This window comes from Muntiacus reevesi, chromosome 5 (assembly GCF_963930625.1).
Source record: "Muntiacus reevesi chromosome 5, mMunRee1.1, whole genome shotgun sequence".
In the NCBI taxonomy this organism is placed as follows: domain Eukaryota; kingdom Metazoa; phylum Chordata; class Mammalia; order Artiodactyla; family Cervidae; genus Muntiacus; species Muntiacus reevesi.
The window spans coordinates 5,540,377-5,679,771 of record NC_089253.1 but is presented as its reverse complement, the minus strand read 5'-3'; the positions used below and the strand labels follow the sequence as shown (position 1 = coordinate 5,679,771).

At 39.9% G+C, this 139,395-nt stretch overlaps 2 protein-coding genes and 1 non-coding gene across 8 annotated transcripts; 2 read left to right on the top strand and 1 right to left on the bottom strand.

The window, feature by feature from the left end:
* Nucleotides 1–16,554: 16,554 nt before the first annotated feature.
* On the bottom strand, nucleotides 16,555–26,032 carry LOC136168883 (tripartite motif-containing protein 77-like). Of its 2 annotated transcripts, XM_065936609.1 has the most exons (6): nucleotides 24,591–26,032; nucleotides 23,275–23,370; nucleotides 20,435–20,665; nucleotides 19,107–19,129; nucleotides 18,299–18,396; nucleotides 16,555–17,048 (listed from the first exon to the last, which is right to left on the bottom strand). In XM_065936609.1, the coding sequence occupies exons 1-6, from the start codon at nucleotides 25,170–25,172 to the stop codon at nucleotides 16,555–16,557; spliced, it is 1,524 nt and encodes a 507-aa protein (XP_065792681.1). In that variant the 5' UTR covers nucleotides 25,173–26,032. The 2 variants fall into 2 exon arrangements, with proteins under 2 accessions (XP_065792681.1, XP_065792682.1); XM_065936610.1 differs by lacking the exons at nucleotides 19,107–19,129; nucleotides 20,435–20,665 and having other exon boundaries at nucleotides 18,299–18,415; nucleotides 23,271–23,370.
* Nucleotides 26,033–51,339: 25,307 nt separating this feature from the next.
* Nucleotides 51,340–51,471, top strand: LOC136170111 (small nucleolar RNA SNORA72). Its single transcript, XR_010663556.1, has one exon. It is a non-coding gene; the product is annotated as a small nucleolar RNA SNORA72 (small nucleolar RNA).
* Nucleotides 51,472–70,020: 18,549 nt separating this feature from the next.
* On the top strand, nucleotides 70,021–131,971 carry NAALAD2 (N-acetylated alpha-linked acidic dipeptidase 2). 5 transcript variants are annotated; one of them, XM_065936825.1, is made up of 20 exons: nucleotides 70,021–70,124; nucleotides 71,197–71,308; nucleotides 79,066–79,252; nucleotides 80,735–80,836; nucleotides 81,573–81,698; nucleotides 85,361–85,547; nucleotides 90,217–90,310; nucleotides 91,444–91,542; nucleotides 96,164–96,249; nucleotides 96,678–96,797; nucleotides 96,902–96,984; nucleotides 100,374–100,437; nucleotides 101,817–101,884; nucleotides 102,491–102,582; nucleotides 104,231–104,321; nucleotides 106,143–106,407; nucleotides 109,348–109,429; nucleotides 110,604–110,696; nucleotides 117,323–117,523; nucleotides 131,443–131,557. In XM_065936825.1, the coding sequence occupies exons 1-19, from the start codon at nucleotides 70,043–70,045 to the stop codon at nucleotides 117,510–117,512; spliced, it is 2,223 nt and encodes a 740-aa protein (XP_065792897.1). In that variant the 5' UTR covers nucleotides 70,021–70,042; the 3' UTR covers nucleotides 117,513–117,523; nucleotides 131,443–131,557. The 5 variants fall into 5 exon arrangements, with proteins under 5 accessions (XP_065792897.1, XP_065792896.1, XP_065792898.1 ...); XM_065936824.1 differs by lacking the exon at nucleotides 131,443–131,557 and adding an exon at nucleotides 118,052–118,933; XM_065936826.1 differs by lacking the exon at nucleotides 117,323–117,523 and having other exon boundaries at nucleotides 131,443–131,971.
* Nucleotides 131,972–139,395: the final 7,424 nt, after the last annotated feature.

Sequence of the window (139,395 nt, the reverse complement as noted above, 5' to 3'; positions counted from 1 at the left end):
AATGAGATACCATGGTACATGTATTGGAATGTCCAAAATCCCAAACAGTGACATTACCAAATCCTGGAGAGAATTTGGAAAAACAGAAACTTTGATTCATTGTTAATGGGAATGCACAATGATGCAGGCATTCTGAACAATAATAGGGAACTTTCTTATAAAACTAAATATCCTCTTAATATTATTCAGTAATCATGTTTCTTTGTATTTAACCAAATTGGCTGAAAATCTGTACTCGTAAAAAAAAAAAAAAAAAAAAAAAAAAAACCTGCACAGAGATGTTTTAGCAGCTTTGTTCATAATGGTCAAAACTTGAAAGCAACCAACATGTCTTTAGATAGGTGACTGGATAAAGAAACTACACTACCTACAGACAATGGAACATTATTCACTGCTGAAAAGAAATGAGAGATGAAGCTAGAGACATGGAGTATACCTGAATACATATCACTAAGTGAAAGAAGCTAATCTGAAAAGAATATGTATTTCATGAGTCCAACTATAAGACATTCTAGAAAAACAAAAGTATGGAGATGGTGAAATAACTTGTCATTTTCAGGAGTTTGATCTTCCCAAGTGGCACTAGTGGTAAAGAATCAAATACACCTGCCAATCCAAGAGATGTAAAGGTGCCAGTTCGATCCCTAGGTTGAGAAGATCCCCTGGAGGGGGAAATGGTAACCCACTCCATTATTCTTGCCTGGAAAATTCCATGGACAGAGGACTCTGGAGGGCTACAGTCCATAGGTCAGAGTTGGACATGACCAAGCACACACGCATGCACATACACACATCTAAATTTAAAACTATAAAACCCCTTAGAAGATAACAGAGAAGAAAATGTAGATAACTTTGAGTATGTTGATGACTCCTAACATGTAATGCCAATGGCATGATACATGAAAAAAATAATTCATAGGGTAGATTGCATTACAGTTTAAAAACGTCTACCCTGCAAAGGACATTGTCAAGAGGATGAAAACACAAACCAAAGACTGAGGGAAAGTGTCTGCAAAGAACATATATAACACACCACTTTCAAAAAACGCAAAGAACTCTTAAGACTCAACAGAACTCAAATGAAAATAAACTTATTTAAAAAGTGGCAGAAGACCTGAACAGTCACTAAACCATACACAATATACCAATGGAAAGTAGCATGTAAAAAAATGTTCAACAGCATGTATCACCAAACAATGTGTCAAATTAAAACAATAAAATACCACTACATACTTCTTAAAATGATGAAAATGCAAAACACTGGCAACAACAAATGCTGGCAAGGATATAGAGCCACAGAAAAAACAGAAATTCTCATTCATTGCTGATGGGAATGGGAAATGGTACAGCCACTTTGGAAAAAGAGTTTGGCATAGAGTTTCTCCATGGGGGCTTTAGTTAGAAAATAAAACATAATGTTAACATTCAATCCAGCAATCATACTTCTTGGTGTTTACCCACCATGAGTTGAAAGCTTATGTCCACAAAAATACCTGCACATGCAGGTATGTAACAACTTTATTCATAACTGCCAGAATTTGAAAGAAATCAAGAAGTCCCTCAGGATAGGTTAACAGATAAACTGTGGCACATCAAAACAATGACATATAATGCAGTGCTAAATAGAACAAGCTATTAAGCCAGCAGTAGACACGGAGAGATTTTAAATGTTATTGCTGACTCAAAGAAGCCAACCTAAAAAGACTTAGGTTAATTAAAATTAACATAAATGGATTAAATTTACCAGTTAAGAAATGCTTTCTTTTTTTAATGCTGAACAAAAAGAAAGTATATATATATATATTTGTGATATATATTTATAAGAGACACTAGTACATGATAGAGAAAACTTGAAAATACAATAGTAGAAGATGGTAAAGTGAGAGAAAATTAACAGCTTTGATTTGCTGTCAGACAAATATTAAGCATTTAGTGTGTCTTGAAAGGTGAATATACAAGAAAAAATATTCAATTCAATAATACATATGAAATAGAAACATGTGGACAACTGATAGTCTTAGAATGAAAAAAAAAAAAAAAGCGGGCTTCCCTGATGGTTCAGTGGTTAAGAATCCACCTTGCAACGCAGGGGTCACTGGTTTGATCCCAAGTCCCAGAGATCACAACATTGAGCCTGTGCTCTAGAACCTGTGACCCCAAACTACTGAGACCTAGCACTGCAACTACTGGAGCCTGCGTGCTCCAGAGACTGTGCTCCACAGCAAGAGAAGCCACTGCAATGAGAAATCTGCCCCTTGCAACTAGAGAAGAGCCAGTGAACAACAGTGAAGGTCCAACTCAGCCAAAAATAAATACATAAATAAAAACCTGAAAAATCACTTTTAAAAACTGATAGAAACAATGGCAATAAATCAGTGTACCCCAGTTTATATTATATATACATACATATATATATATATATATATATATATAAAGCAATGAACATATATCTCATTTATGGATAAATTAAGCAGGGAAAAAAGTTTCAGTAAAGACATTAAGGAATTGAACTACTCAGTTAACAAGATTAACCTTATTAACAGAAACAAAATCCAATAGTTACCAAATACACTATTCTAAACACATGTTGACAATTTCCTAAGACATAAAGGAAGTCTAAAACAATGTGACATATTGTCACAATAAAAACTTTTAGAAAGGTGTGAATAAAAGGGGATATTATTAAATCTGAGAAAGTATAAGATTAAAATAAATATAACTAAATGAAATAAATATAACTAATGTCATTGTAAATGGGGAATCACTAGAAGCATTCTCTTTAAAACCAGAAATAAGATCAAGGATAGTCACTATCACTTTGCTGGTGTCTCAGATGGTAAAGAATCGGCCTGCAATGCAGGAGACCTGGGTTTGACCCCCGGGTTGGGAAGATCCCCTGGAGAAGGGTAACAGTTACCCACTCCAGTATTCTTGCCTAGAGAATTACATGGAGAGAGGAGCCTGGCAGGCTACAGTCCATGGGGGTCACGAAGAGTCAGACACAACTGAGTGACTTTCACTTACAGCCACTGTCACTGCTTCCACGCAATTCTCTTGGGAGGTCCAAGCTGATGTAATCTATAAAAATGGCGGTGGGAAAGAGAAGGAAACAAAATTATAGTATTGAAAAGAAAACTGTGCATAAGATGATATCTGTAGGGGACCTTAAAAGAAAGAAAAATTATTATACCAATAGATAATTTTTCAAAAGTAGCAAAGAAGTATGAATACATAGTCAAGATTAAAATACTTTTTGAGTCTAACAAAACTCTGAATATTTAGACCTTTGTTGGTGATATTTAGTCATGTTCAACTCTTTTGCAACTCCGTTGACTGTAGCTGTCAGATTCCTGTGTCCTTGGGATTTCCCAGGCAAGAATACTGGAGTGGGCTGCCATTTCCTTCTCCAAGGTATCTTCCCGACATGGGGATCAAACCTAAGTCTCCTTCATTGGCAGGATTCTTTACCACTGAGCCACCAAGGAAGCCAGTTCAGTCTTACTTACCTCATTATACTTTTGTTTTCTTGCTCTGTTTGATTCAATGGCTTTTTCAGCCATGTACTGAAGAGTATAAAGGCTCTTTCCCACCTCAGGATCTCCACCCACCCCACCCTATTTATCTTTCAAGTCTGTCTTCAGATGCCACTCCCTTATGCCACTGCCTTAAGTTTATATTTCATTATGTATTCCTTTAGTACATTCCTTTTCCCCCCTTACACCGATCCAAATTGTAACTAGAATTCCTATAGTTTTTACTCAATTCCTTCCTCCCTGACTATAATCTTCATAAAAGTAGGAAGGATGTCTGTGTTGTTCATAACTGCCCGTTGGTACTTAAAACAAATGTTAATACATAAGCAACAGAATAACCCAAGAATGCATTCAGATGTGGTATTCACAGTATTGAAAATATGTTTACAGACTGAAAGACAAAGTCTCAAGTCTTAGTGACAAAATCTTAAGTCAAAATACTGTTGGCTAGTAGATGTGAGTTTAATAATCCAGAGTGATTTCAAGGAATTCCACATAAATCTTAGGAAAAAAAAATTCTCTTTAAAGTCTTAGCTTTCCATTTATTCAGGACTTTTTACTGATTGCCTGTTTCTCCAGGAACTGACTAATTAAAAGTCTTATTACTAATCCACGTTAAGATTCTCTAGCTCAGGGATTTTCTAAAATCAGAACAACGACATTTGGAACTGCTTATTTCTTTCTTGTTGGGCTCTCCTCTGCCTTGTAGGCTGCTTAACAGAATCCATGGTGTCTACCCATGAAATAATAATAACATCCAACTGTGACAACCTAACATTTATCTACATATCAACAATTGCCCTCTGGAAGGAAAAATCACCCCCAATTGAAACCACTGCAGCGTAAAAGGTAAATGAGACATTGCTCATGATAAAATTTGTATTTTTGGTTATGACGAGAAAATTTAAACAAAGTTCTCTTCCAGTGTTCATCTGGGCCTGCTCCCAACTTCCCTAGTGTGCAGTCTCCATCTGCATTCCACACTAACCAGATCTCAAAGATGCGGGTGTCCACCCGACCATAAAGAAATTTCTTTTCTTTTTTCTAATGCTAGCAATGTAACTTCTTGAAAGTGTCAGTCCCCCAGTCATGTCCGACTCTTTGGGACCCCATAGACTGTAGCCTGTAAGGTGCCTCTGTCCACGGAATTCTCTAGGCAAGAACACTGGAGTGGGTAGCCATTCCCTTCTCCAGGAATCTTCCCGATCCAAAGATCGCACCCCAGGTCTCCCCCATTGTAGGTGGATTCTGAGCCGCCAGGGATGCTCATAGTCTAGGTAACAACACACAAAATGACCAGCAAGTCATCATGACACCCCAATACAGAGCTGGTAAAGAACATTCTTCTTTAAAAGGTTAGACTTCTAGCATTAAAGAATGGGGTTCTCCTACTGTCCCTCAGATGGTAGAGAATCTGCCTGCAACGTGGGAGACCTGGGTTCAGTCCCTGGGTTGGGAAGATCCCCTGGAGAAGTGAATAGCAACCCACTCCAATATTCTTGACTGGAGATTCCATTGACAGAGGAGCCTGGCAGGCTATATTCCATGGGATCGCAGGGTCAGACATGACTGAGTGACTAACACTCATTTTTCACCTGGACTATATATCTTTGGTGAACTTTATATAAAATATCAATATATAGTTTTAATGTCTGTTACTTTGTCTTGAAAGGTCTGTGACTGTGCCTTCCACTTCTAACAGGCAGAGTAATTCTCAGAGCTTCTGCAAGTCTGTCTCCTGAGTTATACTCCTCAGCTTGGCTTGAGTAAAATGCTCTTTTTTTCCCCTTGATTGTTAATTGAATTTTCAACAACAGTAAGATCCATAACATAGCTTAGATATGTTGATTCTTAAAACTGTAAAATCTAAAGCATGCAAGGCAATAATACAGAAGCTAGTGAATCAAATAAGTAACAATATGAAAGAGAAATACAAAAAAGGGACTTCCCTGGGGTGGTGCAGTGGTAAAGAATCTGTCCCTGGTCCAGGAAGACCCCAGGGCAACTAAGCCCCTGAACCACAATTACTGAAGCTGCAGCACCTAGACCCCATGCTCTGAGAAGCCAGCCCACTGCAACTAGAGTAGCCCCTAGTCACCGCAACTAGAGAGAGCAAGACCCAGCTCAGTGAAATAAATAAATGAAATGAAAAGAAAAAAAGAAATACCAAAAAAAAATTTATACAGTCCAGTCACATATTTCCTAAAATTCCCACTTTTGATACACACAGAATTACAGATTTGTGTTCAAAGATAAGATGTTGAGGGAAATAATAGACTCTATGGTATCTTCTTACCTGGTTGATGAAGAACAATATTTGTACAAAATCGTTGAGAAATGCTGTTGGATTAGTAAACTTATTTGGAGGCAATCCTTCCCTTACTCCATGTAACTTCTTTTCTGGATTTTAGCTCTCTAGAAACTGTATTGATCTTCCAACCACGAAGCTACATAAATCAGGCAAATTTTTTCTCCATGTCCTTCTTTGATTCTTACTGGGCTGCTTTCTTTCTGTAAATGGAAGGAAGATAAATATTTTTCTTCTTAAAAGGATTATGTTAATACAGTATTTAGCTGTGGATGTTTCCCAGGCTTCTTTGGAAATGAACTTTTAGTGAGGAGAAAAAGTCATCAAGGAAGATTTCCTAGTAGCTGGGGATAAAGAAACAGAGAATGAATGAATGACAGTTTTTCCTAAAATGAGATTGAAGGGAACAATTGCTACTAATCTCCTTTCAACAAGTAGCAATAACTTGTCCCTCCTCCCAGTTTTTTTGCAGATCTTATGCCTATCTTTTCAAAAAGGAAATTTCCTTTATTATTCTCTCTAGTAAGAAAACAATAAATTCAAGCCCTTCCCTTTAAAACAATGGCATGCTTGTAGAATTCAGAGTCCCCCTCCCCCTCCAAAGTTTGAAAGTTTCCATAGTCTAAAAGACCACTGTTTTAGGTGACTGGAAATTAAATCCTATTAAAGGAACAGAAACTTAGATAAAATGCTTAAAAAATGTTTTATTAAACATGCAATAAACAAGGGACTTCCCTAGTAGCTGAGACCCCACCTTTCAATGCAGGGGCTGTGTTTGGATCCCCGGTTGGGGAACTAAGGTCTGAAGTGCCATGAAATGAAGCCAAATTTAAAAAGGAAAGAAAAAAAACTTTTTTTGTAATCAAAGAGATATGAAGAAGTTTGACCAAAATCATACTTACATCAGTAGTAGAAGTGGGGTCAAAAAAAAATCACATTTTTCCGCACTTTTCATTATCTAATAACAGTAACTATATTTAACATAGTCTTGAATTCTTAGTCACTAGCGACAAATCAAAGAAAAGGTGACAGGAGGAGAACCTGGCAAGTACACACTCTGATTCATTTAAGTTTGGGGGTGTTAGAGAAAATTAGCCTCTCCTCTAACTTGTTTGAGAGCTTTTCACTTGCCTGAAATATATGTAAGAAGTGAACTGCTGGTTTCATGGAATTTAACACATTACAAATTGTGTAATTTTTTCACATTTCAGTCATCATTTATCCCAAGGCCATGTTGGTATTCAGTCGCTAAGTCATCTCCAACTCTTTCTGATCCCATGGACTGCAATACACCAAGCTTCCCTATCCATCACTATCTCCTAGAGTTTGCTCAAATTCCTTCCTTTGAGTCAGTGATGCTATCTAACCATCTGATTCTCCGCTACCCTCTTCTCCTTTTGCCTTCAATCTTCCCCAGCATCAGGGTCTTTTCCAATGAATCAGTTGTTTGCATGAGATGGTCAAAGTGTTGGAGCTTCAGCATCAGTCCTTTCAATGAATATTCAGAGCTGATTCTCTTCAAAATTGACCGGTTGGATCTCTTTGCAGTCCAAGGGATTCTCAAGAGTCTTCTCCAGCATCACGATTCAAGAGCATCTTCTCCAGCGTCACAATGCATCATCAATTCTTTGGCACTCAGCCTTCTTTATGGTCCAATCCTCACATCTGTATATGACTCCTGGAAAAACCACAGCTTTGACTAGATGAACCTTTGTAGGGAAAGCGATGTCTTTGGTTTTTAATACACCATCTTGTTGTTATTCAATTGCTCAGTCGTGTCCAACTGTTTGCAACCCCACCGACTGCATCACTCCAGTATTCCCTGTCCTTCACTATCTCCCGGAGTTTGCTCAAACTCATATCCATTGAGCCGGTGATGCCATCCAACCATCTCATCCTCTGTCATCCCCTTCTCCTCCTGTCCTCAATCTTTCCCAGCATCAGGGTCTTTTCCAATGAGTCAGCTCTTCGCATCAGGTGGCCAAAGTATTGGAGCTTCAGCTTCAGCTGCAGCCCTTCCAATGAATATTAATATGCTGTCTAGGTTTGTCATAGCTCTCCTTCCAAGGAGCAAGTGTCTTTTAATTTCATGGCTGCAGTCACCATCTGCAGTAATTTTGGAGGCCAAGAACCAAATCCCAAAGCATTTTCTTTGCTTTCTTTCTTGTGAGGCATGTTATCATTTTGTTTATAGAAATGTGAATTCTCAGTCATGTGCATCATTCTTTCAAAAGCAAATCTGTTTTGCTTTTTCAATGTGTAATGTTTATATCATCTAAAGCTTTAGTAAGGATTCTTTTTTTAATATTTATTTCTTTGGCTGTGTTGGGTCTTAGTTGTGGCATTTGGGATCTAGTTCCCTGACCAGGGATCAAACCCAGACACCCTGGATTGGGAGTTCAGTCTTAGCAACTGCCACCAAGAAAATCCCAGTAAGTGATTTTGTATATATCCTATTTAAATCCTGACTGTCTGAAGGAAGACAAATATCATATATCACTTATATGTGGACTCTAAAAAAGGGGTACAAATGAACTTGTCTCCAAAACAGAAATAGAGTTATAGATGTAGAAAACAAAACTATGGTTACCAGGGGTAAGTGTGTCTGTGGGATAAAGTGGGCTATTGGGATCAACATACACACACTACTATACATAAAATAGACACCTAAAAAGGACCTACTGGATAGCACAGGGAAACCTACCCAGTATTCTGTGATGACATATATGGGGAAAGAATCTAAAAAAGAGTGGATATATGTATAACCAATTCACTTCGCAGTACACCTGAAACTTAATTACATGACACTGTAAATCAACTATACTCCAATAAAAACTTAAAAAAAAAAATAAAAATCCTGACTGTCTCCTTCTAAGTACTGTTTCCCATTTTCTTACCACTAGGAATATTATCTTCCATAATATACATTTGCCATCCCTGAAAGTCACTCAGTCGTGTCAGACTCTTTGCAACCCCATGGAATTCTCCAGGCCAGAATACGGGAGTGGTTATCTTTCCCTTCTCCAGGGGATCTTTCCAACTCAGGGATTGAACCCAGATCACCCACATTGCAGGTGGATTCTTTACCAGCTGAGCTACCGGGGAAGTCCAAGAACACTGGAGTGGGTAGCTTATCCCTTTTCCAGTGTATCTTCCCAACCCAGGAATAGAACTCGGGTCGCCTGCATTGCAGGCGGATTCTTTACTTACTGAGCTATCAGGGAAGCCCATCCTTGAGGAAATCTCAAAATCAAACCTGTAGAATAAAATTATAGTATATATAATCATTTCAAATCTCAAAATAATGGAATTTCCTTGGCCTATCAATCTGGAAATCAATTTATGACTTGCCTTTTGTTGACATTATGCTTTATTATTTTCAGTCCTATTATGTTAGCTGCATTTTGGAAAACTTTGTTAATGCCAGAATAATATTGCTTATATTCACTCTTTCATTCATTTATATATTTACTCATTCATTCACTACATTTTTATAGTATTCTATGTTCTAAGCACGTATAAGATAGTATGAATAATAAAAAGTATTTTACCTACTCTCTTGAGATTTTCAGTCTAGTACCATCAAAGCAGGGCTTCCCTGATAGCTCGGTTGGTTAGGAGACCCCACTTCGATTCCCAGTTCGAATCAGGGAGAACTGATTCGACCAGATTCGAGTCAGGAGAACTGCAGGCCATGAAGTTTCCTCAAGGTTACAGCCCACATTACCCACACTCATCACACACTCTGGTTACCTGCTCAGCTGGGTCTCCTGCTGAAGCCCCGTCCTCTGGTCCCAGAACCAAAAAGCACCTTCTGCCTTAACCTGCATAGCTAACCCCAGGGAAGCTCCCAGACCTCAGAGGAATCACAGCAGTGGTCCCCAACCTTGAGGCGTGGACGGAACCAGTCCATGGGCTGGAAGGAGCCAGGCCACGATGCAGGAGGTGAGCAGCGGATGAGCAAGTGAAGGTCGTCTGCCCATCCCATGCCTCACCTTACCGCCTGCAACATGCCCCCTCCCAAGTCCATGAAAAACTGTCTGCCATGAAACTGCCCCTAGCACCGAAAAGGTTGGGGACCACTCCCCAGGATGGAGGCTTTTCTGTGCTTCATTTCTTGTAGGCATGAAGCCAGCCTCATGTTCCCTGAGTTTCAAAGGACTGATTCAAACAGTTGCTAATCAAGGGAGGAACAGCCAAAAACCACCTAGGTAAGATTAAAGGGACTAGAGAAGCTCATCAAGATTAGGAGACAGACTAGCTGAGAGGAGATTAGATGAGTACAAGCTTTGCTCACACCCTAATTTTGTCAGACCCCACCTTTGACCAATGTTATAAAAAACCTTCATCAAATCCTCAGGGGTTTAGGCACATAGTTTATTGAGGCAGAAGCCTGGTATGTCTCCCTTTGCCTGGCAAGGCAATAAAGTTATCCTTTCTGCTTCACCCAAAGCACTGTCTCTGGGATTTGATTTGGCACGGGTATTCAGAGGCCAAGCTTTCCTATAACAAGCTGAGGTTGTTTCTATGTAATGATCTCATTTGTCAAATTTTTTTAAGTATTACATTCTTTCAACCTTTCTATAAATTAAACCATTTTGCCATCTTGTCTTGCTATATATTTTTGGAATAATTTGATGATTAATTTTAAGTCTGTTATCCATGAATTCCTTGGTCGTTTACATAGATTTTAAGGACTCAGAAAGTAGTTTCCAGGTACTGTTTAGTTTTCTATTTAGTGTAGCTCCTAAAAGGGGCATCCTGCTCTACTCAAAGAAATATATTACAAGTGGTAATATGTGTGTGTTAAAGAGAATGTTTAGCAATAGATAAGGAGATAGTGCAGTAAATGATTTGAGTAAAAAAAGAAGTTGGTTTTGAGTGTTGGCAAATGACTCTTCAGAAAACTCTGATTTGGAGCAAGCAATAATGAATGTATCTATAGGAAAGTGACAGTTGTAACTGTGCATAAATATGAGAAACTAAAGTGACCATTCATGGGATGTAGAAATTAAGATCAAGAACTGATGGTTTTGAACTGTTGTTGGAGAAGACTCTTGGAGTCCCTTGGACAGCAAGGAAATTGAACCAGTCCATTCTAAAGGAAAAGAAAGTGAAGTCGCTCAGTCATGTCCGCTCTTTGCCGCCCCATGGACTGCAGCCTACCAGGCTCCTCCATCCATGGGATTTCTCCAGGCAAGAGTACTGGAGTGGGTTGCCATTTCCTTCTCCAGGGGATCTTCCCAATCTAGGGATTGAACCTGGGTCTCCTGCATTGTCGGCAGATGCTTTACCATCTGACCCACCAGGGAATTTCTCCTAAAGGAAATCAACCCTGAATATTCATTGAAAGAAGTGATGCTGAAGCTGAAGCTCCAGTAACTTTGGCCACCTGATGCAAAGAACTGACTCCTTAGAAAAGACCTTGTTGCTGGGAAAGATTGAAGGCAGGAGGAGAAGGGGACGACAGTGGATGAGATGGTTGCATGGCATCACTGACTCAATGGACATGAGTTTAAGCAAGCTCAGGGAACTGGTGATGGACAAGGAAGCCTGTCGTGGTGCAGTCCATGGGGTCGCAAAGAGTCAGACAGGACTGAACTGAACTGAAATGTTTTTTACAAAATAAAAGGTTAAAAGGATTTGTTTTCTGGTATTGTCTGTTAGGAATGAGAGTTACATCACAGTGGGGAGGAGTTCTGATAATAGTTTCAAAGAACTTTAGAATAATCCCTTCTCAACGTTTTGTTTTTAAATGCAAAGGTGTCAATAATAAAGATAGAAGGGCAAATTTAAAAATGTAGCTATACTCATATAAGAAGACTTTAGTTGAAATATAACCCACTTTTACAAAAATTAATCCCATTAATTCATATATTCAGAAACTGATTTTTAATGACAAATTCTATTTGAGATAAAGGACATCAAAGGAAACCATAGTTTGTGACTGTATCTTGTGTATGCACACTTTCCTGCATTTTAATCAGTGGGTTGCAATAAAGACATTTTTTACTTTTTTTTTAAATGTTACTTTTATTTATTTATTTTATTTTGGCTGTGTGAGTCTTAGTTGTAAGCACACTGGAACTTCGATCTTGGTTGTGACATATAAGATCTAGTTCCCTGACCAGGGATGGAACCTGGGCCCTCTGCATTGGGAGTGAGGACTCTCAGCCACTGGACCACCAGAGGAGGCCTTTAAGCATTTTCTAGGTCATGGATGAGGGCAGAAGTACAGATCAGTGGCACTGTGTACATTTCTTCATTTTAACAGCTTTGTGTGTTTTTTTTTAATCTTTGATTACCTCTTATAAGAATGTTGTTTTATTAACCACTACATCCTCAAGCTGGTAGATTGTCCCTTGAACTGTCAACTTGCCAGAAAACACTTAGTGACTGAATTAACATAGTTGCTTAGAAACAACATGTTGCTTGTATTTTGCCTGATCTAGGAGACTTGATGACGTGTGGATTTTAATTTGGGTCAAAAGTGATTTCTTACTCCCACACTTCTCGGCAGGGTGATTTTGAACAACAAATCCTGCTTGGATGGTTGTGAAATTTAAATGAAATAATGGAAGTAGAAAAGTTTAGTTAACTACTCTTTGTTAAACCAGTCCCTGGCTGGTACTATAATTGTTTGATTTTTCAGACCAAATAGGACTCACTGCCTGGAGCTATAGGATGAATCAAACTGTGGAAGTCCAAGCTATTTGGAGGAAACTAACACCAACAACAAAACCGTATTTTTATTTTGTTTTGTTTTTTTTATACAGGAGGAAAACTGTTGGAGAGGGGGATGACTCTTCGTTAGGAAACCTTCATAATAATTCAAAATCTGACTTTGACTGGAATACTCTGTTTTTGCCACAGTGGTAAGTTCCTTCAGTTAAGAAATAACCAGTCACAATACCAAGCTGCTCAACAATGTGAGAAATTTGAGGTGTGGACATGGCCAGTTTTATCTTTGAATTCTGAAAGATCTAAACAGTTTTTTTAATACGGTCTACTGTATTGTTAATTGATTGCTACTGTAATACTGAATTGATGCCTTCCAACTGTGGTGCTGGAGAAGACTCCTGAGTCCCTTGGACAGCAAGGAAATCAAACCAGTCAATCTTAAGAGATATTAACCCTGAATACTTGTTGGAAATACTGATGCTGAAGCTCCAGCATTTTGGTCATCTGATGCAAATACGCGACTCATTGGAAAAGTCCCTGATGCTGGGATAGATGGAGGGAGAAGGAGAAGAGGGCGTCAGAGCATGAGATGGCTAGACGGCATCACCATGAATGATCACGAATGGGCAAACTCCGGAAGATGGTGGGGGACGTGGGTGCTGGCGTACTGCCATCCATGGGGTTGCAAAGAGTCCCAAACGACTGGGTCCCTGGACAACTGTATTACGAAAGAAAAATTTCCCCTTCTTTTTAAATTGAAGAATAGGCGGTTTGGGGCTTCTCTGGTGACTCAGCTGGTAAAGAATCCGCCTGCAATGCAGGAGACCTGGGTTGGATCCCTGGGTCGGGACGATCCCCTGGAGGAGGGAATGACTACCCTGTCCAGTACTCTTGCCTGGAGAATCCCATGGACAGAGGAGCCTGGGAGGCTACACTCCATGGGGTCACCGAGAGAAGGCCACGACGGCCGTCAAGGAGCACAGACGCCTGCGCATGCGTGCATAGGTCACCGACAACCTAGTAAATTCTTCCGGGTGCGGGGACGGGATGCGGCCAGAGGGGCTGCGGCAGTCACGGGGGAAAAGGCGGGACTCGGCGGAGCACAGTAGACCGAGCCGGCGCAGCGGGGACTCAGAGAGCGGCCGCGACGCTTACCGAGCCCTGGGGCGGCGCGACCGTCCGGGAGGAGCGGCATCCCTGCGCGCGGAGAGGCCGCTGGCGGGGCGCCCCCGCCTCCTAAAGGGAACTGAGGCCGGCGGGGGCCGCGGGAGCCGGGAGGCCTGCCCTGGAGGCTCTCTGACCAGAGAGCGGGCGTCTGTGTGTGACCTTTGGCTGCGTGCTCAAGTTGTGCAGACCAGAGAGCTCTGTCTCCCTTCCTTTCAGTCAATGCCGGGAAAGAAGCGGAAAAGCAGTTCCACAAACTCCAACTCCATTGGGGTCGTGATTCCAGTTTTAACTTCTCTCCTCATTTCACTTTCCACTTTTAATTTTTCGCAGTCCTCACATAGTTACTGTTTATAGTCGATTCTGAGTTTTCAGTTATCTGTCTATATACTATTGGCAATTTATCGCATTTTGGCCGGTGCCAGAATCAATCTAAAAAGTTTAGGTATGCAACAATTTTTGGATCCCTTCCAAAAATAAGGGCATTGTTGTGCGTGTGTGCTAAGTCACTTCAGTCATGTCCAACTCTTTGGGACTCCATAGGCTGTCGCCCGCTGGGCTCCTCTGCTGGGATTCTCAGGCAAAAATAGCAGAGTTGCTGCGCGCTCCTCCAAGGACGAGCCCTCATCTCCTTTCTCCTGCACTGGCTCGCGGTTTCTTTACCACTAGCGCCACCTGCCCGCAAAGGTCGGTCTAGTCAAGGCTATGGTTTTTCCAGTAGTCACGTGTGGATGTGAGAGCTGTGCCGTAAAGAAGACGGAGCGCTGAAGAAATGCTGCTTCTGAACTGTGGTGTTGGAGAAGACTCTTGAGAGTCCCTGGAACTGCAAGGAGATCCAACCAGTCCATCCTGAAGGAGATCAGTCCTGAATATTCTTTGGAAGGACTGATGTTGAAGCTGAAATTCCAGTACTTTGGCCACCTGGTGCAAAGAACTGACTCACTGGAAAAGACCCTGATGCTGGGAAAGATTGAAGGCAGGAGGAGAAAGGGAGGACAGAGGATGAGATGGTTGGATGGCATTATTGACTCAATGAACATGAGTTTGAGTAAACTCCGGGAGTTGGTGATGGACAGGGAGGCATGGCGTGCTGCGGTTCCTGGGGTTACAAAAAGTCGGACAGGACTGATCGACTGAACTGAACTGAGCGCCACCTGGGCATTATTAGATTGCTTTAAATAATCCCTAAGCAAATACTTGCAACTCTAATTAAAGTTTATTTTCAGCTACAACTTCATAGAAATACATTTAATGCGGAGATTATTCCCTAAACCACTTTCTCTGTAAAGAGAGTGAACAAAAGATGCAGAGATGGAAGAAAGAAGAGTGGGAAGAGAAATATTTATATGTATGTATATGGGCTTCCCTGCTGGCTCAGCCAGTAAAGAATCTGCCTGCCATGCAGGAGATCCCAGTTCTGTCCCTGGGTTGGGAAGATCCCCGGGAGGAAATGGTTACCCACTCCAGTATTCTTGTCTGGAGAATTCCATGGATAGAGGCTACAGTACATGGGGTCAGAAACAGTTGGACACAACTGACGGAATCAGTCAGAGTCAGACTATAGAGTGACTAACACTTTCACACTCCACTTCATATAATATATATATATGAAAATAGAAGAAAAAAGAAAAAACATTCTTTATGATGAGATCTCTTAGAATCTACTCTTTTAGCAGCTTTCTTATCCATCATACAACAGTGTTAACTAGAGTCATTATGTTGGGCAATACATCCCCAAAGAGATGGATTTCAATGTCTGATTATTTTGCAAAGTTTTAATCTCTCAGTCAGTAACACTCTTTGAGATGAAATTTGTTGACAGCTTGGATGTTTTGTATATGTGAGAAATAAAGTTCATTGTCCATCCTTGAAAATATATATTCAGAGTATTTTCACTCTATGTATCTTCCTTGAAAATACTGCAGATTCCAAGCAGCTAAGCCTTATTATCTGTGCTACTATTGCTCTGGTAAAAATATGTGTGTATTCCTGAAAATCTGTTCATCATTGAGAACTACTAAGAGCAACACTGAGGGAATCAAATCATACACTAAATCTATATCTTGCCCACTTAAATGAATTTCTGAGCCATGAACCTGGACAATAACTTAATTCATTTCTTTAATGTTTCTCATCACTTCTTGAGCTACTGACTGTGTCTACACGATAGTAAATGTTTTTGGTTATATAGCCTTTGCTTTTAATGTTTTTCCTACATATTCATTTGTTCAAATATTTTTCAGATGTCTCTCATATCCTTATCCTGGTGTGTTGTCCCTGGAATGTGGTTATGAAGAGGACGGATATCGTCCTTCCTTTTTTGCAGTCTGAACACTACAAAAGAAGATCCAAAATCTACTGTGAGTTTTGCAAAGGGAAAGAATAAGCTGTTCTTGAGGTCATATTATAATTGATCTACTTTATTTAAGTAAAGTGAGGATTAAAGGGGGAATAGAATTTAGCCAGACGAGTGGAAGGAGAGGAAAATTCTATGCTGCCCTTGAGTTTTGACAAGGATTCTCTGGAAGAAGAATCCTCTGTGCTTTGCATTCATGCATTTGACTGGGTTTCCACACCCATGTGTTCTTTGATCTCTAGCAAGTTCAGATGGCAAATGAAAAGTGCCTATATCCTACCCAATAAAATAAAAGTGATTGCTTTTAAATAAAATATAAAAGACAAATGGACATCATTAACATTACCACCACTTTAAAAAATAATGCAGTCATTATAAGTCCTAAAGGTAAAATGAAGTTAAACACAGTGAAGTTATAATTGATTTTCCCCATTCTAGAAGTCACCAGGATAGGAGCCCCCTCAGCTACTAGAATTACCAAAACCTTGGTCAGGTTTGTGGCCTGTTCCTGATCATTTGGGTCCACACCAAATGAAAGGTCTGAGAGGGAAAGAGAAAGATCGTGAGAGGAAATTACAAATGAGGGAACCTCTGGCAACATTAATAAAGCTTATCATGCCACATTCATAATCTAGAAACACCCCTATGTAGCCCTGGGGTCTTTGAATATAGTGGGGTAAGAATGGGAAGGTAGAAAAGAGACTGAAATGGCCATCCTTACTGACACATAGCAGTAGAAAAATGTCCTCAGAGTTCAGCAGCATATCACTCCTGCTTGTCCAGGACTCCTTGCAGAGTCCTATAACCCAATCACAGGAGTTGCCTACATTCACCTCCCAGTAGTGTTTGCCAGCGGTGAAGGTCTGAGCACCCCATGTAGGAGTGTTCTCTGGACGTGCTGGGTCCCAAGGCACATCTCGATGGGCAGGACTGCATTGTAGACATCTCAGGGCTTCAATCAGAGGCACGTGACAGTTTCTTATTTTACCATCCAGCGTAATATACACTTCAGTAAAACGAAAGCAATGAAGTCAGGAACACAGTTTCAAGTTCTGAGGAACATATAAGTGCAGTGGTGTTGTGACAAATGTTTAGCAACCAAATCTCTGAAATGAAGCAAAACTGATTTGTCTTATTTGCTGGGAATATTTCAGCCCACCATTATCAGTTTCAAGGTGCCAGTCCTTAAGTAATTCTTCCTAAAATTCTGGAGCAATTAGCTCCCACGAGTGTGTTAATACCAGCTAGTTCCATATCCCTTTAATCACAGATGTTAGAAACCCTGTGTTACCACACCCTTTTATACAGAGTGTGTGCTGGAAATACATAGAAGGAACAGGAAGGGCTTCTTATCTATCTAAAGAGCCAGAAAATCTCTAATTGTACAACTGAAGGAAGGAAAACTTTGAGAATACATAAAGATAAGGATGTCAGACTCTGGCTTATTTTCACTACCTCACCAAAAATTTGGGAGTCCATTCATAGATGTCAAGAAAATAGCAAAATGGCCCTTAAGTCATCTCATTAATCAATCATCGCAAAATTAAAAATAATCGTAATAAATATATATTTCATATGACATTGTTGCTACTTTTAGTCCTAAATAGGGATCACATTGCCTAGGCTATAAGGGCTTAATGTTTAAGGAAGTAAAAATAAAATAAACCAAATATCTATATGTGCTCTTTTTTTGCAGTGATTTCTCTCAGAATTTCTAATGGAGTCGCTGCTAAATCAGAATCCAACTCATCCCATCTTAGTCCAGCTTCTCCTTTGTCCGCCGGGCTCACCTCCAATTGTATTTGTCTCAGGGAGGCCTCTACACAATGAACTAAGGATTGTTTTCAAGCTTTTTGAAAGTCTTGTGATTTTTCACATACAATCATTAATTTTAATATTCAAGTAAAAATTTAAATAACAGCATTAAGGTGATTCTAAGAATCTCAATATCCACATAAATACACTGAATGGATATGCATTTTTATAAGTCAAAGTGTTTTTTTATTATTATTATTTTAACTCACTGCAAGTAGCTATATAAAAAACTATGTGTCATGTTTTATTATTTTTGACAGGCTTCAATTAACTTTTCTGACTGATAATTAGAAATAAAATAAATAAGTTATAAGGGTTTGCATATGTACCTGCTCCCCTGTTCTCTACAAAGAACAGACAGCGTGGTGAAGAGATATCATCAATGTGTTATCTATTCATGTAGGAAATGTGATTGCCTTCACACAGAGTGCCGCTTCTCACCTCGGAAGCTGTTAAGCCTTTCCAACATCCCAGTGATGGTCCATGTACTGAGCTGTGGGTCCAAAGGCTGGGGAATGTACAGCTGCATTAACTGACTCCTGTAAAGAGAAAGGCCCACTTACTAATAGGCCCAAAGGTGTCATTAGCAACCCACTGATGATGCTTCAACAGAATCCTTATAATTACCTTTAAAGGGTATGAATTTAACTGCTCAGGTGGAGGAACACTGCAGTTGCTATTATATTTTATTATCTGCTTCCTTGCTTTTGGCATATCAAACCTAGTAGAATGTGACACCTCAATCAAAACTGTATCTGTTTCCTTCCTTCTAGCTTCCCTAGGAGATCCACACAGCAATTCTCATTTAATTCCTGAAATCTAATAGGCGGAAAATTATTGGAACTTACCATTTAATACATATGAAACGTCACCACTATTTTATGTTCTTTCTTGATGAATTCTACCTCACTCCTTTTCTCAGCATCCTTCTACCTACTCTTTCTCTGAGTTTATCTGCCTTTCCCATGGATGACCAGGAATAATCCTTGGATAACTAGGATTTGGAAATTAGGGGCAGGAAAAATCGTCTTTTTGCAACTTCTACAGAAAGCCTTGCGATAGAAACTGATCTCCGCTCAAACATACTGTCACCAAAGGGTAGACTATATAAAACCTGGCAGACTATTAGAGAAGGAAGGAATAAATACAGAGAGAAAGAAACTTCTCATTGAAAGGAAGGGTTTATCTTAGCAGAAATAGCCTGATCACTGTCACAATTATCATAATTTAAATAGAGGGGCAAACTTACCTTTTCATTGTGTCTTCCACACCCTGTAAAGAAAAGGTGAAGAAGACTTAGTTTTCAGCACAAACTCTCCTGTTAAGTCTAGTTTGAGTATATGAGATTATACTGGGAAACTCATTATTTCTAGTTTTCTTCCTTGGATAAAATCATTTGTCATTTCCCTTCTCCTTATAAATATGAAATCCAGTCTCACATTTACATACACTTGACAAGATCATAATCTTGACAAAATTGAAAGTCAAATGTTCTTAGGGTGCATGAATGACTGTTCTTTGTCTTGATATACAGAAGTATTCACAGGGGTTTCCCCAAAGTTCTTTGGTGTGTGGACTCCAAATCTCGAATTTCACAATAGAAAGGATGAATGCATCCTATGGTTACACATTACACGTATTATCAAGTGCAAATATAAATTATCTGTTTAACACAGTCATCCCTCATTATATGAGGGGAGTTCATTCTAAGATCCCCCTTGGATATTAAAATCCATCAGGTGTTCAAATTCCTATATACAATGGTACAGTATATCCATATAATGTACACACATTTTCCTGTATACTTTAAGCATCTGTAGATTATTTAAAGGCTTCCCAGGTGGCTCAGTGGTAAAAAATGTACCTGCCCAGCCGGAGACAAGGGTTAGATCCCTGAGTTGAGAAGATCCTCTGGGGAAGGAAGTGGCAACCCACTCCAGTATTCTCTGGGAGTTAGTGAAAGACAGGGAAGCCTGGAGTGCTGCCATCCACAGGGTCGCAAAGAGTCGGATACAACTTAGCAACTGAACAATGAACAGCCAGTATTCTTGCCTGAACAGAGAAGCCTGGCAGGCTATAGGTCACGGGGTTGAAAAGAGTTGGACATGACTTAGTGACTAAATAACAAGATTACTTATAAGATCTAATATAATGTAAATGCTATGTAAATCATTGTCAGCATTGGTAAATTCAAGTTTTTCTTTTTTGAAATTTCTGAATTTTCTTTGAAAATATTTTCCATCAGTGGTTTGTTGAGTCCCCAGATGCAAAACCTGTAGAGTTGGAAGGGCAACTCTATGGTAGATGGATATAAGAAGGTTTGGGAGATTTTATTTCTGTCTCTGTTACTTGAATCTTTCCACATAGTCCTCCTTCTTCCATAGAAGGCAAAATCGATGTTTTGTCTCCAGGTTATGCTGGAGGAACAAAACCTGCCATCACAGAGGTAGAAGAGTCAGAATCTGGACTTTGGAGTCAGAAAAATAATGGAAGTCAAAGAGGATATAATGTCAAATGATATAAGTGCTTTCCAAGCAGGTTGCTGTTCTGCACCCAACATCCTTCCTTAGTCCTTACCTGGAGCATGTCCACATCTGCTTTAAGGCACATTTCCTTCAGTTCCTCATATATTTTTCTCAGGAGTTTCCCCATATGAATCATTCTGGCTACATTTCTATTGAGTCGCTGAAAAAGAACTGTGCCTTCAATTGCCAACATCTCTAAATGTTTTTGCTTTTCTTCCTGGAGATACTGACACACTTTAGGGTATTCAGCTCGTATCATCACCAGTCGTAGATTTATAAAACCCTGCAGTGACATTAGATTAATTAGATCATGTATTTGGATGGTTTTCTTCTTCCCTTATCATCTGTTGTCTATGTGTTATATATAGAATGCTTGTCTTAGTTCATTTGGACTACTATAACAAAAGTACTAAAGACTGAGTGCTTATAAATAACAGACATTTACTTCTCACTGTTCAATAAGGTAAGAAATACAAGATTAGTGCCAGCAGGTTTGGTGTACAGTGAGAGCCCACCTCTTAAATAGGCACCTTTTTTTCCCCACTTAATAATAATTAAAATATACTCCAATTTACCAAGCACATTCACATACTTGGTTTTCATTTTTTACCATATGCATGTATTTTTTTGTTGAAGTATTATTGATTTTCAGTATTGTGTTAGTTTCAGGTATACTGTAAAGTGATTCAGTTATCCATATACATGTGTATAGCTATATTCTTTTTTCTAACTCTTTTTCACTATAGGTTATTACAAGATATTGATTGTAGTTCCCTGCTGAGTGCTGAAGAGTTGATGCTTTTGAACTGTGGTGTTGAAGAAGACTCTTGAGAGTCCCTTGGACAGAAGGAGATCCAACCAGTCAATCCTGAAGGAAATCAGCCCTGAATATTCATTGGAAGGGCTGATGCTAAAGCTCCAAAATTTTGGTCATCTGATACAAAGAGCCAACCCATTAGAAAAGACCCTGATGTTGGGAAAGATTGAAGGTGGAAGGAGAAGGGGACGACAGAGGATGAGATGGATGTGAGTTTAAGCAAGTTCTGGGAGCTGGTTATGGACAGGGAAGCCTGGCATGCTGCAGTCTGTGGGGTCACAAAGAGTTGGACATGACTGAGCGACTGAACTGAACTGATAGTCCCCTGTGCTATAAAGTAGGTCCTTGTTGTTTATCTATTTTTATGTAGAATAGTTTATATATGTTAATCCCAAGCTCCTAATTTGTCCCTCCCCTCACTTTCCCCTTTGATAACCATAGGCTTGTTTTCTGTGACTATTGGCCTATTTCTGGTCTGTAAATAAGTGTAATTGTATCATTCTTTTAGATTCCACATGTAAGTGATAGCATATGATATTTTCCTTTCTCTGATTTACTTCCCTTAGTATGATAATCTCTAGATCCATTCATGCTACTACTGTAAAGGGCACTATTTCATTCTTTTTCATGGCTGAGCAGTATTTCATTGTATAAATATACTACATTTTCTTTATCAACTCATCTGTCAACGAACATTTAGGTTTCTTCTATGCCTTGGCTAGACAGCCATTCTCTGGTTGTGTCCTCACATGGCAGAAGGGGCAAGTCTCTACTAATCGTCTTTTTTTTTGTTGTTTAGGGCTTAGTTTATAAGAATCCCATTAATAAGGATTCTTTCCTATTGACCTAATCACTTTCCAAAGGCCAAATCTCCTAACACTATCATTTTGGGGGTTAGAATTTCAACATTTGAATTGGGGGGGACCCAAACTTTCAGACCATAGCTTCTGTCTTCTGTGCTCCTGAAGGATGTGTTCTCAGAAAGTCTGGCTCACTACTTTTGTGATCTTGTAGATCTCTACCCTGATGTAACCATCACGATGGGTGTTCTCTGGCCAGCATACATCCCCCAAACCTGTACTATTTATATATATCTGGTTTAATTTTCTTCCAAGAACTTTACAAATGTGATGTTTTATAAATGTTATTCTTCTTTATTTATTATGTGACTTCTCTTACAAGATTATATCCTACTGAAGTCATTGCTTTGTTCCTTTTTGCCCATTCCCATATCTCTTTATGGACCTAGAACAGTGAGCAATACATCACATGCCCTCCTGTGAAAGAATGGTTCATTAGGAAAGCCATCCTAAATGATCAGGGTAATTTTGTTATTGCCCAGTATTTTTACAGCACCACATACAGAATATTTACAGAAATATTCTGTAAAATAGCCTGCTGATATGTCTTCTTTAGAAGTGACTGAGTTCTTTGAAAATGAAGATGTAGTTAAACTTCTTTAGTTTCAGGTTCTCCATTCATAAATGTTAACCAATGAATAATAAAAACCCCAAATCCTTAGCTTGGCATCTTGCCATGGCTATAATTACCTTGCCGGCCATATCTTTCACTGCCTGCCTCATACCCTATATACTAATTATTCAGAACTATCTACATGCCCCAGATAATTCCATGATTTTTTCTCATATTTAGCTTTCTTGTACCTTAGATCTCTATGTTATGAATTTACAGGTTCTACTAAAACATTAGCTTCAGGATGATTTTTATTTGTTTGAGAAGTTTAACAATCAAAGTTTGTTAAGCTTCTACAGAACTCTTTTTTTACCTCCATCTGAGTGACCATTGCATTTTGTTTTGTGATACTGCATTTTCTTGTCTCTGCTGAAATGTTAGTGGTAGATATTGCTTTATCAAGAAAATCAGGAAAAAATTTTTAGTTACTTATTGGGGTCATTCAACATGAAATCATATGTTGAAGGTCATGTTTTTCCATACGCAGCTGTCTCTGATTACCCTCTCAGGGGACATTATGATTTAATTCAAGTTCTTCCACTGTAAGTTACCAGGATATTTGTTCCAAACTGGCTTCAAGGGATTCAGGGTCTGTGACTTACCTCCCATGCTCTAAATATATTGGTCACTTTTTTTATATTTCGTTGATTTTCCTGTTTCTTTTTCCAAATAGACTTCATTTGCATCAGAAGGTGCTCCTGCAAAATAACTATAATTTGGAGTACTAGAAAAGCAAAATTAGTACATTTCAGATACCTAAAAGAAGATATAAAGGGATGAACATGGGACAAACAGTAAAGAGAGCAGAGATTTCAGTGATTTTCCTTTGGAATACTAACTCCTAAATCTGAGGAGATCAAGCAAAGATAGAATGTCTAAATTTGAAAAATGTAATCCATTATCTGAGGAATCTAGCATTGAATTTATAATAACCTGGTCAATTTCCAAAAGTGAATCTTGCTTTTTTTTTTCACATTATGCATTTTTTTAAGTCAACGTGAACAAATTCCTAGAAAGACACAAATTACCAAAATTAACTCAAGAAGAAATGGAAAATGTGAACAGGGCTGTATGTAGTAAAGAGATTGACTCGATAATGAAAAAATTTCTCAACAAAGAGAAGCCCAGAACCAGATGGTTTCACTGATGAAATGCACCAATCATTTAAACAAGAATCAATACTAACCTTTCTCCAACTCTTCTAAAATAATAGAAGAGGAAGGAATACCTTTTAATTCATTCTGTGAGGTCTCTTTCTTTATATTTAATTGTGAAATATTAGCCCTCAGCTTTCCTGTGGCACTGTTAGAAAATGTTGGCCAGTGTTTCTAAATCTGCTATAGTTAGAACAGGCTCATTATAATCATGTTTGTAGTAGCCAATGACTCTTACTGAAACTAGATATTTATCTCCCATATTGTGTGCATGCTTAGTGGCTCAATTGTATCTGACTCTTTGCGACCCTATGGACTGTAGCCCACCAGGTTCCTCTGTCCATGGGATTCTCCGGGCAAGAGTATTAGATTGGGTAGCTAATCCCTTCTCCAGGGGATCTTCCTGACCCAGGGATCAACCCCAGGTCTCCTGTATTGCAGGCAGATTCTTAACGGTCTGAGCCACCAGGGAAGCCCATCTACCACATTACTTCTGAAACACCACCATCCTAATCCTCATCAATTTCATCATCATTCCTCTCAGCCCAACAGAATTTAAACATCAGGAGAGCAAGGATGTTAGCTAGTTTCTTCACTGCTTTATCTCTAGATTTCAGAATAGTGCCTGGCACGTGGTGTTCAGAAGTTGTATTTGTTAATAGCATAAAATGATAATGGTTATTAACCAATGTGTTTTCCTCAGTGCCTATCAGATACAGGATCCTCCACATTTTAAAGTTCATTTTAAAGTGCATATTACTTACCCTGTAGTGCTCTGCAACCTGCATTATTGAACAGTGTTCGTGAGTGGCATGCCCTGCAGAACAAGAGCAGAACAGACACAGCAGGCTCTTGTCGGCTTCACAGAAGTAGAGCTTCATCACTTGGTGTGTCCTACACATCTGCTTGGCAGAGCCAGGTAACTGGCAGATAACTGAGTTTCCGGTAGAATGAATATGTTTCTCAGCAAGAATAATGCTCTTGAGGTCCATTTTCGGAGACACCGCCTTGCACACAGGACAGCAAGTAACTGCTGGGGCATCTTCCCATAAGAGACAGAGGCAGGGAGTGCAGAATCGGTGCCCGCACCGAATGGTGGCAGGGTCTGTGAACGTGTCCTGGCAGATGGAGCAGATGATCTCACTGGGGAGACACTGTGCGGAGGCAGATGCCATGTTTCTAAGGAAAAAAAGGAAAAGACTGTGTTTACCCTTGGCATGTGAGCTGAGCTTAAGCTTTCTCTCGCTAATGCACATATGTACTATAGGAGGACAGCCCATGTTTTGAGGATGGTGGGGAAAAGAGAGTCCTACAGACCAGTAAAATGCATCATTATTTTCCACCATTGGCCTCCAGCACTACTTCTCATTTCCCTATTGGAAATCCAGTGTTTTCCACATATGTTATCTCTTTCTGAAAGACAAAGAAATCAGAGGATCTGGGCTTATTCCTAGGCAGCGGGTCACACTGTGTCCAAAACTATCACAATTTTCCCCTTTTTTACTCTGATTGGTCAGCACAAGGTATTTGTTCCAATCCTGACCAATGAAATAAGACACTAAAACTCCTAGGACAATTTTAGGAAAAAATTTTCTTGTTCCAGAGGAGATGCATGGAATAAACAGATGGCTTTTTCTGTTTCTGGACATTTTGCAGATATAATGCCCACTTGCATAGCCATTTTGTGATCACAGCATGAACCAGCCTGAGGAGAAAAGCCAATAGTCTAAGGATAACAAAAACATAGAAAGAAACAGTTTTTGACAATGGCATTGAACAATAGTTACCTAATTCTGGAGAGGCCAATGCCAGACTAAATTAACACAAATCTCTATACTTAAAATCCTAGCAGAAGAAAGTTTGTGTTTACCACTGCATACAAAAAGAACTTAGCACAGTATCTACTGCCTTGTATAATATGTCAGGGGTTCAACAAAAATAATGAGGCATATCATAAGGCAAGAAAAATTTAGTCTAAACATACAAAGCAATCATCAGAACCAGACTTAGATATAAAACAGATATTAGAACTACTAAGATGACTAAGATATAATGATGACCCTATATGTGAGACAGCAAAAGAGACACAGATGTAAAGAAGAGATTTTTGGACTCTGTAGGAGAAGGTAAGGGTGGAATGATTTGAGAGGATAGCATTGAAACATGTATATTATCATATGTGAAACGGATCACCAATCCAGGTTCAGTGCATGAGACAGGGTGCTCGGGGCTGGTGCACTGGGACGACCCTGAGGGATGGGATGGGGAGGAAGGTAGGAGGGGTTTCAGGATGGGGGACACATGTACACCCATGGCTGACTCATGCCAATGTATGGCAAAAACCACTACAATACTGTAAAGTAATTGGCCTCCAATTAAAATAAATAAATTAATTAAAAAATAATAACTATTATTAGTATATTAAAGACTTTTATTTAAAAAATGTTGACAACATGCAAGATAGGTAATTTCAGGAGACAGATGAAAACTATAAGACAAGCAGATAGGCTAGATATAACATATGCAGAGAATTTTATGTTTGGGTTCAGAAGTAGGTGCAATACAAGTAAGAAAATTATCAGTGAGCATAGCAGTATGTCAGTGTAAAATACAAAAGCTAAACACAAAATCAAAGGGTAAAATGTTACAACAGAACAGAGCATCAAAGAGCAGCAAGACAACATTAACTGTTGTTTAACATTGTTTAACATCTGTGTGATTAGATTTCCAGAAAGAAAATGAAGATATAATAGGGCAAAGTGAAGTGAAAGTCACTCAGTCATGTCCGATTTTTTGCGACCCCATGGGCTATACATACAGTCCATGGAATTCTCCAGGCCAGAATACTGGAGTGGGTAACCTTTCCTTCTCCAGGGGATCTTCTCAACCCAGGAATCAAACCCAGGTCTCCCACACTGCAGGCAGATTCTTTATCAGCTGAACCACCAGGGAAACCCAACAGGGCAAAAGAAGCATTTAAAGAAATAACAGTAGAGGCTCTTCCAAAATTAGTGTCAGACACAATAAAAGAGATCTGTGATATTCAGAGACTATCAAACAGGAAAATACAAAACAAATAAGCAAACAAAAACACAACTAGGCAAGTTATATTGAAACTGAGTAAAAACCAATAACAAGGAGAAATTTTTTTTTTTTTACAAAGAGAAATTCATTATGGGAGCCACAGAAGTAGGAAAAATAAAAATAAAGATTATGCACAGAAAAATAAAGGTAAAAATTATAGCAGAAAACATGCAAACAATAAAACAATTAAGTGACATCTTTAGAATGCTGAAAGAAAACAAGTATTAACCCAAAACTTTCATAGCTAGTGAAAATATACTTCAAAAGTAAAATACTAGAATTTTTCACAAAGAAGAAAGAAAACTTGAGGGAATCCAGTGCTATCAGGTCTAATCTACAAGAAATACACAAAGAAGCTCTTGATTTAAAAGCATATGATAGTAAGAAGAAAATTGATCTACTCACAAAAAACAAATGACACTGGAAATTGAATACAGGCAAAACATAAGCTCTTACATTTTTATTTCTTTAACTTACTATTTAAAGCAATAGTTTAACAACATACCATATGTTTATGAAATTTATGACAAAAATGACACAAGAATTAGAAAAGAGCAATTGGAAATATTATATGGATTTTACATTAAGTGAAAAGCAATATAGTATTACTGAAAGTGGACAAAGATTATTTAAAGAGGTATATTTTGAACGGGGCTTCCCTGGTGGCTCAGTGATAAAGAAACTGCCTGCAATGGAGGAGATGCGTTTTCCTGATCCTTGGCTCAGGAAAATTCCCTGAAGAAGGAAATGGCAACCTGTTCCATATTTTTGCCTGGGAAATCACATGGACAGAGGAGCCTGGCAGGCTACAGTCCTTGCGGTTGCAAAAGAGTCGGACGTGAGCTAGTGACTAAACAACAATATTTTAAGCTAACTATGTATATTCATAGATGATAAGGCTATGAGTGTAGAAAATCCCAAAGAATCTACTAAAATCATCCTGGAAGTAATAAGCAAATTTATCAAGGTCAGAAAACAAAGGGTCAATATATAAAAATTGATTTTAATCCCTCATACATGGATGAAAAATTTGTATTTGAATTTTTTTAAAACCTTACATTTATAATAACTTCAAAAAATGAATTAGCCAAATGCAATAAGTTCTAGAGATTTGATAAACAACATTGTACCTATAGTTAATGATATTGTTGTATCATCAAAAAGGTGTTAAATGAGTAGATCTCATGTTAAGTGTTCTTATATTACTATTTAAAGAAAAGGGCAAAGGAGACTTTTGCAGGTAATGCATTGATATGTTCATTATCTTGATTTTGATGGAGGATCTGTAAGTGTATACATGTATCAAAAGATTGTCAAATTGTACATTTTAAGTATGTAGAGTTTATTTTTTGTCAATTATGTCTGAACACAATTATTAAATTTTAAGAAAATGAAGGTGACACTAGTGGTAAAGAACATGTCTGCTAATGCAGGAGACATAAGAGATGCGCATTCAATCCCTGGGTCAGGAAGATCCCCTAGAGGAGCACGTGGCAACCTACTTTAGTATTCTTGCCTGGAGAAGCCCATGGACAGAGAACCCTGCGGGCTATGTCTATAGGGTAACAAAGAGTTGGGTACAAGTAAAGTGACTTGGCACATATGCATGCCAAAAAAATGAAATAACTAGTTATAATTTTAATTAAATATCAATGGAAGAAAATAATTAAGATCTAGATAAATGGAGAATTATATCATGTTTATACATTGGACAATTTAATACTGTTAAAATGGCAATCTTCCTCTATATGATCTATAAATTTAATGTAATCTCTAATAAAACTCTAGAAAAATTTTATAGGTATATACAAACTGGTTTTAAAATGTATTGCTGCTAAGTCACGTCAGTCGTGTCTGACTCTGTGTGACCCCATAGACAGCAGCCCAACAGGCTCCTCTGTCCCTGGGATTCTCCAGGCAAGAACACTGGAGTGGGTTGCCATTTCCTTCTTCAGTGCATGAAAGTAAAAAGTCAAAGTGAAGTCACTCAGTCATATCCAACTCTTAGAGACCCCATGGACTGTAGCCTACCAGGCTCCTCCATCCATGGGATTCTCCAGGCAAGAGTACTGGAGTGGGTTGCCATTGCCTACTCTGTTAAAATGTATTATGGCCTACCAAACAAATAGAAAAGTCAAAACAATCCTAAGAAATAAAATCAGAATACTCACATTACTTGATTTTAAAAGTTAGTAGAATTCTATAGTACTAAAAACACACAGTATTGGGAAAAGGAAAGACATACTGATTATTAGAACTAAACTGAAAGTAGAGACCTACAGAGATACAGTCAGCTGATTTTTTTTACAAGTGTAATGGTAGCCAGTATTCTTGGGCTTCCCTTGTGGCTCAGCTGGTAAAGATCCACCTGCAATGCAGGAGACCTGGGTTCCATCCCTGGGTTGTGAAGATCCCCTGGAGAAGGGAAAGGCTACCCACTCCAGTATTCTGGCCTGGAGAATTCCATGGACTGTATAGTCCATGAGGTCCCAAAGAGTTGGACACGACTGAACAACTTTCACTTTCACTTTCATCAGCACTTCACTGGAGAAAGAATAGCCTTTCTCCAGATAAAACACCAAAAGCACAATCCATGAAAGAAATTAACACACTAGGCTCCTCTGTCCATGGAATTCTCCAGGCAAGCATACTGGAGAGTGGGTTGCCATTTCCTTCTCCTGGGGATCTTCCTGATCCAGGGATCAAACCTGGGTTTCCTGCATTGCAGGCAGATTCTATTTCACTCCAACGTTTTTATCCAAATGAACCAAATAGACTGGCAAGACAGAAGATAAGACTTCTCTGGATCCACAGAGATTACAGAGGTAACTCACTCTTCCTATTAAACCTGGAACTGCTATGTAGACGCAGTAGAGGTTTCTCCCCTAAGAGCCGATAGGAAGCCCTTCAGATTCTCTCCTGGCTTCCTTAATCCTCAGCAAAACCTAACCATGAAGACATTGGGTCTAACTGAGAATTAAGGGACTGTATCCCAAAGAAGCTGGGAGAATTATCCAGTGTGCACTGGCAGAGATTGTGAGAGTTCCCTTAGGACTAGATTTTGAAGTACTTGATCAAGGGGCTGGGACATAAAACAGGATGAGAGAGAGTTTACTGGTCTGGGGACATTTCCTCAGAATACAGAATATAACAGTCTGACAAGGACATTAGAAGATGGGGCACATTTGATGCTTGCAGGCTCCTACAAGCCTGCAAAAATGATGGTCCATGCTTAACAATGAAATGCAAAACTTGCTGTGTAAGATGGGACAGGGCAGAATTAAAAAGCAAAAGGGCATTTTCATGTTGAAGTGAGTATGTTATGAAATCAGAAGATCAGTCACAGCATTGTGTTTGTCTATAAAGCCAAGAGGATATACTATCCACCCAGATTATCGCAAACGTGCTGCTGAGAGAGATCTAGCTTCAGAATGAAGTTCAATGTTAGCTTTCCTCTCCAGGATTGGCATGGTGATAAAAGTGTTCACAGAGCTTGGCTACTGATCTCAATCAGATGATAGGGTATTTAACTGCCAGATGCCAGCAGACTGCATCTGTGTAATGACTAGCAAGGGTTAAGCAGGAACCAAGATGACTTGAGCCACATGGAATTGCAGAGATAGTTAATAAAATGAATAGCACCCTCAGGGACAGAAGAGACACAAGAGAAGCCCAGAATACTGCTGTAAGATATAAACAGAAGAAATCAAGAAAGGATTATCAGGAGGCAGAGGGGTTTTTTCTCTAATTGATGATCTTTCTTTCCAGACTGAGATTATTTTCAGACTTAGAGCTCCTTGATTGATAAGGTGACCACATCCCTAGGAGTAAGCTCTTTGTGACATCATGATGAGTATGTACTGTAGAGATGACCCAGTCCTTATCTAAAGGGACCTATGGCCAATAATTAAAGTGACTTAGGAAAATGGGAATATGCATACAATTTGATTTCACACAAGGTAGGAGTTTTAATTGATACTTGAAGACCTGAAGCATAATCCTCATCTCATGTTAGACTAAAAACATATGAGAATCATTTAAGAAGAGCAGCTCTGGAAGACTCCCAGGTATCCTGCATCTCTTGGGCTTATAGACCCACCTAGTAGTCATTCTCTTGGAAGCTGAATATGTACTGGAAACACGAAAGACCTCACTCACAAGTCTGGCAGATGACACCATCTGGGTTGCCTCTGCTGGGGCTGTTGCCCAGAATATCTCCACCTAATCATTCACATAGCTTCATGGGCTTCCTCAGAGCCTGGTAGTCAGTTTCCTAGTTATTTCCATCCCAATATTGTCAGGAGGAATTGTGCAACTCAGAGTATCTCACCTGCTGTGGTCATAACCCTACCCAGATTCAAAGGGATAGGACACTTTCAATTGTGAGCAGGACTGAAGTTACATTGTAGGAAAAGAATGGGAAATGGGATATTGTTGAGTCTCTTTTGGAATGAGGAGGGGAGGAATAAATCTTGCTATATCTGCTCTTCCTGATAAATTGACCTCAGGGATCTGGATCCAGAGAGTGAAGGCCCTGGATTCAATGAGTCTTTTATAAATCTCCCTTTCAAGCTCCAGGTTTCTATTAAATGGTTCTCTAGCTCTCTGGAAATTTGGCTCAATAAATATTTTTTATGTAAGAGGGCCCTTTAAGGGCTTGGTGTCAACTGGACAGTCACTCTGAATACAACACAGTAAAAGGCATATTGATACAGATATGCACAATACTGAATGGGAGAGATGTTTGCCTCCTCACAGGGCACCAGGAACAGACTTAGTAATTCCAGGCCAATGGAGTGAAGAAGGTCAGAACCTCTCTTCAGCAGGAAGCCCCTTCTGATGTCTCCATATTTCACTAGAAAGTCTCATCAATACAGGTCTTGGGGCTTCCCTGGGAGCTCAGTGGTAAAAGAACCTGCTTGCCAATGTGGGAGACACAGGTTCAATCCCTGGTCCGGGAAGATCCGACATGCCAAGGAGCAACTAAGGCCAGGTGCCTCAACGGTGGAAGCTGGGCTCTGGACCTGGGGAACAGCAGCTCCTGAGCCCAAGCTCCAAAACTACTGGAGCTCGTGCTCCACAGCAAGAGAAGCCACCTCACTACAAAGTCGCGCACTGCAACGAAGACACAGCACAGACAGAAATAAGTGAATAAAATGATAAAAAATAAAAAGACAGGCCCTGTGGACTTCTATCCGTGTGCGTCTTCCTGAGGAGAGAGTGGCATATCCTGCCTGTAATAGACAGATGTTCAAAACCCGTAGCTGAGCCATCCCCTGGACCTTACCAATCAGTGCGGCCTGCAGAGCTTGAAACGTGGCCCCATCTTTAGAGCGGGGCTCTGTTCACACCGCCTCTGTGCCTCCCATACTCTGAGGGCCAGTCAGGCGAGTTCTTCTGACCTCCCCACTCTTCTGGGCTGTGGACATTTCCGCTGTGGTCTCTGAGACGTGGTATCTCTCCTAAAATCTAGTGTCTGTATTACCATACTGCTGTGAAGGAACGGGCCCCATCCTCGCCACAGTCTTGACTATGTCACTGTGTGTATCTCTACTCTGGTCCTACCGAACCAGGATGTCTGACAAAGCCACCCTGCAATCCTCTCCCTTCTCCATCCCGTCTGACCCAGACCTCAGCACAAACCACGTGCCAGGCCTCTGCTCTTGCTGTTCGCTCTCATAACATAAGGTATGCTGATCATCTAAAAAATCCCAGAATGAGGAATCAGGGCCGCCACTTCTTACCTGAGAACCAGCAGTAAATATGTAGGATCCTAAAGAGGAGGTGGCAAAAGGTGAAGCTTTCCAGAATGTTCAGTCTTTTTCCTATGATGTGACTTCAAGAAACTGGAGTGAAGGTTCTGTTCTGACTGATTCCACAAACATGTGTGGAGGTCATGACTTTCAGGACAAGGGATTTGGGGTATTATATCATAGGAAGAGAAGAAGAAGAAAATATAAGTCCAAAGGATCAGAGATGAGAGTGAAACAAAAGAGATACCAGGAGTAGAGACGCACTTAGAGAAAGCAATACAAAAAAAAAAAAAAAAATGTAATTGTAGAGAAAGTTGTGTAAAAGGGTTAGAGTGACCTTGCGGGCAGTTATAGAGAAAATGGGGTTCAAACAGTGTCTGGTCCAAAGTAAATTGCCCTTGCTTTAATTGATGAACCCAAGAGAAAGATAATCCTTGGACAATATCAGCAAAGTTGTAGAGAACATGAGATACTGATAAAGGAGGCAACAGGCAAAATTTTCTGCACATTTCAAAATTATTCTCGGTGCTTAATGTTTAGTTGCTGAGTTGTATCCAACTCTTTTGTGACCCCACGGGCTATAGCCCACCAGGCTACTCTGTGCATGGGATTTCCCAGGCAAGAATACTGGAGTGGGTAGCCATTTCCTTCTCCAATTCTAGGTGGTAGAAAACTCTCATTTCAAGAAGGTGGCATGAAGCTTCTGCAGTTTAACACCCAAAGTGAAAAAGACATTGGAGACCACTATTGTCTGTGGTTAAGAGTACAGATTCTGAAGCTAAATTGCTGAGTTAGACCGATTGTTCTCTAGACCCTGCCATCTTGAGAAGATTCTATATCTCCATTTGCAAAACAAACCAGGTACCTATTTCAAAGAGCAGTAATTGGATCAGCACTTTGTAGAAGAGCTAATTGCTACTATTATCAAGTATAAAATGACAACAAAAGAGAGGGAGAGCTCAGTCACGAGAAAGACAAAAATGTAAGAATTGGAAGAAAAGTAGAGAGTCTTAAGGAAAAGCTAATAAAAATAAAGCAACAGAGAAAAGAAAAACCAAATTTGAGATGGTAGTTGATGAAAGGAAAACAACCTCATCAAAACGTAGCTGAGTTCAGGAAAAAAAATTCAGGAAAAGCATTTAAAAGATTTTCAAAACTTTTTATTATAGAAGAATGATGTAGGAAAACAGATATATCTGTGTTTATAATCCAGGTTGGGAATTTCATTTGTTTTCCGCACTCAGGGTTCTAAGTCCCTGTATTCAGGGACAATTGATGGACTATGGGTCTCATCAAGAAAAAGGAAAGCTGAATTCTGATTGTGGGCTGAGTTGGGTCTTTGGGGAAAAAGAGGATCTTGTGCTGTACTTGGTCACTCAGTTGTGTCCGACTCTGTGAGCCCATGGATTATAGCTCACCAGGCTATTTTTCTTCAGAGACAAGAGTCCCCTCAAAGATGACAAAATCTTTTGGAAAGGTGGGAATATCAGACATTTTAAAACATTATTTAATCCCTAGAATATGTGCTTGGGTGTTCATTGAAAGGACTGATGTTGAAGCTGAAACTCCAATACTTTGGCCACCTGATGCGAAGAGCTGACTCATTTGAAAAGACCCTGATGCTGGGAAAGATTGAGGGCAGGAGGAGAAGGGGATGATGGATAATGAGGTGGTTGGATGGCATCACCAACACAATGGACATGAGTTTGGGTGGACTCTGGCAGTGGTGATGGACAGGGAGGCCTGGCATGCTGCGGTTCATGGGGTCGCAAAGAGTCGGACACGACTGAGCAACTGAAGTGAACTGATAATGTGCTTCAGAATTTTTCCCAAGAAGGATATCAACCCTATAACTAATTTCACACCATGAGGATCTTTTCTATTTATCTTTCCCTCAATCCTTATTTCAATATATATGAAAGCAACCTTACCAGTCCATCTCAGTAAATTTTGTTGGCTAATTTTTTAATAAAACTTTCTCCAATGAAACGCAAAATTAAAATAAAGAAAATACTCATACCAAAAATATTAACAAACATTAACAAAATCACTAATAGATGCTACTTATGTATTATGAGTTAAAGTAGTTTATTTTTGTTATTTGGTACTTTACAAATTTGCAAGTAGCAAGAATACGAGTGCAAGAGTGTATTAGGAAAGAGGATGTAGATGACTGTCTCCGCGGTATCCACAGACCTTAGAATGAACTGTAATGAAGCCTCCTTCGTTAATGGAAGGAAACTCAGAACCACTAAGGCATCCAGAGGGGAGTCTCCAGGTGCAGAGAGCAGCTCTCACCAGAACTCCACTTCTTTGAAGATTTTCTGGGTAACCCCCATCGAGGGGACCACAGGTGGTGGTGTTCCACATAATATGGTCCTGGTTTCATTTTTATTCAAACAAGGCTCAGAGAGGAGGCTGAAACTTTAATTACAGGCTTTCTTAAAAGCTCAATGAAAACTCCAAGGAAAGACAAACACTAACCAAAAGCAAGGCAGTCTTGTTTTATACAACTCACGTTTCTCACCTTTCAGTTGGTGCTTCTTCTCAAGGAACCGCTGTTGTCTGATTTTGTCTGTCCCCAACACCAGGAACTGATTCTCTGTCTCTGCCCGCCATCCACGTTCAGGAAGGCGAGGAGACGAGAGTGAGTGAGAGAAGCTGCCCTTCCCAGCTCTGCTGCTTCCTTTGTGAGAAGGGATGCTAGGCTGGTTTGATGTTAATCTTCAAGGCTGAAGTAGCCTAGTAGGTACATCAGAATCACCTGCAGGGCTTGGTAGACCACAGGCTGCTAGTCTTCAGCCACAAAGATTCTTGATTCAGTAGGTCTGGGGTCACAGAGTTTGCACATCTAGTGAGATGAAAGTTTGCATATCTAATGAGAGGCAAGTTTGCATAGCTCACAAGATGCTGTTCCAGGACTGGTGCTGCTTCCAGGACCATAATTTGGTGCTGTTTCCAGGACCATAATTTGAGAATCTCTGACTGAGTCTACGTCTATTACAGGTGATACTTTTAGGTTGTACAAGGAAGGCTAGTTTAAAAAGAATCTTATTGGAAAGCACAGGCTGGAAGCACACTGTGACCTTGCTACTATCACCTTTTATAGTCTGTGGTAGAAAGAATGAAGTGGCCAAAAATGCTGGCTCTCTCGCCCATATAGCTACAGGGCCTCGGGAGGAGTGCAGGAGTACCACGGTGCATCCTTAGCTTGCAGGGCCCAGAAAATCAAGTAACAAGGTGCAGGCCTCTTGTCCAGGGGCCCAGGCAGCCCACCTCTAGATCATTCTTTTCCCTATCCCGACTTCACAGGAAATATGTCCTTATTTCATAGGTTCTCAAAGTGTGGTTATGAGAACTGTCGGAGTCTGTGAGGTCAAAATTATATTTAAAATAATATTTAGAGAATATTTGTCCTGTGGCCTATATGGTTCTATAGATGTTATTTTAAATTAGTTAGTAAATAAATATTTAGTTATTTTTAAGTTTAATTTCTAACACAGCGTGTGTGTGTATGTGTTAGTCTCTGTCCTGTCTGACTCTTTGCAAACCCATGGACTGTAGCCCACAAGGCTCCTCTGTTCATGGAATTTTCCAGGCAAGAATACTGGAGTGGGTTGCTATTCCCTTCTCCAGGGGATATGGCATGTTCTGACATTTAAAAAAAAAAAAAAAAAAAAAAGGAGCCCAGTTAACAAAAAGCTTGTGGGACTCCGCAATAATTTATTTAACTGAGGTACAATTTATATACCATAAAATTCACCTACCTAATATGTACAGTTTAATGACTTATAATAAATATTTAAGTTTATTTTATTCAACCATCATCACATCCACTTCTAGAATACTTCCAAACGATCTTTCCAAAAGGCCTTTGCAAAAGATCCCTCCTGATCTTTCACAATCAGTCCCTACTCCCATCCTCAGCTCTATGAAACCAGATACCTGCTTTCTGTCTCTACGGTTTTGTCTTTTTAGAATCATCACATGTATGAAATCATACTACACATAGTCCTTTGTGTCTGGCCCCCTTCACTTAACAAAATGTTTGAGTCTATTATACCTTTTTCATAAATGAAGTTTATTCATTTATTCCATTTTAGCTGAGTAGCCTTGCATTTTATGAATATTTTGTAATTTACATAATTATTCATTAAGTGATGGGCATTTGGGTTATTTTGAGTTTTTAGCTAATATGAATAACACTGCTATGAAATTTCATGTGTCTTTCATTTATTCTGGGTAGATACTTATGTGTGGAAGTGCTGAGTTATTTGTTTTATATATTTAATCATTTAAGAGCCTGTAAAACTGTTGTTCAGGACAGCTGGACCATTTTGTTTATTTTGGGACCATTTTATTTTGCTACCAGCTATTTATAAGAGTTCCAGTTCCTCCACATTCTCAGCAGCATTTAGTATTTTTGCCTTCATTACTTAAGCCATTTCATTTTTTACTCTGTAGTGGTATCTCATTGTAGTTTTAATTTGCACATGTGTTACTAATAACTTTGACTGCAAGGAGATCCAACCAGTTCATCCTAAAGGAGATCAGTCATGGGTGTTCATTGGAAGGACTGTTGCTGAAGCTGAAACCCCAATACTTTGGCCACCTCAGGCAAAGAGTTGACTCATTGGAAAAGACCCTGATGCTGGGAGGGATTGGGGGCAGGAGGAGAAGGGGATGACAGGGGATGAGATGGCTGGATGGCATCACCGACTTGATGGACATGAGTTTGAGTAAACTCCGGGAGTTGGTGATGGACAGGGAGGCCTGGCGTGCTGCAATTCATGGGGTCGCAAGGAGTCAGACACGACTGAGCGACTGAACTGAACTGAACTGAAGGATGTTGAGCATCATTTTATGTATGCTAGACTGGACGTCTGTTTCCCTCAAAATTCATATGTTAAAGCATAATCAGGTTTCCATGGTGGCTCAGACAGTAAAGAATCTGCCTGCATTGAAGGAGACCTAGATTCAATCCCTGGGCTGGGAAGATCCCCTGGAAATGGGAATGGCTACCCACTCCAGTATCTTGCCTGGAGAATTCCAAGGACAGAGGAGCCTAACAGGCTAATCAACATTGTGATACTTGGAGGTAGGACTTTTGGAGATGACTAGGTTATAAGGGTGAAGCCATCATGAAAAGAATTAGAGTCCTATTAGAGAGAGACCCTTACTCACTCTAACATGTTAGGACACCAGAAGACACTGTGACCCAGGAGGCAGGCCTTCAGCAGACAGCAAATCTGCCAGCATCTTGACTTTTGACTTTCCAGCCTCTAGAACTGTAAGATATAAGTTTCTGGGGCATAAAAGCCATCCAGTCTATGGTATTTTTGTCATAGAAGCTAGAACAGACAAAGGCAATGTCCTTATTTGCCATCCAGACATTAATACCTTTTTTGATGAAGTGTCTACTCAAGTCTTCTAGTTTGTACAATGGTTTCCTTTGAATTACTGGTCTTATCGAATTGTAAGTGTTCTTTTGGATGCAAAACCCTTAGCTGATATTTGTTTTGCAAATTTTTTCTCTCAATCTGTATCTTATCTTTTAGTTTTGTTAAATACCTCATTTGAAGAATGAAAATTTTAATATTGATGAATACAATTTGGCAGTTTTTAATTTTCTGTTTCATTTTGGTGCCATGTGCAAGAAATCTTTGTTAACACAAGGTCACTAATTTTTCTTTTTTATAAATACAATTAGATCAACGATCCACTTTTAGTCAAATTTTTGTATGGTATAATGTTAGGATGAGGTTCATTTTGCATATAGTCCCAATGTTTAAGCTCTATTTGTGGAAAGTATTTATTCTTTCCATTTTTTATTTATCTTGGTATCTTTGTTGAAAATTAATGAACCATTGTGTTATCTATTTCTGGATTCTAACTCTGCTTCATTGTTGTACATATTTATATATCTCACTTTATGCTAACACCGCATTCTGTGTTCTTTATAGTCTTCATTACAGTAAATGTATTGTACATTTTAAAGCTGGGTAATGTAAATCTTCTAACTGTTATTTTTGAAAAATATTTTGAGTACATTAGGACTTTTGTATTCCATGGTGATTTTGATAATTTATTAGCATATCATTTTTACAGAGTGCCCAGAGAAACCAGAATCCCTGACCTGAGTTTTCCTACAAATACTGATGAGACCAATTATAGGAATTTAACAAGTGAGCACACTCGTGCAAGTAAATGACTTTTTACTTCTTTCCTTTAAAAATTAAAAAAGGAATTTAACTGTCAGCAGGCTTAAGACTTTCCTAAGCAGATTTATATGCTTAGTTAGTAAAACTTATGTAATTACTTTCACTTAACTCTGAACCATAGATTTTTATCTGTTATTGTTTCAATATTTACAAATTTATATGTTTTCTTTAATTTAGTTTTGATATCTAAAGAAAACTTCTAGATTTTGTGTAGTTTTGTATTTAGCATTGGAACCTAAAAGTTAACTGTTAAACGAGGAACAGTTCAACCAAATAAAATTATAAACGTTGTATAATTCTCATTTGGTCCTTGACATTTAAAGGGAGAAGTACAGTTCATTAGAAAGCATTGATACTCCTGCACAAGGTCCTATATATATCAGTATGTATGTATGTGTATATATATATATATATATATATATATATATATACTGAATAATCTATGTATCAGTCATTTACTACAAGTTTAGTTTCAGTCATAAGAAGACCACGGTGGGATGCATCTGTGGAGGAGCTCCTTGGCTTGTCACATTTTATTTATAACTCACACCATCAGTCATGGACACCTGGGCAGCAATTAGAAGGTGGCCATACTCAAAGTACTAGAAAACAAAAGTCTTTTCCCTTTTAGCTCTTTCTCTTCTCATTGTATATTCTTATACTTCTTCCCCAAGTCTTTTTGTGCAGCAGAGACATTACTTTGCCAACAAAGGTCCATCTAGTCAAAGCTATGGTTTTTCCAGTAGTCATGTATGGATATGAGGGTTTGGACTATAAAGAAAACTGAGCACCGAAGAATTGACGCTTTTGAACTGTGGTGTTGGAGAAGACTCTTGAGAGTCCCTTGGACTGCAAAGAGATCCAACCAGTCCATCCTAAAGCAGATCAGTCCTGGGTGTTCAATGGAAAGACTAATGCTGAAGCTGAAACTCCAGTACTACACATTGGAAAAGACCCTGATCCTAGGAAAGATTGAAGGCAGCAGGAGAAGGGGATGACAGAGGATGAGATGGTTGGATGGCATCACCAATGCAATGGACTTGAGTTTGAGTAAAACTCCAAGAGTTGGTGATGGACACGGAGGCTGGCGTGCTGCCGTCCATGGGATCACGAAGACTTGGACACGACTGAGCGGCTGAACGGAACTGAACTGAGCTTCTTAAGAGAGTAGCCAGTTTTTGGTCTTATTTAGTTGTATTTAAGACAGAACCTGGTGAGGTTTGGCAGATGGCAGGCTGGAATGGAGGGTGATACTTTTGAAAAGTGCAAATGTGGCATATGAAACTGAACATCAATTTAAATTTAGAATAGGCAATATTCCATTTATATTGTTAGAGAGATTTAATTATACAAGGGACGTAAGCCAAGTGGGGTTGTGATCTTGTCATTCATTTCCTCTCTTTCTCCTCAGAAATATGAAATTACACATACACACTTCCAAAAATAATTCACCTGCTGGTTTTGAGAATGAAGAAGTTTGAGCTCTTACTGAAATGTCTGCACAACTGGGATCTTACAAATGGCCCAAATACCTAAAGATAATGTCTAACGGCCAAGACCAGTGCTCCAAAGAAGACATTATAAAGTCACTAGTATACGAGGATGTTGGGAGCTGCCAGGACGAGAAAGGAACCTGCAAGGCAACTCTTCCCCTCGAGGTTGTCCCAGGGACCCAGTATGTCCCTTTCTTCCTTCTGTCTTACTGTTGTTGGGCTTTATATTAATTTTTGGAAATTATAATATATAGTAATAAGGCCTTGCTGGAAAAGTTCAAGCCTTTTTGGAAATGCTTAAGATTGCTCTGGCTCAGGACACGACCATAAACATCAAGTCTTAAAAGAAAAGGCCACAGGTATAGTTTGGCTGCTTTCTTAAAAGATTATAATGTTCTAGAATAGAAAAGAGTAGAGGTGTTTAGATTTAGAAGTACTGCTTTAGTTTACTTTCTCCTTGGTTGAAAGGGTTTTCACTATTGCTATTTCCTTGCTTCTACTTGTTCATTGTTTCCCTTTCTTTAAACAACATGGGATATTATGGGTATTTTTGTAAAGTTAGAAAATGGGGTATATAAGATTTTAATAGAAGATTTATATTAACCAGCTTTACTGCCATTATTTTACTATTAATAGAGGTGTTTTGCTGCTTTAGAGGTGTTTTCGCCATTTAATAGTTAATCGTTGTAAATTGAGATTTTGTGGTTTCATGTAAAGAAAAATATCAGGTTTTTCTCATGGTACTATTTTCAGAAATGTCAAACATGTTACTGTCACCCTTCCCATGTATTGTCTTATTGTCCAAAGAATCTACACTATACCTGAGATTTATGAAACATTGTTTTTGTTAGAGTGAGAATTAGGCCATTGAGGCAAGAAGATTATGTACAGATATTTAAGTACAAACCCTGTAATCGGAAACGTTCTAGATGAATGCTTAGGGGAAAAACATGGGGAAAAAATATTAACGGAAGCATAAACCAATATCTGATGTAATATGTGGTGACTTAAGGGGGAGGTAACATTCATTCTATAAAAACTGAGCTATCCTAAAAATAAAAAAAGAAGCTACCTCTTCTACTCAATGTCTGTGTGTGTCTGTCTGTCTGTCTCCTCTCACCGACGCCATTCATCCTGAGGGTTCCCCTGGATCCTCCTGGGGCTGGACCCCGGCACGAGGAGAATAATCTTCCACCCAATGACAACCACTTGTTCAAGTCTACACAGTAACTAAGGGACTGGGGAAAAAATACCTTTAAATTTTTTTTCTGAACAAACGTGCAAACTTAAATAGTTAGACTTATAACCTGAGAAAGTTTCGATTTTTGACAGAATTAGCCCTGGAAGCTTTAAAAAACGTTAAAAATCCCTCCAGAAGCGAAACACACAAGAAGTATTGAGACTTGAGTAAGGAGCAAGTGGGAAAAGGGCTGGCGGAAGTGATGTCCGGACAAAGGAGGCGGCATGTCCCGAACTCACAACAGGGGAGGACGTCTGCGAGTGAAGCAACTGACAAACGTTTCATCTCTGAAATATACAAGTGGCTCATGCAGCTCAATATCAAAGAAATGAACAATCCAATGAAATAATGGGCAGATACGAAGATGGCAGAGGAGTAAGTGGACGTGGACTACATCTCTCTCCACGGATACATCAGGAAGACAGCTTCAGACACAGAAGTGCATGCAGAACGCCAGCTGAGATGGGCAGGAGGACCTGACCAGTGGAAATGAATACACAGAACACACAAAACTCAGTAGGACAAAGGAACTAGGGGGGAAAACAGGAGTATTAGTAGGACTGGACCTGCCCTCGGCAGGTGGGGGAACTGAAGCAGGGGTCCAATCCCCACATCAGGGCGTTTGTCTGAGTCAAAGGAGAAACATTTAAGGTTGAAAGTGAAACAGCTGATCTGTGGAAGCCTAAATGGAATGAGAATCAGACAGTCCTTGCCACAGCTGTACATAAAGTCAGTTCAGTTCAGTCACTCAGTCGTGTCTGACTTTGCGACCCCATGGACTGCAGCACGCCAGGCCTCCCTGTCCATCACCAACTCCTGGAGTTTACTCAAACTCATGTCCATTGAGTCGGTGATGCCACCCAACCACCTCATCCTCTGTCATCCCCTTCTCCTGCCTTCAATCTTTCCCAGAATCAGGGTCTTTTCAAATGAGTCAGCTCTTTGCATCAGGTGGTCAAAGTACTGGAGTTTCAGCTTCAGCATCAGTCCTTCCAATGAACACCCAGGACTGATCTCCTTTAGGATGGACTGGTTGGATCTCCTTGCAGTCCAAGGGACTCTCAAGAGTCTTCTTCAACACCACAGTTCAAAAGCATCAATTCTTTGGCACTCAGCTTTCTTTATAGTCCAACTGTCACATCCATATGGCCACTGGAAAAACCATAGCCTTGACTAGATGGACCTTTGTTGGCAAAGTAATGTCTCTGCCTTTTAATATGCTGTCATATTATATGTTACTCATAACTTTTCTTCCAAGGAGCAAGTGTCTTTTAATTTCATGGCTGCAGTCATCATCTGCAGTGATTTTGAAACCCAAAAAAATGAAGTTGGTCACTGTTTCCACTCTTTCCCCAACTATTTTTCGTGAAGTGATGGGACCAGATGCCATGATCTTAGTTTTCTGAATGTTGAGTTTTAAGCCAAATTGTTCACTCTCGTCTTTCACTTTCATCAAGAGGCTCTTTAGTTCTTCTTGACTTTCTGCCATAAGGGTGGTGTCATCTGCATATCTGACATTATTGATATTTCTTCCAGCAATCTTGATTCCAGTTTATGCTTCCTCCAGCCCAGCATTTCTCATTATTTACTCTGCATATAAGTTAAGTAAACAGAGTGACAATATACAGCCTTGACACACTCCTTTTCCTATTAGGAATCATTCTGTTGTTCCATGTCCAGTTCTAATTGTTGCTTCCTGACCTGCATACAGATTTCTCAAGAGGCAGTTCAGGAAGTCTGGTATTCCCATGTCTTTTAGAATTTTCCACAGTCTATTGTGATCCACACAGTCAAAGGCTTTGGCGTAGTCAATAAAGCAGAAATAGATTTTTTCTGGAACTCTTTTGTTTTTATCTTTGTTTTTTATGATCTTACAGATGTTGACAATTTGATCTCTGGTTCCTCTGCATTTTCTAAAACCAGCTTGAATATATGGAAGTTCACAGTTCATGTACCTTTGAAGACTGACTTGGATAATTTTGAGCATTACTTTACTAGCACGTGAGATAAGTACAATTATGTGGTAGTTTGAGCATTCTTTGGCATTGCCTTTCATAGGGATTGGAATGAAAACTGACCTTTTCCAGTCCTATGGCCACTGCTGAGTTTTCCAAATTTGCTGGTATAGTGAGTGTAGCACTTTCACAGCATCATCTTTTAGGATTTGAAATAGCTCAACTGGAATTCCATCACCTCCACTAGTTTTGTTCTTCATGATGCTTCCTATGGCCCACTTGACTTTGCATTCCAGGATGTCTGTCTCTAGATGAGTGATCATACTATCATGATTATCTGGGATCTGAAGATTTTTTTTTTTTTTAATAGTTCTTCGTTGTATTCTTGCCACCTCTTCTTGCCATACATACAGCAGACAGGAACTGTGGTCCTCTGGAAGGCGCAGTGACTGGGAACTGGAGTTTGGGGTCATGGAGCAATCCCAGGGTGCAGGCTGCTATTGACTGTGGAGATATGGATTGTGGGAATGTGAGGGAGGAGATGGTGGTGGGAAATGCATGTGGAGGAAAGCCAGGCAGACATGGAAGCAAGGTGATAATTTGAGCCACGCATAGGGGGTGGAGCCATCACCATAGCCTCTCTCTCTCCACACTCCAGCATTGACAGCAGAACAATAGAGAGGCTGGCCCATCAAATGCCTGATGCACAGATCTACAGAATAGGATCCCAGCCAAGGGAGCCCCTCTATGTGCCTGACACACCAAACAACAGAGAAAGACCCCAGGTAAGGGAGCCCTCTATGCCTGAACGGGCAGAGCTATGGAGAAAGACTGACCAAAGAGACCTTCTGATCACCAGCTGCAAGAGGCTGGAAGAAAGACTCTGATCCGGCCATAACTCCTGTGGTGGAGACAGTCTGTGGCCCTGCACGCTTGATGCCACCAGGGTCCCCACAAGCCAAACAGCTGCGCCACATTCACAGTCAACCCTCACTGGGGCAGAGCTGCCACAGGCAAAAACAACTCTTGTGTCTACATGCTCAGGGTCATTTCTGTCGTGCCCAACTCTTTGCGACCCTGTAGACTGTGACCTGCCAGGCTTCTTTATCGGGGGGTGGAGGAGGGTTCTCCAGGCAAGAATATTGGAGTGTATTGGCCAATACTGGTTGCCATACCCTTCTAGAGCACTGTATTTCCTGCTGCCCTCGCCACCACCAACTGCCCTGAATACCTGGTGCTGCCAGAACCCCTGGGACCCAACCAGCTGCACCACCTCCACACCTGGCCCTCACTGGGGCAGACCCAAGTCCTCCAGGACAGCCTCAGGAGCAAACCCCAGTGGATGACCCACATGCAGAGGTGGAAATAAAACCACAATTGAAACCCAGGGGCAATGTGACTAAGGAAGAAGACCCAAAACCCTCCCACCAGCTGTACAAGCTGCAGATTAAATCCACATGATCAGCTAGGCAGACTCTGTGTCTATGGAATATATATAAAGCCTTTGAGAGCTCCCACAAAAGAAAATGAATTACTTCTGATAGCTGTGGACATTGGAGGCAAGAACACACAGTCGGACCAGAGAAGAATCTGAGCTGCCCCCACAGCAGGTCCAGAGACCAGCAGAGTGTTGGAGGGCATCCCAGGGAGGTGAGGTGGGCTGCGACTCCCAGCGAGGGAAAGGACTCAAAGCAGTGACTCAAGAATAAACATTTATTATTATTATTTTTTGACTTATTCTGCAAATTCTTTTAGATTTTTTTCCCCTTTATCTTCCCCCCCACCCTCTGTTGTAGTTGTTTATTTTACTGACACTAAGAAATCCAGTTAAGCTTTTGAGCTTTTTTGTTCTCAGTCACATTTTTTATTGTTGCTATAAACCTTTGCCTCCAAGTTGGGCTTTTGCAGTTTTATGGAGTTTCCCACCTCCCCCCACCCCCACCGTTTTTTTATATTTCTCATTTTTAATCTTTTAAACCTACTATTATTTTTTCTACATTTATTCCTTTGTTTTCTTTTCCTACTGTTCTTTCACCCTTGCAGTTAATCTTCAATGTGCATAAATCTTCTTTACCTACCTCTATTTAACTTTGCATATCTATTCTTTCTTTCTTTTCTTTCTCTCCTTTCCTCTCAACATATTTGTTAGTTTTATTTTCATTGCTTTATTCCCCAATTGGTACCTTGCTTTAGTTTTGTTTTCCAGTTTGTGCTTTAGTTAGTTTTGTTCTGGTAGATATAATTTTTGGTTTCCTTTGTTCACTAGGTCAATCTATTGTACTTTATTTTTGTTGGACTGTATTGATTTTGATTATGGGTATATATGTATATGTCTATATTCAGTCACATATTTTATTGTTGTTATAAACCTCTGCCTCTATGTTGGGCTTTTGCAGTACTGTGGAGTTTTCCCTTTTTTTCCTCTGTGTTTTTTTCTTTTCTATTTCTTATAATTTTAATTTTTAATTTTTTAAACCTATTATATTTTTCTACATTTATTCCTTTGATTGCCTTTCCTACTGTTCTTTTCCCCTTGCAGTTAATCTTTAACATATATAAATCTTTTTTATCTAACTCTATTTAAATTGCATATCTATTCTTTCCTTCTTTTCTGTCTTTCCTTTCCTCTCAACATATCTGTTAGTTTTGTTTTCATTGCTTTATTCCCCACTTGGCACCTTGTTTTAGTTTTGTTTTCCAGTTTGTGCTTTAGTTAGTTTTGTTCTTAACTGGTAAATATAATTTTTGGTTTCCTTTGCTTGCCAGGTCAATCTACTGTACTTTATTTTAGTTGGACTGTTTTGACTTTGCTTATGGGTGTATATGTATATGTGTATATTCCATTATTTTAATTATTATTTTGTAACTGCCATTTGCCTTGGTTTCTCGTTTTTGGGTATTTGTTTTAATCTCACTTAATGCCATAACAAACCACTTGTGAAATCTTTGTTCCTGACCAGAGATCAAGCCCTGAGCCTCTGGAGTGGGAGCACTGACTCCAAGGCCCTAGATTACCAGAGAATTAACCCTAAGGAGTATCAAATAGTGAGCACTCACATGAAGGAAACCACTTGAAAACAAAACCCAGCATCACCCAACCACCAGTAGCACCCTGTTCAGGATGCCTCATCTAAACAACAAACAAAACAAAAGTGCAAACCCAATCATCAGCAGACAGGATTACTACCTAACTCAGCTTTGCCCAACAGAGGAAAAACAAACAAGCAAGCAAACAGAAACTCAGCACAAATCTCACCCTATATGAAGCTCACACAAACCACTGGACCAATCTTAGGAGGGCAGAAACCAAAAGGAAGAATTCAACTTTCCTTGAAGCCTGGGAAAAGGAGACCTCAAACCCAATAACTTAAAAAAAAATAATAATGAAAAGGGAGAGAAATACTAAAATGAAGGAACAAACTAGAAACACAGACCTACAAATAAATGAAGAGGAAATATGCAAACTACCTGAAAAAGAATTCAGAATAATGATTGTAAAGATGACAAAAAAAAAAAAAAAAAACCCTGAAAACAAAATGGAGAAAATGCAAGAATCAGTTAACAAAGACCTAGAAGAGTTAAAGAATACAAAGCAAACAACACAATTACAAAAAATAGAAATACTCTAAAAGGAATCAATAACAGAATATCTGAAGCAGAAGAACGAATCAGTGAGCTTGAAAATAAATGGTGGAACTAACTTCTGAAGAGCAGAATAAAGTAAAAAGAAAGAAAAGAACTGAGGACAGTCTCAGAGACCTCTGGGACAATATCAAGTGCACCAACATTTGAATCATAGGGATCCCAGAAGAAGAAGAGAAAATTAAAGGATCTGAAAAAAAAAAAAAAAAATTTGAAGAGATTATAGTTGAAAATTTCCCCAACATGGAAAAGGAAATAGTCAGTCAAGTCCAAGAGGCACAAAGAGTCCCATACAGGATAAACCCAAGGAGAAACACACCAAGACACATACAAATCAAACTAACAAAGACTAAATACAAAGAAAGAATATTAAAAGCAGCAAGGGAGAAGCAACAAGTAACATACAAGTGAAACCCCATATGCTTAACAGTTGATCTTTAAGCAGAAACTCAGCAGGACAGAAGGGAATGGCAGGATATATTTAAAGTACTGAAAGGGAAAAATCTATAACCAAGATTACTGTGCACTGCAAGGATCTCATTCAAAATTGATGGAGAACTAAGATGTTTTTCAGAGAAGCAAAAGTTAAGAGAATTCAGTACCATCACACGAGCTTTACAACAAATGTTAAAGGGACTTATATAGTCAAGAAATACAAGAGAAGAGAAAAGATCTACAAAATCAACTGAAATAATTAAGAAAATGACAATAGGAACATATATATCAATAATTACTTTAAATGTAAATGAATTACATGCTCCAACCTAAAGACACAGACTGGCTGAATGGATACAAAAATAAGACCCATATACATGCTGTCTACAGAAACCCACTTCAGACCTAAAGACACATAGAGACTGAAAGTGAGAGGATGGAAAAACATATTCCAAGCAAATGGAAAGCAGAAGAAAGCCGGAGCAGCAATCCTCATATCAGACAAAATAAACCTTAACATAAGGAAGTTTATAAGATATAAGGAAGGACACTACACAATGATCAAGGGATCAATCCAAGAGGAAGACATAACAATTGTACATATCTATGCCCCCAACATAGAAGCACCCCAATACATAAGACAAACACTAACAGACATAAAAGGAGAAATAGAGAGTAACACAATAATAGTAGGAGACTTTAACAGCCACTGACACTAATGGACAGATCATCAAAATGGAAATTAATAAGGAAATACAAGTCTTAAATGATATGTTAGATGAGATTAATCTCATTGATATCCTCAGGATTTACATTCCATCCAAATGCAGAAGAATACACCTTCTTCTTAAGTGCACATGGAACATTCTCCAGGATAGACCACATTTTGGGTCACAAATAAAACTTCAGTAAATTTTTAAAAATGGAAATTGTATCAAGCATCTTCTCTGACCACAATGCTATGGACTAGATATCAATTGCAAGAAAAAAAAATCATAAGAAACACAAACACATGGAGATTAAGCAACACATTTCTAAATAACCATTAGGTTCCTGAAGAAATCAAAAGGGAAATAAAAAAAATTCTATAAACAAATGAAAATGAAAACATGACAACTAAAACTTATGGAATGTAGCAAAAGCAGTTCTAAGAGGGAAGTTTATAGCAATATATTCCTACCACAAGAAACAAGAAAAACATCAAATAGACAACCTAACTTTACACCTAAAACAACTGGAAAGAAAAGTACAACAACAAGAAAAAAAAAAACACCCAAAATTAGTAGAAGAAAAGAAATCATAAATATCTGAGCAGAAATAAATAAAAAAGAAATGACAGAAACAATAGTAAAGATTAATAAAACTAAAAGTTGGTTCTTTGAGAAGAAAAACAAAATTGACAAACACTTAGCCAGACTCATCAAGAACAAAAGAGAGAAGAATCAAATCAACTAATTTAGAAATGAAAAAGGAGAGGTTACAACAGACAATGCAGAAATACAAAGGATTATAAGAGACTATTATGAGGAGTCGGGTGGAGAGGGAAGTGGGAGGGGGGATTGGGATGGGGAATACGTGTAACTCTATGAGTGATTCATGTCAATGTATGACAAAACCCACTGAAATGTTGTGAAGTAACTAGCCTCCTCTAATAAAATAAAATTAAAAAAAAATAAAAAATAAATTTAAAAAAAAGAGACTATTATGAAAAACTATATGGCAATAAAATGGATAACCTGGACGAAATGGACAGATTCTTAGAAAAGTTCAATCTTCCAAGACTGAACCAGGAAGAAATAGAAATTATGAACAACCCAATTGCAAGCACTGAAATTGAAGCTGTGATAAAAAATCTCCCAAAAAACAAAAGCCCAGGACCAGATGGCTTCACAGGAGAGTTCTATCAAACATTTAGAGAAGAACTATCCTTCTAAAACTCTTTCAAAAAATTGCAAAGGAAGAAACACTTCCAAACACATTCTATGAAACCACCATCACCCTGATACCAAAACCAGACAAGACAGCACAAACAAAGAAAACTACAGGCCAATATCACTGATGAACGTAGATGCAAAATCCTCAACAAAATTTTAGCAAACAGAATTCAGCAACACATCAACAGAATTTAGCAACACATCAAAAAACTCATACCCTGTGACCAACTCAGGTTTATTCCAGGGATGCAAGGATTCTACAATATACACAAATCCATCCATGTTATACACCATATTAACAAGTTGAAAGGTAAAAACCACATGATCACTCAATAGATACAGAAAAAGCCTTTGACAAAATTCAGCACCCATTTATGATTAAAACTCTTCAAAAAATGGGCACAGAGGGAACCTACCTCATCATAGTAAAGGCCATATATGATAAGCCTACAGCAAACATTCTCAATGGTGAAAAACTGAAAGCATTCCCCCTAAGATCAGGAGCAAAACAAAGATGTCTACTTTTGCCACCATTATTCAACATAGTTCTGGATGTCCTAGCTACAGCAGTCAGAGAAAAAATAAATAAATAAAAGGAATCCAGATAGGAATAAAAGAAGAAAAAATCTCACTGTTTGCAGAAGACATGATACTGTACATAGAAAACCCTAAAGATACTATCAGAAAATTACTAGAGCTAATCAGTGAATTTAGCAAAGTTGCAGGATACAAAATAAATACACAGAAATCACTTGCATGTCTATATACTAACAATGAAAAATCAGAAAGAGAAATTAAGGAATTAATCCCATTCACCATTTCAACAAAAAGAATTAAATATCTAGGAATAAACTTACCCAAGGAGACAAAAGAACTATACAAAGAAAATTATAAGACACTGATGAAATAAATCAAAGATGACATAAACAGATGGAGAGATATTCCATGTTCCTAGGTAGGAAGAATCAATATTGTGAAAATGACTATACTACCAAATGCAATCTACAGATTCATTGTGACCCCTGTCAAATTACCAGTGGCATTTTTCACAGAACTAGAACAAAACATTTCACAATTCATATGAAAGCACAAAAGACCCCAAAGAGCCAAAGCAGTCTTGAGAAAGAATGGAGCTGGAGGAATCAACCTTTCTGACTTCAGGTTATACTACAAAGCTACAGTCATCTAGACAGTATGGTACTGGCACAAAAACAGATATATAGACCAATGGAACAAGAGAGAAAGCCCAGAAATAAACCCATGCACCTATGGGTACCTTATTTTTGACAAAGGAGGCAAGAATATACAATGGGGCAATGACAGCCTCTTCAATAAATGGTGCTGGGAAAACTGGACAGCTCCATGTAAAAGAATGAAATTAGAACATTTCCTAACACCATACACAAAGATAAACTCAAAATGGATTGAAGTCCTAAATGGAAGACCAGAAATGATAAAACTCTTAAGAGGAAAATATAGGCAGAACACTTGATGACATAAATCAAAGCAAGATCCTCTATGACCCACCTCCTAGAGTAATGGAAATAAAAACAAAAGTAAACAAGTGGGACCTGATTAAACTTAAAAGCTTTTGCACAGCAAAGGAAACTATAAGCAAGGTGAAAAGACAACCCTCAGATTGGGAGAAAATAATAGCAAATGAAACAACTGACAAAGGATTAATTTCCAAAATGTACAAGCAGCTCACACAACTCAATGGCAGAAAAACAAACAGCCCAATCAAAAAGTGAGAAAACTGCGAATATTCTCACTGTTGTGATTTTGTAATAATCAGGGCAGGCTAAACATTCGCTATATTAAGACCATGCATGTGTCCCCAGACCTAGTTCTTTCCCTAGGTCTGGTTTTATAAATGCTGGTGATAAACCAAGTCTGATTTACATGGCGTATCTTGTGTGGGAATTGTCTGTGACTCTAGGTATCTGATCAACCTTGAGAAATGGTAGCACAGCTAGTGTGATAATTTTTTAAGATAACCATTGCTAGTTTGATGAATACCAGTTGCCATTAAATGAGTTGTAAAAATTTAAAAAAAAAAAAAAGTGAGAAAAGAGCTAAACAGACATTTCTCCAAAGAAAACCTACAGATGGCAAACACATGAAAAGATGCTCAACAGTGCTCATTATTAAAGAAATGCAGATCAAAACTACAATGAGATATCATCTCATACTAGTCAGAATGGCCATCATTAAAAAGTCTGTAAACAATAAATGCTGGAGAGGATGTGGAGAAAAGAGAATGCTCTTACACTGTTGGTGGGAATGTAAATTGATTCCAGCCACTCTGGAAGATGGTATGGAGATTCCTTAAAAAACTAGGAATAAAACCACCATATGACCCAGCAATCGCACTCCTATGCATATACCCTGAGGAAACCAAAATTGAAAGAGATAATATATCCCATTGTTCATTGCAGCACTATTTACAATTGCTAGAACATGGAAGCGACATAGATGTCCATCATCAGATGAACAGATAAAGAAGTTGTGGTACATATACACAATGGAATATTACTCAACCATAAAAAGGAATGCATCTGAGTCAGTTCTGATGAGGTGGATGAACCTAGAATCTATTATACAGAGTGAAGTGAGTCAGAAAAAGAAAGATAAATATCATATTCTAACACATATATACAGAATCCAGAGAACTGGTACTGAAGAATTTATCTACAGGGCAACAATGGAGAAACACACAGAGAGACTTAGGGGCATGGGGAGAGGGGAGGAGAGGATGAGATGTATAGAAAGAGTAACATGGAAAGTTATATTACCATATGTAAAATAACGTAGCAAATGGGAATTTGCTGTGTGGCTCAGGAAACGCAAGCAGGGGCTCTGTATCAACCTAGAGGGGTGGGGTGGGGAGGGAGATGGGAGGGAGGTTCAAAGGGGAGGGGGTATATGTACACCTATGGCTGATTCATGTTGAGGTTTGACAGAAAACAGCAAAATTCTGAAAGCAATATCCTTCAATAAAAAATAAATATATTTTTTTAATGGGCAAAAACCTGAATAGACATTTCTCCAAAGAAGACATACAGATGGCCAACAAACACATAAAAGAATGCTCAACATCACTAATTATTAGAGAAATGCAAATCAAAACTACAATGAAGTATCATCTCACACTAGTCAGAATGGCCATCATCACAAAATCTATGCACAGTAAATGCTGGAGCAGGTGTGGAGAAAAGGGAAGCCTCTTACACTGTTAGTAGGAATGTAGATTATTACAGCCACTATGGAGAATAGTATGGAAGTTCCATAAAAACTAAAAGTAGAACTAACATATGACGCAGCAATGCCACACCTGGGCCTATACTTAGAGAAAGCCAGCTGTTGTTTTTCAGTCACTCAGCTGTCTTTCTTGACTCCTTGCAACCCCACGAACTGCAGCACGCCAGGCTTCCCTGTCCTTCACTATCTCTCAGAGTTTGCTCAAACTCATGTCCGTTGAGTCTGTGATGCCATCCAACCATCTCACCCTCTGTCATCCCCTTCTCCTCTTGCCTTCAATCCTTCCCATCATCAGGGTCTTGTCCAATGAGTCAGTTCTTTGCATCAGGTGGCCAAAGTATTGGAGCTTCAGCTTCAGCCTCAGTCGTTCCAATGAATATTCTGGACTGATTTCCTTTTAGGTTGACTGATTTGATTTCCTTGCTGCTCAAGGGACTTGCAAAAGTCTTCTCCAGCACCACAGCTGGAAAATATCAATTTTTAGGGCCCAGCGTTCTTTAAGGTCCATCTTTCATACCCCTACATGACTACAGGAAAAACCATAGCTTTGACTGCTGCTGCTGCTGCTGCTGCTGCTGCTGCTAAGTCACTTTAGTCGTGTCCAACTCTGTGCGAACCCATAGACGGCAGCCCACCAGGCTCCCCCGTCCCTGGGATTCTCCAGGCAAGAACACTGGAGTGGGCTGCCATTTCCTTCTCCAATGCATGAAAGTGAAAAGTGAAAGTGAAGTCCCTCAGTCGTGTCTGACTCTTAGCTTTGACTAGACAGCCCCAATTCGCCCTGCAGCAGAAGACCATTTGCATAAGAACTCTCTGACTTTCAAAAATCTGGAGAGAGAGGAGGAGTGGTGTATTTGCTGGCCAACTTCGCAGGCAGAGTAAAATTTAAAAACAAACAAACAAACAAACAAAAAACAGCAACAACGACAGCAAAGAAGAACCAGGAGAGGACCTGGGAGCTCATCTCGCACCAGGGCAGAAAATGAGGTACCGCTAGAGGGAGCCCGAGAGCCTGCGAGAGGGGTGGGCAGGCAGACAGGGAGCCAAGACGGGTGGCTAGAGCTTTGTGCTTCGGGTGACCCTACCTGGCTCGGCAGAACTTCATTAGGGGGAGGCAGGGTCTTCCCAGCCCAGCAGTCCAGAGACCCTTCCTTAGAATGTTGAAGTTAGTGATGGCATAGAAAAAGATGAGTATGCTAATGCTGATTGCCTTACGGTATCCAAAAACAAGGGCTTCCCGGGTGGCACTGGTGGTAGAGAACTTACCTGCCAATACAAGAGACGTAAGAGACGCGGGTTCGATCCCTGGGTTGGGAAGATCCCTTGGAGGAGGGCATGGCAATCCACTTCAGTATTCTTGCCTGGAGAATCCCATGGACGGAGGAGCCTGGTGGGCTACATACAGGGTCGAGTCGGACACGCTGAAGACTCAGCACAGCCCACACATCTGAAAACCAACCTGGGATCTAAGAACCTAACTCAAACACTACTCAGAGTGGGTGTATCTTAAAAACAAAACCAAAATTCACAACTCAAAGGCCTAACTAGGGTCAACGCCTCACCAACCTTTCCTCAGGATTTCTCAGACTTGGTAAAATGAATGACCAAGAAGCACCAGCTCCTTCCGACCCTCATCCATTCCAGGTAATTATGAATTTCTCTTAATGGTAATGCTAACACATCCGATTTTATATGAAAATGCATTCCGAAGGATTTCTTGTCAGCCTGGGACTTTTGGACATTTGATTCTGGGTACTGGGAGGAGGATAGATGAATGAACAGACAAAGAGAAGCTGACAGAGACAACTGTCCCTCAAGAAACATTTTTCATGCACATTTTAATTCAGGGGAGACAAGTACTGATTCCCCTAAGTCACGCATATTAAGTCACTTCAGTTGTGTCCGACTGTTTAAGACCCCAGGAACTATATCCCTCCAGGATCCTCTGTCCATGGGATTCTCTGGGCAAGAATACTGGAATGGGTTGCCATTTACTCTTCCACGGGATCTTCCCGACTCAGGAATCAAACTTGCGTCTCTTATGTCTACTTACGTGGGCAGGTGAGTTCTCTACTACCAGTACCACTTGGGAAGCCACCTCTCAGTCACAGAGAAAATAATAAATCAACCAAACAGGGAAAGGAAAACAGACTGTTTGTCCAAGATAAGGGGTTCAGGAGCCAGGGCAATCTGGCCTCTGACATTACTGGCATCTTTGTGGGAGCTGCTCAGCTATGTTAAAATACATCTCGAGGGCTGGAATTTTCACCTCTTTGGCAAAGTGCTGCAGCTCTCACAAAGACAGGGTGGGAGAGAGAAGGAAACAAGAAGAAAACATAATAGGAAAGGAGAAAAAAATGAAAAACTATGGAGACACAACAAAAATACCCATCCTTTCTCATAAGGCTTCACAGATTCTGCAGCAGTTAGCAGGCAATCTTTCTCCCACTTACCTGTTAGACGAGGTGCAAAATTTCTCTTCTCTTCACTTCCATGAATTTATTCCTCTATGGTTAGTATCCTCATTTTAACTTTTTTTAAAATTAAATTTTAAAAAACTTTTTTGACTTTTTCAAAATGTTTATATTATACACTCTAAATATGTGCAGTGTTACTGTATGTTAACTGTCTGTCAATAAAATTGTTTTCAAAAAACTAAAATCAAAAACCACAAACAAAAGCCAGGGTCTGCACGGTCAGCTGGGGACTCAACCAGGAGGCCCCTGCCAGGTCACTGGGAATGCGGTGCCCCTGCAGCTCAGGGTGTGTTCCCTGATCCGGCTTCTAATGACAGGAAAAAATCAAGCCAGGAAGCCAGGCAGGACAGCGAAAAGCCTGGGGTTCACATCCTGTCCGCTCTGGCATCAGCACCAGACTCTCAGCTCTGTCTCCTCAGCTGTTGTTCAGTCACTAAGTCATGTCCAACTCTGCAACCCTAAGGACTGCAGCATGCCAGGAGCCCTTGTCCTTCACCATCTCCTGGAGTTTGCCTAAACTCATCTCCATCCAGTCGGTGATGCCATCCAACCATCTCATCCTCTGTTGCCGCCTTCTCCTCCTGCCCACAATCTTTCCCAACATCAGGGACTTTTCTAATGAGTTGGCTCTTTGTATCAGATGGCCAAAATATTGGAGCTTCAGCATCAGTCCTTTAGATGAATATTCTGGGTTGGTTTCCTTTAGGATGGACTGGTTTGATATCCTTACTGTCCAAGGGACTCTCAAGAGTCTTCCCCAGAGCCATAGTTTGAAAGCGTCAGTTCTTCGGCACTCAGCCTTCTTTATAGTCCAACTCTCACATCCATATGTGACTACTGGAAAAACCATAGCTTTGACTAGACGGACCTTTGTTGGCAAAGTAATGTCTCTGCTTGTTAATATGCTGTCTAGGTTGGTCATAGCTTTCCCTTCAAGGAGCAAGCATCTTTTAATTTCATGGTTGCAGTCACCATCCACAGTGATTTTGGAGCCCAAGAATAGTATACAGCTAGAAAACATGAGTAAAATACAGACAACAACAGAAGAATTACAAGAGAATGATTTTATTCAAAAAAGAAAATTATTTAGAAAGTATAATTCTATTTAACTTTAAAAAAAAAACCTGCAAACTGAGCAAACGTCGTATTAAAATTATTTAAAAAACAAAAATAGTCAAACAATACTAAAACATACATCCTACAATGGGCATTGTTAAGAGTGTGAAAGAAGAGACGTAAATAGCAAAACTCACACACAGGTGGCCTCAACAGTACTTTAAACATCTAGTTCTTGGACTTCCCTGGTAGCCGAGTGGATGGGTATCCACATGGCCTTGCGGGGGACCAGGGCGGGGGACACAGGTTCAATCCCTGGTCTGGGAGGATTCCACCTGCTGAGGAGCAGCTGAGCCTATGCATAACTGCTGAGCCTGCGCCGTAGGACCCGAGAGCCACGCAACTGCACCCGCGCGCTGCACAGCCCGCTGCCTGCAGGCCTAGAGCCTGTCCTCAATGGGGAGGGGCTCGGAAACAAGGAGCCCGCACCCAGAAGCCACACCTGGAGAAAGTTCAGGCACGACAGCGATGAAGCCTGCTTTTATAGAGAAGAAATTTGAAAATGAAAAAAAAAAAGCAAATCAACTTTTTAAAAATATTAATTTATTGTTGCACTAAAGAATCCACCTGCAATGCAGGAGACCCTGGTTCGATTCCTGGGTCAGGAAGATCCGCTGGAGAAGGGAAAGGCTACCCACTCCAGAATTCCTGGGCTTCCCTTGTGGCTCAGCTGGTAAAGAATTGGCCTGTAGAGCCAGAGTTCGTCCCTCGCTCCAATATTCTGGCGTAGAGAATTCCATGGACTGGATAGTCCGTGGGATCGCAAAGAGTCAAACATGACTGACCGACTTTCACTTCACTTCCCTTCATTGTTGCACTGGGTCTTGGTTGCTGCGCACAAGCTTCCTCTCCTTGAGACAGGCGGGGGTTGCTCTCCGCTTGCAGCGCCCGCGGCTCATTGCGCTGGCTTTTCTCCTTACGGAGCACAGGCTCTGGAGATCTCAGGGGTCAGTAAGCGCCGCAGGTGGGCTCGGACTCAGCAGGCTGGCTCGCGGGCTTAGGTGCCGCGCATCACTCGCGGGATCTTCCTGGACCGGGTAGGGAACCTGAGTCCACGACATTGGCAAAGTGGATTCTTAACCACTGGATCACTGGGACGTCTTGGAAAATCAACTTTTAATAAAAATGCAGAATAGAGCAAAATCAATTTCTAAGACATCTGAACTTTTCCGCATTAGAAATAAAATTGTATAAAATTATTATTACTTTAAGTTTGTAAATATTTGCAAATTTGATATGGAGGAATGTGCAAAATTGTCAGTCTACATTTTTTGACTTAAATTGGACAGACGTGAGTAACTCCGGAATCTCTCGCCTGTACTTTTCTTCCCTATATTATTGCGTGTGTATGAGTGTGTGTTTTGTGCAATTTCCTCTGATTAAAAGTACACTGAGTTGGAAGTGAATTGCTTTTTCTCTTCAATATGAATAAAATTTCACTTCTCTTAAACTCCTTTTTAGAGTTTGTCACACAGGCTTTGTGAATAACGCAGATTGGGATTCCATCAAATTCAAGGCTTGAGCCCTTGACAATAATTTTCCTTACTCAGAGGTCATTCCGTGGAAGCATGCTATCTGTTGCTCACCAGAAGAGCAAAAACCACTGAATTCCTGTAAGTTGATATCTTCTTCTAAATACAGGATTTCAAAAATTCAACAAAAGACTTTGCTGGCAGTTCAGTGGTTAAGACACTCCAGGGGACACAGGTTCATCCCAGGCTAAGGGAACTAAGGTCCCCCTCATGCCGTCACGGGGGCAGCCCCCCCCCCAAAAAAAATCAACAAAAAGAATAAATTGAGAAGAATGAACCATCACATTACATAAATTTTGAACAGTTTACTAAACTATATTCTTATAGGACAAATGCTAGTAATTACAAATCCCTGTCTATTCGGGTGTTAGTAGGAAAAAAACCTTAGTTCAGAGTGTCTTTAGTACTGTCTTGTCTTCTGAGAGTCTTGTTTAGGCCCTCTTTCTTTCTTTTTTAACAAAGGCTTTATTAAAAAGCTGTATTTATTTGGTTGCACCGGGTCTTAGTTGCTGCATGCAGGATCCTTAGTTGCAGCATGCGGTCTTAGTTGCAGCATGTCATCTCTTACATGTGGGATCTAGTTCCCTGACCAAGGATTGAACCCTGGTCCCCCTGCACTGGGAGTGCAGAGTCTTAGCCATTGGACCAATGGGGAAGTTCTTCTCTTCCTTTGCTTATCCTCAAATTCTGATCTGCTTTTGTGTCCTCTGACATGCGCATCCTGAGCTGGTGATAACGCAGTATCAGAGCTGATACACTGCAGAGATGACTATAACAGAAACTCCACTTAAAACTATTTGATTGAATTTGAAAGGCTCACAAACATACAAAAAGTTGCAATCTAGTGCAACAATTATTTCTTTTTTCCAGAATCATTGGAGAGTAAGCTGCAGACCCCATTACCTTTAAATACTATAGCATATATTTCCTACAAGAATGTTCTGTAAGGATGTTCTCTTACATAACAATACAATACAACCATCAAAATCAGACACTTAACAGTGATGTGTTACTGTCATTTTATTTGAGCGCCATCAAGACTTGCCAATTATCCCAATAATGTCCTTTATAACAAAAGCATTCGATTCAGAATCTCAAGCTGCATTTATTTACCATGTCTCTTTTGTTCCTTTATTTTGTAAGAGCTCCTCAGTCTTAGCTTTCATGCCCTTGATACTTTTCATGATGAAAAACTGCACTTCTTTTTCTTTTTTGGCCACACCATGGGGCATGAGGCATCTTAGTTCCCTGGCCAGAGATCGAAACCGTGCCCCCTGCATTGGGAGCTTGGCGTTTTAACCACTGAACCACCAAGCAAACACCATGGTTGGATATTCTGTAGAATATCTCTTAAAGTAATCTTGTCTGTTTCCTCAGGATTAGAAATGTTATGCATCTTTGACCAGAAAAATCACAAAAGTGATGCTGTTTTTATTGCATTCTACCTCATGTTGCATGATTTTGATGGTGGACCCTCTGTTGATGATGATCGCCGATCCCCAACCTTTTTGGCACCAGGGACCAGTTTCATAGAAGACAGTTTCTCCATGGACCCGGGGGGAGGAGGGGCTGGAGATGGTTCAGGTGACGATGGGAGTGATGGGGAGCAGTGGGGAGCCGCAGATAAAACTTCACTCCCTCTCAAGCTGCTCACCTCTTGCGGTGTGGCCCAGTCCCTAACAGTTATATCACTTATTTAAGGTGGTGTCTGCCAGCTTGTTACACATGAAAGCTGCTTTTTCTCACCTGGAGAGTTCCCTGGTGGCCTACTGTTTAGATTCCAGGCTTTCACTGACAGGGCTCAATCCCTAATAGAGTAACGGAGATCCCAAAAGCCTTTCAGCAGAACCTAAAAAAAAAAAAAAAAAAAGTTACTTTTTCCCTTTTAAATATATTTATGCCTAGGTTCTTGGAAGGTATGCAAAAAGCATGTTCCTCATCAAACATTAAATCTATCCATGTATATCATTTCAATTTATTCATTCATTTATAACTGTTTGGACTCATGATTTCCAATTCTATTCAGTAAGTTATAATTAGTTACAAGCATTATTTTTTCTTGTTAGTCTGCCCCAGGTTTGATCAATAGCATATCTTCAAGATGTCCTTTTGATGTGTGTCCATTATCATTCTTTTTTTTCAAAATATTTATTTATTGCTTGGTTGTATCAGGTCTTAGTTGCAGCATGTGGGATCCCTGCTGAGAGAGGAATCTTTAGCTATCATGCAGGGACTCTCCAGTTGTGGCTCTACGGCTCACGGGTTTAGTTGCCCCATGACATGTGGGATTCTCCTGGACCAGGGATCGAGCCTGTGTCCCCCACATTGGCAGGCAGATTCTTATCCACTGTACCACCAGGGAAGTCCTCAAAGCAAATTTTAAAGCAGAAGGTAAACTGGAATCACCTCACTCTTAACTCCGTATTTTTATATCAGTTTTAAATTTGATTTCCTCAAAACCAATAAAATAAGGAAAGGTATAAAATTTAGGAAAGCTGATTGCTCATGAAAGTTGAGATTTTCTCCTTGATTATATTTTGCTGGCGTGGAGTGGGGTCTCTTCAGGCCAATAAATTGCAAGGACAGAATCTTTCTTCCCTAAGCAATACTGAAAATGCAACGTTTTGATGTTTTACTGGTTTTACAATATTCTTGCTTACCACACAAAAAAGACAACAGCAATTTCCAGAATTATGACCCTGGGATCTAGCTATCTTCTAAGTTGATGTTTGTTAATACTTTTGAGGAAAAACTTGTAACAATGTACTGTTGGCTATAATCATCCTTCAATTTTTAACATATTCAAAGTCCATCTTTACTTTTTTGTTTAGCTTTAGGGCCTTTTATCGTATTTTCAATATGGAAGCTACATTAAGATATTTTGATCCAGCTTAAAGGAGTTTTTTCAATTTTCAGTGTTAGCTGGATATTTAGTTTTGCTGTGGCAGGACAACCTGTGTTTTAAGAAATGGGATAGATGGACTGTTAAAATTTTGGTCTTTCTGAAAGCCACAAAGTATTCACTGAATATTATTTCATGTCCCCTTGGACCTGTGGCTCTTCCCTTGATCTCACTACTATGAGCTTTCATGTAGAACATCTTTTTTTCTCATAGTAAGGCTATTCATGAATAAGTGAAAGAGGTTTTCAGATGATTGAGTGGTGAGGTTATTGCAGACTGGTTCAAACATAGAAAGAGGGTGAAAGAGATCAAAGCTTAGTCAGGTCCTACTCATTGTGACCCCATGGACTGTAGCCTGCCAGGCTGCTCTGTCCATGGGATTCTCCAGGCAAGAATACTGGAGTGGGTTGCTATGCCCTTCTCCAGGGGAGCTTCCTGACCCAGGGATTGAACCTGTATATCCTGTGTCTCTTGCATTGCAGGCAGATTCTTTACCCACTGAGCCACTGGGGAAGTATTAATAGTAGTATTATTAAAAGTAATCATAGTAGTGTCAGGCAAATGCCTGACAGCCTTTCTCAGGGTGGTCTGAGATTCAGAGAGCAAAGAATAAGCACTATATCATCAAGACTGTCAATGCTGTTTAGAAAAATATAGAGTTGATCTTTATTAAAGATAGGGCTTGCAGAATATGAATTATACTGCAATTATTATAAATTGTCCTTGGTCACTCTAGCTGGTCAAGAAGTATCAGTTCACTGGAGGAAAAACATGAAATAATTTTAGCTTTTCCAATTATAAAACTTTTCTCCAATTATAAAATTGCTGACTGCCCCCTTTTCTGCTGTTTTGTCTTGTTAGCAAACCTTGGGCAGTACTGTGGAAGGAGGCAAGGGATGCTCTTAGCCGCTGGCATTGACCAAGGCCTTCATCTGTAGCCTAGGCCGTGCTGCATTAGCATGGGAGAGCACAGTACCACAGGCTTCCCTTTGGGATTGCCTGGGTCTTTGTGATGCTGCAGTCTCTGTTGATGTGGTTGTTTCCTGCTCTCTCTGCATGTGGTCTGCATCTGTTTCCTTAGTGTTGCCTTCCCTTGAAGGGAGGCAAGATCCAAAAGCTAGATCAAGTAGGTTTAATTGCCACTCTAAGGAGTCTGAATTTTGTTTTTAAGTTTCATGAGAAAGCTTTGAAGGATTTTAATGATAACCTGATCTGATTGACTCTGTAGAGTCTTCATAAAGCAGCAAAGAATGTTGGTGCAGGAACAACAGTTATATGGGGGCTGTTGCAGAAGTCCAGATGAGAGATGACTATAGCTGGGATTAGACGAATACTAGTGAAGCAGCTGACTCATGATGTATTTTGATTGCAGAACCCATAGAACCTAGTGGTGGATTGGGAACAAGGTGTGAAAGAAGAGTATGCCAGAGGTATGCCAAGATTTTGGGCCAGAGGTATGCCAAAAATCTACAAGACAGCCATTAAAACAACTGCAGAAAGCTGGGACAGCATTGTGGTGCTCACTTGGAGACAAGAATGTGAATAAGAAGCAAAGAATACAATCATAGGGCAGCAACGTCAAAAGAGAGCTTGTGCTGAATAATGATGTCAAAGCAAAGGCCCATGCTTCCTCTCCGACGAGTACCAATGAGACCATTCCTACTTCCCCATGAAGTGACATTTTTTCTGGTTTTAGAACAAGGGGTGTTATCAAGTAAAACAGATATCTGGTAAAATGGAATAGAGAAAGTGCTGTTAGAAGGAAGATCAAAAGTCTGGAAAGATTTGTTCATAATCTAAAGATACTGAAGGTACACAAGAACTGAGGATGTAAATGAGGACAGAGGATGAGAGTGTTGGAAGAAAAAGCATGAGGGGTCCTCTGATCCTAGCACTATTATGTGAAATCTGTCATGGAAAATAGGCTAAGGTGCACTTTAATGATAAGGAATGAGAAAAGAAAAACATAGCTTAAAGGCCAAATAACATAACTTACCACTGTGAGGATTCCACCTGGAATGTTAGCATCATGGTGCACACACTCTCTGTTGACAGGATGACGCAGGTGGTGGTCCTCTCTGTTTTACACTTTAACTTGGGTCTTTTCTAGCTTCTGCATTTACTGTTGAGTAGAGTAATTGTGACATCAGGAGGAAATCATCCAATCATGGTATTCTGCTTTTCTTTTAAAATTTCTTCTCACTTATTTATATTAATCTTTTATACTTTTCATACTATATTCCTGTCTCACTTCTCATCCATTCTACAGGTTATGGTATACTGTAAAATATATTAGCATAGCATTCTCAAATTTTACTTTAAGTTTTAAGCTACTTTAGGGCAGTTTTTGGACCCAGGATTTTAGAAATGCTCAATAGGAATACATTTATCATGAATCTCAGCCATCATGACATCAACTTTTCACTTTTTTGGAAAGGGAATGTTGCTATCTGGATGACCAGATTATCATATCACCCTGTGACATCATCATATGGGCTCAATAAAGGACAGAAATAGTATGGACCTAACAAAAGCAGAAGATATTAAGAAGAGGTGCTAAGAATATACAGAAGAACTGTACAAAAAAAAAAAATCTTCATGATCCAGATAATTACGATGATGTGATCACTCATCTAGAGCCAGACATCTTGGAATGTGAAGTCAAGTGGGTATTAGGAAGCATCATTATTAAGCTAGTGGAGGTGATGGAATTCCAGAGAGCTATTTCAAATACTAAAAGATGATGTTGTGAAAGTGCTGAACTCGATATGCCAGCAAACTTGGGAAACTCAGCAGTGGCCACAGGACTGGAAAAGGTCAGTTTTCATTCCAATCCCAAAGAATGCTCAAACTACAGCACAATTGCACTCATCTCACACGCTAGCAAAGTAATGATCAAAATTCTCCAAGCCAGGCTCCAATAATACATGAACCATGAACTTCCAGATGTTCAAGCTGGTTTCAGAAAAGGCAGAGGAACCAGAGATCAAATTGTCAACATCTGCTGGATCATCGAAAAAGCAGGAGAGTTCCAAAAAACCATCTAGTTCTGCTTTATTGACTATGCCAAAGGCTTTGACTGTGTGGATCACAACAAACTGTGGAAAATTCTTCAAGAGACTGGAATACCAGACCACCTGACCTGCCTCTTGAGAAACCTGTATGCAGGTCAGGAAGCAACAGTTAGAACTGGACATGGAACAGACTGGTTCCAAATAGGAAAAGGACTGTGTCAAGGCTGTATATTGTCACCCTGCTTACTTAACTTATATGCAGAGTACATCATGAGAAATGCTGGGCTGGAAGAAGCACAAGCTAGAATCAAGATTGCTGGGAGAAATATTAATAACCTCAGAGATGCAGATGACACCATCCTTATGGCAGAAAGTGAAGAAAAACTAAAGAGCCTCTTGATGAAAGTGAAAGAGGAGAGTGAAAATGTTGGCTTAAAGCCCAACATTCAGAGAACAAAGATTATGGCATCCAGTCCCATCACTTTATGGCTAATAGATGGGGAAATAGTAGAAAGAGAAGCAGACTTTATTTTGGGGGGCTCCAAAATCACTGCAGATGGTGACTGCAGCCATGAAATTAAAAGACGCTTATTCCTTGGAAGAAAAGTTATGACCAACCTAGACAGCATATTAAAAAGCAGAGGCATTACTTTGCCAACAAACGTCCATCTAGTCAAGGCTATGGTTTTTCCAGTGGTCATGTAGGGATGTGAGAGTTGGACTATAAAGAAAGCTGAGTGCCGAAGAATTGATGCCTTTGAACTGTGGTGTTGGAGAATACACTTAAGAGTCCCTTGGACTGCAAGGAGATCCAACCAGTCCATCCTAAAACAGATCAGTCCTGGGTGTTCATTGAAAGGACTGATGTTGAAGCTGAAACTCCAACAATTTGGCCACCTGACACAGAGAGCTGACTCATTTGAAAAGACTCTGATGCTGGGAAAGATTGAAGGCAGGACTAGAAGGGGATGACAGAGGATGAGATGGTTGGATGGCATCACCGACTCAATGGACATGAGTTTGAGTAAACTCCGCAAGTTGGTGATAGACAGGGAGGCTTGGCATGCTGCAGTCCATGGGGTCACAAAGAGTGGGACACGATTGAGTGACTGAACTGAGCTGATATTTGTACAGTGAGCATCTAGGTGATCCCTCTTTTATGAAAGATAAAGCAACATCTTCAGATGAAACATATGATTAGATGTTAAACATTATTTCTTTTCTATAGAATCCTAATTATTTGCATGTTTCTTAAGAAATTTACATATAGTGCTTCATTAGTGCACAAGTCACACTTTTTCAAACCTTGCTGTGACCCATTTGATGGGATTTGGACTTTGAAGTTACAAGATTACCTCTTCTAGCATAGTAGAAGAGAGGGAAAAAGATTATATAGGAACAATTTCCAGGTGGTTCAAGTGGTAAAGAATCCACTTGCCAAAGTAAGAGACACAGGCAGGAGACACAGGTTCAATCCCTGGGTTGAGAAGATACCCTTAAGAAGGAAATTGCAACCCACTCCAGTATTCTTGCCTGGGAAATCTCACGGACAGAGGAGTCCGGCTGGCCACAGTCCATGGGGTTACAAAGAGCTGGACGTGACTGAGCACACAGGAGTAATTAAACTTTAGGAACGAAAAAGATACTGCGTTTTCCCTTGTTAGAGTCCCTGAATACTGAGCAGAACAAATGTGATAATAGTTTTACTGAGAGATTGATTTTTCAATACTTAAACTTTCCTATACATTTTTTCCCTATTTTTTAGCTGAAGGAAAGATCAAAAGGGGTTAGTACACATCAACAGTGTTGCTCTGTTAAGTGTGCTTTGTAAGATGAAAATATCATCTAAGATGCTAATAATCAGAAACGGTGATAGCAGCATCCTGTTATACGCTTAATTAAGAAGATGGAATAATGAATCTCTCTCTATATTTTAGAAAAGGCCAAAGCCCTGCTGAACTAGCTAACTGGACTTTATACAATGAATTGCCAAGATAAAGAATGCAGATGCCACCATTTAAGGCATAGACAACCTTCATATTTAAGGTAACACTGCTCCTTCTTAGAACTGTTTATGTTTAATTATGTATTCAATATTTGGCTTCTCATTGTTGTAGGCTTTCTAAAGGCAAGGACCATATATTCAGAATTTTTCACAGTATCTGGAATGCTGTAGCCTCATCGAATGAGTGAATAATCTAATTTTAATTTGGGAAGATTAATTAAGTTGGGAAACTCTGTTAATTAACACACTGATCTCTTCTATTAGTCAACATTTAATTATCTATAAAAAATGAGATATGAGTAGGAAAAAACAATTTTCACAAATAACCTAGTAATTTTTTTCCTTGAACATGAGAAAACCAAACAAAATTTTATAACATATATATATGGGAGAAGGCTTCCCAGGGGGCTCAGTGGTAAAGAATCTGCCTGCAAATGCAGGAGATGCAGGAGACGCATGACATGTTCGATCCCTGGGCTGCAAAGATCCCCCCCGGAAGAGGAAATGGCAACTCACTCCAGTATTCTTGCCTGGAGAATCCCAAGGACAGAGGATCCTGGTGGTCTACAGTCCACGGGGTTGCAAAGGGTCAGACACACTTAAGCAACCTAGCTCACATGCATAGATAAGAGTGACCCAGAGGAATTGAGTAACTCCCCCAAATGGTCAAAACCCTCACCTTAAATACCATCCTTAGCTAAAGCCATTGGGGGCAGTGGTTTGGGGACCTCAAAGTTAGGGAGGGGGGAAGGCAACTCACATGGAGATAGAAAGCAAAAGATTAGTAAAAAAAAAAATGTAGGGCAGAGACAATGGGATACAGAGAGGAATTTTAACAGCCTCTCCCTCTCTGTCTACCATACCAATGAGTTCATGCTATGGTTATCTATGGTGATGGCTGCATTCCTGAGTCAGCTCCTCTGTTTACAATCTTTTAGACAGTTAGGGGGAAGATCAAAGTTTATTCCTGACCCTCTGGGGCCTTGATTTTCAGCTAGAAATAGTGTACGGGCCAAAGGTGGCGAATTTTGCTTTCCTACAGTCCTACCTTCGAAATTTTTTTAAAGACATTTCATAGTCCAGAAGTCGATAGATTGCTTTATCTCACCAAGTCAGTTTCTTAGTTCTGACAATAAAGTCATGTCAGTTACTCATTTCAGGAAGCACTGATGGAAGCAGGCTCTTAAGGTTAGGTCTACAGGACACAGGCAATCAAGTATTTAATAAGATGCATTTCTATGGAGACAAAACTAAAACAAGGTTTAGTGATTGGTGGGAGGTGGTTTACTCATTCAGTCATGTTCGACTCTCAAACCCCACGGACTGTAGCCCGCCAGGCTCCTCGGTCCATGGGATTCTCCAGGTAAAAATACTGGAGTGGGTTGCCTTTTCTTCTGCAGGGTATCTTCCCGACTCAGGAATTGAATCCGGGTCTCCTGCATTGCAGGTAGATTCTTTAACGACTGCACTTTTAGGGAATGATTGGAGCAAATTATAAACACAATATGGAGTCCTGAGAGTTTCTACTTGAGAAGATTTGGACAGGGAAGACTGCATGCTGCAGTCCATACAGTCGCAAAGAGTTGGACACAACTAAGTGACTCAACAACAACAAAAGCAAGGAGAACAGGCAGCTCATGCTCAAAAGCACCAAATTCCCCATTTATCTGGGGAAGTTTGTATGGGTAACATTTGGGGTGGGGGCTACAGGTGTGTGGCTTTGTGCTGATCGGTTGGTGGTGAGGTAACAGGGTGGGCCGCAGAAATCTGGCCCTCGGCCAGAAGTGGCCATCCTTCGCCTGGGTGGGGGCCTTCCGTCTCAGAAGAATGTAAAGGTATTGTTATGTATAATCCTGGGAGGAGCCAGGAACCTGCCCCAAGGGGCACTGCTGTCTCTAGACTGTCCTCCCTTGTTTCTATATTCCCTCCCTTCCTTAGATTGCTAGTGTTCAGTCCTTGAGTTTCAGACTCTGCAACCCCCTGGGCTGCAGCATGCCAGGCTTCCCTGTCCTCCACTATCTCCCGGAACTTGCTCAAACTCATGTCCATCAAGTCGGTGATGCCATCCAACCATCTCATCCTCTGTCGTCCCCTTCTGCTCCTGCCCTCAATCTTTCCCAGCATCAGGGTCTTTTCCAGTGAGTCTGCTCTTTGCATCAGATGGCCAAAGTATTGGAGCCAACTGTTTGAACCTGCCCTTTGGAACTCAGGGAAGGTCATGGAGGCTGAATGAAGCCGACTTCCTACAAATAAGAAATGGGGGCCACAGAAAGAATTTGAACCCCGAAGCCCCCACAGCGTCCTGCTCTATTTGATAACAGGAGATACACTGTCCTTTTAATGTTCTACTCAGTGGGCACCTTTGCTCTGGCAGCAAAACTGCTTTGAATAGGAGGCATCCAGGCATGAATTGCTAAAGATTGCCTCCACAATAAAAAAGGGTGGATTCAGGCATCCTGATTACAAGGATGGCTGCTTTGCAAACCTTGATACCACTTTTAAAGAGATACGCTAGGGAAAACAGGACTGGAGGGAGAGGCTAGGGAGGATGACAAGAAACTACCATCAGTTAGGGTACAAGGCACTTTCCGTGGTGAATCTTATTAATTTGAACCTATAACATTCATGGCAACCCACTCCGGTATTCTTGCCTGGGAAATCCCTTGCACGGAGGAGCCTGGCAGGCTACAGCCTATGGGGTCGGGAAAGAGCTGGACAGGATGTAGCAGCTAAACAGCAACATTCTAGTGAGAGGGGGGGAAACCCCCAGTTGCAGAAGAAGAAACTGACAGTTACAAATATTTGGAGACTTGTTCTGGTAAAGGAAAAGAAGAGAAAATCCCACCAGTTTCCATGTTGTATGTGGTTAAGAAACTGATGTGTTAAAATTACTTGAAAATTGCTAGTTTGTGCAGAATGTGAATATCAACCAAGGCCTCAATATAGATGAAAGTCAAAGTGAAAGTCACTCAGTCATGTCCGACTCTTTGAGACCCCATGGACTGCAGTCCATGGAATTCTCCAGGCCAGAATACTGGAGTGGGTAGCCTTTTCCTGCTCCAGGGGGTCTTCCCAACCCAGGGATCAAACCTAGGCCTCCCACATTACAGGTGGATTCTTTAACAGTTGAACCACATGGGAAGTCCAAAAAGGCGTTCTGCATGAAAGCTTATAGGAGTGAGTGTGCCTAGCTGTGTCCAACTCCTTGTGACTCTGGACTGTAGCCTGCCAGGTTCCTCTGTCCATGGGATTTTTCAGGCAAGTATACTGGAGTGGGTTGCCATTCCCTTTTCCAGGGAATGAACTTGTATATCCTGTGTTTCCAACATTGTAGGCAGATTCTTTACCCACTGAGCCATCAGGAAGATAACAGATAGATGTTATCAAAATGGAAAATACGAATCCCAAACAAAGCACATCAGTCAATTAGCCTATAAGGAAAAAAATAGTAGGACTTTTATCTGTGTTTAAATTTATCTCATCCTTTAAAATTAAAAAAGGTTTATTTTTCTGAATGTGTCACCATATACATGTTAGTACAGTGGTGCCTATATACAATATTTGAATGAATAAACATAAAATATAAGCATTAAAAAAAAAAAATTGATGCGTTATCACGGAGCAGGCAGAACCGGAGATGCTTCCCAAGCGTGGGTAGTTAGAAATTAGATTTCGGCAGGGAGTAATCAACAGAGAAGTCAGAGGTGTGGTTAAATATATTTGACTGCCGAAATTTGGAAATCCTGCAGTGCCTGGAAAGAGGTTGGTCAGTAGAGTTTCTCAGGGGGCATTTTTCAGCGGCCTCCCCGCGAACGCAGAGTTTGCCCGGGGTGGACAGAGTGGACGGAGCCTGCCACCAAGAAGGATGTCTCCACCCCCCGCAGGGTCGCCTCTGCCCCGTCGAGGCCCCCGGGCGAGCGCAGGGACCGCGAGCTCGGTGCCGGCGTCCCTCCGCCTTCGGAGCCGCGCGGAGGCCGGCGGGCCCCTGAGGACGCGCCGCGGGGACAGCGCCGGGCGGCCGCCTGGTGGGCCCGCGCGCGCCCGGTCGCGCGCCCCCGGCTCGCCCGCGCCCCCGCGGCGCGCCCCCGGCCTGCCCGCGCCCCCGCGGCGCGCCCCCGCGGCCGGCGCCTCCCGCTGCTGCCCGAGGAAGCCATGGCCCGAGACGCGCGCGGGCCGTACCTGTGGATGTGCCTGGCCGCAGCGCTGGCGTCCTTCCTGGCTGGATTTACGGTGGGTAAGTGTGCCGACCCCTGCCCCGGGCGCCAGGCGCCCCTCCACCCTGCGGCCTGCGTGGAGAGAAGCCCGACAGCCGCCGGGGACGGCCGCGGCGCCGCGTCCCAGCCCGACTGCAAGCCGAATGCGGTGCGTTCCGGCCTTTCTAGTAAAGGGCGGCTGCAGTTCAAGTCTTTCACATGCCGAGCTCGGGCTTCTCTGGCGGCTCAGCTGGTAAAGAATCCGCCTGCAGTGCAGGAGACCCCATTCGATTCCTGGGCCGGGAAGATCCGCTGGAGGAGGGATAAGCTACCCACTCCAGTGTTCTCGGGCTTCCTTGGTGGCTCCGCTGGTAAAGAAAACGCCTGCAATGCAGGAGACCCCGGTTCCATCCCTGGGTTGGGAAGATCTACTGGAGAAGGGAAAGGCTACCCACTCCAGGATTCTTGGGCTCCTCTGTGTCTCAGGCGGTAAGGAATCCACTTGCAACGTGGGAGACCTTAGTTCGATCCCTGGGTTGGGAAGATCCCTTGGAGAAGGGAACGGCTACCCACTCCAGGAGTCTGGCCTGGAGAAAGCCATGGCCTATACAGCCTACGGGGTCTCTGAGCGCCTTTCACTCAGTCAGGGTACTGTTAAGAGCCGTTGTAAAGAAACTTTAGAGTTGCCACTATTCGCAGGGGTCAAGGAGTTTATTTCGTTTTCAAGAGTCGAAACTTACAACTGCCCTTCTGTGATCATTTATTGCAAAAATCTCTGGGAAATCCTCTCGTGTGTCAGCCGCTGCGCTGTGAAGCAGACCTCGGTGGGCGAACGAGAAGCAGAGGATCGTGTTCTAATACATAACACGGGGAAATGACAAGATTCTCTCTCGTCTAAAACTCCTTTAACCAACTCAGAATTACAAAATGGAATTTGAAGGTTTTCTGCATTTAAGTTTGAATTTTTTGTAATGCTCCCCGTGATCTGTTTCTCTGCTGAGGGCTCTTTGTGTTGGGTGGGGGGACTTTTAGTTTTTATAAAAGTCAAAAGCACTTATTGTGTATGTAATATGCATGTGTCTCTGTATCTGCTCCCCCCTCCCCTCTCCACAGGTTGGCTTAGTAAGCCCCTCAAAGATCCCGGCACTTCAGTAGACAGTCACCAGAATCTAAGGTGGAAACTGATATCTGAGATGAAAGCTGATAATATAAAATCATTTCTTCGGTAAGTTTGTTTTAAATAATTGATCTTAAAAATAAGAATTTTGAAATAATGCAGAGTGAGAACTGTTTGAAAACTGATTATATTCATGTGGGTAACCTTCTTTGTGTGAAATGATATAATATCATATTAATTCCTGATAGTTTAAATGTCCGTTTATACAACTCTTAAGAGTAAAATCTATTTGAATGTTGCAGAAGTCTTTCTTCCCTAACTTCATGTGCAGAAAAAGTCTTTGGTTTCTTTATTAAGAGATGTTCCAACTTCATGTACTTTGGACGGCAGCTGAAGGTTACTCTCTGTTCCCCAGGCCTGGGTTTAATCAGGGAATTTATTTAAATGTCACATTCTATCAGGAAGACTCAGATGGTGGTAAACTTTGATTTAGAGAGAAAGAGATTAAAGTTTCAGATTCTGTTCACCACAAATTAAACCTTTGTCCCATCTACAAACGTAAGGAACATAAAGAGGAAAGAGGACAGAATGAAAGCAAAAGGATCAGTGCAAACCCCCCAGTGTCTTAGCAAGAGAAAGAATGACATTCAGGAGAGTGATTATGAAGTGCTTGAAGGCAGCTATTGTGACATTTATTTCACTAAAAACAAACAAACAAACAAACAAAAACAGTTTTATTGAGGTATAAGAAAATTAGAGATACCAAGGGAACATTTCATGCAAAGATGGGCTCAATAAAGGACAGAAATGGTCACCCTGCCTTTTTTTTTTTTTTTCACACATACATACAAATTTTTCTTTAAATTTCAGGGATTTCACAGAATCCCCCACCACAGATCCATAGTCCCCACATTCATTCAACTCCCACAGGTTGCAAATGAGGAAGCTGAGACCCAAAGAGGGAAAGGTACTGGGCCAAGGTCACACAGTGTATACTGGCAGAACCAAGGGGCATATTTCTCCCCATGCCTCTTACAGCTGTATTCAGGGACTTGTCATCCTGGCCAAAAGGTGGGGTCACCTGCATACAGCCTCACCTTTGCCTCCTACTCCTGGGGAAATACTAATAGCTGAGCATCTCTCCAACTGCCACAGCCCTTTTCACCACTAGGTGGCGCCTGCACCATGTGTTAGGCTGAAGTTAACAAACATCCTGGAAAATTAAAGGTGCTCCAAAGACCTGCCCCTCTTGATCTGTATCTGAAGCCGGTGAGCCTAGAGACTGTGCTTTGCAACAAGAGAAAGCCCACGCGCAGCAACGAAGACCCAGAGCAATCAAAAGTAAATAAATAAATAATATATAAAAAAAGAATCTGTGCAGCATCAGACCTTTCATAGTTTCCAAACTGGCGAAAGCACATAGTCCTTTGATAACCTGGAGAAACTCTGGGGAGGCCCCCAGCCAGCAGGGCCAGAACTGGAACTCAAACCAGACAGGTGTCCTGACCTCAGGCCAGTGCTGTCACCCTGCTTATTTAACTTATATGCAGAGCACATCATGAGAAATGCTGGGCTGGAGGAAGCATAAGCTGGAATCAAGATTGCCTGGAGAAATATCAATAACCTCAGATATGGAGATAACATCACTCTTATGGCAGAAAGTGAAGAAGAACTACAGAACCTCTTGATGAAAAAGGAGAGTGAAAAAGTTGGCTTAAAGCTCAACATTAAAAAAACTCAGATCATGGCATCCGGTCCCATCTCTTCAAGGCAAATCGATGGGGAAACAGTGGCTGACTTTATTTTGGGGGGGCTCCAAAATCTCTGCAGGTGGTGATTGCAACCATGAAATTAAAAGACGCTTACTCCTTGGAAGAAAAGTTATGACCAACCTAGACAGCATATTAAAAAGCAGAGACATTACTTGGCCAACAAAGGTCCATCTAGTCAAGGCTATGGTTTTTCCAGTAGTCATGTATGGATGTGAGAGTTGGACTGTAAAGAAAGCTGAGCGCCGAAGAATTGATGCCTTTGAACTGTGATGTTGGAGAAGACTCTTGAGAGTCCCTTGGACTGCAAGGAGATCCAACCAGTACATCCTAAAGGAGATCAGTCCTGAATGTTGATTGGAGGGACTGATGTTGAAGCTGAAACTCCAATACTTTGGCCACCTGATGCAAAGAGCTGACTCTCTGGGGAAGACTCTGATGCTGGGAAAGATTGAGGGCAGGAGGAGAAGGGGATAACAGAGGATGAGATGGTTGGATGGCATCACCCACTCAGTGGACATGAGGTTGGCTAAACTCTGGGAATTGGTGATGGACAGGGAGGCCTGGCGTGCTGTGGTCCATGGGGTCATAAAGAGTCAGATACGACTGAGTGACTGAACTGAATTTTCATAAAATATACTGCATCCATATAAAGTTTACAATTTGAGAGTAATGACATATACATAATACACTCAGCCAACCTCCTCAATCAAGAGACAGAAAAATTATATCAAGGCTTTGTGGTTATTCCTCCTTCACTCTCTTACTATGGATTCCTTTTTATCTTCTAATATTTTATATAAATAGAATCATACAGTATGTGCTTTTTTGTGTCTTTCACTCAGCATCATGAATGATTTTGGAATTCAGCCAGGTTGTTGATTATATCTGTGGAGTACATTGCTTTTTATTGCTGAGTATTATTCTGTTGTATGGATCAGTTCAGTTCAGTCGCTCAGTCTTGTCCGACTCCATCCCATGGACTGCAGCACGCCAGGCCTCCCTGTTCATTTCCAATTCCCGGAGCTTGCTCAAACTCATGTCTGTTGAGTTGGAAATGCCATTCAACCATCTCATCCTCTGTCGTCCCCTTCTCCTCCTGCCTTCAATCTTTCCCAGCATCAGGGTCTTTTCCAATGAGTTAATTGTTTGCATCAGGTGACCAAAGTATTGGAGTGTCAGCATCAGCCCTTCCAATGAATAGGTTTTATAGATAGACCCCAATATGTAGTTGATGGGTATTGAGTTGTTTCTGGTTTTTGATCATGGTGAACAAAGTTGGAATGAACATGTATGTTTTCATTTCTCTTGGAATGGCTGTGTTGGGTGATAAGCATATGTTTAACTTTTTAAGAAAATGACAGATTTCAAAAGTGGTATACAATTTTATATTCCTCCCTTAGTAATATTGGTTGTTTCATTTTAACCATTTTAGTAGGTGTGTATTAGTGTCTGGCTTCTCAGAGGGCACTAGTAAAGAACTCGCCTGAATGTGCGTGAGACATGAGAGATATAGGTTCTATCCCTGGATCTGGAAGATCCCTACAGGAGGGCATAGCAACCCACTCCAGAATTCTTGCCTGGAAAATCCCATGGACAAAGGAGCCTGGCAGGCTACAGTCCATGGGGTCGCAAAGAGTTGGACATGACTGAAGCGACTTGGCACGCACGTATGTAGCAGTATCTCATTGTGGTTTTAATTTATATTTTCTTGATGGTTGGTGATATTAAGCATCTTCTTGTGTGCTTATTGGACATCTGCATATCTTTTATATGGTCCCTGTTCAATGTTTTTTTTTTTTTCATTTAAAAAGTATTTTGTTTTGTTATTGAGTGTAAAAGTTCTTTATACATTCTTTTGTCAGACATGTGAGTATTTTCTTCTGTTCTATGGTTGGCCTTTTTTATTTTCTCAGTGGCATTTATATAGGGCAGGGATTTTAAATTTTGATAAAGTCCAGTTGAACAATTTTTGTCTTATAGTTCATACTTTTGTGTTCTATCTAATTTAGCCTATGAGAAGTTGTGAAGATTATTTTTGAAGTTTTATGATTGTAGCTTGCACATTTAGGTCAGTGGTCCACTTCAAGGTAATTTTTATGTGCAGTGTGATATGAGTTGATGATTTTCTAAATACAATATGTAATTATTTCTATAAGATTTGTTTAAAAAACTTCCCTTTCCCATTTGAATAGCTTTGATATCTTTGACTAAAATCACTTGACCATAATGGCCTGTTTTTGGATATTTATTTTCTTCTGTCGTTGTGTCGCTCAGTCATTTCCGACTCTTTGCAACCCCATGTACTGCAGCCCACCACGCTTCCCTGTCCTTCACTATCTCCTGGAGTTTGCTCAGACTTGTGTCCATTGAGTCAATGATGCCATCCAACCATCTTATCCTCTGTCACTGACTTCTCCTCCTGCCTTCAATCTTTTCCAGCATCAGGGTCTTTTCCAATGAGTTGGCTCTTTGCTTCAGGTAACCAGAATATTGGAGCTTCAGCTTCAGCATCAGTCCTTCCAGTGGATATTCAGGGTTGATTTCCTTTAGGATTTTGTTTTGGTCTTGCTGTCCAAGGGGCTCTTGAGAGTCTTCTCCAGCACCACAGTCTGAAAGCATCAATTCTTCACTGCTCAGCCTTCTTTATGGTCCAACTCTCACATGACTGCAAAAACCACAGCTTGGACTTATATGGACCTTTGCCAGCAAAATATTTTCTTCTGTTGATCTATTAATCTCAGTACCATGTTATCTTGTTTGGTATAGCTTAATAGTAAGTTGAAAATGAGATAGGATTGATCCTACATATTTTGCTTTTTAAAAATTGCTTTGACTATTTTATTTGCATTTCCAAATAAATTTTAAAATCAACTTCTTAATTCCTACCAAAGAAAAAAAAATGCCTGCTGGAACTTTGATTAAAATTGCATTGAATTTGTGAGCAAATTAGAAAGAGTCTTTTAATCTCTTCATTCATTGTAGGGATGTACTGTGTGTGTTAGTTGCTCAGTCATGTCCAACTCTTTGTGACCTCTTGGACTGTGGTTCAGTCCCTGCCAGGCTCCTTTGTCCATGAAATTCGCCAAGCAAGAATACTGGAGTGGGTTGCCATTTCCTTCCCCTGGGGGACTTCCCAATCCAGGGATCGAACCCAGGTCTCCTGCATTGAGGGTGGATTCTTTACTGTCTGAGCAAACAGGAAAGCCCTCGGGATGTACTACAGTTTCCTGAGTAGATCCACCTGCCAGTGCAGGAGACAAAAGAGAAACAGTTCGATCCCTGAGTCAGGAAGATCCTCTGGAGGAGGAAATGGCAACCCACTCCAGTATTCTTGCCTGGAAAACTCCATGGTCAGAGGACCCTGCTGGGCTGCAGCCCACTGGCTCGCAAAGAGTAGGACACGACTGAGCAAGCACATACACACATGCACATGACCATATTATGTCTGATAAAAGACGAGAAAAATTTAGTTGAGATCCACTACAGTTTTCTTCTGTTGAAAGGAACACAAAAGAGGAAATAACTTCTCCTGAACATTGTAGCATGAATATATGATGCGTGGAGCTGCAGTGCCCGTCTTGGACCATAAGGAGAAATTCAGTAAAGTTGTTCCCTGCTGCTTTTTTTGGTGCACTTCTTTCATTTCAGTGGGTGGCTGAAAAGGTGAGAGGCAAACCTTAATGATTAATCCTTCACCTTAAATGAAGGGAATATACTTACCTTACCCCCCTCTCCAGCTGTAAGAATATTATCTATTCACTAAAGGAAATAAAACAATAATGAATTATATGTAGTAGAATTTTAAATATTCCCAGCCCCAGTGGTTTTCTTGTGCATGCAAACACTTCTGTCTGCAAACACATTAATACTTTTTAAAAAAATTAGTTTATTTTGCTTGATTGCGTCGGGTCTCAGTTACAGCCCACAGGCTCTTTTTTCAGCACGGGGGCTTCTCTAGTTGTGGCGTGTGGGCTTAGTTGCCCTGTGAAACACGGGCTCTTAGTTCCCTGACCAGGGATCAAACCAGCATTCCCTGCATTGCAAGGCGGATTCTTTTTTTTTTCTTGGCTTTCCCTTCATGGGTCTCTCTATTCAAGACCTTTTTTTTTGATTGTCAGCAACTGGCTTGGCCCTTTGAGGCTTCCTATCAGGAATGCTTTAAGTCAAAGTGCATGTGTGGGAAGGTGGATTCTTAATCACTGGACCATAAGGGAAGTCCTGATACTTTTTCCCCCCCCACAAATATTCTTTGGTATTAAATATCAGTAACTTGCAGCTTTAATTAAATGATAATAGACGTGGAAAGCTTCACAGAAAAGAAAATGATCGAAGTATCGTAATGAATGGTTAACAGCTTACAGGCGGGGAAGGAAAATGACTAGGAGTGGTGTAGGGATATTTACGTAAGTAGGATGATACTTTTGTCTAAGAGAAGATCTTGTGCAGAGGCTAAAAAGGGTGATGATTTTAGGAGACCAATTAGCATATTAATGATAAGAGTGAAGAAGTTTATAAGGTGAGTGGTGAGAAATGAAGCTGGAAAGTGGATCAGATGAAAAAAAGGGTCCAAATGCTATATCCAGTGTGAACTTTATAATGCAGAATATAAGGAGCCATAAAAGGATTTTAAGCAGTTGATCAGTATGATCAGATGAATGATTTAATTCCTCAATGGATCTTCCCGACCCAGGAATCAAACTCAGGTCTCCTGCATTGCAGGCAGATTCTTTACCGACTGAGCTACGAGGGAAGCCCTACTAAATTATAAGCAACTTATTTAACTGCTCTCCATTTCCTCATTTGCAAAATGGGGACAATGGAAGAAGGGTGATCAGGATTAAATCAGAAAGCCCATGTGAAATATCTCATCAGGTTACTGGCATATAGTAAGTTTTCAGTAAGTACTGATTTTGCTCTACTCTCTGTTTTTTGGTTGTTCTATGATTGACTAAAACACCAGTGTGTAGAAGTATAATTGCCCTACTTACAGAGGGAGGGAGTTTGGGAAACTTTTAAAATATTTACCTCAAGCAAAGCGAATTTCATTTGAAACTGTTTGTGAAGTTACTTAACTGTTGCGAATCATTAGACTCAGAACAAAGAGATCATTGCCCAAACTCAGTTCAGTAAATCTGAATTATGTGATTCCTGGATAACAGGCAAGTACTGAGCCTTTGGAAATACAAACATAAAGCTGCATGGACTTGAACTTCAGTGGGATAAATAGACAACTGTATACAGTAGGGTGAGAACAGCACCACAAGTGCATGCTGTCACGGCTGCCCGACTGTGTCTGGCAAACATGATGATCTTTGTTTGAGAATATCTTCACTTCCTGATAAGCAGCAAGAAGCTAGCACCGGTGGCGTAGGGATGTGCCGTCCTTGCATCGTGTTTTCTCGTCCCCGAGTCCCTGCTGACTGTTCACCACGGGATGTGTTCTTTTCTGAGGAGCACTGTCAGGACCAGCCCAACAGTGAACCCACCCGAGGGAGCAGAGCCTAGAAGAATAAAGGAAAAAGAAGACTCAGAAATGAAGTGGGGGACCAGGGGACTGATGCCATTCACAGGCAAAAGCCCAGATCCTAATCCTTGCATGCCTTTTATTATTAACTTCTCCTTCCTTGTTTGTACTCTAGAGATATCTGTTCTTTACAATCTCAGATGTCAAGCCTTCAGGCCTTTCATGCTTCTGTTCAGCCCTTCGGCTAGTGACGCCCTTTCTCAGAAACCCCCTCAAGGCGCTGGTCACTACTGGTTTCCCATTAGTCACATCAGTACTTCAGCATCTTGTTTTCAAGATGTCTTTCCATGATGTACTTTTTACTGCTCCCAGCCCTTCCTTCGCCTGGGGGTGATGAGAAAGTCATTCTTATTTTTCAAAGAAGCCCAATTAATTATAGTACAGGCCTGTTTAGTTACACACAAATATTTAAAAACTGGCATATCTAGAAATCCCTAGCTGTGTTTTTTATATCTTGCTTATAGAAATGATACTTAAGTCTAAAATATGAGTTATGCATCTAGAAGAGTTCCTAGGACATTTTCTGAATATAGTCTTTGAATCCCACTTTAATTTTATTTTCATTTCAGTTCGTTTACAAAGCTACCTCACCTGGCAGGAACGGAACAAAATTTATTGCTTGCCAAGACAATCCAAAGCCAGTGGAAGAAATTTGGACTGGATTCAGCCGAGTTGGTGCACTATGACGTTCTCCTGTCTTACCCTAATGAGACAGATGCCAGCTACATATCAGTCATGGATGAACATGGAATTGAGGTGACTGATTTATAATATTGTATTAGCTTAGGTGTACAGCAAAGTGATTCCATTTTATGTAAATTTCTTTCAGATTATTTCCCATTATAGATTATTATAAGTTATTGAATATTGTTCCCTGTGTTACACAGTAAAACTTGTTGCTTCCCTACTTAATGTATCTGTTAACATCTGTTAATGTATCTGTTAGTGTATCTTTAAATCCTGTAGTGTGTGCTAAGTTGGTTCAGCCTTGTCCGACTCTTTTTGACCCCCTGGATCATACCCTGGCAGGATACTCTGGCCATGGGATTCTCCAGGCAAGAGTACTGGAGTGGGTTGCCATTTCCTCCTTCAGGAGATCTTCCCGACCCAGGGATCGAACCCGAGTCTCTTATGTCTCCTGCCTTGGCAGGCAGGGTCTTCACCACTAGCACCACCTGGGAAGCCCCAGAATACGGGAGTAGGTCGCCATTTCATTCTAAGGGGATCTTCCCAACCCAGGGACCAAACCTGTGTCTCCTGCCTGTGTCTCTTGCATTGGCAGGTAGATTCTTTACCCCTTGAGCCACCTGGGAATTGTGAATCCTATACTCCTATTTTATTCCTTCCCCCAGTGCTTCTCTGGTGGCTCAGATGGTAAAGAATCTGCTTGCAACGTGGGAGACCTGGCTTTGATCCCCAGGTTGGGAAGATCCCTGGGGGAGGGCATGGCAACCCACTTGAGTGTTCTTATCTGGAGAATCCCATGGACAGAGGAGCTTGGCGGGCTACAGTCCATGGGGTTGCAGAGAGTTGGACATGACTGAGCATAGCACATCCCTTTCTTCTTTAGTAATCATAAGTTGTTTTCTGTGTCTGTAAACCTCTCTTTGTATATAGATGGATCTGTGTTATTTTTTATATTCCAAATAAAAGTGATGTATTTGTGTCTCTGACGTACTTCGTTTAGTATGATATTCTCTAGGTCTACCCCTCTTGCTTGCAAATGGCAGTATTCAATACTCTTTTATGGCTGGGTAATATTCCATTGTATATGTAAACCAAATCTTATGAAACCAGTTGTCTGTTAGTGGGCATGTGGCTTGTTTCCATGTCTCAGCTATTGTAAATAGTGCTGTTTCAAATATTTGGGTGCATATACCTTTTCAAATTAAAGTTTTTGTCTTTTCTGTATATATGCCCATGAGTAGAATTGCTAGATCATACAGTAGCTCTATTTTTAGCTTTTTAAGGAGCCTCCATACTGTTCTGTATAGTGCCTGTACCAATTTACACTCCCACTAACGGTGTAGGAGAGTTCCTTTTTCTCTGCACCTTTTCTAGCATTTGTTCTGCATTCCTCTGATGGTTAGCAATGTTGAGCATCTTTTCATGTGCCTGTTCACCATCTGTATGTCTTCTTTAAAGAAATATCTATTTAGGCCTTTTGCACACAAAATGTATTATTCTTCAATAGCAATCTGAAATGTTTCTAACTTTATGTGTTTGAATTCTTGCTAGATTTTCAATACATCATACGTTGAGCCACCACCAGATGGATATGAGAATGTTAAGAATATTGTACCACCCTACAATGCCTTTTCACCCCCGGGTGTGCCAGAGGTAAAATAAAAGACACTCAGTTCTTTAAGCCTTTACGTAAAAATACCTATGTAACGGACTAAAACCAAGGAAATTAGGTGGATCATACATGTTAATTCTATCATGTTAATTAACATACATGTTAATTCATACATGTTAATTGGGATTCTATCCTCTACATAACCTCCCTAAAAACAATTTTTAGAAAAGAAAAAAATAAATAAATACTTGAGAACCAGACCCTGATAAGCACATGCCACTCTTTGAAATAACTAAGAAACTGCTGAACATGTCTTAATTCAGTAAGGGCAGTAGATAGTTTTCAAACGTTTTTCCTTTGTTCATTGTCTGACTTTGTTATAGATTTGTAGATCTGAATTGATAAATCATACCACAGAAGTTCTTAATACTATAGTTGGAAATAAATACCATGGTTGGAAATAATGTAGCTACTTTTATTTATACTATTTCCCATAGCTCAGTGTACAGTAGTAATTTCTTCGAACATTTAAACACTGTTTAAATATCTTACATATTGTCTCTCTTGTTTTTTTTTTTTTTTGGCTAGCTTTCAGGATATTGAAATATTTTAAAAGACTTCTCCAGAATTAGCATAGGTCTGTTTATTAAGCCCAAGACAAGAAAGATAACTTTTTTATGATGCAGTATTTTGGAGCAAACTTCTACATTGGTTTTCTCTTTAGCAGTGTTTTGTATTTTTGTTGTTGTTGTTTGTTTTTATTTTTATTTCCAACAGGGGGAGCTTGTATATGTGAACTACGCTCGTACTGAAGACTTTTTCAAACTAGAAAGAGAGATGAACATCAACTGCACTGGAAAGATTGTTATTGCAAGATATGGGAAAATCTTCAGAGGAAACAAAGTACTTTGTTGTTTGCTTTTCTAAGGGAAAAATGATATATAACCAGTAAATATAAATGATTTGCATTATTTGCATTATGGTTTCCAAAAATTGCCGTTGGCTGGTGGAGTCACTAAGTAGTGTCTGACTCTCGTGACCCCGTGGACTGGAGCCCGCCAGGCTGCTCTGTCCATGGGATTCTCCAGGCAAGAATGCTGGAGTGGTTGCCATTTCCTTCTCCAGAATTGCCATGTATATATTTATAAATTTGTTATTTTCATGGTTGCACAGAAAAATCCTGGGGTTTTATTTGTTTGCTTGTCTTTTGTCATTGTTGTTTTTTTGCTACCTCACCTATCTAGAAAGGAAAATTATTCTGCTTAGTTTTATTACCAAAGCTATGTTTTTTTTTTTATTAAAATGAAGAAATTTTATATAAACTAAAAAATGAAAATCCATATTTTACTCAATTCATTCATTGCCCAGACATAATCAATTCTTAATAGGTCCTTTCAGGCTTAATTTTGTGAAATATGAATGTATGTCTTCATATACTCATTTTACGTAATTTTTTTTTTAAACAAAGAGGGCATCAGATACTACATCCTATATAAATTTATTGTTTCACTCAATAATAACTCAGAGGTCAGCACATTGAGAGTTATATAATAAAATGGTAAAGAGTATAGGCTGCTAGATCTGTGTAACCTGGCTCCTTGTTTGGTGTGGGTTCCTGATGCTCTAGATCTTTTACTGTGAGCAAGTTACTTAACCTCTCGGTGCCAGTGTTTCTTCTTACGTGAAATAGGAATGCTAATAATAACATTAATCTCTTAGAATCCACAGTAGGATTTATCAACCTTACATTTGAAAGTACTTAGGATAGTTACTGGTACTGAGTAGTTTCTTGTAACTGCTTATTAATTAAATACCTCATTTTTAAAAAATCTTTATTTATTTGGCTGTACCGAGTTTTAGTTGCAGGACACGGGATCTCTAGTCACGGCGCTTGAGCTCTCATGAGCAGCATGTGGCATCTAGTTCCCTGACCAGGGATCACACCTGGGCTCCCTGCATGGGAGCTCCAAGTCTTGGCCGCTGGACCATCAGAGAAGTTCCTCCCTCGTCATTTTAGATGGCTATGCAATATTTCACAGAATTATTAAGCAATTTATTTAACCATTCCGCTTGTCTTAAATTTGTTACCATTATAAATATTTATATTGTGAGCATCTTCGTCCATATGTACTTGAACATTTGTGTGAGGATTTTTGTAATATAGATTCACTCCTAGAAGCTGAATGGCTAAATCATAGTGTACAGTTGACTCAAATCTATGACAACATAGATTTGAACTATGTGAGTCCACTTGTACATGGATATTTTCAATAGTTAATAATAGTATTTTTACTATTACTACATATCAAACCAATTACTACATGGCTTCCCAGGTGGCACAGCGGCCTGCTAATGCAGAAGACACACAGGAGGTATGGGTTCAGTCTCTGGGTCAAGATCTCCTGGAGTAGAAAAGGGCAATCAGCTCCAGTACTCTTGCCTAAAAAGTCCCATGGACAAAGGAGCTTGGCAGGCTACAGTCCATAGGGTCACAAAGAGTTGAACAGGAATGGGCAGCTATGCATGCATTCACACAGTTTCTACAAGGTCAGAGGCTGGTTGAAACCACAGATGCAGACAAACGGAGAGTACAGAGGGCCAAGCCTCAGTTATTCTTGGGTTAACCCCACATTGTTCAAGGATCAGGTGTACATTATTTCAGAAGTCTGATGGGCATCATCGATTAGTACTTCAAAAAAGTTGTATCAGATTTTGCTTTTTCTAATCTTTGTCTGAATGCTGGGAAGTGTTTTAGCTGATTAATGGTTATCTATCTTTCATTATACTGCTTCTGGTAATCAAGAATTCAGTATCTTACAGGATACATTTTCCTATTTGTGGTCAGTTTGAATTGTTAGAAACATTTACAAAACACTGGGCGATGTTTCAGACACTAAGTTCTGGGTAGATTTTCTTCTCTTCTTTCTCTTTTCCTCTTCTGCCCCGGGCTCTCTGCAGTGAGATTATGGAGTGTTAACCATTGGACCACTAAGGACTTAACCTTTGTAGAATTTTAAGTTAGCTTTCTTAGTTCCACAGATATTTACATCATCTTAAGTCTATGGTCTGGAGGAAGCACAAGCTGGAGTCAAGATTGCTGGGAGAAATATCAATAACCTCAGATATACAGATGACACCACCCTTATGGCAGAAAGTGAAGAAGAACTAAAGAGCCTCTTGATGAAAGTGAAAGAGGAGAGTGAAAAAGTTGGCTTAAAGCTCAACATTCAAAAAATTCACATCATGGCATCCGGTCCTATCACTTCAAGGCAAATCGATGGGGAAACAGTGGAAACTGGCTGACTTTATTTTTCTGGGCTCCAAAATCACTGCAGATGGTGATTGCAGCCATGAAATTAAAAGATGCTTGCTCCTTGGAAGGAAAGTTATGACCAACCTAGACAGCATATTCAAAAGCAGAGGCATTACTTTGTCAACAAAGGTCTGTCTAGTCAAGGCTATGGTTTTTCCAGTGGTCATGTATGGATGTGAGAGTTGAACTATAAAGAAAGCTGAGCACTGAAGAATTGATGCTTTTGAACTGTGGTGTTGGAGAAGACTCTTGAGAGTCCCTTGGACTGCAAGGAGATCCAACCAGTCCATCCTAAGGGAGACCAGTCCTGGGTGTTCATTGGAAGGACTGGTGCTGAAGCTGAAACTCCAATACTTTGGCCACCTGATGTGAAGAACTGACTCATTGGAAAAGACCCTGATGTTGGGAAAGACTGAGGGCAGGAGGAGAAGGGGACGACAAGGATGAGATGGTTGGATGGCATCACTGACTCAATGGACATGGGTTTGGGTGGACTCCGGGAGTTGGTGATGGACAGGGAGGCCTGGCGTGCTGTGGTTCATGGGGTCACAGAATTGAACACGACTGAGTGACTGAACTGAACTGAAGTCTGTGGTGTTCTAAACATTGGAGAGTGTGCATGCTCAGTCGCCTCGGTCATGTCCAGGTCTTTGGGATCCAATGGACTGTAGCCCAGCAAGCTCCTCTGTCCATGGGAGTTTCCAGGCAAGAATAGTGGAGAGGGTTGTCATGCTCTCCTCCAGGGGATCTTCCTGACCCGGGAATAGAACCCGCATCTCCTGTGTTGCCTCCATGGCAGGCAGATTCTTTATCACTGAGCCACCTGGGAAACCCCAAACACTAAGGGGTAGATAGTTAAAGTGAGTTAGACAAGGTCCTTGTTCTCAAAAATAGTAGTAGAGAAGAAAGATGTTTAAAAGTTATTTTACAATGCTTTGCTCCATCTTGTAATATAATCATGCACAAAATACAGAAGATGTATAGAAAAGAGAGACATTAATTTTGCAGTTTTAGGAATAATAGGAATGCTTCACAGAAAAGGTAATAACTTGTTTGGAGTTATGTTGAATAAATGCAAGTTGTTAAGACTACCTAGGCAGAAATCGAATTCAAGCCAAAAAGAACTGATTGTTACCAGTGTGATAATAAAATAGTGTGTAAGTTTCCGTATGTTATTAAATTGGCTTTATCTTACATGGGTAAGTCAGTCTTTCGCCATTTCTACATTATGGATTGCTTATTGCCCCTGAAGGTTAAAAATGCCATGTCAGCAGGAGCCAAGGGAATCATCTTGTACTCAGATCCAGCTGACTACTCTGCTCCTGGGGTACAGCCATATCCCAAAGGGTGGAACCTTCCTGGAACTGCAGCCCAGAGAGGGAATGTGTTAAATCTGAATGGTGCTGGTGACCCCCTCACTCCAGGCTATCCAGCTAAAGGTAACAGATGAGCCTGTTATGCCCCACTCATTTTTGCAAAAATATTACTTGTCCTTACAGAAGGCATAAAAGTAAGCATCTATAGAATAACATTAAAATTGTGCACAATTGTATTTTGGATTGCCACTGCTAGGAATTTAAAAGAATTTCACTTTTATTATTTCAGCTTTAAGTTTCCATGAGGTGTGGACGTGAAGAGGGGGAGTAGACAGTTCAGTTCTCTTCTGCCTTTAGTAGAGGTTGAAGAACACATGTCCAGAGTAATACTATTCTTAGCAAACTAGAACTTAGGGTTTCTGAACTGTGTAATGATTTTATTTTTTTATAGATCACATATTTCTATTTTTGAAAATACCAATGAGATTTTTTGTGTGATTTAATATGTAAAGTGTGAAAGATTTTCACATTTGTGTAACCATATCCACAGTCAAGATAATGAATGTGTCCATTACCCCCAAAAGTTTCATCTCATCTTTTTGTGATGCCTTCCTCTCAACCCCCCTCCCTCCCTGCCAATCCGTAGGAATCTTTGATTTGCCTTCTGTCTAGTATAATTATTTTGAACTTCAGCTATGTTGATGTCTGTGTCAATATTTCAGTTTGTTTTGTCGTGGTTGTTGAATGGTATTCCATTGAATACTCTACAGTTTGTTTATTCATTTACTTATTCTTGGGAATTTAGATTGCTTTGACTTTTGGAGATATTACACATAAAACTGCTATGAACAGTTGTATGCAAGTCTTTATATGTATATATACTTTTGTCTCTCTTGAGTAAATGAATAGAAATGGCATGGCTGGATAACATGATAGATGATTTTCAAATTGTTTTCCAAAGTGGTTGTACCATTTTGCATTGTAGCAGCAGTATGTGAGTGTTCCATTTGCTGCATCCTTGTCAGCGCTTAGTATGGTTGATCTTTTTAACTTTACATTCTAATTGATAGGAAAATCTCCAAGTTAAAATTCTTTTTCAAAGTTTTGGTAGCTATTCTGGTTCCTTCCCATGTGAATTTTAGAACTGGCTTATCATTTTCTACCAAAAGTCTCCTGGGAGGTTGACTGAGGTTGAATTAAACCTATAGCTCAGTTTTGGGAAAATTGAAACTTTAAAATATGGGATCTTCTGACCCATAAACATGGACCAGCTCTCGATTTACTCAGGTGTCCGTAACTTTCTCTCAGCGCGTTTGTTGTTTCAGCGTACAGACCATGTGTCTTTTTCACATTTATCCATAATAATTTCATAGTGTTATTCTTTTTTAAATTACATTTTAAATTTCGGTTTCCAGTTGCCATTGTTAGTAAATGGAAATGTTGTTTCTAGAGGAAACATACTGATCTTGTGTATTGATCTTGTATTCTGTAAACTCATCAGTAATTAGTTCTGCTAGGTTTTTGTGAATTCCATCAGCTTTTGCATAGGTGATCATGTCATATGCACATAAAGCGATTTTTATTTCTTTGTTTCTGTTCTGGATGCCTTTTCTTTTTCTTTTCTTATTGTAGTATCTGGTACTTCTAGGACATTGCTGTAAAACGTAGTTAGAACAGATATCCTTGCCATGTTTCTGCCCTAGACTGTCCCTGTCTTTCTCTGTTAAGTAGGATCTTAGCTATAGGTTTGTTTTTGTTTTTTTCAGATTTTATAGATTCTTTTTTTATCAGATTGAGGAAGTTGACTTTTATCTTAAAGTGCTATAAATTTTTATCTTAGCACATTTATCTCATTTGACTAGCAATGTGTACAGAATTTTGTCAGATTCTTTTACTGTACCTAATGAAATGATCTTAAATTGTTCTTATCTATGTTTTTTTTCAATTATACATATTGATTGGAGTGGGTGGGTGCACCCCATGCAGCTTATTGGATGTTCTCGAATAAGGTATTGAAGGCAGGCCATGGTTGTAAAGACAGAATCCTAATCACTAGGCTACCAGGAAATTCCCCAGATTGATTTTTGAGTGTTAAACCGAAACAGTGTTCTAATGGAACATTCTTTTTTTTCTTTTGATTATTTATGACTACGCTGAGTCTTCATGGCTGTGTGCAGGCTTTCTCTAGTTGCAGTGAGCGGGGGCTACTCTCAAGGTGCGGTGCACAAGCTTCACATTGCCGTGGCTTCTCGTCGCGGAGCCCAGATTCTGGGTACACGAGCTTTAGCAGTCGCGGCCCTCAGGCTCAGTGGCTGCGGCACGGGGGTGTGGCTGCAGCATGTGCGACCTTCCTGGGCCGGGGACCGAACCCATGCTGCTGCACGGGCAGGCGGATTCTTAACCACTGGGCCACCAGGGCGTCCTCGTTGTAGTATTCTTCTGTGCAATATTGGTATATTACTAAATTTGTGCTAAAAAGTTTGCTAAGAATCTGTCTTTAATGATGACGGATATTGTCCTGTCAATTTACTTTCTTGCAGTATCTCTGTCTCATTTTAGTAGCGGTAACATTGAGTTCATGGAATGAATTAAAAATTACTTCATCTTCTTCATTTTTTTGCAAGTGTTTGTGTAGAATGGGTTTGATTTTTTTCTGTAAATGTGGCTCAGTGGTAAAGAATCCACCTACCAATGCAGGAGACATCAGAGATGCAGGTTTGATTTCTGGGTCAGGAAGATCCCCTGGAGGAGGAGATGGCAACCCACTCCAGTATTCTTGCCTGGAGAATCCCATGGAGAGAGAAGTCTGGTGGGCTATATAGTCCATGAGGTCGCAAAGAGTCAGATGTGACTGAGCGTGACATGGCATGATGTAGAATCCTTCAGTGAATTGATATGGGCCTGGTATTTTGTTGGTAGGAATGTTTTTAACTGCAAATTAAATTTCTTCAGTAGATATATGGCTGTTTAGGTTACGTATTTAATCTTGAGTGAGATTTGCTAGTTTAAAATTTTGTCCATTTCATCTAAGTTGTTAAATTTATGGGCACATAGTTGTTTGTAATGTTCTTCCTTTCTTCTCTCTCTTTCTTTTCTGCAGGTACTGGAGTGCTATTCTCTTCTTTATTTCTGATATTGATGGTTTATATCTCTCTTTCTTGATTTGTCTTGCAAGGGATTTATCGATTTTGTTAATCCACTCAGGGAACCAGCTTTGAATTTCATTGAAAATTTCTATCATTTGTCTGTTTTCTATTTCTAACATTTCTTTTCTGGTCTTTAGTAGGATATATCCTTTCTCCTGCTGATTTTTGCTTCGTTGGCTCTTATTTTTTCAGTTTCTTAAAGTGGAATCTGATGTAACTTGTTTGAAACCTCTCTTTTTTTATAAGACAGTTGTTTTAATGCTCTAGAAAACTCTGTTTTGGGTGAAACCACAAGTCCCAGTTAGAATTTAAGCCTGTCAATACCTTTCATCTTCCTATAAGGAGTATATTGTTATTATTTGAGTAAGAAATTTTCACTTATTCCCAACACCACTTAGTTCAGTCACTCAGTCATGTCTGACTCTTTGTGGCCCCGTGGACTGTAGTACACGAGGTTTCCCTGTTCATCATCAATCCCGGAGTTTACTCAAACTCATATCCGTCAAGTCGGTGATGCCATCCAACCATCTCATCCTCTGTCGTCCCCTTCTCCTTCTGCCTTCAGTCTTTCCCAGCATCAGGGTCTTTTTCAGTGAGTCAGTTCTTCGCATCAGATGGTAAAAGTATTGGAGATCCAGCTTCAGCATCAGTCTTTCCAATGAATATTCAGGACTGATTTCCTTTAGGATGGACTGGTTGCTCCAAGGGACTCTCAAGACTCTCTCCAACACCACAGTTCAAAAGCATCAATTCTTCAGTGCTCAGCTTTCTTTATAATCCAACTCTCACATGACTACCAGAAAAACATAGCTTTGACTAGATGGACCTTTGTTGACAAAGTAATGTCTCTGCTTTTTAATATGCTGTCTAGGTTGGTCATAGTTTTTCTTCCAAGGAGCAAGCGTCTTTTAATTTCATAGCTGCAGTCATCATCTGCAGTGATTTTGGACCCCCAAAAATAAAGTCTGTCACTGTTTCCACTGTTTCCCTATCTGTTTGCCATGAAGTGATGGGACCAAATGCCATGATCTTAGTTTTCTGAATGTTGAGCTTTTTTTTCTTTTTTTTTTTTGAATGTTGAGCTTTAAGCCAACTTTTTCACTCTCCTCTTTCACTTTCATCAAGAGGCTCTTTAGTTCCTCTTCATTTCTGCCATAAGGGTGGTATCATCTGCATATCTGAGGTTATTGATATTTCTCCTGGCAATCTTGATTCCAGTCTTTATCCAGCCCAGCATTTTGCATTCCCTTCAGTTCTTTTTTTTACAGTTTTTTCTAGTTTCAGAATCTGGGACACATTTTCCAGGTATTTAGTTAACTGAAGCTTCTCTAAAAAGTATTCAGGATATCTAAGGAAATAAAGTATTCTTGGGAAATTCAAGAGAATTACATGAAATGTCAAAGCAAATATGAGAATCTGTAATCCCTGTAATTGATTTTACATTAAAATGTAAATGATTTAATTTTTTACTGTCAAATTAAATAGACCCCGTATTGGATAAAACAGTCAGTCACTTTGGGGGAACTTTAAATCTTGGATATAATATCAAACATATAGCAAATCTGCATTAGTAATAGCAAGAATTCCTTTAAACCCTTTGCTCAGATTCCTCAACTGTTCTCCTCTTATGCAATTGGTTTCTGCAGAGTATGCCTTCAGACTTGATGTTGAAGATGGAGTGGGAATTCCCCAAATCCCCGTACATCCCATTGGATATAATGATGCAGAAATACTATTACGGTATAGTTTTCTAGTTGCATTTGAGAATAAGATATATTACACTAAACATCTATTTTCTCTTCAAAACCTATGTTAAAAGTGAAGTCTTGTATCAGAATTGACTCTTGAAGTAGGAAATATAGAACACATCTTTTTTTTCCATAAGGAAAGAGCAGTTTAATAACTAGGAAATAGTAAGAAAACATTCCTGTATTTGCTACAAATGAAAGTCCCAAAAGGAAAAACTATGTCCAAAGATAAAAATATTGACTTGAGATTTTTCAAGCAGTGAGGTTATCTTAGGTATTTGTATTTGACCTGCATTTCAAAAATGTGGTGACGCCCACAACTCACTAGATGTGTAAACTTATACCAGTTATTCAATCTTTCTCTGATTCAGGTTCCTTCTCTGAAATGAAGACAGAACTAGTTTCTGCCTGATAGAGTTATTATGAGTAGATGAAATCATTATATAAATATCATATGAAAAACATTCAGTCATTGTTTGCTATTACTGTATTGTATAACTTGTTGGTTCCTTTTCAGATTTCCTAATGTCTATTTTTTGCTTAATGTATGTACAAATGCAATTCAGTAATTGCTTTTTGAGTGGCTACTGTGTAACCAGCAGCTTTTCTAGAAATTAATTTTTTCTTCTCCTTAATTTCATATGTTTAGGATTTTTTGAACCTAATGCTTCCCTATGTAAATAATTAGAGTAAGAAGCAGAAAGGCTGATGAATTGATGTTTCCCATTTCCCCTCACTATTTTGGTGGTTTTCTCCTTAGCTCTTTTTTTTGGTGGGATGCTGTGCTGTGAAGCACATGGGATCTTAGTTCCTCGACCAGGGCTTGAACTCAGGCCCAGGCATTGAAAGGCCGACTCCTAACCTCTGGACCACCACAGAATTCTGCTCCTTAGCTCTTAACCCCTAGCATATAAACATTTTACTTACGTATCTCAGTTATGGTTCTCTTGCTAGGATGTAAGCTCTGCAAGGGAAGGGAATTTTACAGTTCCCAGCACTTAGTAAATCCTCAATATATATTTGTTAAATCTCTGAATAAAACCTCGTCAGCTTTCTTTGTGATTTCTTTTATAATTTGTGGTGCTCAGCCTTTTTTTTTCTGTCATTTTCATTTTCTCTTGACAGCTATTTGGGAGGAATTGCTTCACCAGATGAGAGCTGGAAGGGAGGTCTTAATGTGAGTTACAACATTGGGCCTGGCTTTGTAGGACATGATTCTTTCAGGTAATTTTACATTACTTTAGTATCCTAGAAAAAGTTTACATAGTTAATGGAAAAATGTCAAGATAAGTGTTCTGCCAGTTTTGTTTTGCTTATTTTTCTCATTTTTCATAGTGAATAATTATCATTTAGAAGTACTTAGAGCTTCCCTGATGGCTCAGATGGCAATGCAGGAGACCTGGGTTCAATCCCTGGGTCGGGAAGATCCCCTGGAGAAGGAAATGGCAACCCACTCCAGTATTCTTGCCTGGAAAACCCCATGGACAGAGGAGGCTGGCAGCCACCAGTCCAAGAGGCCTGCAAAGAGTTGGACAGGACTAGGTGACTAAGCAGAACTGCTTATGGAATGATGTATTAAATTCTTCTTCCAACAGGGCTATCGCAACATGTGTTTTTTACATCTCAAAAATTGCTACATTTGAGTTACAGGCTTAGCATTTTAACTCTCCTCTTTTTTTCTAAAGTATTTGTTTGGCTGTGCCAGGTCTTGGCTGCGCAGGTGGTACCGTCCCTGACGGGGGGCTGAGCTGGGGCTCCCTGCACTGGGAGATGGAGTCTCAGCCACTGGACCCCCAGGGGAGTCCCTTCACTTCCCTCTTTACCTAATGTTTCGAAATAGCTCTTCAATAGTTGTCAAAATGCTATGCATATGAAGCACTAGCTTAACTTAAGGGAAGGAGTAAAAGAGAACGGTTCCAGCCTTTTACTGATCACTTCCTGTGTGGGGGGGTTAAATAAGTTAAAATGGGTATGCACGTGACTGTTACGAGGCTCTATACGCTTTTTTTAGTTTTTACTGTTATCAACCGTTGTAACACTTTTGAGGAGGCGTGATCGCAGAATATGTTTCATTGAGCTTAATTTTACAGAAAGAATAAATTTTCCAGTGGGTCAAATTAGGCAGGAAATGCCAGTAGCAGAGAACAGCTTGTCCAGAGGTGTAGAACATCATGGCATGATCAGAACTTTAAGTACTCTGATTTGCTTGAAAGTTAGAGAGGAAGGGAAACTTAAAAACTGATGAACTGGAAAAAATATAGCTGTATTAAGACAGAATTATTAAGTCAGTCTTGTTTGCTAGAAATTTACTTAACAATATGAAATTGTATTCTGAGAATGTCTTTTAATTTCTGTTAAGAGTTTTATTTCAGAACTTTTAAATTACTGCTGCTGACAAGTGTTCAGCCATGTCCGACTCTTTGCAACCCCGTGAACTGTATCCCGCCAGGCTCCTCTGTCCATGGGATTTTTCCAGGCAAGAATACTGGAGTGAGCTGTCATTTCCTTCTCCAGGGGATCTTCCCAACACAGGGATCGAACCTGGGTCTCTTGCATCTGCTACATTGGCAGACAGATTCTTTACCACTAGCACCACATGGGAAGCCCTTTAAAGTATTAGGAGTTCAGTTTTATTTTATAGAAATGTTAGAAATATTTTTATGTATGTGCTTATTTATCTCTGTCTCTCAATTAAAATGGACATCTTTTAATATAAGAGACTTTATTATCTAATTATTAATATGCTCTCGAGGTACACAATGAAAGATATAAGCCTTTCTGATTTATAAACAGAAACAAACAAACACAGATAAATCAATAAACACATAGCTACAGTCACAGTTCAAGAGTAAGCTCAGAAACAGAACATCTCCCTGGTGAAGATATCAAAAAGCTTTGTTTGCACTATGAGCAAAAAAGTCTATTTGATTTGAACTCAAAATGGGAAAATACACAATTTTTAAAAAAACAATTGCTAAAAACAAGACTCTGTGTCATTTCTCATCTAAGAGATCTTAATAATAATGTATTGATCAACTTAAGATTACCAAATGATAAGACCTGAAACCAAATTCTTTACCATTGCCACAACAAATGGGGTGTAACTTATCTGCTGTAAGCAAACTAGAAACAGAAACAGAACACAGAATCAGTAGAAAAAAGTAAGTTGGAGATACAGAGATTCAGCCAAGTTAAAATTTTATTGCTGCTTGGAATTTACATCTGAGAGTCAAGGAAGATATGTCTGGGTTAAGCTGCGCATTCTTGGCTCTCCAAGAAGAATCCATTGTAAATCTCAGTGGGACTTCCATAAATGATAAAGGATGATTTTTTTTTAAGTAAAACCATAATTCTCATACAAATATAAAATGAATTTGTGTAAAAATTTTATTTAATACAATAAGGGAACCCGAAAGGAGTTAAAAGCTGGTTCAAAGGAGATTTCAAAGATGATACAAAAAAATGAGCTCCTTAGGAATGCTGAAGTGAGTATGCTTAATAGCTGAAAAACTGATTTCTTCCACATTAGGAAAGGAAAGTTTATGAGAGAAATTGTACATTTCAGTGGACATGAATTATTTGTATTATCAGATTTCCACAAGTTAAATTCTGTTTCTGTAGAGTTTTAAAATAGTCTTAAACAAAGACTTTAATAGGCAGAAGTAACTCTGATATTGGAGCTGAGTTTGTTCTCAGATTTCTCCTCTATTTCCCTATATAGGAGGATATTCATTTCACAATTATTTCTTGAGCATTTCCTGTACCCTGGCACCACCTGGGCACTGGGGATTCAGCAGTGTACAAAACAGGCAAAAACCCCTGCCCTCTGGAGTCTATTCTTGAGTTCAGTTTATTTGGAACGTAATGAGTTTGAAGTGATAGCAGGACATTATGGGCCACTGCGTATCATTTAATCTCATAGGCAACATCCCTTTAGTGATTAACTTGTAATAAAATAGGACATGTTCTTCCCTGTTACGAGGCGGGGAAGGAAAAGGCCCATCTGAGTCAAACTCCCCCCGGGGCAGGTCTTGTGGCAGTCCCAGATTGGAGGCTCAGGTTTTGGAAGGTTCAGATGCAGCACAGGGGTTCCTTGTGTCTGTATGGCTGCACCCCTGGCTGATGTCACTGTCACTCAGATTCCTGGCCAGCCAAATTCCCTCAGCGTAGAGTCCCAAATTGAAGATCAAATTCCTCCGGAAGTCATTTATGTCGACGGTGAAGTAGGAGATGCCCCAAAGTCAATCTCCCAAGTTGTCCAGAATTTCAGGAACTTCATTTGCAGAGCCCACAACGTTCTCACTGACCCTCTGGAAACCATAGCAGTACCTCTCTAGGTAACTCAGGTACTTCTGGAGTCCGTGATACTAGAAACTAGGAAAATATGGAGATTAACGATGTAGATGAGCTTCTTTGAGAATCTGAGCTGATAGCTAGTTTATTTTCCGTTTAGATTAAAATAGCTTGTCTTCTCTCATTCCTCATTGTTACAGCATTCTTTTATTTTCTTCATTTAATTACATATGTCAGTGAAGTTGGGTTTCTTACTAATATATCTTAGGCTTATATATTTAGAAACATGCTAAAGAACACTTTTGCTTTTTGCTATTAATTTTTATCATTCAGAAGCAAAAATAAAGTCTTTTACCAAATGTCTTAAAATGCAGAACAACACCCATTGATTAGTTTTCCCCTAAAGGCACTTTTTAGTTGAATACTATTCATGAATTATATACACATTCAGAATCACAATGTACTTTTAGGGGGAGAAACACCAGAATCTACTCTTTACAATATACGGGATTTGACTTGTTAGTTCTTGCATTCAAAAATGAACTAAAAAGTAGAAAGTTCTGGGGTTCCCTATGCACTTCCTATGAGCCTAGCATAGATTAAAATTTTTTGTTCCCCTCTGATAAAGAGGCTCAACATTTTCCCATGTCGGTTTGGCTTTTTAAAATGTGAATGGCATTTTTAAATGATTTTTTGATCTTGATTATACTTTCCTGTGAATTCTGATTTGGTTAATTACAATTGATGAATGAATATTTAAAAGGCAGGCCCAGATCAGAATCAACAGTGATGACCTCGAAGAGTTTCATCATATAGCTGTCTTGTACATTCTAGCAGGTGTTTCTCTGCCATTTAACAGCAGAGTTTATCATGTTCCTTGTAGGCAGCACTCAGTCAGCTCTTTAACAGTATCCTGATGGACCGTTTTGATAATCTTGGAAAATGTTAACTGAATATCAGGAATTGATATTACTATAAAACAAATTAAAAATAAGCTTCTCTGGAGACTTCCCTGGTAGTCAGTGGTTAAGACTCTGAGCTCACAATGCAGAGGGCCTGGGTCCAGCCCCTGATCAGATCTCACATGCCACCACTAAGATCTGGTGCAGCCAAATTAATAAATATATATTAAAAAAATAGGCTTCTTTAGATAATAGGCTCTCTCCCTTATTTTTGTAATTGTGTAGCATGTATTTAAAATTCTAGAATCAATGCACAAGCTGTGTTTAATAATAGAATATTTTGAACTTTAAATATTGACAATAGAGCTATGAGGGAGGAAAAATATAAAATATTGATGTTTGCTTTTTAAAATTTGAATTTAATGTGGATGCTTCAGTACACAGGAGTAAGATGTCATGATATCTGCAACTTACTTGCAAATGGCTCAACAATATTACAATTGTTTGAGTTTATGTGGTGGGTATTTGGGAAGTTATTGCCCTGTTATACAATTTTCTGTACTTTTGAGATTTCTTATAATAAAACAGTGGAAGAAAGCTGTTAGACATAATGCTCCATGTGAAGTAATTTGTCCCCTTTGAAATTCTAGGAAGGTTAGAATGCATGTTTATAATATCAATAAAATCACAAGGATTTACAATGTAATCGGAACTATCAGAGGATCTGTGGAACCTGGTAAGTTGATGGATTATTGTAGATGTTTGGCTTTACAAGATTGCAAGAAGATTTTAGTCCACAGCTAATTTTTTCTGGCTGATGTGAAATGACTAACTTTGGAAGAAAAAAGTATAAATCTAAAAGAAGACTCTACCTTATGGTGTTCATTTCTATGGGGAAACTCGAGGAAGTTTTTTTTTCCCCTTGGATTAGAACATAACATTTTTAATATGCTTTATTTTTAGTGCAGTTTGAGGTTCAGAATGAAATTGAGTACAAGGTACAGAGAACTCACATATAACTCCTGTTCCCCTCAAACCCCACATGTAACATCTTGTACCGTGGTGGTCCATTTATTAGAGGAAGAAGTTTAATTTACAAACATATATTGTACTCTTTATAAATGTATTCAAAGTTGAAGTTCTTTTGAACACACTTTTTCCCAGACAGGTATGTTATTCTGGGAGGTCATCGGGACTCCTGGGTATTTGGAGGCATTGACCCAACCAGTGGGGCTGCTTCTTTGCAAGAGGTTGCCCAGAGTTTTGGGAAACTGCTGAGTGGTGGTAAGTAGTGTTTCTGTGGTAGGTGGTGAAAAAAAGTGACCAACTGAAATTTCCTTTGCTTTTAGGCAGATAAACCTAGTTATGTGTGTTAACAATGATTACAGGCTGGAGACCAAGAAGAACAATCATTTTTGCCAGCTGGGATGCAGAAGAATTTGGACTTCTGGGTTCTACAGAATGGGCTGAGGTAAATAAGACAGAAAAGTTCTTGTTTTCTTGGTCAACAGGCAACAAATATTTATATCTCACGACTGAAGCAACTTAGCATGCATGCATGCATTGGAGAAGGAAATGGCAACCCACTCCAGTGTTCTTGCCTGGAGAATCCCAGGGACGGGGGAGCCTGGTGGGCTGCCGTCTATGGGGTCACACGGAGTCGGGCATGAGTGAAGCGACTTAGCAGCAGCAGCAGGATAGTCACAAATAGGTTCTATTACTAATATGGTTTTAATTTTGATAAATACTCAAGAGAATTTAGGAATTAGAGTTTGTTCTTACTTTCATAGCAGATTGGCAAAACAGAATATCCTCTTAATTACTGGACTGTGAACAAATTTATTATTGTCAAAATATTTTAGTTTGTATTTGTTTTGTGAAAAATCTATATGTTCAGAAAGCAGTTAAAACTAGCAGGCTGTTTGTGACAAATGAATTAACTTATCTAAAAACTGATATAGATCCTTGGAGTTAATTTTCAAGTTTTTGAAGTTTCTTTGGATTTCTTCTATCTAAGAAAACATAAGATGTTCTATTATGGTGACTATATGCTATTATAATTTCACATTTATAGATTTGATACATAATTGTAAACATGGGTTTATTTTACCCTTCATGAAAGCGCCTGATTGTGGAGTATAAGATGATAATTTTGTAAATTGACTTATTTTTTGCTTCAGGTATGATTAACTCTGTCACTGACTCTTGATGCTTTAAGCATCTCTCCTAGGCTCCCCTCTGTCATCCTCTTCCCTTAGCCTCCCTCTCCAGTATCTCTAAGTTCTTAAATGTGCAAGGTAAGCTCAGAAGGCAAGTGTGCCGAAAAGTTTCCCTCACCTATCCTTTATTTTATGAGTCCAGATTTTACAGAACTGCTTTAAAGCATGTCATGTATTTCTTGCCATCTGCTGTTTCCTTCTGACTCCTTTCCTCTTACTTTACTTTACAATAATATGAATTAAATAAATACGGAAGTAAAATCACACACACACAGTTACTTGGATCACTTATGCTTTGTTCCATTTATATTGTGAAGTTTTATTATTACACTGGTATTGTGAATATGTATTTTGGAATAGGCTTAACTTTAGATGAATAATTTCTTAGGAATACATGCATATAAGAATATAAATATATATATATATATAATATGCCTTGCATTAATTTAAATACATGTGTGTTAAAAGACAGTTTCGATACTGTTTCTAGTTTTCTGCCAGATTCTTGATCACATTCAACAGCATCCTTACCTTCTTAAATATAGTTTAGGAATCTTTATTTCTACCGTGAGTCTGTTATAATGGGGACTCTGACTCTATTTATCTAGAGCAGAGTCAGCTGTCAGCTGACCTATGTGCGCAGCTATAGAGACAAGAATCCTCATTTGTGTAATAACCACTCACAGCCTTAAATGTTTTTACTGTGACGTGTTCTTATATGGTAGCAAGCTACAGAGAGAAGTAGAGAGATCTCTCAGCATACTCTCATATGTATGTGACACTAGTCTTTCTCTGCTTTATCTTACAGGGTGAGTGTGTGAAAGAGAGAGAGAGAAAGAATATCTTGTTAGTCCTATTGTCCATCCTCTCTCCCTCTAGTTTTTTTCTCTATTCTCTGCTTTTTTTGTTCCTTTTTCTTCATCATACCTTAAAAAAAGTTTTAGATAAATGGAAATTTTCAACTACTCACTTTAAATGATAAATTTACATGGGTATATCCAGTTTCAGTGGATCTCACACTTCTATGTATGTAATGATTGCTAGAGATTCAGTTCAGTTCAGTCGCTCAGTCATGTCCGACTCTTTGTGACCCCATGAACCGCAGCACGCCAGGCCTCCGTGTCCATCACCAACTCACAGAGCTTACTCAAAGTCATGTCCATCGAGTCAGTGATGCCATCCAACCGTCTCATCCTCTGTCGTCCCCTTCTCCTTCTGCCCTCAACCTTTCCCAGCATCAGGGTCTTTTCCAGTGAGTCAGTTCTTCACATCATTTGGCCAAAGTATTGGAGCTTCAACTTCAGCATCAGTCCTTCCAATGAATATTCAAGACTGATTTCGTTTAGTATTCACTGGTTGGATCTCCTTGCAGTCCAAGGGACTCTCCAGAGTCTTCTCCAACACCACAGTTCAAAAGCATCAATTCTTTGGTGCTCAGCTTTCTTTATAGTCCAACTCTCACAACCATGCATGACTACTGGAAAAACCATAGCCTTGACTAGATGGACCTTTATGGGCAAAGTGATTTCTCTGCTTTGTAATATGCTGCCTAGGTTGGTCATAGCTTTACTCCAAGGAGCAAGCATCTTTTAATTTCATGGCTTCAATCACCATCTGCAGTGATTTTGGAGCCCAAAAAAATAAGGTGTGACACTGTTTCCTTTGTTTCCCCATCTATTTGCCATGAAGTGATGGGGCTGGATGCCATGATCTTAGTTTTTTGAATGCTGAGTTTTAAGCCAGCTTTTTCAGTCTCCTCTTTCACTTTCATCAACAGGCCCTTTATTTCTTCTTCACTTTCTGCCATAAGGGTGGTATCATCTGCATATCTGAGGTTATTGATATTTCTCCTGGCATTCTTGATTCCAGCTTGTGCTTCATCCAGCCCAGCATTTCTCATGATGTACTCTGCATATAAGTTAAATAAGCAGGGTGACAATATACAGCCTTGACGTACTCCTTTTTTTATTTGGAACCAGTCTGTTGTTCCATGTCCAGTTCTAACTGTTGCTTCCTGACCTGCATACAGGTTTCTCAAGAGGCGGGTCAGGTGGTCTGGTACTCCCATCTCTTTCAGAATTTTCCACAGTTTGTTGTGATCCACACAGTCAAAGGCTTTGGCATAGTCAATAAAGCAGAACTGGATGTTTTTCTGGATCTCTCTTGCTTTTTTGATGATCCAGCATATGTTGAATATCTGATCTCTGGTTCCTCTGCCTTTTCTAAAACCAGCTTGAACATCTGGAAGTTCACGGTTCATGTATTGTTGAAGCCTGACTTGGAGAATTTTAAGCATTACTAGCGTGTGAGATGAGTGCAGTTGTGCGGTAGTTTGAGCATTCTTTGGCATTGCCTTTCTTTTATTCACTCACAGGGCATCAAGAAACTGTACTCTGAAAATGCTTTTGCCTCAGGGCTCACTGCTATTGCTATAAACAATAACTAAGCATCATAATGTTTTTCTTGTTTTAAATGTATTAGTGTTGTTAACCAACCAGTTAACAACATTTTCTCAGAAATTATTGTCAAATTCATGGGTTTTATAAAGGTGTTTTAGACTACTCTTATACTCAATTAATCTATTTTGTTTATATTCCCACAAAATACTATGAGTTAAGTAACAACTTTGCTTCAACTATAGGAGAATGTAAAAACACTCCAGGAGCGAAGCGTTGCTTATATCAACTCAGATTCATCTATAGAAGGTAAATTTTATTTTTGATTGTTATTAAATAGTATACTATCATTTAAGTCTGTACATTCCTTTTGTAAACCAAGTTTATTCTCTTCCTATGAGATACCTCAATACCTTCATTTTCCATTTTACTAGAGAGAAAATCATTATAATTCAAATGAATGAATGTGACTCATAACTAAACTATTAATCCTAATTTCTTTATATTTACTGTTTGCCTATTTTGAATTAGTAGTATTTAGCAGGCTTGATGGGAGGTGGAGAATGGATACATGTATATGTATGGTTGACAATCTTTGCTGACCACCTGAAACTATCACAACATTGTTACTTGGCTTTAAAATGTTTTTTTTTAAAGAATATTTTTATTAAAATCACTATGTGTTATGAAGATATGAGATATTTTAGAGGATGGTTAACCTTTGTATGAATAACATTGAATTACTGAGGCGCCAAAAAATGGAAAAGAAAATCTCTAGTATGTCATTACATTCTTCATGTGGAGATAGTAAAAGGATTGGACTAAAATATTTCAGAAGAAATATGTAACAGAATATTTTATACAGAAATAGTTCCTGAATGTAATGAAACAGATTTGAAGGGAACAAAATCTGCACACTTCCTTTTGACCCTAATACGTGACGTTTGTATCTCTAGGTTTTTGTTATTATTTCTAGATAGATGTCAGGGCACACTTCCCTGACACGCTCTGGTCTACCGTCTGCCATATACTCTTGTATTAATGAATGAGGGAATTCCCAGGTGGTCCAGTGGTTCAGATGCCATGCTTACACTGCTGTGGGCCTGGGTTTGATCCCTGGCTGGGGAACTGTAAATGAAGAGAATGAATACTGCGCCTTACCCCTTCCTTTGCCAAAGCCCCCCAAGTGATCCTGCCTTAGTGAAGAATGACCCTGACTGTTACTGTGGGAGATGCCGCCTTAGCAAACTCCAGTATCCTGAGTGTGTCCTGCAGCCTCTCTGGCCACTGAAGAATTATTTCCATCCTATTTTTGTTGTTGTCTTAAATAATAGTCTTTATTTTTACACAAAGCACTGCAAAACGAGGCAGTTCCCCAAGGGTGACTTGGAGCTGGAAATTCCTTCCTGAGTGTGAAAGGGTTAGGCGTTCAGTCATGTCAGACTCTTTGCAACCCTGTGACTCTAGCCCACCAGTCTCCTCTCCATGGAATTCTCCAGGCGAGAACACTGGAGTGGATGGCCATTTCATTCTCCGTTTCCACCCTATTTTTAATTCTCTGGGAATGATGCGTTCAATTTGAAGTTTATAGTATCTTGTTTGCATCTGGAAAATAAAGTTAGAATTAAATATAGATTGGAGTTTCATTTGGAAGTATTAAAATACTTTGTGTCTTGTGTATTTTTCAGGCAATTACACTCTCAGAGTTGACTGTACACCCCTTCTTCATCAATTGGTGTATAAACTGACAAAAGAGGTATGTAGTAGATCTGTCTTAATTTTTTCTGAGGAACAGTAAATAGCTCTTCTTTTCTAAATTGGTGATGCTTAGAGTGGAGAAAGGAACGGAGAGTATACGTTTGTACGTGTATGTTTAGTGAGGATAATAAAAAACGTTTATGTGTGTATCCCTCCTTAAGTTCTTACAGTCCCCAGCTAGAAACCTGAGGTCATGTAGCTTATTAAAACCCATTGAGTTCCAACATTGTTTAAACATAGACTTTCTGAAATTAACTGCTCCTTTTCACCCCACCTGCCCTGCAAAACCAGGACTTGTTGATAGTTTCAAGCTCAGCTGTTTAATGTCTGTCTGCTGTTCTAAGGCCTCACTGTAGATTGTCTTGGACAATCTCCTAAGTGCATGGCCAGATTATTAACAAGTACAAATTATAAGTGAATAGGAATTCGGGCTGGGATATTTTTTTCCCTGCCATTTGCAAAAGCATATTTTTCTATAAAGAGTATAATACACAAATGTTCGTGTAAATAAAGGTAGAAGTTGATGTGAAATAACATGTGATTTAATATTGGCAAAATTTTAATTGCTCTGCCTCTTTTCTTAATATTTGACTTATCTTTTCAGATCTCCAGCCCTGATGATGGTTTTGAGAGTAAATCTCTTTATGAAAGCTGGTTAGCAAAGGACCCTTCGTCAAAAAGTAAAACTTTGCCTAGGTAAATCACTTGTATGCACGTTTTCTACCACAGGATCAGTTGAGTTCTCCTTTGCTCCTTGTTCCTCCAGACGTGCAATTTTCAGATGTCCCAGGTTGCCAAATTTGAGAATATTTTTGCAAATATTTAGTAAAAGATTATTAGGTATTACTTTGCATTCTTGTATAAATTACATTCAGATATGTATTAAATAAGGGCTTCCCAGGTAGTGCACCCTGCCAATGCAGGAGACACAAGAGATGCAAATTTGATCTCTTGAGTTGGGAAGATCCTGTAGAGGAGGAAACAGCAACCCACTCCAGTATTCTTTATTGGAAAATTCCGTGGACAGAGGAGTCTGGTGAGCTACAGTTCATGGGGTCACAAAGAGTCAGATATGGCTGAGTACATGAGTTATATGTATTAAATATATTAATAAATATAACTTCAAATGGTAATGATGAAGTAAAAAAAAATGATGGATTATTTCTTTCTAAATTTATTAGGGTGCATTATCAGCAACCACCAAGTTATGTCTTTACCTGTAGTTAGTTTAGAATTTATGTAAGAATTAATTTTTATTTCTCATTTATACAACAGCTGTCTTGCACTTATTTTGTATTTATATTTATTTTCAACTGCTATGCTATTTCTAAAACTAACTGTTGGTAACAATTTATAGCAAGTAAGGCTTGTGAGAGTGTAAATGTATCTTCATTATGTTTTATTTGCTTATTCAAAAAAAGAAAAACACTAGAGTAAAAGATTAAAAAACATCCCAAAGTCTCAGTCTCAAAAGCCCGTCTAATAGTTTGGAAGTATATAGTTTCTTAATGTATACATAATTTTATATTCTGTTTTACTGACATCATTTTGAGTGAAAATCATCTATGTCATTATATTATATATAAATATATATGTATGTCTATAGTGGCTTCTTAACTCTATGCAAAGAAATATAATTAGATTTATTTGTGAAATATACTAGGGCACATTTAGAGTCTTCATGATCTTAAATGTAGACTTTCCCATGGCAGTTTTCATACTAGACCACAGTTCTTTGAGGGGAGAGATCATATCTTATTATTTGTTTTTCCCTCAAAAAATGCCATAAGTGCGGAGGCCATAGTTGCCTGGTTGCCAAATTTGGTGTCACTGCCCAACTCTGCTTGTAATCAGTGCAGATTTATAGGTTTATCATAGGTATAAATACGTGTAATAGGAAAGTTCTTTTCTTTTCACATTTTAATCAACTTTATTTTCTAAAATTTAAAAATAAATTTTAAAATAAATTAAAGTTTATTATTATTTTAAATAGTAAAATAAAAAAAAGTTTTCATTGTTTAAAATCAGCATATCGTTGGGGTGTTGTTGTTGTTTAGTTGCTCAGTCTTGTCCAACTCTTTGCAACCCCATGGACTGTAGCCCGCCAGGCGCCTCTGTCCGTGAGATTTTCCAGGCAAGAGTACTGGTTGTGGGTTGCCATTTCCTTCTCCAGGGGATCTTCATAGGAAAGTTTTCTTGAGGGTGGTATACCTTTTGTAATTTTTATAAATGTGCCATACACTTCCTTGCAGTTGTTGGGACAGGATTCATTGTCCCATCTATTTATATTATTTATTTTTGCATTTATTTCTTTGTGTGTGTGTGTGTTATATTATACATTTAGAATCAGCAAGCTGGGATCTGGAAGTGATTTTGAAGCCTATTTTCAGAGACTTGGGATTGCTTCAGGAAGAGTCCGTTACACTAAGAATAGGGTAAGCCGTTTTCTTTATTTTGGATACAGAGCACTTAATCCACATTATTTTGTCAGGAATTCTGTCATTTAATGGTTGGGCACCGGGCACTGAATGGACACGTGCCCTGGGAAGGATGCCAGGGATAGAGCTAGACTGCAGGTCCCACTGTAGATAGGCTGAGAAATAATTTGTGTTACTTTGTGAATGTTCACTGCCAGGGTTATTCAGTGAGGTGGTAGTTGACAGAGTAATGCCAGGTGCTTAGCTGGCTATCACTGCCAAGAGGTTTGCATCCTTCTTCTGATGCAGGTGTTGTTGGAAAATTTAATTCTTTTCTGATCTGCCCCCATTGCTTCTCCAGCACATTGATGGTATGCAAGAATATGGGTTATGCAAACCTGTATGCAAACCTATGCCTATATTTTTGTCTATGTTATAAGTTATGTCATAAGTCATACTGAAGATTACATCAGTACACTTAGGTTTGTCAAAGATTTTACTAATTTTCTGATACGTGCAATACACCAACATCATGCTTGTCTAGAATACATATCCCTTGCAAATTTGACTATCCAGAATACAACTAAGAACAGGGGAGTAAGTAAAAATGGCTGTAGAATAATCCAAAATAAGTGCGTAAATCAGTATACTGATACTCATTACACTTCATTCATGAGATGTACTTTTGGGAATCCCCACCAGTCAGACTCCATGCTTCCCCTACAGAGGGCACAGGTTAGATCCTTGGTTGGGGAATAAAGACCCCACATGCCATGTGGCCCAGCCAAAAAATTTCTTTTAAAAATTAAAAAACAAAAGCAAAAACTCACCACAGTGTACATTTAATGCTGATGAATGTTATTAAATTACACTTCATTAAAGCTGCCTTTATAAAAAGAAAAGAGATGCACTTTATCGTCTTTCAAAGCCTGTTCACTTTTATACTCTGTCTCATTCTGAACAAAGTGATCTAGTTTCTAAGACAACACAGATTAAGAGCAGAATGTTAGATAAATGGAAGGAGATAGATACAGGGATTCCTTTCAGTGATATTAAAAGCAATAAGAATGATAGGCTTATATGAAAGAAGCAGGTAGGTAAACTAACTTTTCTTAAATCTGCTCTAAGAAAAGCAGATTTAAGTACTCAAAAATATTTACATGGAATACCACCCTGTAACAATTTATGTTTATAATGATAATCCTTAATTTTGTAACAAAGATTAGGTGGCATGTGGATATACACTGCTAGGGAATGCAGGCAAAGGGCTTAAATGTACATCTGACCTTTAAACAACTCAGGAGACAGGAGTGTTAACCCCTGGAGAAGTTGAAAATCATGTGTAACTTTACATTTGGGATCCTGTAGTACTGTAGTACATATTTATTGAAAAAAAAATCTGTGTATAAGTAAACCCCTGCGGTTCAAACCCATGTTGTTAAAGCACCAACTGAATTACCCTCCAATTATGATCAATACTGAGCTGCACAGAACCTTTCACTGTCAATCAGTTGATAGATAATTTCTAACTGTGCTGATATTCAATTTGAGTATGTACTCCTTAACTGTCACCGAAACAATGAGGAAAATTTTCAAGACGCAGCATTTTGAATGAAGATTATATGAATTATTAAGTGAATAATGGTAAAATTTTAAGTCGGTGAACATTTCATGGTGAGGTCTTAGTGAATTAGTCTTAACTTTTTCCTTCATTGTGATGAAACTCAGGGTACCATATGTTTTTTAATGGAAGCATTTTATAATTCCATAAAATATTATAACTTGAGTATTTAATATTTTTCTATACTTGATCCCTCTCCACCTTTTTTTTTTTTCCAGAAAACAGATACTTACAGCAGCTATCCAGTATACCATACAATTTATGAGACATTTGAATTGGTAGAGAAGTTTTATGACCCCACGTTTAAAAAACAGCTTGCTGTGGCTCAGCTACGAGGAGCATTGGTTTATGAGCTTGCAGACTCTAAGGTCATTCCTTTCAATATTCAAGACTATGCAAAAACTTTGGAAAGCTATGCAAGAAGTATCTATAACTTATCCAGGAAGCATGAGCAAGCATGTAGACACCATGGAGTATCATTTGGTAAGAAATGGTTGGGCAGGTATTTTACAGTCCTGAAGTTAGAGCTTTAAGATATCATCTCCTGTTGTCATCAGTGCATAAAGTTTCATCCTAGAATTTATCCCCAATTTCACCATCCAGACTTCTAGACAAAGAACTTTAAACACCTATTAAACAGTGCCATTTAGTTTGATATGTGTAGGATGAATCCATTGTGCTAAGTTTGTGCTGCAAACATTGGGCTGATAAATATTTTCCCTATATTGCTGCCTTTAAAAATGTTTTTATTTTTATAAGAACAATACTATTATAGTGTAACAATATTACAGAAAGATTGGGAAGTAGAGAAAGCCACAAATTCCACCACATATATGTATTATAATTATTATCATTATTATTACAGCATTTACCTGTTAGTGCTTTCCAACATGGAGGATTTTTTTACATAGTTTTCGGCATTCTTTCCTTTTCTGTCTTGCCTTTTTGTGGTTGCTGTTTCACACCAAGTCTCTTCTGCGAAGCAGTGATGAAATTTATTATAGCATGGTGTAGTGTAGGAGCATTAAGCATTCTATCTTGAAAGCAGTTTTCTGGCTCAGATCCTGACTCTAATATTCAGTTACTGTCAGACCTTGCGAAAGTTACTTAACATCTCTATTGTCTTATTGTGAATAAAATAGGAAAATGTGTTTCCAAGATTGTTGTGGAGGTTCAGTTGGTTGGTACATAGAAACAATGGTGACTGACACTCAGTGCTCATAATGTTAGCTGTTATTACTGTTTTATTGTAACCATTCTCTTTTATTATTCTGGGAGTACATATTCTTTGTACATATGAAAGTTAACAAATACGTACTGAGTGTCTGCTATGTACCAAGTGCTCTGTTATTTCCTGGATGATAGAAAGAAGTTTAAGAAATAGTCATTGTCCTCACAGAGCTTACATTCTCGTGGAGAAGGAGAAGACCAAATGCAGAAGATAAGCTATTAGAGGGGTGCACGGAGGGGACTGTAAGGGCCCTGAAAATGTGTACTGGATGGGCAGTAATGGCTTCTGAATATAATCACACAGCAATTAGTAATCTTCAGAAAGAGGATTAGCAGCAATACTAAGATCTAGAAATTGAAGCCAAGAAAAATTTAGAAAATCGTGCTTATCATCATTATGATTGTACAGTCACTGGAGTGATGGGGAAAATGAGGAGAGATGAAGAAATAAGCAGATCTTGCAGCAGGATGGGTGTTTGGAGTCTTGTGGCCGTCCAGCATCTATGTCTCTTTGTAAATGTCCCGATTTCTTTCTGGTGAATTAGCCTTTACTAATTTTTATTATGTAGGGTCCAACTGAGACACAGATTAAACAGTTGCAGCAGCAGGACTGTGCACAAAGTTGATGGATCCATCCTTTCTCTGTCCAAGGGCCCTAGGCTGATCTATAAATGCTTTTCTCCCCCTTATTTTCAAGCTCTGTATTTCCACTGGTGCCTCTCCATCAACACTGAATATTCTCATTATCTTTTCTATCTTAAAAACATTCTTCTGTGCGATTTGCCCTCCTTCTTTCACAGTTAAAATCCTTCATTTAAGGTCAGGCAACAGTCCCTCAGAAACGTTTTAATGAAGGAATGATGAATGTAACGATGGATAGATGGATATACAGTTTTCTGCTGCTGCTGCTGCTGCTGCTAAATCGCTTCAGTCACATCTGATTCTGTGCGACCCCAGAGACGGCAGCCCACCAGGCTCCGCCGTCCCTGGGATTCTCCAGGCAAGAACACTGGAGTGAGTTGCCATTTCCTTCTGCAATGCATGAAAGTGAAAAGTGAAAGTGAAGTCGCTCAGTCGTATCCGACTTTTCGATACCCCAGAGACAGCAGCCTCCCAGGCTCCACCGTCCCTGGGATTCTCCAGGCAAGAGTACTGGAGTGGGTTGCCATTGCCTTCTCCAATACAGTTCTCTACATTCTGCTTATCAACTCATTGCATTGTCTTATGTTCCTAAGACTTTACTAAGACCACTCTTTCCAAAGGTTTCATTTACTTGTGCCACTAAATCCTAGGGACACATTTTGATTTTTCTCTATTAATATTTTGACTTTTGTGTTTTATTTGAAATTTAAAGTTTCTTCAACACTCTTTTCCCTTAGCTTTCATAATATCTTCTATTAGATTGTTTGATTTGTACATGATATTAAAAGCAACAACAATAATTGAAGGCCAAAAAAAGACCTTATTTCTTCTACTGAATATGTTACTCACTAGCTTTGTAGTCTCACAGAGATCCCCTGTTTGGAGCTGTAATGCTTTATCTATAAAATGAATATTGAATCCCCTGCATTATAGGATTAATGCAAGAAGCAAATCAATAATGTATGGTAGTGTCCAGTTTAGAAAAGATGGACAGGTTGTTATTAAAAATATGATACACTTTCCTAATCCCTTTTCTTAGAAATTTTGTGAACTAAAGATTGACCAGACCAAACTGGATCCCAGTTCTCAGAGTTTAAATATATCAGCTTGTCTGTCACAGGTTGCCTTAAATAAGATCTTAAATGTACTACTTAAAAACTAAAAATGACATTGTTTTATTCTGCAATAATTATAGGAATGAAGGTCATTTATAGCATCTGGCATACAGTTGTCCCAATAAATAAGTATTAAAAGAATAATTAAATGAATGCTGAGTTTCTGATAAATTAAGAGGAGCTTTTATGTCCTAGACTCTTGAAATTTGTTATTTCCTTAAGAACCAGTTTTGCCATTTTTAATTTTATACATTATTTCTTTGTTACAAGATTTCCTAATACCTTCTAAGGATCTGCAAAAAGACTCAGTAGAAAAATAGTTGCAACACCTATTGAGTCATAGCAAGCTAGCATGGGGACGGCGGGAAAGTGAAACTTTGAAATATGAAGCCTTGTGCTTAATAATTTCGCCTCTATTCTTCTATTTTTTAAAAAGAGTCCTTATTTTCTGCTGTGAAAAACTTCTCAGAAGCTGCTTCAGATTTCCACAGAAGACTTTCACAAGTTGATCTGAACAAGTAAGTTTCAAATGTAAAGCTATCTACTTTTTTTAAAAGCAATCTGGTTAGTGGAACGAAGCATTCGATTCAAAATCATTGCTACTTAAATTATGGTCTTCTAACCAGCAGCATCAGCCTCACCTGGGAGCTTGTTAGAAAGGCAGAATATCAGAGCTCGTGCCAGACCCGCTGAGTTAGAATTCTGCAGTAGACTCTCCAGGTAGTTTGTATTCACATTAAAGTTTGAGGCGCGTTGCTGTTGAAAGATAAAAAACCCATCCCATGGCAGGGGCTAAGGAGACATGTCTTTTGAAGTTTGCATGGTAAGAATTCTGACTGCTGCTGGTTAATTCATAATTCTGTGGGTTTAAGTGCATTTGTAACCCATTTTACTACAGGCTCAAATAGTCCTGTGAACAGTATAGAAATTCTCTCTTATGCTTTTTTTTTTTTGCATGTCCTTTAACCTCTTGCCACTTGAAAGCTGAAAAATAATTTAAGTTACACTCAAAGCATTATTTAACAAGCATAAATTGTACCACCTCACAGTTCATATCACTTTTCTTAATATGTTTTAAATTCATTCAAACAAATTTTCCCACCTCCCATCCGGGCAGAAAGCTGTGTCAGTCATTGTGAGGGGCCTTTCGCTCTCCCTGGGCTTGTAGGATAACCTAGGGAACTTGTGTGGCACCCCAAAAGATTAAGGTGGTAGCTTCCAAGTGTGGAAGGGACTGCCTGCCCACGAGGTACAACTGTCTCTCTCCCCGCTTGGAGACCCCTGCAGACTCCCTTCATTCTGTGTCATTCAGCCTTTGCTCTGCTACTTTCCTCCAGGGTGGAGCTGAATGACTTACCAAGAACAGCTTGGCAGTCCACGCTGTCTATCTTTGCAGCGGTCCTGGCTCTCCTACAAAGAATTAATAATGTCTTTCACTTCTTTCTGGAAAGTCTGTGGTCTTGAAAAGGAAATCAAACCATTTCCCAATCAGTCTCCTTGCCTATTATAAATAATAGAAAGATGCACCTGCTGTTATATGCAGCTTACCATATGAGCCTGGGTATTTAATATTCATTTTCTTAAAAGTCTGTGATTTAGAAGTTTGTTTCCCCCTTGCCTTATCCTTATTTAATAGTTTAAAATGCAGCTTCATGGTAAGGGTTTTAATTATCTATTTTTTTATTCTCAAAGCCCCATGGCAGTGAGAATCCTGAATGACCAGCTGATGTTTCTTGAAAGAGCATTCATTGATCCTCTTGGCTTACCAGGGAGACCGTTCTATAGGTAAGGAGGCAACAGGTATTGTACTAAAGGACGCCAAGCATGTCACTCTGACCCAAAGCAGTTTCCCCGAGGTGTGCTTTAAACTACTGTTGGATGGGTGGAAAGTGGATGTGTATACTGAAGGAAACACGGGCGAGATTATGCAGGTGGCGCTAGTGGTGCAGAACCCGCCTGCCGATGCAGGTAGATGTAGGAGACGGGGATTCGATCCCCGGGTCGGGAAGATTCCCTGGAGGAGGGCATGGCAACCCACTCCAGTGTTCTTGCCTGGAGAATCCCATGGACGGAGGAGCCTGGCGGGCTACAGTCTCTAGCATCGCAGAGAATTGGACACATCTGAAGCGACTGAGTATGCATGCATGAGGGTGTAATTTTCATTTATTCAGCTGTGCTGGGTCTCAGCCCCGTCCTGTGGGCCCTCTCTCTGTGGCACGCGGGCCCTCCAGTTGTGCCATGCAGGCTCAGGAGCGTGTGCACGCTGTAGTTGGGGTGCGGAAGCTTCCTTGCTCCACAACACGTGGGATCTTCGCTCCCCCACCAGGGATTGAACTCCTGTCCCCTTCATTGCAAGGCTAATTCTTAACCACTGGACCACCAGGGAAGTCCCATAACAGTGTAATCTGTAATATCAGAAAAATTAATTTCATATCCTGTATTGCTTTGCTACAGATATAAATGGTAAATGATAGTTGAAAAAGACTCTTTGTGGCAAAATCTAAAAGACAGAATCTTAAAGGGGATCTTAGAGCTCATGTGGTTCAACTTTCTACATGAATCGTTTCTGTAGGATTTCAGGAAAGTGGTTATCCAGCCGCTGTTTGAATCTTCCAATAATGGGAGACTTGCTACCACATGAGGAAGTTCATTCAATTGTAAGAAAGATCTACTTAATAGAAAGTTTTCATCATAAAGATGTATTTCTCCATAGTTTTCTCCCTCTGACCCTGTACTGCTCTCCAAGTCAAGTAGAATAGTCTCATCTATTTCCATATAGCCTTTAGGGTTTCAGAAGATGGTGCCATAGTTTCTTGTAAAGAATTGTACTTTTTTCTCAGTGTTGGCTGCTTGTGGATAGTCTCCAGTTTTTCAAAGTGCCTTTTAAGCTGTGGTTCTTTAAGCTGTGGTAAAAATTAGAAAGGCCTTAGAGTCAGAAATCTATGTTCTAGTTCACTTGGCACATGTCTGATTTACAGCAAGTCATATCTAGGGCTTGCTTATCTGAGTTAAGAGGGTGATAACAAGCTATTTTACAAGGCTGTTTATAGTCAAAGTGACAAAAACAAAAGATAGCTCTACATATTACATTTCTTATAAATATTAGTAATTAGTGTTAACATTTAACTGATTGTAATCCTAGACATTTAGAACCCATCTCTGCCAAATACCAAGTGTCCCCTGGGCAAATTGCTTCTCCAAGACTCAGATTCCTCAGCGGTAGGTGGGGATTACTGTGCTTATACCCCATAAGTTTATAGATTTAAGGCTTGCAGGAGATTTAACTCAGAGAGGGATGTACTGAGTAAATAGTTGCTGTTTTTAGTATGTGTGTTATCAAAGTGAGCGCAATAGTTGCTGTTTTTATAAAATCTTAACATCTTGTGAAGATAAATGTTTGTTGGTACAAATAAAATAGCAGCCATCAGTTAAGTTTTTATATAAACCAAAGATTGAAAGCCAGTTTATAGATTAATCTTTTTTTGCCTATGAGTCCATCTTTATATATATATTTTCAATTTATATGATTTATAAGCAGAATATCTCATTTTCAAATTCAGGTTCTATGGAGTTACATAAAATAAAAAGGCAGTGCTAACATCTAGATGTTTCTGTTATTTCCTTCAGAGAAAATCAGAGAGGAGAGTTTGGTGTTAAATTTTGAATGCAGTTATGTACATGTTTGGTTGTTTATTTATTCATTTGTGTTTACATAAATGGGACCATATTGCAACTGCGTTTTTGAGTAACAATCTTAGAGGTTTTTCTGTGTCAGTATAATATCTTTTAGCTATTCTCATCTGTTTCATTGTTTTCCATTATATGGCTTGCATGTGTAAATTTTTAGTCCTTATTGAGTATTTAATTAATTTTTTCCCCCAATTACTTACTATTAGAAAAGTACTGCTATAAAATGTCCCCAAGGCCTACTTGAACATTTAATATCTCTATAATCAGTACCTGGATTTCAGTGTCAAAAGGTTAAACACATTTTAAATTTGATTAAGTAGCTGACAAACTCTCCAATTTAAACAACATATTGGGAACTGTTCATTGAACACAAAGGCTTATTCTGAAGTGAGGGAGAGGCAGTTCAAGACGGTGGGGTAAGGAGATGCAGACCTCACGGCTCCCAGACACAGAGTCGACAGCTACAAATGGAATGGTTTCCTCTGGGGAGAAAAACCAAAACCCCTGAAAACTAACTGAGCACCTCCTTCACCTCAGGCGAAGGAGAAGAAGGCCGTGTGGGTGTGAAAGGGGTGGAGGAGGCTACTGCCCAGACTCCCCGCAAATCCCACTGCATGGTGTGGCGCGGCAGCCGACCGTCAGGAGGGGGCTTACAGACCCGGAGCTTCTCTCTGGGGAGTAAAGGGTCTGTCCCCAAATGGGCCACCTCACCTGCGCCTGAGGGTGCGCCTCCCTGATACCTGGCTTTGAGAACCAACGAGACTGCATCCTTGAAACCAAAGGGATGCACAGAAGCTAGAAACGGCTCAGGCCGAAAGAACTCCACTAGAGTTACCTGCCACCAGCCCCAGCACAGAAGCAGCCCTTGAGTATCCCCCAGATCTTATGTGAAGGAGGTTCATTTGTTGATCTTAAAGCACTGGCTTGAGGGGCGGGCACCAGTTAGGACCCTCTCTGGGGTGGAGGCTGGTGGGTACTCTGCGCTTCCTCTGCCTTGCTGAGGCTGGTGGGCACCATCTTTCCCCTCTTGTTCCCCGAAGGCGATAGTCTTCATACAGTCCCTCTGCTGAGCTCCAGAGCACCAGTATCTCCAGAGGGAAGCTTTTATCTGCATGTGCTACGCTGGCTTCTGCATCTGGTGTCCTGGTTTTTCCAGCTGTCGCCGGCAGACACTCCTTGATTGCTTGGCTCAAGGTTGGGAGGGTGAAGGGGGCTTGCATCCCTGAATCCCATGGGGCTCTAACAATTGGAGAGACAGTTCTTGCCAGACCACCACCCCCAAGGCACTGTGCAGACAGCAGACTGAAACACACCCCGGATCTTTCTGAGGAAGAGGCTCCTTTGTCTGGTCAAGAGCTTTGGCCTGAACGGCAGCAGGGTTTCGCTCCAGCATGCTTCTAGAAGTCTGCAGGGCTGCCCTCGGGTAGTGAAGGCTGATGGAAGCGTTCTCTGCTCCTCCTCTGCTTCACTCTAGCTTGACCCTCTCTCAGAAGGGAGCTTATACCCTTTTCTGGCCCTCTGATTTTTGAAGCTGCTACTGGGGACGCCTCTACATTTTCTGACTCTGGTGACCAGAGGGAAGTATGCTTGCAGCTCTTAAGGGGGTAGATAGGAAAAAAGAGGCAACAGACCTAGGGGCTGTCTTCTGGGGAGGGAGGCCCATAATCCTGTAAGCACAGCTCCAGGCTGAGGGGCAGGATTCTGATTCCACCCAGGTAAGTGTTGGCTGTAAGGCAGAGACCCAGGAGGGCAGTGCTGTCTTCACGTTCTCTCTGCCATGGTCCAGGAAGCCAGCATCTCTCGGGGGAGCTCTTAGAGATGTCTGGTGCCTCAGCTTCTGTGGCTGCTGCCCACGGGGTGCCCTAATCCTGTGACTCTGGTGGCCAGACAGGATTGCTTCCCTCGGTCCCGCAGGGTTAGGATGATGATCTGAGAGTTGGTTCATGGGAGGCTACCACCGGCAGTCACTGCACAGATGAAACACAGCCCATCTTTCTGTAAAAGAGGCCTGTTGGCTTGTCCTAGAGCTTCTTCCCAAGGCACGGGTTTTAGGCTTCCCTGGTGGCGCTAGTGGTAAAGAACCTGCCTGCCAGTGCAGGAGATGCAAGAGATGTGGGTTCAGTCTCTGGGTCAGGAAGATTCCCTGGAGGAGGGCACGGTAACCCAGTCCAGGATGCTTGCCTGGAGAATTCCATGGACAGAGGGGCCTGGCAGGCTACAGTCCATGGCGTCGCAAAGAGTTGGACACGACTGCAGTGACTTGGCACACACACACCAAATAGAAGGCATGGAGTTGAAAGAAAGAGTACATTAATGGAATTGAGAAATGCACTGGCAGGTTCACTAGCAGACTGGACAAAGCAGAAGAGTCAGTGGCTTGGAACACAGGCAGTGGAACTCACGGAGCAACAAAAAGTAAGAAGGGTTTTCTAGAAGTGATGACAGTTGAAGGGACCTATGGGACAACATCAGGTGAAACAATGTATGTCTTATAGAGGTTCCAGAAGGAAGGAGAGAAGGGGCTGAAAACATCCCTAACCTGGGGAAGGAGACAGACGTCAAGATCAGGAAACCCAGAGAGTGCGAATAAGATGAGCTCAGAAGATACTCATCCTAAGACAAACTGTAATTAAAATGTCAGAAAAGGTGTTAACAGGAACAGTGGAACTCCCCTGTTGGGCCAGTGGTTAAAACTTCGTGCTCCCTCTACACAGGCATGTGTTCTATCTCTCATAAGGAACTTAGATTTTGTGTGCCATGGCAAGGCTGTTTTTAAAAAAATCAGGCTGATTTAAAAAAAATAAGTCTCAACAAACTGGATACAGAGGCAGTGTATGTCAATATAACGTAGCCCATATATGAGAACCACAGCTGCCTTTATGCTCAATGGTGAGAACCCCAAAGCATTTCCTTTAAGATCAGGAATAAGGCAAGTATGCCCACTCTCACCATTTTTATTCAAAGTGGTATTGGAAGTCCTGGCCGTAGCAGTTTGGAAAAATAAACAAAGACATCCAAATCAGGAAGAAGTAACGGTCATTATTGCCGAAGAAAATCCTAATGATTCCACAAATAAACTGTTGGGTTGGCCCAAAAGTTCATTCTGATCTTTCTGAAAAGTCTATGGAAAAACTCAAATGTACCTTTTGACCAATCCAATATTAGAATAAATGAAGTCTGTAAAGTTATAGGACACAAAATTCATGTACAGGAACCTTTGGTGTTTCTATACACTGATGATCAGAAGAAAAATTAAGGAAAGACCTCGTTTACAATTTTGTCAGGTTTTCTTGATTCCTGAATCAATAATATTGTACAATACTCTCTCTACAGTTCTCCAGAAGATCGCATATGTACTAAGGAATATCTGTGACCTGTATCTCTAGTATCTCAGCTTATATATAGGTCAGACTATTAATGTTTATAAACAGTTCAGCATGTATACTTGTTTCATTAAGGATGATCTACTTAAGGCCATACTAAAATTCAAAAGCCAAAGCAATAAATCCTCATATACTCTGGGAAGTCTAAGTGATGACATTATAAATGTCTTTGGTCATTAGTACTTACAGAAAGGTCTATATTTTGTCATGCGGTAGCTTTACATCCTGAAGCAGCTGTAGGATTTGACTGTTAGGCCTAATTCCTTTTTTTTTTTTTTGAAGAAGGGATCTGAAGCACTGCCCCCGGCCGCCCGCAGCTGCCTTTAATTTACTTTGTCTGCACTGGGCGGTCACTGCTGCGAGCAGCCTTTCTCTGGTTGTGGCGAGGGGGCCCCGTCTCAGGTCGCAGTGCCTGGCCTCACTGCGGTGGCCTCTATCTCGTGGAGCCTGGCCCCTGGGCTGTGCAGGCTCCGGGGTGAGTGTGGGCCCAGCAGTTGTGGCACACGGGCGTGGTTGTCCCACCGCGTGTGGACTCTTCCTGGACCAGGGCTTGAACCCACGTCCCCAGCGTTGACAGGTGGATTTCCTTAATTACCGGGCCACCAGGGAAGTCCAGGCCTAATTCCTGATTAGAGTGATTAACCCAATATGTCCCTTTCTGCAAGATCAAATTCCACACAGTGGGGAGAGAAGTGGCTTGATCTCCTGAGCTCCTTGTGAGATGAAGTAGGAAATCAGGTGCAGACTTTCCTTCTAGAACAGAATAAGTGTGTCTTTGTGGGCAACCCATATAGAGCTGCTTTACCTTTGTGGAATGGTCTTCGTTATCCTTACTAATTATGATATTTTTGAAATACAAGCTACTTTGCTTGTTGCTTTTTAATTCTGAAGAGTATTGGGAATAACTCATTCTTGTGGAATCTTAAAAAAGGCAACACAAATGTAATTATTTTTTAATCTCTTATTAAAAACTATCCATAAATTATCCATGCTTTATGGATGTCTGTGGATGTCTAGGCAGTTAGATAACTAATGCCTGTAACTTACAGGAAAATATCTGCTTATTTCCAGCTGCTTAGGTTGATAACATGATATGATTTGCTAGATGCATCTTATCAGCTCCTTTCTTTGCTTGAAATTATACCATTGCCTAAGTGCCTCAAACCAACAACATAAGGTTTTACTTTGGAATAACAAAAGTGGATATCAGGAGGAGACACAACACTTCATTATGAATGCGATCTAACAAAGACACCACAAAAGAGAAAGGAAGAGCATGTGAAATGTAATGTATGAGTACTCTTCAGCTCAGCCTGTTCTCTGTGTTTTTTCTGCTAGGCACATCATCTTTGCTCCAAGCAGCCACAACAAATATGCTGGTGAATCATTTCCTGGCATCTTTGATGCTATGTTTGATATTGAAAATAAAGCAGATCCTCGTTCAGCCTGGAAAGAAGTGAAGAAACACATTTCTATTGCAGCCTTTACAATTCAAGCAGCGGCAGGGACTCTGAAAGAATCCTTATAGTAAAGTCTCAGGTAACTGGCTGCCATTAAAGGTCTGAGGATAAAGTCCATCTTTCTGATAACATTTGAAGCCAGAGTATGCTAAAATTTTGCTTCTCATGTCATGTTTTGACTTTAGACTTCCAGCTTGTTCATCTGTAAAGAGATTTTTGGCTCTGAAAGTTTAAAACTTCATCGTCAAAGTGCTAATCCAATAAAACAAACCAAAGAACTTGGTCATTTGTAGTAGAATGGAGTAAGAAATGGCAACCCACTCCATTGTTCCTGCCTGGAAAGTACCACGGACAGGGAAGCCTGGCTGGCTACAGTCCAAGGACTTGACTGAGCACAGATATGCATGCATATGGAGAAAGAGAATAAAGTAAATGAAAATTCCCCAAAATAAAATATGGCAGGGAACTTAAACTCTTCAGACATTGTTGTCTAGAATGTAAAATAGTACAACCACTTCAGAAAACAGTCTGAACTGTTTTTATAAAGTTTTTATAAAACTTTTTTATAAAGTTAAATATATACTTATAGCTCAAATTCTACTTCTAGGTATTTACTAAGGAAAAGTAAAAACATGATCACCAAGACTGTTGGCATGTTCATTGCAACTTAATGTGCAAATAATTGTAAGGAAAGATTGAAGGCAGGAGGAGAAGGGGATGACAGAGGATGAGATGGCTGGATGGCATCACTGACTCAGTGGACGTGAGTTTGAGTAAACTCTGGGAGTTGGTGACGGACAGGGAGGCCTGGCATGCTGCAGTCCATGGGGCTGCAGAGTCGGGCATGACTGAGCAACTGAACTGTACTGAATGTAAATGTCCATCAATAGATGAATGAATAAACTCAGCAGTAAAATGGAAGAATTGCCAGTCCATGTAACATTATTGGCAGACATTGTCAAGGGCAAGAAGCCAGACGCAAAAGAATGCTTAGTATGAGATTCTACTTAATACACAAAGAAGCAAAACTAATCTATGGTATTAGAAATTAGATCAGTGATTGCATGGGTCAAGTAAGGGTCAGGGAGGTTTGCAGTACAGAGGGACGTTTCTGGCATTATGGAACTTTTCTTTATCATGATCTGGATGATGTTTACACAGGTATACACATTTGTCAAACCTCATCAAATTGTACACTTAAAATGTATAACAATGATACCTTAATAAATGTTATTACCAAGAAAAAAAATCTGGCAAGGAAATTGGAATAGCTTAGTTTTCCATCTATTCTCATAATTTTTAGTTTAGAAAAAAGTCAGTTATTGAAGAAAACATTGGAATTTTACCTTTCTCTCTGCATTACCAGACCTAATAAATATCTTAAAATTTAGCAGAATACATCATTCATTTTCTCCTAAAAGCAAAGTGACTGTATTGTCTTCTAGCTTGCTTTCTCTGTATCTTAACATTTAAAAATAAAATTATATAAATATACATGTAATACTGATATATATATATATATACACATATATAAATATATACTTTTTTAAGCCTTAAAAATCCTTCTGTGAATGGAGAGTTTGTGGCTAAATTTATACCCTCCCTGCCTTCCTCCCATTCCCTTACCTTCTCCTGTGAAACCATTATGGAGTACAAATGGTAAAGAAAAGTGTAATAGCTATGCTTTTGATAGCTTCAGCCCTGCTCAATAATATGTCTGATAGGTGAAAATAGTTGACCCTTGAAGAACATGAGGGTTAGGGGTGATGACTCTTGTGCGCCTGGAAACCCATGTGTCACCTGCCAATTGGTCACCCCATATCCTTGCTTCTGCATGCGTGCATGCAACCAACTTCATGCATTCATGAAGTACTGTTGTATGTATTTAGTGAAAAAATCAGGTAAAGAGAGCTATGCAGTTGAAACCTGTGTTGTCCACAGGTCCACTGTAGTTGCCACAAATCTTCATACTCAGTCCTGTTGAACAGAATCATACCAGCTTGTACAAACTTTCATGAAGAACCTAATGACTCAGAATTGTGGGTAACTAAGATGAAAGCTTCCTAAAGCTTGATTGTTCGATTATTTTGCCAAAAAGAGAATCAAAATTAGATGAGCCCTTATAGGCAGGCGGGCACACTGACTACAATCAGAAGCTTTAAAGGGCAATGAAAGGTAGTACTTATGAAATATAAATTTATAAAGCATATTAGACCTTTGTAAAAATTATTTTAGCAAATCTAAGGATTTAAATTTCTACGTTACCTTAGCACAAAACTCATATTAGGCCACAGGAGTAATTGTATTTTAATTTTCTACTTAAAGCACTGTATTGTACAGAGAATATTTGGTTATGACCCACAAGTCACTTTTCTACTGTCCCAGGTGAGTAAATCACTATGTAGAAGACATGTATTACTGAAACATCACATGTGGTTAGTACTGTGAGTTTAGAGGAAAATAGTAACCTTTGCAACTTACTGTTTACTTAAGTGGTAAGTTATTTTGTTTCTATCATCTTTAATCAACAATTGATTATTCCAACAGAACAATGCTTATTTTCATGCAATGTAATAAACTAAGGACATTAGATAGTGAATGTATATAACCACATGTTCAATTCACAAAGTGTTTGTTTGAACTACTTTTTTTTAAAAGTCTGTTTTTCCTGTAGGTTATTTTATCTATGAGATGTTCATATTTTCAAAACTATATAGAAAAAATTTATAGTAGTCACAAAACATGAAAAACAGGGTAGACTGATCAAATTACCATGGAAAATCATCATCTTACAAAGGTAGACAGAGTGAAAAAAAGATGGCAGTAAGAAATACTTACATAGCAATAATCACTCTAAATAGAATAATTCAGTTCTCTAGTCAAAGAGTGGCTGGATGGATTAAAAAGACCTAACTTTTTCAGTTCTAAAGTTACACATAGGCTCAGGGTAAAGATTTGAGTATAAGAGGATATTCCATGCAATTGGAAACAAAAAGAAAACAGGTATAGCCAGACAAAATATACTTGATGCCAAAAATGATAAAAGACAAAAGGTTGCTGTATAATGATAAAAAGGTCAAAACATCCAGAAAATACAGCAGTCATAAATATAAACCCCACATTGGCACAATGAAATATGTTAAGCAAATTCTAACAGATCAAAAGGGAGAGAAAGATAATGCAATACTACTAAAGGCTTTCAATATCCCACTGATAAGTGACCACTGATAATCCACATAAAATCAGTAACAAATACCGAAATTTAACCATAACCATAACAAATGACCTTAATAGACATATATAACATTTGAAACAAGAGCAGCTGAATATATACCTCAAGTGCACACAGAACATTATCTAGGATAGATCATATGATATGAAAAGAAATGAAAGCAAAAACCCATCTCAACAAATACTGAAGTCATGACAGCTGTCTTTTTGGATAGCAATGGTGTGAAACTAGAAATCAACAGTAAGAGGAAAGCTGGAAAATCTACACATACATGGAAAATAAACAAGACACTCCTACTAAACAACCAATGAGTCAGCAGGGAAAAAAATTATCTCACGACAAATGAAAATGGAAATATAACCTATCAAATCTTATGGAATGCAGGAAAAGCAGTTCTAAGAGGACAGACTATAGCAAATAATTTCATATATTAATTAAATCTCAAAAAAAAAAAAAAAAAAAAACACCCTAACTTTACACCTCAAGGGTCTAGAAAAAGTTAGCAGGAGGAAGGAAGGAAATAAGATCAAAGTGGAAATACATGAAATAGAGACCAGAGAGGGGAAAAATAGAATTAACAAAATTAGAGCTGACTCCTCGAAAGATGAAACCAACAAAACCTTCAACCAGACTAGAAAAGAAAAGGAAGACACTACAGAAACATTAAGGACCATATGAGACTATTATGAACCATTATATACCCACAAGATAGCCTAGAAGAAATGGATAAACTTCTATAAACACAAACTACCAAGACTGCATCAGGACGAAGTAGAAAATGTGAACAGGCCAGTAACAAGCAAAGAGGTTAAATCAGTAATCAAAAACCTCCCATCACAACCCCAGGACTGGATGGCTTCATTAGCAAATTCTACCAAACATTCAAAAGAAAATTAATATCAATCGTTCTCAAAGTCTTTCAAAAAGTGAAGAGGAGGAAATATTTCCAAATTCATTTTTTGAGACCTCTATTACCATGATTCTAAAGCTAGATAAGAACACTTAAAGAAAACAATAGAGCAACATCTCTAAGGAGCTTAGCTACAAAAACATTCAACAAAATCTTAGCAAACAATTCAAGAAGACACAAAGGGTTTACACGTCATGATCAAATGGGATTTATTCCTTGTATGCAAAGATGGTTCAACATGTAAATCAATAAATGTAATACATAACATTAATAAAAGGTAAAAGCTACATTATTATTTCAGTAGATGCAGAAAAGCATTTGATAAAATATAACATCCTTTAATGATTAAAACTCCCTAGGCAGACTGGGTATAGAGGTACATACCTCAACATAATAAAGACAATAGATAACAAACCCACAATTAACAAATACTCAGTGAAGAAAAACTGAAAGCTATTCCTCTAAGATCAGGGAAACAAGGCAAGGAGGCCCGCTTTCGCTATCCTTTTTCTATAAGGGCTCTCCTGCACGGGCTAGAACAGATCATTAAGAACCTGATTAGTCAAAACAACCTGAGAAAGAAGAACAGAGCAGGAAGAACACTCCCTGACTCCAGGCTGTCTTTGTGACCCCCGGGACTGCAGCCCACCAGGCTCCTCCCTCCATGGGATGTTCCAGGCAAGAGTACTGGAGTGGGTTGCCATTTCCTTCTCCAGGGAATCTTCCCAACCCAGGGATCGAACCTGCATCTCCCACATTCCAGGCAGACACTTTAACCTCTGAGCCACCAGGGAAGCCCCACATTACAAAGCAACAGTAACCAAAATAGTATGGTACTATCAGAAAAAGAGACAAAACACATAGGTCACTGGAACAGCATAGAAAACCAAAAATAAACCCATGTACTTATGGTCAATTAATCTATGACAAGGGAGGCAAGTGTATACAATGGAGAAAAGATAGTCTCTTCAATAAGTGGTGCTGGGAAAACTGGCCAGCTACATGTAAAAGAATACAATTAGAACACTCTAATGCCATACACAAAAATAAACTCAAAGTTACTCAAAAAATAAACTCAAGCTCTTTGCATTAAAGACCCAAATGTAAAGTTGGATACCATAAAGTTCTTAGGAAAATATAGGCAGAACAGTGACATAAATCACAGCAAGATCTTTATCAGTCCACGACCTAGAGTAATGAAAATATAAACTAAAATAAAGAAATGGATTAAACTTAAAAGCTATTGCACAGCAAAGGAAACCATAAAATGAAAAGATGATGAGAATGAACCATTATCTTACACCACTTGTAACTTGAAATATGTATGTCAAAGATTTAAACATAAGGTCTGATAGTTTAAAATTCTTAGAAGAAAACAGAGAGAGGAAACTCCTCAACACTGGTGTTAGCAATGATTTTTCTGGATGTGACAACACAAGCAACAATCAACAAATAGGACTCCATCAAATTTAAAAGATTTTACACAGAAAAAAAAAAAAAAAAACCAACAACCAGATAAAAAGGCAACCTACCTACAGAATGAGGGAAACTTTTTGCAAATCAATTATGATAGGGGTTAATATCCAAAAGAGAAAGAGAACTCACATAACTAAGGAACAAAAATGCAAACAATCTGACTTAAAAATGGGCAGAAGCCCATGAAAAAGCAGCACTGACATGTACACTATCGTGTATAAAACAGAGAGTGGGAAGTTGCTAAATAACATAGGAGCCCAGCTTAGTACTCTGTGATGACCTAGAGGCGTGTGATGGGGGGAGGGGAGAGAGGTTCAGGTGGGAAGGGATATATGTGTGTGTGTGCATATATATTAATGTTTATATAATTATGAATGATTTGTGTTATTGTAGAGCAGAAGCCAACACAAATTTATAAACTGACTATCCACCAATTAAAAATTAATAACTTTTAAAAAATTAATAAAAGTGGGCTGAAGACCTACACAGACATTTTCCCAAAGACATACAGATGGCCATCAGGTACATTAAAAGATGCTCAATGTCATCAGGGAAATGCAAATTAAATGACAATGAGGAATCATATCTGTTAAAATGGCTATTATTGAAAAAACAAGAGATAACAAGTGCTGGTGAGAATGTGGAGAAAGGGAATCCTTGGTATACAGTATGGAGGTTCCCCCAGAAATTACAGGAAGGAGTAACATGACCCAGCAGTTCCACTTCTGGTAAGAAAATGAAACCAATAACTTGAAAACATACATGTACTCCAATAGTTATGGCCAGATCATTTATAATAGCCAAGATATGAAAAAACCTTAGTGTCCATCAGTGGATGAATAAAGCAAACTCTGCCATTTAATACATATGTAATGGGATATTATTCAGCCACAAGGCAGGGCATACTGCCATTTGTGAAAACATGGATGGTCTTGGCACATTATGCTGAGATGTCAGACAGAAAAATACAAGTACTGTATGTTATCACTTATGTTTGGAAGTTTTAAAAGTCAAACATGCAGAAACAGAATAAAATAGTGATTAACTCAACAAGGTAAGCAGTAGACAAAACTGTTGCTTAGGGTACAAATTTACAATAAATAGTAAAAAAAAAATCTCGAGATATAATGCATGCTACAGTATATCAATATGATCATCAAAATTATAACGATGACAATAAACTGTGGAAAATTCTGAAAGATATGGGAATACCAGACCACCTGACCTGCCTCTTGAGAAACCTGTATGCAGGTCAGGAAGCAACAGTTAGAACTGAACATGGAACAACAGACTGGTTTCAAATCGGAAAAAGAGTATAGGCTATATATTGTCACCATGCTTATTTAACTTATATGCAGAGTATATCATGTGAAATGCTGGGCTGGATGAAGCACAAGCTGGAATCAAGATTGCCAGTAGAAATATCAATAACTTCAGATAAGCAGATGACACCACGCTTATGGCAGAAAATGAAGAACTAAGGAGCCTCTTGATGAAACTAAAAGACGAGAGTGAAAAATTTGGCTTAAAGCTCAATATTCAGAAAACTAAGATCATGGCATCTGGTCCCATCACTTCATGACAAGTAGATGGGGAAACAGTGGAAACAGTGACAGACTTTGTTTTGGGAGTCTCCAAAATCACTGCAGATGGTGACTGCAGCCATGAAATTAAAAGATACTCCTTCGAAGGAAAGTTATGACCAACCTAGATGGCATATTAGAAAGCAGAGATGTTACTTTGCCAACAAAGGTCCGTCTAGTCAAAGCTAAGGTTTTTCCAGTAGTCATGTATGGATGTGAGAGTTGGACTATAAAGAAAACTGAGTGCCAAAGAATTGATGCTTTTGAACTGTAGTGTTGGAGAAGACTCCTGAGAGTCCATTGGACTGCAAGGAGATTCAACCAGTCCATCCTAAAGGAAATCAGTCCTGAATATTCACTGGAAGGACTGATGCTGAAGCTGAAACTCCAATACTTTGGGCACCTGATGAGAAGAACTGACTCATTTGAAAAGACCCTGATGCTGGGAAAGATTGAAGGCAGGAGGAGAAGGGGACGACAGAGGATGAGATGGTTGGATGGGCATCACCGACTCGATGGACATGAGTGAGTAAACTCTGTGAGTTCGTGATGGACAGGGAGGCCTGTCTTGCTGCAGTCCATGGGTCATAAAGAGTCAGACACGACTGAGCAACTTTACTTTACTTACATATTGCGGTGCTCCTATGTTGGGTGAATATATATTTATAATTGTTATATCTTATTCTTGGGTTGATCCTTTGATCATTATGTAGTGTCCTTATTTGTCTCTTTTCACAGCGTTTATTTTAAAGTCTATTTTATCTGATATGAGTATTGTGACTCCTGCTTTCTTTTGATCTCTGTTTGCATGAATTTTTTTTTTTCTAGCCCTTCACTTTCAGTCTGAATGTGTCCCTTGTTTTGAGGTGGATCTCTAGTAAACAGCATATATAGGGGTCTTGCTTTTGTATCCATTCAGCCAACCTTTGTCTTTTGGTTGGGGTAAGGTAATTATTGATAAGAATGGTCCCATTACCATTTGCTTTGTTGTTTTGGGTTCGCGTTCATACAACCATTCTGTGTTTCCTGTCTAGAGAAGATCCTTTAGGATTTGTTGAAGAGCTGGTTTGGTGGTGCTGAATTCTCTCAACTTTTGCTTGTCTGTAAAGCTTTTGAATTCTCCTTCATATGTGAATGAGATACTTGCTGGGTACAGTAATCTGGGTTGTAGGTTATTCTCTTTCATTACTTTCAGTATGTCCTGCCATTCCCTTCTGGCCTGGAGGGTATCTATTGAAAGATCAGCTGTTACCCTTATGGGAATCCCCTTGTGTGTTATTTGTGTTTTCTCCCTTGCTGCTTTTAATATTTGTTCTTTGTGTTTGATCTTTGTTAATTTGATTAATATGCATCTTGGGGTGTTTCGCCTTGGGTTTATCCTGTTTGGGACCCTCTGGGTTTCTTGGACTTGCATCACTATTTCCTTCCCCATTTGGGGGACGTTTTCAGCTATTATCTCCTCGAGTATTTTCTCATGGCCTTTCCTTTTGTCTTCTTCTTCTGGGACTCCTATGATTCGAATGTTGGGGCATTTCATATTCTCCCAGAGGTCCCTGAGGTTGTCCTCATTTCTTTTGATTCTTTTTTCTTTTTTCCTCTCTGCTTCATTTATTTCCACCATTTTATCTTCTACCTCACTTATCCTATCTTCTGCCTCCGTTATCCTACTGTTGGTTCCCTCCAGAGTGTTTTTGATCTCATTTATTGCATTATTCATTTTTAATTGACTCTTTTTTATTTCTTCTAGGTCCTTGTTAAACATTTCTTGCATCTTCTCAATCCTTGTCTCCAGGCTGTTTATCTGTAACTCTAGTTTGTTTTCAAGATTTTGGATCATTTTTATTATCATTATTCTAAACTATTTTTTCAGGTAAATTCCCTATCTCCTCTTCTTTTGTTTGGCTTGGTGGGCATTTTTCATGTTCCTTCACCTGCTGGGTATTTCTCTGCCTTTTCATCTTATTTAGATTGGTGTGTTTGGGGTGGCCTTTCTGTATTCTGGTAGTCTGTGGTTCCTTTTTATTGTGGAGGTTTCTCCCAGTGGGTGGGGCTGGACGTTTGGCTTGTCGAGGTTTGCTGGTTAGGGAAGCTTGCGTCGGTGTTCTGGTGTGTGGAACTGGATTTCTTCTCTCTGGAGTGCAATGGAGTGTCCAGTAGTGAGTTTTGAGATGGGTCTGTGTGTTTGGTGTGACTCTGGGCAGCCTGTATGTTAACACTCAGGACTATGTTCCTGTGTTGCTGGAAATTTTGCGTGGTATGTCTTGCTCTGGAACTTATTGGCTCTTGGGTGGTGGTTGGTTTCAGTGTAGGCATGGAGGCATTTGGATGGTCTCTTATTACTTAATGTTCCCTGTAGTCAGGGGTTCTCTGGTGTTCTCAGGTTTTGGGCTTAAGCCTCTTGCCTCTGGATTTCAGTCTTATTCTTCCAGTAGCCTCAAGACTTCTCCCTCCATACAGCACTGATAATAAAACTTCTAGGTTAATGGTGAAAGGATTCTCCACAGTGAGGGACACCCAGAGATGTTCGCAGAGTTACATGAAGAAGAAGAGAGGGAGGACGGAGATAGAGGTGAGCAGGAGGAGGAAAAGGGGGACTCAAGAGGAGACAGATCTAGGCCGTACTCTGTTCCTTAAGTGTTCTCCGAAGCCCAGAACACCCACAGAGATTCATAGAATTGGACTGAGAAGAGAAGGGGGAGGGAGGAAATAGAGGTTATCTGGGGGAGAAAAAGGAGAGTTAAAAGGGGGAGAGAGTGATCAAATCAGTAATCATACTCCTAAGTAAAACTGGGTACTGAAGGTTGGATTCTTATTTGTCCAAAATTGATATCAAATACTGAAAAACAAAGATTAAAAATCTAGAGTAGAAGTTAGACTCTTTAAAATACAATATTAAAAACAAAAAAAAAACCCACAAAATTTAAGAAAATATATGAAGTTTGCTTTAAAAATAGGGTCTTTTTTCTTTTTTTTGGCCAGGTTATAGTGGGTTATAAAATGAAAAATAAGGAGTAATAGAGCACTTTTTTAAAAAGAGAAAAAAAGTTTTGTAATAAGAAAATAATAATAATAGTAAAAATATATCTAGGAATTTCTCTGAAGCTATTGCGGGCAGTGTGGGTTCAGTTCAGTTTCAGATAGCTCCTTGTTCGAGCTTACACCTCTCGCTATCTACAGGCCCGTTCCAGTGTAGCCGGTGTTAACTACGGGATTTTAATCTGTTGCACCGGTCACTTCTGAAGCGGTTCCCTTTGTTTATTTGGCTTCTGTTTGCTGGTCTCTTCAGGGTCTAATTTCTGCCCTGACACCAGCGGGCGGAGGTGGTCTCTGGTTTAGGTTCGCTTGTTCAGTCGTGCTTTGGGGAGGGAGGGGCGCTGCAGACAAATGTCACTGGGTGTGTGGGGAGGACCCGCAGTGTTCCGGCCACACTGGGTTTGCCCCCGCTCGCGGCGAGTGCTTCCCCGTCTACACTGCTCAGGCTCCAGGCTGCTCTACAGGGAGCGGGCTCTGAGTTATGTGCACTTCCCAGGCCCAAGCTGCTCAGTTTCAGGTTCTCGGGTACTCCATAAAGGCGCAGACTCGGTTGGGCCTGCGTTTTGTGCCTTCCCCTTCCGAGCAGCTCAGGCAACCAGGAGCTTGACGGGCGCACTCTTCCCAGGTGCAGCGCACTTGATCCCCTCCGCGGTCCCAGCCTCAGTTTCCGCACGCCGGTCAGGTGCGCCTTGTGTCTCTTTTGGGGAGCTGATCTCTGGCTGCGACCCTCCCTGCAGATGTCAACCATCCAGAATCTCAAGAAGTCTTTCATTAGAGACTGGAAGCCTGTTTGCAGTTTGGTAGGGGATGCCGTCTCTGGGGCCGAGTTTGCCCCTTTCCCCTCCCCCCTGCCTCCTGTCTCGGGTTGGGGGGGTGATGGGCTGGTCTGTAGCTCTTCTCTAGTATTCTCTCAGTCCTTTGTTCTGGAAATGGGCAGGTAGTTCCTAAGTTTAGGACTTTTCCCAGGTTAATTCTCTCTCTCTTGCTATCCCACAGTTTAAGTTGCTATCTCTCAAAGCTCCCTCCGATTGCCCTCAGGGCATTTATGCCTGGTCCTTACCCTAAGCAATGCCTCTGCCTACTCCTCTCCGTTAAGCCCCCACTTGCTGGTGGCGGATGCGAGCATCTGGGGTACTTTTCTGCTGGGAGTTGTTTTTAGGCATGTAATCTGTGGGTTTTATTTATTTTTCCTCCCAGTTAGGTTGACCTCCGAATTTTGAAAACTTCCCCCAGACCCACTGGTGAGAGGGTTTCCTGGTGTTTGGAAACTTCCTCTATTAAGACTCCCTTCCCGGGATGGGTCTCTGTCCCTAACTCTATTGTCTCTCTTTTTATTTTTTATATTTTGTCCTACCTCCTTTCGATGACAATGGGCTGCTTTTCTGGGTGTCTGATGTCCTCTGCTAGCGATCAGAAGTTGTTTTGTGGAGTTAGCTCAGCGTTCAAATGATCTTTCAGTGAATTTGTTGAGGAGAAAGTGGTCTTCCCGTCCTATTCCTCTGCCATCTTAGCTCCTCCCCTGGCATATAGTTTAATTTAGAAATTCTAAAAGTTTATTCTAGGGAAAATTGGAAAGAATGCCAATATATGTGACAAAGATAGGTCCTGCAACGTTTCATCCTAGTAAAAACGTTAGATAAATATTCATCAGTGGGAAACTGTTTAACTTCCAGTATAATAATCATAAGACTGAAACAGTTTTCCTTTTTATGGAAAGTTGTTCATGAGTTATTTTTGAGATAGAAAATAAAATCTTGATAAAACTAACGGTTAAGACGCCACACTAAATATCAGCAGTGCTCACACTGGGGTGGTGGGCTTTTACTCTTAGTACTTTTCTGCATTGCTTTAATTTCTTATAATACAAACTACAGTAAGGCTGTTTTCATTGTGAAGAAAATTCCATAACGTTGAGGATGCAATGAAGTTCAAAGATAGGAACTTCCTTTTGTATCTTTTTGATTTACTAGTTTTTTAATTCTGCAGACATAAATAACACTCATTTACAGAAGCATACATGGGCTGTTTTAGTGTTTTCCATATTAGCTCAAAATTTCAAAACTATCAATTGACTTTCAGACTTTCAAGTTTATACATGAAAATGAGATACAAGAAAATTATTATTTCTATTCGACTTTCAAAGAATAGAAATGGTTTTGGTAAAACAGTAACATCAGAAATAATTACAATACTATAATAGATTTTAATCTTTGTGCCATCGTTGCTTTTTAATATGAGTGCGTCATTGGCTCCTTTTCCTTCTTTTCAGTAACTCCTATATTCATCCGCTTCTGTCAATCCCAAGGGCAGTTATTCTAAATTCAGGCCAACAATATCTTTCACTTAAATGATGTAACAACTTCCTTTCAAATCACCCACTTCCTTTCCTCTATTGTACTACAATTATAGTAACTTCAGCCAGAATGAACTTCCTAAATGTCATCATGCTGCACTCTACAAACCTTTCAGTACGGACTTCCACACTCCCAGGAATGATATAGTTGGTATAGGTAGGCAATCACTGCAGCTCAAACAACTAGAAAAAAGTTCATTGAACGCATGTTTTTAGAAATATTAAAAAGCTGTAGAAGCAGTGAAGACTAAATGTATTCAATACTAAAGCTCTCCAAGTACTGCTGACAACTACTGATTACTTCCCTGGGGGCATTTGCCAATTCTAGTTATGCACTAGTGATAAGATTTGGCTTAGATTAAAGCACTTTATAAAGGAGAAGGAAATGGCAACCCACTCTAGTATTCTTGCCTGGAGAATTCTGTGGATTGAGGAGCCTGGTAGACTACAGTCCAGGGGGTCACAAAGAGTCAGACACGACTGAGCAACTTCACTTCAGTATAAAGCACTTTATAAGGGAACATCAGCAGAGCTTCTAATGGTCACATTCTAGTACCATCACAATGTACTAGAATCTAGAGTAACCTAAAACCAAAAGCTGAGATGTTTGCTCAGGGGCGAGGACAACACAGAAAGCTTGAGGGTTCAGTGGACTAACAAGAGTTTTCTTGAGACCAACGTCATCCCTCAATTCCAAGTCTTTTCATCTCTTTCTCCCCCCTTTTCTATTTGGTTAAATCCTGCCCATTTTTTTCAGGATGTTGGTGTCTGCCCCTCCAAAAATCTAGGTATAAAATCCATCAAATATGCTCTCACAGCCACTCTTTACAGGATTATCTTTAGCATAGTTTTTATTTGATGACCTTTTGCTTTCCTTGATGGAACTTTCTCTGGAAGCAGAGGCCCGTGTGTTTCATCAATTATCCCCAGCACATAAGAAGTGACTAAAGAAATATCTCCTTAAATGAAATAAAATAAGCAAAGGAATGGCTACAGTACTTAAAGATGGTCACAAACTTTTGTATTTTATCAAAAACTTTAATAAAATCTACAGACTTCATTAACTACCAACAGAGAACAATTCCTTGGGACAAAGAAATGTTAAGAAACCGAGCCTTGAGATGATCTGACAAAGCAGAGTAATATATAAGATCACGCATGCATGGCTACAGCTCTCTCTTTGGAAGAAGTGACCTAAAATTTATAACACAGTAATTTTATATGTGGTCCTTGATTCATTGAAACACTAAAGCTCAGGTTTACGTGTTTCTCCCTGTAATCTGATGAGACAGCTTCTCTTAACTTTTCACAAAGGAAATCCTAGCTTTACATGACTGAAATAAGAGTGAATTTGTTTGCCTAATGCACTAATAATTCTTTTTAACTTATGGTTTCTTTCATCCCATTACAGTTCAGTCACTCAGTCGTGTCCGACTCTTTGTGACCCCATGGACTGCAGCACGCCAGGCCTCCCTGTCCATCAACAAACTCCTGGAGTTTGCTCAAACTCACGTCCATCAAGTTGGTGATGTCATCCAACCATCTCATCCTCTGTCGTCCCCTTCTCCCCCCACCTTCAATCTTTCCCAGCATCAGAGTCTTTTCCAATGAGTCACTTCTTCGCATCAGGTGGCCAAAGTATTGGAGTCTCAGCTTCAGCATCAGTCCTTCCAATGAAGAAATAGGACTGATTGCCTTTAGGATGGACTGGTCTTTGTAGACCGGGACCTGGGGACTGGAGTCGACGAGAAGAGGGACGCAGGGGACCCAAGTCTCGAGTGAAACAAGGGTGTTTTATTTGAAGAAATTCACGTTTATGTATCTTTATACAAGGCAGCTTTAGGCAGTAAAAAAAAAAAAAAAAAAAAAAAAACTGAGCAAAAACAAAGTAAAAGCAAATAACAATCTTCAAAGGGCCAGAAAACATTCAATATCTTGAATTAAGAGGGGCATAACTGAATAGATTACATTTAAGTAAAAAGTCACTGAAGGGAGTCACTGAAGAGAGTCCAAGCAGGTGCCCTTTCTCATGATCTCAGTCCTGAGAACTGCGTGCAGCTCTGCTCGCTCCTGCTTTCCAGGAACTGATAATGAACAGAGAGTCCTTGAGAAACAGCACACAAAAGAAGAACATATTGGATCCCTTAAAGTTGAACGTCCCCTGACAGGATCCCCTTGCAGTCCAAGGGACTCTCAAGAGTCTTCTCCAACACCACAGTTCAAAAGAATCAATTTCTTCAAAGCTCAACTATCTTTATAGTCCAACTCTCACATCCATACGTGATTACTGGAAGAACCATAGCTTTGACTAGACAGAACTTTGCTGGCAAAGTAATGTCTCCGCTTTTTAATATGCTGTCTAGTTTGGTCATAACTTTTCTTCCAAGGAGCAAGTGTCTTTTAAAAATTTCATGGCTGCAGTCACTATCTGCAGTGATTTTGGAGCCTCCAAAAAAAAAAAAAAAAAAAAATGCCTGTAACTGTTTCCACTGTTGCCCCATCCACTAGCCATGATGTGATGGGACAAGATGCCATGATCTTAGTTTTCTAAATGTTGAGTTTTAAGCCAACTTTTTCACTCTCCTCTTCCACTTACATTAAGTCTCTTTAGTTCTTCTTCTCTTTCTGCCATAAAGGTGGTATCATCTGCATATCTGAGGTTATTGATATTTCTACTGGCAATATTGATTCCAGCTTGTGTTTCATCCAGCCTGGCATTTAACATGATGTATTCTGCATTTAAGATAAATAAGCAGGGTGACAATATACAGTCTTGACTTACTCCTTTCCCAATTTGGAACCAGTCTGTTGTTCCACGTCCAGTTCTAACTGTTACTTCTTGACCTGCATACAGATTTCTCAGGAGAGAGCTGAGGTGGTCTGGTATTTCACCTCTTGAAGAGTTTTCCACAGTTTACTGTGATCCACACAGTCAAAGGATTTGGCATAGTTAATAAAGCAGAAATAGATGTTTTTCTGGAACTCTCTTACTTTTTCGATGATCCAACAGATGTTGGCAATTTGATCTCTTGTTCCTCTGCCTTTTCTAAATCCAGCTTGAACACCTGGAAGTTTACGGTTCATGTACTGTTGAAACCTAGCTTGGAGGATTTTGAGCATTACCTTGCTAGCATGTGAGATGAGTGCAATTGTGTGGTAATTTGAGCTTTCTTTGGCTTTGCCTTTCCTTGGGGTTGGAATGAAAACTGACATTTTCCAGTCCATTGGCCACTGCCGAGTTTTCCAAATTTGCTGGCATATTGAGTGCAGCACTTTCACAACATCATCTTTTAGGATTTGAAATAGCTCAACTGCAATTCCATTAACTCCACTAGCTTTGTTCTTCATGATGCTTCCAAAGGCCCACTTGACTTCACATTCTGGGATGTCTGGCTCTAGGTGTGATCACACCATCATGGTTATCTGGGTCATGAAGATCTTTTTTGTATAGTTCTTCTGTGTATTCTTGCCACCTCTTCTTAATAGCTTCTGTTTGTTAGGTCCGATCATTTCTGTCCTTTATTGAGCCCATCTTTGCATGAAATGTTCCCTTGGTATCTCTAATTTTCTTAAAGAGATCTCTGTCTTTCTCATTATATTGTTTTCCTCTATTTCTTTGCATTGATCACTGAGGAAGGCTTTCTTATCTCTCCTTGCTATTCTTTGGAACTCTGCATTCAATAGATATATCTTTCTTCTTCTCCTTTGCCTTTAGCTTCTCTTTTCTCAGCTATTTGTAAAGTCTCCTCAGACAACCATTTGGACTTTTTGCATTTCTTTTCCTTGAGGATGGTCTTGATCCCTGTCTCTGGTACAATGTCATGAACCTCCATCCATAGTTTTTCAGGCACTGTGTCAGATCTAATCCCTTGAATATATTTATCACTTCCACTGTATAATCATAAGGGATTTGATTTAGGTCATTACCCAGATGCTCTAGTGGTTTTCGCTGCTTTCTTCAATTTAAGCCTGAATTTGGCAATAAGGAGGAGTTCATGGTCTGAGCCAAAGTCAGTTCCTGGTCTTGTTTTTGCTGACTGTATAGAACTTCTCCATCTTTGGCTGCAAAGAATATAATGAGTCTGATTTCAGTGTTGACCATCTGGTGATGTCCATGTGTAGAGTCCTCCCTTGTGATGTAGGAAGAGGCTCTTTGCTATGACCAGTGCGTTTTCTGGGCAAAACTCTGTTAGACTTTGCCCTGCTTCATTTTGTACTCAAAGGCCAAATTTGCCTGCTACTCCAGGTATCACTTGACTTTCACCTTTCCCTTCTCCAGTGGACCACATTTTGTCCGAAGTCTCCACTATGACCCATCCATCTTGGGTGGCCCTACACAGCATGGCTCATGGTTTCATTGAGCTACACAAGGCTGTGGTCCATGTGATCAGATTGGTTAGTTTTCTGTGGTTGTGGTTTTCATTCTGTCTACTCTCTGATGGATAAGGACGAGAGGCTTATGGAACCTTCCTGATGGGAGAGACTCACTGAGGGCTAACTGGGTGTTATTCTCATGGGCGCGGCCATGCTCAGTAAATCTTTAATCCAATTTTCTGTTGATGGGCTGGACTGTGTTCCCTCCCTGTTGTTTGACCTGAGACTAAACTATGGTGGGGTAATGACGATAATGGCAGTCTCCTTCAAAAGGTCCCATGCATGCATTGCTACACTCAGTGCCCCCAATGCTGGAGCAGGCCACCACTGACCCACGCCTCCACTGGAGACTCCTGGACACCCCATTACAGTAATATGTTCTTTGCTGATGTACATTTTTTCCAATGATCTATACCTAAGAATACAGATTTAGAAAACTTCCAAATGATAAGGCCAGATTCTAGATTCCAAATGATAGTAAGGCCAACAAAGGACAAATTAATTGCCAAGGGCCTTTTACGCTCATTTAGCTCTGCAAATGCCATCCATAATTCTTGTTAATAGCCCATCAGCCCTATAGAGATCCTTATCAAGAAAGTTCATAGCTCAATTAACTATATTTACCTTTTCACAATAATTCATACACTTGATACTAAGAAAGAAAACACTAACAGAGAAATGGCAGTCCCAATTTTAGATTCTGTCAACTACAAATTGGCAGTTGCCATCTACCACTACCACCATCCAAGGGCAGAGAAGCCCCATTAAGACGGTAGGTGCTGGAGCGGCTGTGAGCAGATACTCAACCTCCAAGGGCAAAGGAGAAGCCCCAGCAGGATGGTAGGAAGGGCTAATTCGCGTTTAGAATCAAACCCCATTCCCGCCAGAGATGCTCCCAAGGCTCAAACCTTGTGCACACCAGGACCCAGGGACCCCACGGAGCCTGAGACAGAACTGTGAGCGTCTCCTGTGGAGGTTCGGGTCAGCAGTGGACTGCCGCAGGGGCTCTGGGTGCAGCAGACCTGGGTATGACAAGCCGCAGGAGGAGGTTGCATTAACCCCACCATATAGCTGTCAGAACTTACACTGGACTGGGAAGTAGACTCTTAGAGGGCACAGCAGAACCCTGTGCACCAGGACCAGGAGAAAGGAGCAGTGACCCCACAGGAGACTGTCCCGGACTTGCCTATGTGTGTCCAGGAGTCTCTGGCGGAGGAGTGGGTCAGCGGTGGCCTGCTGCAGGGTTGGGGGCACTGAGTGTAGCAGTCCATGCATGGGAACTTTGGAAGCAGACTGTTATTATCCCCATTATTTCCATCATGGTTTGGCCTCAGGTCAAATAACAGAGAGGGAACATAGCCCAGCCCATCAACAGAAAATCTGACTAAAGATTTACTGAGCATGGCCCCGCCCATCAGAACAAGACCCAGTTTCCCCCTCAGTCAGTCTCTCCCATCAGGAAGGTTCCATAAGCCTCTTATCCTTCTCCATCAGAGGACAGACAGACTGAAAACCGCAATCACAGAAAACTAACCAATCTAATCACATGGACCACAGCCTTGTGTAACTCAATGAAACTATGAGCCATGCCGAGTAGGGCCACCGAAGACGGATGGGTCATGGTGAAGAGTTTTGACAAAATGTGGTCCAGTGGAGAAAGGAACGGCAAACCACATCAGCATTCTTGCCTTGAGAACCCCATGAACAGTATAAAAAGGCAAAAAGACAGGACACTGAAAGATGAACTACCCAGGTTGGTAGGTGCCCAATGTGCTACTGGAGATCACTGGAGAAATAACTCCAGAAAGCTGAATAAAGAGACGGAACCAAAGCAACAACACCACCCAGTTGTGGATGTGACTGGTGATGAAAGCAAGGTCTGATGCTGTAAAGAGCAATATTGCATAGGAACCTGTAATGTTAGATGCATGAATCAAGGCCAATTGGAAGTGGTCAAACAGGAGATGGCAAAAGGGAACATTGACATTTTAGGAATCAGTGAACTAAAATGGACTAGAATGGGTGAATTTAATTCAGATGACCATTATATCTATTGCTGTGGGCAAGAATCCCTTAAAAGAAATGGAGTAACCCTCATAGTCAACAAGAGTCCAAAATGTAGTACTCGGGTGCAATGTCAAAAATGACAGAATGATCTCTCTTCATCTCCAAGGCAAACCATTCAATATCACGGTAATCCAACTCTATGCCCCGACCAGTAATGCTGAAGAAGCTAAAGTCGAATGGTTCTATGAAGACATACAAGACCTTCTAGAACTAATACCCCAAAAAGATGTCCTTTTCAACATAAGGGACTGAAATGCAAGAGTAGAAAGTCAACAAATAGCTGGAGTAACAGGCAAATTTGGCCTTGGAATACAGAATGAAGTAGGGCAAAGGCACAGGGTTTTGCCAAGAGAACACACTGGTCATAGCAAACGCCCTCTTCCTACAACACGAGAGGACTCTATACATGGACATCACCAAGATCAGACTGATTACATTCTTTGCAGCCAAAGTTCTATACAGTCAGCAAAAACAAGATCAGGAACTGTGGCTCAGATCATGAACTCCTTATTGCCAAATTCAGAGTTAAATTGAAGAAAGTAGGAAAAACCACTAGACCATTCAGGTTATGACCTAAATCAAATCCCTTATGATTATACAGTGGAAGTGACAAATAGATTCAAGGGATTAGATCTGCTAGACAGAGTGGCTGAAGAATTATGGATGGAGGTTCATGATTAATACAGGAGGCAGTGATGAAGACCACCCCCAAGAAAAAGAAATGCAACAAGGCAAAATGGTTGCCAGAGGAGGCCTTATTATAGCTATGAGAAGAAGAGAAGCAAGAGGCAAAGGAGAAAAGGAAAGATATACCCATTTGAATGGAGAGTTCCAAAGAATAGCAAGGAGAGATAAGAAAGCCTTCCTAGTGATCAATGCAAAGAAATAGAGAAAAACAATAGAATGGGAAAGACTAGAGAAGTCTTCAAGAAAATTAGAGATATCAAGGGAACATTTTATGCAAAGATGGGCACAATAAAGGACAGAAATGGTGGAGCTAACAGAAATAGAAGATCTTAAGAGGTGGCAAGAATACATAGAACTATATAAAAAAGATCTTCACGATCCAGATAATCATGATGGTGTGATCATTCACCTAGAGTCAGACATCCTGGAATGTGAAGTCAAGTGGGCCTTAGGAAGCATCATGATGAACAAAGCTAGTGGAGTTCATGGAATTGCAGTTGAGCTATTTCGAATCCTAAAAGATGCTGCTGTGCAAGTGCTACATTCAGTATACCAGCCAATTTGGAAAACTCAGCAGGGGCCAAAGGACTGGAAAAGATCAGTTTTCATTCCAATCCCAAAGAAAGGCAATGCCAAAGAATGCTCAAACTACCGCACAATTGCACTCATTTCACATGCTAGCAAAGTATGTTCAAAATTCTCCAAGTCAGGCTTCAACAGTACATTAACCATCAACTTCCACATGTTCAAGCTGGATTTAGAAAACGCAGAGGAACCAGAGATCAAACTGCCAACATCTGTTGGATCACTGAAAAGCAAGAGAGTTCCAGGAAAACATCATCTTCTGACTTACTGACTATGCCATTGACGCTCTGAACTGTGGTGTTGGAGAAGACTCTTGAGAGTCCATAAGACTGCAAGGAGATCCAACCAGTCCATCCTAAAGGAAATCAGTCCTGGGTGTTCATTGGAAGGACTGATGCTGATGCTGAAACTCTAATACTTTGGCTACCTGATGGGAAGGGCTGAGTCATTGGAAAAGACCCTGATGCTGGGAAAGATTGAAGGTAGGAGAAGGGGACGACACAGGATGATGGTTGGATGGCATCAGCGACTCAATAGACTTGAGTTTGGGTAAACTCCAGCAGTTGGTGATGGACAGGGAGGCCTGGCGTGCTGCAGTCCATGGGGTTGCAAGGAGTCCGACAGGACTGAGTGACTGAACTGAACTGATCTACAACTACAATTAAACTACATGCTGCTGCAGCCACTGAGTTTCAATACACCCTGAAAGAATTCAAGGTGGAGAGCAGGAATGAGGCACTCTGTGCTCTGGGAAACTTGTAACTCTTCAGATAGATATTTTCAGGAGCTGATTTTATGAGTCCAATTCTTGCATCTCCTTTATCTAGAAAAGCACCAAATTCCTTCATTGTGACACCTGCTCCTTGTGATCAGCAAAACCTTCTTCAAAAATACGTGTTTGATCACATAAAACTCCCCTTCACCAAAGTCACATATAGCTTGGTCTTCCCCCTGCCTGGCTCTTCGGAGCAGTCAGAGGAATCTGAGGGGCTGCCTCCCGGGCTGCAGCCCTCATTTTGCCCCAAATAAAACTTAACTTTCAACTCTCAGGTAGTGCATTATTTTTTAAAGTTGACAGTTTTGCAAGATGACTCGGATATCTTTAGTGTCATGGTGAAGAACTTAAACTGGACTTTGAAGTTGAAGGCCCTCATTTTAAAATCTAATTTCACCATCTGCTATCTTTTTTGACCTGAGTTAAGTTATGTGGCTTTCCTTTGCCTCTGTTTCTCTATCCAATGCATGTGTAACAGTATATAATTGTGCAGGTGCTCTGAAGATAAAATGAAAAGCTATCAAAAGAACTCAGCGAAGTCCTTGGCACATGTTACTTGCCAAGATGCTGAATTAAAAATCAGTCATCATTATTTCTACAGTTTTAAATTAATTGTAACTAATACTTCCTAATTTTCTAAGCCTAAATCACATAATTTATGAAGTATTTTAATCTGATCAAGTGAATTTTAAAGCCCTCTTACTACACATTTCCTTAAATGGGACTAGAGTTCCACCTAAGTATCCTTCAATTCTGATTTTCATTATCTTGACACTGGGTTCATGCTTCCTTAAACTGGTTTCCATCCTCTGTCCCCAACCCAGTCTCTTGATAATTTAAGTAGCATTATGGGGAAGTGAAGGTGAGGGTGGGACT

Excerpts from the sequence above, each read along its gene's own strand:
- LOC136168883 (XM_065936609.1), bottom strand. The coding sequence starts at position 25,172 with ATGGTGGAAAATAATGATGCATTTTACTGGTCTGTAGGACTCTCTTTT. Across the intron at positions 19,130-20,434 it reads CAGATGTGGACATGCTCCAG|GGTGTGGAAGACACAATGAA; the intron begins GTAAGGACTAAG and ends TTTTCTTTACAG. Across the intron at positions 17,049-18,298 it reads AAGGCTTAACAGCTTCCGAG|TGTATATTACGCTGGATGGT; the intron begins GTGAGAAGCGGC and ends GTTTTACTGAAG.
- NAALAD2 (XM_065936825.1), top strand. The coding sequence starts at position 70,043 with ATGGCCCGAGACGCGCGCGGGCCGTACCTGTGGATGTGCCTGGCCGCA. Across the intron at positions 101,885-102,490 it reads TGTATAAACTGACAAAAGAG|ATCTCCAGCCCTGATGATGG; the intron begins GTATGTAGTAGA and ends TTATCTTTTCAG. Across the intron at positions 110,697-117,322 it reads CCAGGGAGACCGTTCTATAG|GCACATCATCTTTGCTCCAA; the intron begins GTAAGGAGGCAA and ends TTTTTCTGCTAG.